General features: G+C 36.3%; 11 protein-coding genes and 2 long non-coding RNA genes across 28 annotated transcripts; 6 read left to right on the forward strand and 7 right to left on the reverse strand.

The window, feature by feature from the left end:
• Positions 1-7,039: 7,039 nt before the first annotated feature.
• LOC130711709 (uncharacterized) lies at positions 7,040-12,512 on the reverse strand. The gene is made up of 6 exons (XM_057561425.1): positions 12,080-12,512; positions 11,502-11,644; positions 10,220-10,363; positions 9,645-9,830; positions 9,066-9,190; positions 7,040-7,565 (listed from the first exon to the last, which is right to left on the reverse strand). Exons 1-6 carry the CDS (start codon positions 12,282-12,284, stop codon positions 7,340-7,342), a joined length of 1,029 nt encoding a protein of 342 aa, XP_057417408.1. The 5' UTR covers positions 12,285-12,512; the 3' UTR covers positions 7,040-7,339.
• Positions 12,513-16,229: 3,717 nt separating this feature from the next.
• Positions 16,230-17,542, forward strand: LOC130713083 (putative F-box protein PP2-B12). Its single transcript, XM_057562884.1, has 3 exons — positions 16,230-16,529; positions 16,627-16,745; positions 17,104-17,542. Exons 1-3 carry the CDS (start codon positions 16,281-16,283, stop codon positions 17,540-17,542), a joined length of 807 nt encoding a protein of 268 aa, XP_057418867.1. The 5' UTR covers positions 16,230-16,280.
• Positions 17,543-20,269: 2,727 nt separating this feature from the next.
• On the reverse strand, positions 20,270-24,998 carry LOC130715306 (agmatine deiminase). The gene is made up of 11 exons (XM_057565386.1): positions 24,877-24,998; positions 24,619-24,754; positions 24,346-24,459; positions 24,158-24,247; positions 23,992-24,076; positions 23,820-23,875; positions 23,654-23,732; positions 23,179-23,313; positions 22,039-22,271; positions 20,759-20,917; positions 20,270-20,532 (listed from the first exon to the last, which is right to left on the reverse strand). The coding sequence occupies exons 2-11, from the start codon at positions 24,706-24,708 to the stop codon at positions 20,449-20,451; spliced, it is 1,125 nt and encodes a 374-aa protein (XP_057421369.1). The 5' UTR covers positions 24,709-24,754; positions 24,877-24,998; the 3' UTR covers positions 20,270-20,448.
• A 3,009-nt stretch (positions 24,999-28,007) lies between these two features.
• On the reverse strand, positions 28,008-52,884 carry LOC130713781 (uncharacterized). Its single transcript, XM_057563583.1, has 4 exons — positions 52,612-52,884; positions 51,990-52,190; positions 51,772-51,871; positions 28,008-28,474 (listed from the first exon to the last, which is right to left on the reverse strand). Exons 1-4 carry the CDS (start codon positions 52,776-52,778, stop codon positions 28,421-28,423), a joined length of 522 nt encoding a protein of 173 aa, XP_057419566.1. The 5' UTR covers positions 52,779-52,884; the 3' UTR covers positions 28,008-28,420.
• Positions 49,781-59,295, forward strand: LOC130713782 (uncharacterized). Of its 12 annotated transcripts, XR_009011027.1 has the most exons (9): positions 49,887-50,118; positions 50,205-50,282; positions 53,737-53,839; positions 55,474-55,570; positions 57,743-58,010; positions 58,080-58,180; positions 58,258-58,385; positions 58,506-58,618; positions 59,089-59,295. It is a non-coding gene; the product is annotated as an uncharacterized LOC130713782 (long non-coding RNA). The 12 variants fall into 12 exon arrangements; XR_009011025.1 differs by lacking the exon at positions 58,506-58,618; XR_009011026.1 differs by lacking the exon at positions 58,506-58,618 and having other exon boundaries at positions 55,507-55,570.
• Positions 59,296-63,155: 3,860 nt separating this feature from the next.
• Positions 63,156-70,642, forward strand: LOC130711319 (inorganic pyrophosphatase TTM1). Its single transcript, XM_057560881.1, has 12 exons — positions 63,156-63,311; positions 64,134-64,503; positions 64,736-64,850; positions 65,791-65,986; positions 66,097-66,210; positions 66,302-66,475; positions 67,137-67,331; positions 68,681-68,803; positions 68,881-68,993; positions 69,158-69,281; positions 69,591-69,863; positions 70,146-70,642. The coding sequence occupies exons 2-12, from the start codon at positions 64,164-64,166 to the stop codon at positions 70,353-70,355; spliced, it is 1,977 nt and encodes a 658-aa protein (XP_057416864.1). The 5' UTR covers positions 63,156-63,311; positions 64,134-64,163; the 3' UTR covers positions 70,356-70,642.
• A 1,359-nt stretch (positions 70,643-72,001) lies between these two features.
• On the reverse strand, positions 72,002-75,621 carry LOC130714336 (uncharacterized). 5 transcript variants are annotated; one of them, XR_009011252.1, is made up of 7 exons: positions 75,357-75,618; positions 75,032-75,079; positions 74,112-74,663; positions 73,914-74,014; positions 73,397-73,453; positions 72,786-72,936; positions 72,002-72,608 (listed from the first exon to the last, which is right to left on the reverse strand). It is a non-coding gene; the product is annotated as an uncharacterized LOC130714336 (long non-coding RNA). The 5 variants fall into 5 exon arrangements; XR_009011254.1 differs by having other exon boundaries at positions 72,003-72,608; positions 72,703-72,936; positions 75,357-75,617; XR_009011255.1 differs by lacking the exon at positions 72,002-72,608 and adding an exon at positions 73,599-73,683 and having other exon boundaries at positions 72,687-72,936; positions 75,357-75,621.
• Positions 75,622-76,260: 639 nt separating this feature from the next.
• Positions 76,261-77,851, reverse strand: LOC130710832 (H/ACA ribonucleoprotein complex subunit 2-like protein). Its single transcript, XM_057560204.1, has 4 exons — positions 77,640-77,851; positions 77,435-77,504; positions 77,176-77,281; positions 76,261-76,524 (listed from the first exon to the last, which is right to left on the reverse strand). Exons 1-4 carry the CDS (start codon positions 77,773-77,775, stop codon positions 76,363-76,365), a joined length of 474 nt encoding a protein of 157 aa, XP_057416187.1. The 5' UTR covers positions 77,776-77,851; the 3' UTR covers positions 76,261-76,362.
• Positions 77,852-77,975: 124 nt separating this feature from the next.
• On the forward strand, positions 77,976-88,268 carry LOC130710831 (phenylalanine--tRNA ligase beta subunit, cytoplasmic). The gene is made up of 20 exons (XM_057560203.1): positions 77,976-78,134; positions 78,225-78,280; positions 78,370-78,470; positions 79,061-79,190; positions 79,279-79,394; positions 80,330-80,396; positions 81,168-81,209; positions 81,422-81,463; positions 81,649-81,725; positions 82,677-82,803; positions 82,898-83,065; positions 83,720-83,848; positions 83,960-84,091; positions 84,278-84,412; positions 86,034-86,108; positions 86,561-86,668; positions 86,959-87,054; positions 87,178-87,261; positions 87,618-87,704; positions 87,921-88,268. Exons 1-19 carry the CDS (start codon positions 78,077-78,079, stop codon positions 87,684-87,686), a joined length of 1,812 nt encoding a protein of 603 aa, XP_057416186.1. The 5' UTR covers positions 77,976-78,076; the 3' UTR covers positions 87,687-87,704; positions 87,921-88,268.
• Positions 88,269-101,145: 12,877 nt separating this feature from the next.
• On the reverse strand, positions 101,146-101,928 carry LOC130713084 (uncharacterized). Its single transcript, XM_057562885.1, has one exon. The coding sequence runs from the start codon at positions 101,926-101,928 to the stop codon at positions 101,146-101,148; it is 783 nt and encodes a 260-aa protein (XP_057418868.1).
• A 1,997-nt stretch (positions 101,929-103,925) lies between these two features.
• On the forward strand, positions 103,926-106,497 carry LOC130713671 (phenylalanine--tRNA ligase beta subunit, cytoplasmic-like). The gene is made up of 6 exons (XM_057563457.1): positions 103,926-103,994; positions 104,449-104,556; positions 104,847-104,942; positions 105,347-105,430; positions 105,787-105,873; positions 106,090-106,497. Exons 1-5 carry the CDS (start codon positions 103,938-103,940, stop codon positions 105,853-105,855), a joined length of 414 nt encoding a protein of 137 aa, XP_057419440.1. The 5' UTR covers positions 103,926-103,937; the 3' UTR covers positions 105,856-105,873; positions 106,090-106,497.
• Positions 106,498-115,659: 9,162 nt separating this feature from the next.
• Positions 115,660-116,442, reverse strand: LOC130713085 (uncharacterized). Its single transcript, XM_057562886.1, has one exon. The coding sequence runs from the start codon at positions 116,440-116,442 to the stop codon at positions 115,660-115,662; it is 783 nt and encodes a 260-aa protein (XP_057418869.1).
• Positions 116,443-118,444: 2,002 nt separating this feature from the next.
• Positions 118,445-123,137, forward strand: LOC130714550 (phenylalanine--tRNA ligase beta subunit, cytoplasmic-like). Its single transcript, XM_057564458.1, has 6 exons — positions 118,445-118,518; positions 118,972-119,079; positions 119,370-119,465; positions 119,590-119,673; positions 120,030-120,116; positions 123,058-123,137. Exons 1-5 carry the CDS (start codon positions 118,462-118,464, stop codon positions 120,096-120,098), a joined length of 414 nt encoding a protein of 137 aa, XP_057420441.1. The 5' UTR covers positions 118,445-118,461; the 3' UTR covers positions 120,099-120,116; positions 123,058-123,137.
• The last annotated feature ends 19,194 nt before the right edge of the window (positions 123,138-142,331 follow it).

The raw sequence follows: 142,331 nt of genomic DNA on the forward strand, positions 1-142,331 counted from the left end.
GTGCCCAGATTCCTTGCACTCGAAGCAAGTGACTTCCTTTCCAGATGATTTCTTCTGACCAGATGAAGATTCATATCTTCCTGAACTTCTCTTTGGCCCTTTTCCCTTGCTATGTCTGTTCTTCCAGAGTTTGCTTAGCCTCTTTGTGAAGAGAGACAGCTCTTCATCATCAGACGCATCTGATAGCTCTTCAGATGAATTTTCTTCTTCTGCCTGATAGGCTTTTGCTTTGTCAGATTTTGACTTAAGAGCAATTGAGTTGTCTTTCTTTTGAGGCTTGTCTCCTTTGAGTTCAATCTCATGGCTTCTGAGATGACTCACGAGCTCTTCTAACTTCAACGAGTTCAAATTCCTGGAGAGTTTCAGGGCAGTGACAAAAGCTCTCCACTCCTTAGACAAACTTCTGATAATCTTCTTGACATGATCACCAGTAGAGTAGCCCTTGTTTAGCACTCTGATTCCAGCAATCAGAGTTTGAAACCTTGAGTACATCTCCTCAATGGTTTCACCAGATTCCATCTTAAACTGCTCATATTGTTGTATGAGAGTAAGAGCCTTGGTTTCCTTGACCTCTTCATTTCCTTCATGTGTCATGACCAAGGAGTCAAAAATGGATTTAGCAGTTTCTTTGTCAGAGATCTTCTCATACTCAATGTATGATATTGAGCTGAATAGCATGGACTTCGCCTTGTGATGATCCTTGAAACGCTTCTTCTGAGTGTCAGTCATTTCAGAACGGGGGATCTTCACTCCTGAAGCATCTACTGGATCAGTATAGCCTTCAATGACCATATCCCAGAGATCTGGGTCAGTGCCAAGGAAATAGCACTCTATTCTATCTTTCCAGTACTCAAACTTTTCACCATCAAAGATTGGTGCTCTGAGTTGATTGTTGTTGTTGTTGTCAGCGGAAGTATTGGCTTGGGCCATGATTTGTTTTTCACACAAGGTTCTGGATCACTGAACACTGTTAGGTGTTAAAATCAGAACCGGAGCTCTGATGCCAATTGAAGGTGCGAAAAACACTAGAAAGGGGGGATTTGAATAGAGTTTTTGAATCTCGGGTATACTTTTAAGCTTTTTCAAAACTCAAAGATAAAAACTAAGTGCTGAATAATAGGAAGTAAAGCACACGAGTATTTTATCCTGGTTCACTTGAGATAAAAGCTCAAGCTAATCCAGTCCACCTGTGAAGGTGATTTCTTCCTTCTTCTGATGAAGGCAATCCACTAAAATCAATGAGTGTTACAACTGCACTTTGCAACCTGCTAAGTGACTAACAATACACTGATTTTCTCACTAGTATCCTCTTAAGAAGCTGATCTACCGATCCTCTTAAGACTAGCTAAATACTGAATCAGCCTTGATTCAGTCCTCTCAAGATCCGACCAACCTTGGTCTCTTGATGAACTTTACAAAATGTGTAAAAGGTTTCGGGTTTACAATAAGTGCTTCTAACAAGCGAATAGTAAACTCAGAAGTTTAAGAACAGTGAAGAAATAATGCTAAGAGAATGGTTCGTATGTGTTGAATATTTTCAGCAAAGTTTCTTAGCTTCTTTCTTCTTTCTTCAGCCTTTATATACTCCAAGACTTGTGATGTAGCCGTTGCTAGGGTTTTATCCGTTGGAGTGGCAATTCTGTAATATCAGACTGCTAGGCTGTACAAGGTAGGTGGCGGACAGACTGAGACTTGTACGATGTTGTATTGTGATAGCGACCTGTCCTCTCACCGGTTGACTTGAGATCAAGGAGCTTCAGATGAATGTAGGTGAAGCTTCTGATCATGGTCAGATTGAAGCTTGGAGTCTTCTGACCATGCAACTTCTGCTTCTGAACAAGTTCCTCAGAACTTCTGATCGTCAGAGCTAGAATAGCTTGGGTCTTCAGAACCAACTTCTTGCAAGTCTTCAGAACTTGAGTCTTCTGCTTCTGGACCGTTCCACTGGAACATCTGGTCTTCAGAACTTCTGACTTGAGTTCTTCAGATCTTCTTGAGAGCTTCCATCTTCAGAACTTCTGAAGTATTTGCCACTGTTCAGAACGAACATGGTAGGATAATGAGCTCTCTTTTTAGTAACCCTTGGTTCTTCTTCTTCTTAACGAATAGGCTTGGGTCAGATTCAGAACCTGTTTGTCACAGCTTAAAAAGACAAACGTTAGGGTACCACAATTGTTCATCATCACAAACCTTAATTGTAATCATCAAAACATAGAGATGCAACCACTGATCAAACCTTGATCTTACAGAAGTTAATCCTTGTGATGATACTCATCTTGATGCTAACACTGATTGTTCTTGTGATGTTAGTAAGCTTGAATTCGATGCTGCTTTTGATACTAGTGTTGATAGTCCAGCATGTTTTGATTTTGCAGATTCTAATGATGAAGCCAACCAACAAGAAATACATCTCTCTCTTCCACATAGAACTTATGAGAGTGAGAAGATGTATTCTGGTGAAGAAGAAAATAAATTGTTGGATGATCTCAAGAAGTGTTTTGCAGGGGATGTAGTTAAGAATATGAATGTAGAACGTAGATCTAAATTAGCAATTTTTCCACACAAGCCGCTTTTAATTAATCTAGACATTTTTGAAAAAGTCGTGCTTATTGGAGACTCTGTTGATTGCAAGGAATCAATTTCCATAGAAGAATACTTTTTGAAACCTCTACCGAAGCCTCCAGACAAAGAGTTGATTGTTGAATGTACTGATTTTTCATTTGCTCTTATTTCAGGTTGGGCAGATGCTCGAAAAAAGTTTTCACTCAAACTGAACATTGTCATGAGTCATGCTAAAGGTGCTAGAGAACAGTTTGAGTTTGTTAAGACTGTGGCAGATGAGATCCCTCCAAAGCCACCTGACTTGTGGATTGTCATTGTTGTGCCTCAAGACTATGAGCTTCCTCTTAATGCAAGGCCTCCACCGGACCCAGGTGATAGCAGATTCAGAGCATTACCAGGTTTCATGCCTTGCCAGCTCCATTGATCCCTGGTTTTTCCTATCCCTTCTCTCTTCTTACACTTGTCTAATTTATTTGATGATTTGTGCCACACATTGAGGACAATGTGTGATTTAAGTGTGGGGGTGGGAATCTTATTTAGGAGTAGTAGAACCTCAGTTAGGATAGTTTGCAATTTCAATTTATTTGCTTTGTTTTTATTGTTTTCAATAAAATAGTTCACACTTTTTCAATGAGTTTTAGAGATGCTGAGTTTGTGAGTAATATAACCACTTTTCTGCTAAGTTTCAAGTCTCTTTTTGGATGAAGTTGCTTGTATTTTGAGTTCATCATGATTTGCATTGAGAATTGATTTGTTGGATTCATTGTTTGGACCAAACACTTGAATGGTAATATCTATGCCATGATTCTCTTCTTTCTTGTGTGATTTCCTCATGTTTATATGCACTGCAGAACTTGACTTGATTCTGACTAAAATTGTTGTTCATTTTCATACTTTGATGTGATAAGGCATTCTTTTTCAATAAGCTATTGGCCTAAAAAGCTTACCTTGCATGTTTTAACCTTTGTTTTAACCCCTTTGAGCCTAATATCTCTATTCTTTTGTAGCTCATTACAAGCCTAAGTGAAAAACAATGATGATACCGTACCTTAGGAAATGTAAGAGCTTTGGAATTGACTTGGGAATGAGTATTCAACAAGTGCGGGGGTGATTTATTTGAATGCATGGTCTAAGTTGCTCAAAAGAGGTGCCTTCCTTGAGGGTAAATTGTAAGCAAGCTGAAAATAAGTTGAAAGAAAAAAAAAATGCAAATGTCAAAAAAGAAAAAGAAAGAAAAAAAGAGAAGTTACAAAGTGAAGGAAGGTACTAATGAAGAAAAGGAAGTGAAAGTTGTAAAAAGAAAGTTGTGAAAAGGAAGAATGTGTTAATTCTTGGGGTTGTGAGTAAGTTTAATTTGAATTTTTCCCCATTGCTCTTATTTTTCCTAAGGTTTTAACTCTGAATTCATAAATCCTTCCTTGACCTTAGCTTCATTACAACCTTCAAAAGTCCTTTGATCTTTGTATGCATTTGTTCAATTTAATTGGTGTGTTAGAATCTTGTCAAGCCTATGATAGATGCATGTTTTCATGAGATGATGAGAGTTGCTTAAGCATGATTAAACACAAGCCCAAACACTTATGAGTAGAGAGTATAACACTTGCATCCAACTTTGATGTTCAATTTAAAATTTCTTGTTGGCTTGGAATGTAGGTGATGGAATCTAATTTGTCTAATCTTTGTGGAAAATGAAGTGGTTGTTTTATTGCTCATAAATATGAATTTCTACCTCTCAAAGATAAGTGTGAGCTGAGTTTTTATGTTTTAGGAAGTACTTGTTATCATAATTGATTTTCTGAATCTTCTTTGAAGTTAAGTTTTGCCCAGGAGTGCAAAAGGTTAAGTGTGGGGGTATTTGATAAGCGCATAATTGATGCACTTTACGTGTGTTTTTCTAAGCTTCATTATTTACATTTTTGTGCTTAATTGTTATGACTTAGCCATGTTTTGACCATTAGTGTTTATTTGGATTATTCATGGAAAAGAGCTTAATTCTACACTTTTAGTTTCTATGACTGTTTTCCTAGAACAGATTGAATATGGAGCTAGCAATATTGAAATAGGGGGAATAATATGTCATTGGAAAGATAACCCGAAGCCCTACAACTTTCATGTTCAGCACAATTCTAGAATCAGCCTCTAACTTGGTCAAAATGACCTTGAAAAGGTGCTGTCGCTAATCCTGCGAGTCTGGAACAGTCTGCACTAAAATGATCATATCTTGGGCTACAGAACTCTGAATTAGGATCCGATTGAAGGCCCGCGAAGCTGACTTAAAGAGCTACAACTCTCATGTTTACCTCAATTGAAGATTCAGACTTCTTGTGGGACCCGCGAATGCCTGATTGTTCAGCAGCTTACTCCTTTATGTGGGCCCGATTTTGTGAAGATTTAGAAAAGATTTAGATAACAAAGATTGTTACTTGATGAACAATTTTATTTATTAGTATAAATAAGTGAGTTTAGGCTTTTGTTTGACCTCACCACCTCACCACATCTCACCATCACCTCCTCCACCTTCTCCTAATATCTATCTCCATCTTTTCTAGTATGAGTTGCTAAACTCCATAGTTAGTCTTAGGATTTTTAATATTCTTGTGTTTGCAAACTTGAGGTTCTATTCTTAATGTGAATTTGTTCTTATTAATTCTCTTCATCTCTATTTCTGATCTAAGGTTTGCTTAATTCCGTAGTTTTAGAAATAAGAGTTGATGCATGTTCGCTTAGTTCATGTTAGTTCGTAACTGTTTCTTAATCGCTTAGTTTAGGAAACTGTGAATTGATTTTCGCTTAGTTAATCAACTCTCACGAATTAGGGAAACAATGAGGAAGAATTAATCTTTTGTAACCGATGAAGGTTTGTTGCACTTGAATGTTATAATCCGATGACTAACACTTTCTTTTATCTGATTAAATCTCTTTTAAGTTTTGTTTGTTACTTTACAATCAAATCAATCAAACCCCCTTTTTAATTGCTTTGTTTTACTCTATTATCAATTAATACCTCACCGAGTCCTTGTGAGATCGATCCTGGTGTTCAACACCTTGTACTGCATTCAAAGCAAAAATACTTTGACACGCACCCGCGACAGTGCGTGCGTCAGCGGGCAAGTCACGAAACATCCTCCCATGGCAGAATCAAATCGAGGGACTGAATGAAGACACAAAATACAACCTAAGCCTCGAAAACTTGTAAGAAATAACTTACATTGTTGTTCTTCTTGTGGGTTATGGGTTGTTGTTGTATTTTGTGGGTTTCTCCTTCTTGACTTGTTCTCCTTCTTCCTCTTCTACTTCAACTTCTTCTTCTTCTTACTGGTTGTCCTCCTTTCTCTTCCTCTTCTTGAATTGGTTGTGGGTTAATGTGGGTTTGAGAGACTTGATTTTGTGAGGGTTGAAAATTTTGAAATTGGGTTGGAGAGGAAGAGGGGTTATACGGTTGAAAGAAGGGGAGGGTTTGTAGGGAAAGATAAGATAGTTTTTTTTTTTAAATTTAAATTACTGAAGGGTATTTTGGTCTTTTTTCAGTTTTGGGGATGACGCACTTAGCAAAATAGGAGGCGCAAATAGTCTCTGCCTACATGTTATTCTTAACTTATTAAAAAATAGGCTAAAAAGCATTTTTGGCCCCTGATGTTTCAAGTTTGTGCAAATTCTGCCCCTATCTATTTTTGTTGATGTTTCTACCCCTCATGTTTTCAAACAGTGCACCGTCTACCCCTCCGTCAGGGGTAGACGGTGCACTGTTTGAAAACATGAGGGGTAGACGATGCACTGTTTGAAAACATGAGGGGTAGAAACATCGACAAAAATAGAGTAGGGGCAGAATTTGCACAAACTTGAAACATCAGGGGCCAAAAATGCTTTTTAGCCTAAAAAATAAAATCTTCCGTATAAATTCTGTCTTTTTTTTTGTCAACAGTTGACTTTTTTTTTACAATTCAACTTTTATTCTCATTCCTGTTTTACTGAGTTTAAGTTATTGATTGACCCTTTAAATTTTACCTAAATGTAAAAATATTCATACATTGGCAAGTGTGTCTGATTTTACATTAGTAAACTCTAGAAGAACATGGTTTTGGCAAAAGATTCAACTTGTTTGCATTTGTCAAAACCATAGTTTGAGGACCCCATGCAAAACAAAACAAAATGCAATTACACTAATGCCTGAACTTACAAAACCAAGAGACAACCATATCATGATAACCCAATTCAAAATTTAACTAGAAGCTATGACAAGAAAAGTTCTATTCACTCTCAATATTTTCTACGCCTAGAAGAGATAAGAAAGTAAAAAAGAGAGAGGAGAGAAATAAGATGGATGATGTGATCTGAAATAGAGGGGAAAAATTGAGGTGCAGTATGTGGTGCATAAAGGACCGGGAGTAGTAGTAGATGCTCTAATATGATCATTCTAGTCATGCTCTTTCAACATACAGGGACAGTTGTGAGGTTAGTGAAATATGAACAAAGAACATCAATAAATAAATGATATGCCATTTAAGCGTATAAATTCTGAGGAAGGTACAGGGAGATCAGCCACTTTCATAACTTACAAGAGTCAAAATTATGTAGAAATGACAGAAACAATACTTCAATAAACCCAACACCCGACTACCTAGGCTAACACCAAAAACGAAAAGGATACATGAGGTTTACTCTGAGCCAAGGAACTACCACTGCTTTTCAATCCATTGATATATAACTGGACAGTAAATGCACGCGAATTCTTAAACCAAAAGCAATATGTAACCATGACCAACTGTTCCCTAAAAGCTCAATTAGCAAACTTTGCAATCAACTTATCAACATGGATAATGATATCATCTATCCTGGGCCGCATAAAAGCTTGGGGCTGAAGCATCCATGACACAAACTGACGAAGAGCTTCTGGATATGAAGGCTTAGGTCCAGCTGGCCATTTGATCTGAGCATTTACAATAGCCAATTGCAGGCTTCCACCAGACTCTCCAAGTGCATACTCAAATGGAGATACACCATACCTGAAAATTCAGCCAGGTGATACAATAAACAATTTGGTATGTAAACTAAACTACTAAAGCTGCAAACATATATTTCTAATACCAAAAGACAAAAAGAGTCAAACATTATGATGGTACAGATGGAAGTAGTTTGTTACTTGAAAGAGTAAAATACTGTAAATAAGCACAACTATTTGTGTCCAATAAAAGATACACCTCTAATATTGAAATTCTGGGGTGTGCCAAATCAAATGATAACGCCAAGGGAACAACCCTTAGACAACAAAGCTACGCTAATATGCACAGGCATAGGATTTCATTTCAGGTGGACTTGCAAAGAAGTTTTGATGTGAGCATAGCTCCAAATCAATAACCTATAGAGCATGGATGTGTTTTTCTGTTGTATTCACTGTTGGTTGAGTAGCATTACTCAAACACAATAATATTATTTAATATATTTTGTAACTTACTTTCACACAAACATGCCACAATTTGGAAGAACTCTGGTTCATAAGCAAGATTTTCCATTAAACCTAATGGTCAGGTGGCCAATAGCCCTCTTTGGAAGCTCAGTGCTCTTAACATCTCATCTGTTATGACAGAATTTTGTCAGGGCATAAAAATAAGTAAATTATTGTCCCTCGTCCCTTCCTTTTCTATTCTTTTATAGGCTACGCTCCAGAAACAAAGACATATAAATTCTCCATGCATGTCTGTTCACTGTAAAGACAAATCAGATACTCTCACTGTTTAGCTGAAACTTGAAACTAGATTCAAACTCGGACTCTCATTGTTTAGCTGAAACTTGAAACTAGATTCAATCCCCCCCAACCCCAAAGAAAAAAAAATGGTGGGTACCTACTCACACACACACACATGTAGCAAAGCCAATAAAAACAATATTGGCTGGTGATGGTCCTAGAGTAGCTTTGATAATGAAACCAATTAAAAATATACAGCCTTATCCATGTGTTAGAATGTAACATAAATCCATTAAAGTGACCCTTACCCAATAACTTAAGCTTTTGGGATAAGTGGTTGCTTGACATAGTATCAGAGCCTCTGTGACTGAGAGGTCTAGAGTTCGATCCTTGCTCCCCTCACTTTCTAATTAAAAAGTGGAATTTAATTAAGCACATGGTAGGCGGGCCTGGGCATTTATCCACGCTTCAAGCCCAAAGGGCTCTTGCGTGAGGGGGCGTGTTAGAATATAATATAAATCCATTAAAGTGGCCCTTACCCAACAGCTTAAGCTTTTGGGATAAGTGGTTACTTGACACCATGCTCCTTAAAATTCTAACTATCTGTTAATTTATAGGGCTGTATGTACACACACGTTCAGATAATGCATTAGTTATATTACACAAATGAAACAAATGTTCATGAAGCAGTAAGTCAAATTAAAAGCAGAAATATTAAAAACTGACCAAAATATGGTTATCATGTAGCATCAAGGCATGGCTAGTAGAAGATCTAAACATAAAAATAAACATAAACACATACAAATGGAGTAATCCTCACATTATCGCATATAATGTGCATCCTAGTGACCAAACATCAGTCCTCTCATCTATATCAGCATGACTTGGGCAATCCCACAGCTCAGGAGCTCGGAAAGGAGCTGAGCAATGTTCAGATGCCCATTCCTACATAGGAAGACAAGTAGAAATTAGAAGGTTAGAAAATCCGAGCCAGGTGACTGAAATGAAACATATTTGTAAAAACTATTCAGAGTAGATAACTATTAGAAGAATTAGTACTCTGCCAAAATGAACTTCTAAGCTAAGCAATTTAGTATTTTTCGATGCACAGAATTGGATTAAGTACATTAATAAATTAAAAAGATCCATTACTAGCCTGCTGAATGATGATGCATATGGTGCAAAAGATCCACCTACCATATTAGGAAATAGAACTTCGCAAACTACAAATGGAGCAAAAGCCTCATAAAACATTCCAAATGTGATATAAGTGCAATATATTGTGTGCTGTGTATTAAAGAAATTACCAGTAACGCAAGAAGTGGTAGTGCTAAGACATTGAAACAGCAATGGACTATTATGTATGAACAACAATTAATAAAAGGGGAAGAAAGATCACCTGCAACTGAAGCGCCTCTGATCTGGAACTAATTTGCTTCCTAGCAGGACGAGAACTGCCAAAATCCATCAGTATGGCAAGAGGCGGTTGTCCTTTTCTATGTGTTATGAGAACATTACCAGGTTTAACATCGTTATGTGCATATGGAGGTTCCAAACTGTGCATATGCTTTAGTCCTTCACAAAGCTGTTGAGTTAATTTTACAGGGTTAAAGAGGCCTCTGAATAAAACAATATCTACAATTTTAAAGGAACAGTAAACCTAAAATGTTAAAAAGAGCATTTTATCTAAAAGGTAATAAAACTGTTTCTGAGATAGATTTTAAAGAAGCAGACCAGAGAAATTCATTTATCATTTTCTACAATAAGATTCTTAAGACAACAAATGACCTATGTCACATGAATTGTGAAGTTTATATTAATATGTGTTGATGTGTGTGTGGGAGACACTTAAGAAAGGAAGAAAGATATATGTGCAGAAAATCTTGAGGTGCGATTGCCATAGTGATGCTTCAGGTCCCTGATCCCCTCTCACCTCATGAAAGAAGTTCATAATAGAAAGAGAGTTCATTTTACCTGCTGAAATATTTGAAGAACATCAGAGGTAGAATAGAATTCCTTCTTGGCTTTCATTGTTTGGGCATTGTCTAGCAATGTTCCGTCCAAATGAACCGGAAATAACAAGTAAGCTTCATGGGTCCATGATGTTTCCTGGGTACGCTGCTAACAAAAAGAATTCTACATAAATATTAAAAAAAATGAAACAGGGGAAGGGACAAAGTAAACCCACAACAGTGAAGGTAAACAAAAAAGCTACACATTCCCACATTAAGAGAATTTCATTCCCGCGGTAAATGATTAAGTTAAGCACTGTACCAGACATTTAGACGACATTATACACGCATTAAAAAGCTTATTTTAGAGAATAAATAAAATTATAAATTTCTGAATAATAGACTGAGATCAATTTGCCATGATATACCAAGTCTCAACCAGTACTTAACATTTGAAAAGCTGTAATCAACTAATCATGGATCACTATAATCTCTTCACAATCATAAATTTCAACACATTTTCATTGAGCCTTACCAAGAAACATCACATGATATCATCTTACCCATGCAAGACAGACTAGTATTGAGAAAGAAAAAACCATTATGGCCAAAATATGTGACTGTTCAATGTAGTCTAAATACAACAGATATAATAAACATGTCTTTTTTACTCGAAGTGAATACAGGAAATGCATATGCATGTATGAATCTCAGAAACATTAAATTAGATAGTAAAAACACTGTTCTCCTTAACATTACAAATCCTAACAGCAAATGAGGTAGAGCCCAGAATTCAGGAACTTAAGCGAACAAACTAAATTACTCAGCTAGTAAGTAAATGTTCATTATGATCAATAACGGAGGAGCGTGATCCACACATGTGGTTTCATTTTTCACCATAGAATTTTTTTACAGTGAATATGACAAGCAAATTACAAGAGAATACTGAACACTTTCACTTTAAAGTTTAAATCCTTTAAGTTACAGCTCAAGTGCCCCTAGAAGTTGCCACCTTCACCTAAGTGAGGTTGCATTCTATTCCTGTCATGCATAACAATTGGAAATAAAACAGCCAAGTCCATAAACCCCGATAGCATGTTTGTACAACTTTTTCAGGTAAGTATATAGAGAGACCTGAATCCAAGGATACAGTACAGCATAAACATTATAGCGTAGTGTCAGATCACGGGATATGTCTCACCAGAATATACCAACAATGCTCTTATTTCAACTAATTTATATCGACTGAAAAAATGCAGAACTGTGATACAATAAGGAGAGGAGGGCAGAAATAACTACTTTACCTTCACAGCAATGATAGCATGATCAAGAAGCGGGAGCAGATTGGGATGATTGAACAATGACGAAACGCGGATCTCCTCCCTGACCAACTCCAGCTGTTCATTGTTCTGAATCAGGACCTTCTTCATAGCATAACTCCCGTCATCTGCAAAGCGAAAATATATATATAGTACAGATTTTAGTCGACGGATTAATTCAAATCCACGGAATCACATGGTATCAAGTTTTTAGTAACTGCAATGACATAGAACTTTTTATCACAGCTGATTATCAAAACTACACTACTAACAAGATAGAACAATGTTGAAAGAGAATGAAAGAATCACAATCAAAGCGAGAAACACGATATTCAACGCAATTTTCATAACAAAATCACTTCTACATTTGATGCAACAACAGGACTACACGAAAATCCCTACGAATCAGAAATCAACTGTAACAGATCGCAAATTAATTCCACGAATGAAAATGCCATCGCAGATCGAGTCAAAATGCAAAGAATCACACAGATCGGGATTAACAAAGCTGAATTCATGAATTCAGAAAGAAGAAAAATAGCGATTGAAGGAACGAAGCAAACCGGAGATGTGAGAAGAGTGTTTGAGCTTATTAGCAAGGCCACCGGCAGCAGAGTCGTTAGGCACCTCCTTGACGAGGAAGACGTAGGCGAAGCCACCTTCACCGAGCTGCCTGACGATGCGGAATCGATTCTCGTTGATCCAAACGTCACCACCGCCGTTCACCGAGTCGTACAATGCGTTCAGGCCGGAGAATGAGCATCCCATTTTCTTCTTCTTCTTCTCCTTCCTCTCTGTGTTTTGTTTGGTTATTTTATAGTTGCGTTATAAACAGAAGAAGAAGGAGGATAGATAACTGAAATGAAATCAGGTATCGAAAAAAGTGATTTTCGAAGACCTGATTTCACGTTGATTGGGAAATGAGTAATGAGATTTGTGAATTTTTTCTGAATCTCAAACTCTGTTATTCAACCCTCCTTCTTTTTATTTATTCGTTTACTGTCCTAGCTCCATTCTTGGATCGCGCGATTTTTAGCCTAACACCTGTGACTTTTTTTATTTTTGGGTACTTCTCACGTTACACAATTTATTTTAGGTCCAGCACGTTCCAGATTAGAAATCCGTCTGTATATTTTTCTTTGAGCAAAAATATTTGTCGGTGTTTTTGTAATGATATTACCACTTTTCATTAAGTTACTCATCCTTGTCCAAAAAAACAAAAACTAATTCAATTTTGACAATTTTAGGGACAAAACCTACTTTAACCTTTTAATTTTTTTTAAGCAAGTACATAGTTACATAAGGGCTCGTTTGACACATCGTATTAGACATGATAGTATAAGTTTATACAATACATTATGAATTTATTTATTATTTGGTAATGAGATTGTATTGTATAAGCTTATCCATCAAACTCTCCTTATACATTAAAATGATGTATTATTTAATTCATCATGTGAGTGATGGATAAGGCATGATAAGGTTGTGACGTACAAGTCACCATCACCACCACCATCAATTGCTGCCAACTTACACCACCATTGCCACCACCACCGGCCTACTGTTACGAGTTATGTTGTTGCCACCGCCGCCACCACCGACACCACAACCACTACCCTATCGCCACCACCATCGCCGCCACCACTCTATTGCCACCACTGACACCACAACCACCACCATCATTGCCTCCACCGTCGTTGTCACCCTACCGTTGTCGCCATCGCCTAACCGCCACCCACCACCACCCTATCGTCGCCACCACCACAACCACCATCGCTGCCACCACCACCACCAACCTATCTCCACTGTCACCACCACCACCACCAACACCAACCTACCACCATTGTCACCACCACCACCAACCTACCACCACTTCTATCACCACCGCCACCACCGTTATAATCACCTCCATATTTGATTTTTATTATATATCATTAATTCATTATTTAATACTTCACTAAACATAAAACTGCATTAATTTAAATGATATGGTAAATTATACAGAGTATGACCAAACGCTGAATAGTATAAGAGGTTATCAGAGCTTATACTATCAGGCCTAATACTATCAGGTCTTATACTATCAGGCCTTATACTATACGTCGCACCAAACGAGCCCTAAATTATATTGCGCTGATGGGAGACCTCCTTTGTTACACTTATTTACTAAATCAATTATAATACCACTATTTTTTTAAAAAAATATTTAAAAATTCGTATATGCTTAACAAAACCCAATATATCACCCATAAAACAAACAAATTAACTAATTTAGAATAATATAAATAATAAATGATAATGTAGTATGTACTATTTGTCGCATACCCCATTTTTTTTATCAACATTTCAATCAAAATTTCTCTCATAAATCATATCATGTTCCACTCTGAAAAATAGTTTTGAGTATCATTTTCCCTTTGGTGCCCCATCAGCATGGGCCAACAGCCCAGTCGGAGCACTACCATCGTTATGGCCTTGCATTGGAGTACCTTGCGCCTACCCGTCCAGAACACTATCCACCACTCTCGCTGTCACCAACACCTCGGGTTGCTACAACTCGTCATCCTTGGCCACCAATCCCGATTGCACTTTTGTGGCATTGTCCTCGCCACACCCCGGAACATCCTCTTGTTCAACCACTGCCATCTGTTGATATGTGCTCAAGCATTCATGACCAACCCCGCTCCGCTGAGAGAACGAATGAAACGTCATCCCCACCTCTACTCTCAACCATGCTCCATAAGGGAGTGGATCTCCGTCCTCCTTGATATAACAAATCTTGATGTCGTGATCAAGAAGGCCACACTTGACACATAAGTTGTTCAACTTCTCATACTTGAAGACAATTTTCATAGGAGCTTTCCCCAAAGCCGTCCACAAATGTCCACACCGTACCGAGGATGATGAATCGACCTAAACCCTAATCCTGGAAAAGGGTTATACATACTCGTCTCATACTTGACCTAGTCGATGTATGCTACAAAAGATTTAGTAAACAGTCGCGTAGCTACTTCAGTACGGTAGTCTTCTGGGGGAAGAACGAAGAGAAACGAGAAACCCAAAATCCATTAACCCAAAACCAGAATCCATAAACCTCAAACAAGAGATCTTGAGAGAGGATGAAGTCATGTTTCTTCTTCACCTTCTTCAATACAAGAGCGGAAAATGATGATCTCGTCCTCTGAGTCAAACCCCAAATCTCGCAGTGGCTTTAGATCGTGGTCTAGAGAGAGAGAGAGAGAGAGAGAGAAAGAAGGGAAGAGATAGATAAGAAAGAGTGAAATGACTTCAGATTGGTAGTGGTGGAAGAAAAATGTAGTATCGTCACTCTCTCCAATCTCTCCTCCTCCACCCTGAACTGGTGGTCTCACAAGTTTCTTCGGTGGTGGGTGCAGAGAGAAGAGTGTCATTGGAAATAGGGATAAAAGAGAAGAGTGTCCTTGGAAATGGGGAGTTCTCTAGTTGAAAGTTTTCATATTCATATGTTCTTCCTTCTTTGAAGAGGTAACTGAGGAAGCGAGAATCTCCCTTCTTCTTTTTAGATCTGGGCAAGGAGCAGTGAAGGTGGCTTATTCCTTGTGGGTTTTGGTTCCACAGAGGTAGACCTCGATTCTTTCATGGTGGCTCATGGGTGTTCTCATGGAGGCCCAGTGTTAAAAGAGGATAAAGATGAAGATGCTTCTTATTTTTTGAAATTAGATTTAGGTTGAGGTTGTTTTTTAGTTTTTGAAGTGGAGATGTCTATAGAATTAGATTTAGATTGATTTTTAAGTGGGAAGATGAAATTGAAGTGATGTTTTTTTAGTTAATTTAACAATTATATTATAGTTTTTAAAGAATTAAGAGCTTTTTATAAATAATTTATTTTTAATTATTATTTGTATATTTGGAAATAAAAAATAACATGTGGTGTGCCACGTCAGTGTTCGCCTGCCACTTGGCACTCTCACTAGAGCTTTGCCCTCTAACGAGGATTGAACCTACAAAGTCCACAATCATAGGGACATGGAGAAAACTATATTCCGGTGAGGGACTAAATCGAACAATATGACAATCACAATGACTAATTTGATGATCAACCCTAAATTTTAATTGGCTTAATAACTCTTTTGGTCCCTCACTTATCACGATTTTTCACTTTTGGTCTCCAATAAAAAAATTGGCACTTTTGGTCCTCCACATTGCTTAATTTTTTGCAAAAATGATCCATATTTGGGACTAAAACAGAAAAAAAAAAAAAGTGTAAATGTGAGAGACTAATTTTGCTAATTTTTTTATGAAGGGACCAAAAGTGCAAAATCGTGATAAGTTAGGGATCAAAAGAGCTATATATATACACACACAAAATTATTATTTTTTAAAAAAGCATAATTATATAATGTGAAATCAATATACATATCATTATCCTAGAGAATTAATATATACTATTAGAAATTATTATTGGGTGGATAATGTTTGGTTTTTCATTTTATTTTTCTAATTTTAATTATATATTATTATTTTCAAAATTTTATATAATAAATTGTGAAAATAATTTGTGTTGTGATTACACTACGTGTCATTAGTGTGAGTTCATTGTGTTAAGATCACAGATTCACGAGAAAAGCTATGCGTGTAGTATAAGCTTATGGGTTAAGCAATTGACTTTAAAACAACTTTCCAAAGTGCTATATATAAAAGATAGATTGAGACACACAATTAGGGCCGGCAATGCACAACAATTACCAAAGTTGGGTAAGAAGGAAAGAAAAAAGAGAGTAAGATATGGAGTTGCCGGATGAATGCATCGCTGACATACTGTGTCGCACTACTCCATTGGATGTCGCCAGGATCTCCGTCGTTTCTAAGAATTTCTGCTCTGTCATTGATTCTGACACTATTTGGGATCATTTTCTCCCTTCCGATTATCGTTCCATCATTTCCCAGTCTTTTTCCATGGACAGCGTTCCTTCAAAGAAAGCCCTTTATCTCGCTTTCTCAGATCACCCTATCATCATCGATCAGGGGAAAAAGGTAAATACTCTCATCAATCTAATATGATCATTTCTTAGATTAGGGCTTTATAGATTATTAATTACCCTTTGTTTGTTTTCTAATTGTTGAAATGCAGAGCTTTCAATTGGACAGGAAGAGTGGGAAGAAATGTTACATGCTTTCTGCCAGAGCTCTCAACATTTCTAACAGTGATGATGAACGTTACTGTCGTTGGGTTACCATTCCAGAGTCTAGGTCAGATCTTCAATATTTAATTTTCTTCATTTTATTCTAGTTTTTGTGGATTTCATATTTTTATTCTATTAATTAATGATCAGACTTGTCAAACAAAAGTCACGATGTTAAATAATCTCATCTTTAGTGGAATAATAATAAATCTATAAAATTTAAAGTAAAAGATCGATGAAGTTTATTTTCAACTCATTTGTTTTAAGCATATAGTCTACTTATGATAAAATTATTTAAATTTTGAGTAAGGTACATTGTCATTTAATTACGAGTTATATTGTGAATGTTTGTCTTTTTGTACCACATGTCTTTCTTGTACATATATTCCTTATGTAAAAATGTAGCTAACCTCTGTATTGAACAGGTTCGAAGAAGTTGCCATGCTTAAAGATGCATTACAGTTTTATATATCCGGGACGATAAATACTATTGATTTATCCTCAAACACTCAATATGCAGTTTTTCTTGTTTTTAAGTTGATCACCACTCATGGCTTTTACTACGATCCCGTGTTGTTATTGATGCGCATTTTTGGAGGCCCTATATGTACTAAGGGTGCTTGTTTGGACATGAGGTTAGAAGCGATGTCTACATACAATATGCCACAATATCCAAATATGAGAAGTGATGGTTTGTTGGAGATTGAGATGGGAGAGTTCTTCAGTTCAGGCCCAAAAGATGGTGAAGTTGAGATGGGTGTTATGATTTTAAAGAGTGTTTCATGGAGGGGAAATTTCTATCTTGAAGGAATAGAAGTTAGGCCTAAAGTATCTTGTCCCATAAGAAATATTAGACAGGCCTAGCAAATATGATAAAGGCATTTCAACTTTTGGGGTAGAAAATAAACATATTTAGCATGGTTCCCAAATAAATGTCTTTCATTTCTTAGTTTTTGACAAAATGAACTTATTATGTGCCTGTTTGTTCTTTATTTTATTTGCTTGTTTAATGAGTCAATCTGAATTTGAAAGCACTTTGACAATGCATTCATTCCTAATATACCTTATTTTTCTTTATATCTCACTTTGTGTTTCATGCTCATATCTAGGTCTTTTTTATTCCTTTCTCTTACTTATCATATAGAGTGTTTAACCCTCATGAATATTTACAATTAATACATGAAATTGCGAATGTGATATTGAAAGAATGGATGATTAAATTTGTCAAAACAATAAAAATAGCACATAGTACATGAAATGTGTTGCCTTAGAGCACAAATTGATGTATTTATTCACACAAGTTACATGCCTAAGGCCCGTTTGTGGTGGTTGTCATTTTTTGGTTTTCAAATGCAAATTTGAAAATAAAACGTATTCGACAAAAATGAAGCTGAAGTGAGTTTTTACTGAATTTCAAAACCATTTTGGCTTTTTTTATTAAAACCACAAAATATGGTTTTGTGATTATGGTTTATGATTTCAATAACATGTAACTTCATCACCATCACCTCCGACCGCCACCACCCACCACCGTCGCCACTACCACCCTCCACCACAACCACCTTCACCGCCACCACCACCTCAACTTGCATCCTCCAGTAGTGTCGTTGCCGCCTCCACCACCAGTGGCGGATTTAGGACCCGGGGTCACGGGGTTCAAATTTTTCAAATGAACAGATAATAAAACATAACACTCAAACTTTTCTAATACAATAAATATTTGCCATCCGATAGGAGATAAGAGGATAGAAACAGCAAATCGATTTGACAACAGAAGGAGGCCACATAAAAAAATAAAATATAACATTAAACACACCAAATTTATTGACACCAAAAAAGCAAAACCCATATGGATCAAAAGCCAAAGTTTCTACAAACTCAACTTCTACTGTTTTACATCTATATACTTCAGTAGCAGAAAAAAAAACATCACGAATTACTATGGTCTATGGAGGCAAAATAAGCTTAAAGTTAGCCTAGTCATGATAATTCATGTTATTGTATATGCAGCTGGAACTATTCATGCATAAATGTGCACTCAATATAAAACCAAACACATTCACCAATCACCATAAACGACAGATTGCACCGGTTGAATGTGCAATATTGTAGCAGGCAAAGGTTCATGGTAGTATGGTACAAGGAGGACACACCAAAACCTCCAAATTCAACCACCAACGCCGGCCAAGTGCCAGCAAGCACAGAAACAGCATGAGTTTTTTGGGTTGTCTACACCTAAGAAAATTCCTCTAGAAGTTGTTGAGCTTAGACTCCCAAACCATCTCTATTCCTTCTAAATATTTACTCTACTCTAAGGTCTTCTCTCTAAGAGGTTCAAGAATAGTGTGATATGTGGAAGCTAAATGTCATCATACTCGTTGGCAAGAAAAAAAAAAGGACTAAGAAGACTTCCTTTCTGTAAGATTGATGAAAAAATTATGATGTTTGAGAGTAGGAATACTAATAATTAGTGCGTGCGTATAAGCTCAGTTTGAATTGAAAATGTTTTGTAATACTCCTTTATATTATTGAAATATATGGTCTATTTACTCTTTTATTTTTTGGGTTGTCTAACCGTCAAGGTGCGCGTGTGTGTGAGAGACAGAACGAGAGGAGTAAGTGAGTGTGAATCTTTGATGCAAATAGGTGCAAAACTTAGTCTAATAGTATAATTTAAAATTTTCAGAGGGCTTCAAAAAATATTATAGGGGGTAAGTGCAATTTTTTTTGTTAGGATGAACCCCCTCAATAAGGGCTAGGTCCGCCCCTTACCACCACCTCCACTGCCCCTACCACCCTCCCACCCCACCACAATCGCCACCACCATGTCGCTTCCACCACCATCATCATCATGAGTCATGACCACCAGCTAACATCCCCATCCACCACCACACCTCCACTGCCACCACAACCACCTCCCTCGTCACCACCGTTGCCACCACCACCCGCACTAACACCTCCATTGGCATCACCACCCCCACCACTGTCACTACCGCCACCACTGCCATACTCCACCACCACAACCGCCATAGTCACTGTCACCAGCTAACATCGGAACTCTACTACCACCACTACTTGCCTACTCCATTATAATTTTGCCGCATCATTGTTCTGAATTTACAAAGTTGATAATTATTGTGATTATTACAGATTTACAAAGTTGACAACTTTTTTAAAACTGAAAACTTCAAACAACAAAAAAACTGAATTTATAAAATTGAAAATTAATTTTAGTTTTTAAAATTTTCAAAATATAAAACCAAAAACCACCCCACCCCGTACGGGGCCTTACTGCATCTAAGTTTTTCCAAAAAAAAAAATTAGGAATTCCCTCTCAACTTTTCAGCTACTTCTTAGCTCTGATATCATGCCTATTTAACCGTTTGGATTTGATTAATTTTTTGAGTTTTAGTTTTAAATTTAGAGTTTAAAAATATTTACTTTCTCCCTTGTTTTCAAATAAAACATTTACTTTTTATTTTCATTTTGACAAAATGGACACCGGCATCATTGCAGCTGAGCTTACTTTAATGCCAATGCTAGACTTGGCCGGACAACTACTCCCTCTCCTAGTTATGAGCGAAAATCAAATTTGTTCGACTTCAAAATTTTCTATTGAATCATTTATGAAAAAAAAAACTATGATTTCACAAAATTCATGTTTAAACATGTTTCTTGTTTTATTTTCACAATTTAGCATCCTTGCTCAGTAGGAATGATACAATCCAAGAAAATAGCAGAATACCAATCAATGAATGTTAAGAGTATCCCTAAATGGCTGGTTGCTGCTGAGTAATGCAGTGAATATTTCCACCCGCCAAAACAATCTCCCTGGCACCTTCAATTCCCACAACCTAAAAACCAGCGAACATTTTAAGATGTCATTCAGTAACCAAAATGAGAACCAAATTTCACAGCTCATAAACCATTTGTGAAATACTAGATCACTACTAGAAAATAATCCTAAGTTCACATAACGCATTCAGAAATATTCCTTGATCTACACAATCATAATGCAAACCATACATGTCTTTGAAAGATTACAATATTGCTGAAAGAGTATATATCAGTTTTACTTACTTCATGACTAGGGAAGGTCTTAGATAGGACTTGGACAGCTTCATCATCCCACTTTTTATCTCCAAATTGTGGTACAATGATAGCTCCATTTGCAATGTAAAAGTTTACATAGGATGCAGCTAGCCTAGTACCTGGAAGTCTTGCCTTGGCCTCGTCAACCTGACACACAGAATTACACCAGAACAAGCCTTCAATGTAGGTTGAGTTTGTATACTTGCATGGATAATTTACCACTCTAGAAGTGTGATAATAGTAATAACCATATCAAGTATCAATATTGCTTCAAGCTCAGTATATCGGTTATGATAATAAGCTGTAGCATAGCCATTTTTTGAATATCACAATCTCAAGTCTACAACCAATCACAAACTACTTGACTTAAAATGGTTGGCAATACTTGTACTGTTTACAGACCAATTTGCTTTTCAAAAGCACAAATTAGTACTTAACATCTTCAACCAAACGTATGCCTTGGTTAGCTGACTGGACTGCATTCCAATTTTCCAAAGATTGTGGCAACCAACATTCTAAATTACCCAAAGTCCACATAGGTTCAAGACCCAAAAACAATGAGAGGAAGCATTGTTTTGAGTATTACATGCAGTAGACCACTTTCAAGTAATTTTCTAATCCTGATATTACACGATGCATCCTATTGAAAACAAAACTGGCTCATTCATTGCTTGGCTGAAAATGAAATTCCTGTTGACCTACAATTGAAAAAGAATTATCGCAAAGAGGTGATCATAGATTTGCCACTGGGACTCTGAACTTTCAACATACGTATAGACAAATCCCCCTAAAGACATGTAGTACAGCCGATCGATAATTGAAAGTTGAGAGATACAAGCCAACCAATACAGATTTTCATTGACTCTTCCTATGAATCTTTCCAAGTGGACTCCAACTTTTTTTTCGTTCTACCTATGTAGTTTTATCCAATGAAAAATGTTTCACAGCATTTTTGCAACTAGCGTTTAAACTTGGAGTTAAGCAAAATAACGCTAGATATTTGAAAAATACAAAATCATATTGCCACGAAGAAAAGAATGACATCAAATATGACATCTTACACTTATATAGCCGATGACAATAGAGCAGCACAGATACACTCCAATGATAATAGGGTCCAAATTTTGAAAATTATTTCTACAAATTTAAATTAAATTAGATGCTAATGGTAATGAAATGATAGCATGGTCTTTATTTTTATTATATTTTCAATACAGAAAAAATAAATTTAAATGGTAAAGGAAAGAAACAAAAATTTGGATATTTACCTGCAAAACTCCAGCAGACTCTTTCTCTGTCATGTAGAGTGGATCAGGAACATGTAGTTTAATGATTTCAAATTTTCTACCATTGGCATCAGTTACACTTGAAAGCAAAGAATATGCTTCTGTACATCTTTCATACTGAGGATCAATTTCATCATCAGTCCAAGACAGCAGAACCACACCAGGCCTCACAAAACAGCACATGTTATCAATATGACCATTTGTATCATCATCTCCTGTACAAAAGCAGCATATTTCTTAATTAGAATTTAGGAAATGCAGAAAAAATTGAAACCCAACTTTGAACAAAAACATGCATTGCAATTGTTCCAGAACATCTCCACAGAAGTGTCTAATTTCCTAGCATGGAAAATTCGTTAAATGTAGGATTAGCACCGTCTTTTTCAACAATCCAGACAGGTCTGTGCTCTTAAAATCTGCAACTTCAGATGGGGATCATGTGTGAAAATAGTACTCTTGTAATGAAGTTATTAAAATTTGCATAACTATCCTCAAAGACGAAGCTGTAAGATTGTCCTAACAAAATAGAACCACTAACAGATTCTTGTTTCTTCGTGTAGAAAATCAGTTCAAAAGATTAGGAAAAATTCCTTGTTATTGGCACATCGTTGAGACCTCCCAATTTTTTAATTAACTTTCATCAACAAAAGATTGAAAGAAATGAAGAAAAATAGTAGGTGATAATCAATGTGCGCTAACTCAGTAATTCTTTAGATCTGAAGCCTTTTATGTACATCAGTACATGGTGAAAGCACAGTCAAATGTATAGAAGTTAATTTCGTGACAGAAAGAGCATTTAGCGCAAGAAAAATAGCCAAATTTCACTTATCACACTTGATAATTATAATGAAGTGGTTGTGCAACTTGTAAGTTAGATATCTAGAGCTGTAAGCTGCATCTTGCATTGCTCCATTGCTTTTATACTGAATTAAGGCCCTTTCTCATATATAGAATTATTCTTAACTTACGAAAAAAAAAAAGAATTATTCTTATACAAAAGCAATATGGAACCTTGCACTACAACTCATGATAAACGGTCCACATAAGTGCCCCGAATTGAATATCTCGAGCAAAATACTACCAATTGATTGGAAGATTCTAAGTTGAATCAAGTTTACGTACCATATAATCCTCGAGGTAACCATATAACCTTCCTGACTCCAAGGTATGCCTTAAGTTCATCCTCTATTTGATTCTTACTCAAGTGAGGGTTCCTGTTCTTGTTCAGGAGACATTCTTCAGTGGTAAGACATGTTCCTGAAGGAAGAAAAAATTGCTTTAGGTAAACAGCAAAAGTAATTAATTAAGCAAATCAGTCATGAGAACCAAGTTTAGAGCTGCAAATCTGAGCAAATTGAAATAAAGGCAATGAAGTACACAAAATCACATTCATGAATATAACTAGAAATTCAAAACTATCCTGCCTACCTACAACTCCTCCTTGTTTAAATGGAGAAGTTCAAGTGCCAGATAACAGGGTGTGGTATATGATGCACGATGCCATATTCTATTTTATATTAAAAGCTGGTATGAAAATTTCCCTGAAATAGAGAGAAAAGCTGCTACAACATATCAAAAATCACTGCATAACTCTTACCTTCTCCATCAACATGAATGCTTCCACCTTCAAGCACCATTGAATGTGAAAATCTAGGAATCCCCTCAATTTCCAAAACCTAGCAAACACAATGTGACAGCAAAATCAGGCAAGCAGTCCACACAGCAAGAAAAATAAACTACATAATCACCCTAACAGCCTTAACCTTCTTAGCGACAAGATTGTCGAGACTCCAGTCAGTGTAACATCCCTCTTCTAAACCTGAATTTTTTTACAAAATGCAATTAGTTGAAGAAGCACCAATAACAAAGACAACCACACTGCAATTAACTAATCACATTAGTTTCCTCAAATTACATACACATCCTAACAATTACCTCCCCAACTATTAAAACTCCAGTCAATTCCTGCAATCCTGTGATCAGAACCACCAGAGTTTGATGTGTTCCTCATGACAACAAACTATTGCAAAAAAATGAACAATAAGAACCACAATCTGCTGCATGTTAAAAATGTGATCCATGAAAAAGAGGAGAATCTCACAGTAGGTCCGGTGTCGCGAAACCAAGAATCATTGCAGCTGATCTCAATGACCCTGATATGATCAGGTAGCTGACTCCTTGCATTCTCCCACTACCACAGTGAGACAATTCAAGTTCAGAAACAAAGCAACAGAGCATGAACAGTTGAACACCATTGATACCTAACCTAACAGCTTTGATTTGACCTACCTGCGCGGAACTAGCACAAACGGTTACTCTCTCGAATCTCGAGATGGCGGAGGCGACCCTAGCAAACACGCTTTGAGCGTGAACCGCGGCGTCACGCCAATTATCCCCGCGTTCCTGTCACGCAACATCAAGTCATAACGAATCCAAAGCCTCAAAAAAATAAAAATGAAAATGAAAATATAATAATAATAATAATAATAATAATAACAAATGAGAATGACGATGATGAGAAGAACAGTGTGTGCATGTAATCTGTATTACTCAGTTACTCACAGGCCAACCCATCCAACACTGTGTGTGAGGTTCCCACTCTGCAGGCATGTGAAATCCGAAAGAAGCCGGTGTGGTTTGCAGATTCGTCATCACCGTATTCACGCTTCACTTTCTGTGATTTGCTCTGTTCTTCAATCTTCACAATCAGAACAGCAAAAACTCAGAGATACTAGTGTAACAGCACAATCAGGTCGCTTTAACAAACAAGATAAATTTTAGGGATGAATATAAAGTGCGTGACAATTCAGTTTTCAATACCGTTTCGTGTAATTCACTGCCTCCTGAGTACTGTGATAAACCTACAGAACAGAGCAAGTTAGGTAGTTGCCTTGGCCCTGGACTTTGGAGAAAGAGTGATGATGCAAATGGTACAGGTGAACAGTATGTTTTTTATGTTGTTTATTAAAATTAAAATTTTATGGTTTTTTATAAAACGAATATAAAAATTTAATGAAATTCATATTTTTTTTCCTCAAAAACTAATGTATAGGAAATAATTAATTAATATTTTTTACGGTAAATTAATCTTTTCTATTCTTATCATTATTTCTAATACATTTTACAGATAGAATAATACTTTACTTTTATAATTATACTAAAGAAAAATGAAATAATATATTCGACCCATAAAGGAATCTTTTAAAAAATTTCACTGTCAATGTCATGGTCCTGACTCCTGATTTCAAAAAAAAGAAAGAATAAAAGTCATGGCAAAGACTATTTGAACCATCCTTTTAAGTGCAAAAATACATTTATACCCCCAAATATTTGGGTTCATTTACTGTACACAAAGATTTTCTTGTGTAAGGTTGCACAAGTCCTATTTTTACTTGCTATTGTAAGTTTTCAAATCACCTATATTTTTAATTTTTAATTTTTAATTTTGACTTCCTCCTCCTCTCCACCACCCTTCCTCCCCTCAACCTCCACACCAGCCTTTCCCTTCCTCCACCACCGAGTCCACCCCGTTCATTCTCTTCCCATTCCACTTTCTTCCTCCAAAACCCAGCAACAACAAGGAATGTATCATCATCCCCACAAAGAATACCCAGAAACATCATCACTAGCCCAAAAAATTTCAAGTAACAAATATCATTTCTCTTCATTAATTTAACTTTGAATCTGTACCTATAGAAAAAAAATTCATTTTCTCCTGCTTCTGTGATAAACAACAAATTACATTTACATACATTCATGTCTCTCTCCTTCTGTTTGCCGGTGTTCTGCAAAATCACCATTCGGTATTCGATTTCTGTGCCTGAAAATGCTTCTACTTCTCCCAATCCTCACCATTCTCACTTATTCGGTACTCTTTTTCCCATCGATTCTCCTTTGGTTATCAAACAAAGTTGCAATTTTTACCATTATTCACAAGCACAATCTGCTATTTTTCTCGTCCCAGTTCAATGAATGCATATGTGATTCTAGTTTATGCTGGGTGGTTGTTTTTTGTGATTCTTTACTCAAATTTTGTTCTTTAATCAGAGAAAGGCAATGACTTTAGTGAGAGAGAAAGAGAGGAAATCAATGTTGGAGAAGAACCCAGATGAGGGCTTAAGAACCCAGATCTGAAAGAAGAAAGTTGGTGGCTTTTGTGACTTCGAATCTGCCTCCTTCACACCGCACCAACGCAGCCTCCTGTGTCAGATTGGTTGTTCTTCTACCTCTTCTTGGTGCGACGAAAGGTGGAGCTTCGATGATGACAGTGAAGGAGGTGGAAGGGAGAAGTGGAGGAAGGACTTGTGTAAGGTGGAGCCTCACTCTAACTGCCACCGTAGCCTCTCCTCCCACCGCCAGCGCCGCCACTTTCTTCTCCTCCTCTCCTCTCTCTTCAGCCAGAATCGTAACAAGGTGGTGGTGAGTTAAACCAGGGTTAATTAAATAGTAATTAGTTAACAACAAAAAATTCAAAAATATATTACCTGCAAAGTAACCTACTGTCACAGGTAAATCTAGGTTGGTGCAACCTTACACAAGGATTTTCTTGTGTACACTAAATGAACCCCAAATATTTTAAAATATAACTGCTCCAATTTAAAAAAAAAAACCCTAATCCCACAATCTCCCTCTCTCATTCTCGGCCCTCATCTCCTTCTCTCATTCTCACGGTTTCCCCACCAAAACCGTAGCCTCCATCACGGTTTCACCTTTCCCCACCAAAACCCTAGCCTCCATCACAGTTTCTCTCGTGTCTATCACCATCACGGTTTTAGAACGAGAAGAAAGAAAGAGGAAGAAGGAAAACCACAATCCCAACTTTGAAGGAGCAAAGCAACAAGAGGAGGAACCTTGACTCCGGTAAGTGCCCCCTTTTCATACCAATTTCTTGCCTCTGTTGTTGTCTCTGAGTTATTTAAAAACCCACAATTTCTTGCCTTTGTTATCGTCCTTGTTGTTGTTTTCACCACCTTTCCGCAATCAAAGTTGCAGTTGGCTTATCAATTCCGCAATCATAGTTGCGGACGTGTTGGTTGTACTTGTTATGCTTCTCGCAACCAAAGTTGCGGACGTTACCGCTAACTTAGTTGCGGACGTTACCGCAACCAAAGTTGCGGACTTAGATTGCGGAAGTTACCGCAACAAAGATAGCGGACGTTACCGTCATTTAAGTTGCGGTAGCAATAAAACGTCTGTAGTTTAAATTGCGGATCGAACTAGAACTCATATATTCTATCCCAGATTTACGCGAAAAACAGTATAAATTCTAAAATTACACCTATTTTGAGCTACTATTCTTCTCTTGATCTCACCCACTTATCTTCTACACTGATTTGGAGCTTCAAATACCTCTAAGGTGTGTGATGTGTTGATTTAGAAGATGAAATGGGGATGGGGAAGGTGAGAGTGGAAGAGGAAGAAGGAAGAAGAAGGTGAGGTTGGGAGAGTTTTTTTTACTACTTTGTATGTTTTCTATGTTGGGGGTATTTTTGGGATTAAAAAATAAGGAGATGGTGTGGATAGTAAATAAGGAGGGTACAAATAGTCTTGGCCAAAAGTCATGGTCATGGGTCCTGTATTCTCTTAACAAATTCCGTCTCAGAGTAGTTGGCTGTTGTTATAGAAAGAATCTTTCTTCTTCTTCTTTTTTCATCGGAAGACGTAGAAAGAATCCTTATTTTTTTAATATCGGAAAGATTATTGCACCTTCCTGACATTTAACCGTAGACTTCCTCATCAAATTCATATGTTCCCTAGCTTTTCATTATAAAAGTACAAATAAAATTTTTAAACTTTTCATATAAAACGAAGATTCTTTACCAAACTAATGCAAAAAAAATTAAGATTCTATACATTATAAAAGGGTTAAATATGTTTGAACTCCTATGTTGAGAGTTCAATTCAAAGGAACTACACTCTTAGGAAGATATTTTACATTCATCACACTCAAGTCGGAATTGTGAGAGTAATTTAATACACCAAAATGAGTTAAATATGTGTTTTAATCATTCACTTATCTACTACACCTTAAAAGAAAGACAAGAAATCACTATTCCTAAAAGAACTTCCAATCTCAGCCGTCCATTTGACTCTCTCTTCTTCATTTGATGTCTTTAATCGTGGCCCTTCCTTTGTGAGACTTTTTTCATCTGTATTCTACTCTAGCTGCTCAATTTCGCTGATGTCACAGAACGTCGTGATGGAGTATGCAATGGAGAGGAGTTTAATTTCGTGGGTATTCGTCACCCCTGCAGCACCTGTCCCTGTAGCGTGTTTCAGGTTTATGTGTAGTTGGAAGCGGGAGGAGCTGTGGATGTTGCGAGGAAGGAGATGACCTCACTGCTTGCGTTGAAGAAGTACTGGATTAGGTTTTCCTGTTGACCAGGATTTGGAGTTTGATTTGTTCAGAATGTGTTGTCTGCAGGAGAAAAATAGAAGTGTATCAGAAGCCATGTCAGGTTAGTACAAGATGTTTGGTATGCATAGTTGTGAAGCATGTTTGCTGCTGAAACTCAATTCAATTTAATTTAATTTAATTTTTGAAATGCTCAAATGTTTCTCACTTGCACTTGTCTATAAATACTGTTATCTTGTGTTCTTCTTGGTGTTCTTGCACAGAGCAATTTTTCTTTTACTGCTGGTCCTTTCCATCCCCTTCGTAGCTTATAAATAGTACTAAAAGCAGGGCTTTTTGGTTCCGTCTTCTCTTTATTTTTCCCTGACTCTGGTTCCCTTTCCAGGTTGTTGTGTGCATTTTCTCATGATGATTTTGAACTCAATGTTTCAGGATCAAGCAAACAAGATTTACTGAACTATGGACAAAGTGGCTTACAGAAGTAAGAAGTAAGAACAACTATGAACAAAAGGAGCTTCATCAACATACTTTGTTTTTTACTCAAATTATATGTTACTGCTAGATATTATTATTATGGCTTTTGCTTTGCATGACTAAGGTGTTTTGTTATCTGGAAGCCTTCGAAGCAAGAACCTTCAGTAGAACCAGAAGATTCAGTTCCAGATCTATACTGCTGACAAGGTCAGCAAAGTTTATCTAAATTTTCTTAATTGGTTTGTTGCTTATGAAATGCTTAACCTTGGTGTCAGGACTCTGTTTTCCTTACTTTCTATAATTCTTAATGTCTTGCTGCCGGCATGATCATATCTGGAAATCCTTCTAGAATTGATTTTAAAGTCCAAATAATTCAGAATAGGAACTTTTGTGAGTAGCTTTTGGAAAAAGATAAGTCCAAACATGTCATAATATCTTGCATGTTTAGTGATTTTTTATTTGCTTTACTTTTGTTAAGGTGATCTCTTGCATGTTGAGTCATGTGGATTTCAGTAGAGCAGAGAAAAACCACTAACCAATTTGCTTTCACATTTAAAACCTTTAAGAATATTCATTTTCTCATAAAAACTACTGAAAGTAACTTCTCCTAGAATCACTTTTTCCCTTAACATAAAAATTTATCAAAATTCTTAAACACACTAAGAGTGACAGCTGTTCACGGTACAAGACTGTGAGAATTTTAAGCTCTAAGCAATTCTCTGTATAGAACCCAAGTATGTTAATAATCTCTATTTAGTTTTCAACAAATGTAACGAATCTTTTACTAATCAACTAATGATAATTCATTTTGTCATTATGGAAACTCACAAAAGCTGTTTTCCTTATTGTTTTTTCATAAGCCTAAGAATGATGCCACCGATCACTTTTATTAACACAAACAAATCCATACACCAATTTCTAAATGGCATTTTTAGTAGCGTGAGAAAATAGGAAATATAGTAAATATGTATTCGCTTTTGACTACAGGAAAAGGGGACACAGTACATATCAAGAAGTATAACACCTATTTTACTAATTAAGAAAATAATATTTTTTTCATGAATCAAAATGTTCAAGCCTATATGTTTTTCATCAAATTTATTTTCTTGCTTATTTATATCTCAAACTTTTAACTAGGTTTGTTAATGCAGCTGAAATGTTGGTATTGGATTTCCAACAATGCATTCTAACTCTTGGCATGGCCATTCAGATTCCATCTATGATAGGTCCTCAAAATGGAGGAGGCGATGTAAGCAAAAAAAGTTCATTTTTTTTCTTTTGGTGCGATTTTCTTTTTCTGTTTAGTTCATGTTTTACAATACTAAGAATCAATTCGATGCAGGCTGGGAAGACCAAAGTTATCTAGGCATGGCACACACCTTGAAGTCATCAGCAATGAGTGATGACTGTGGGGTGGTTGATGTCTGGTCCGTGTTGATGTCATATGTATACTGAGTTTAGATTGAGAGTTCCAAACTTCATGGCTTCCCGCTCTGCAATGCACTTAAGCTATGTTTCAAGTGTGTATAAATACTGCTCTTTGGGTTGAAATTTATTCTCATCCCCTCCCTTTCATGTGATATTGATTTCGTGCCATAGTCCAATTGTTTTACCTCAATGGTTGAGATTGGTCCTCCAGGTAATTCCATCAAAAACTTAATTTCTGGTAGAGACAGGCTGAGAGCTCGAGTCATCCGAAAGTGGGACATGTACCTGTTGGGTGAACCATCCAAGCCATATGCTATCCACATGGTTATTGTTGATATTGAGGTTTATGTCCTTTTCTAAAGACTCTTTATTTTGTATGCCAAATTGTATTTACCATGACTACTATCCATGGTTTATGGTGTTTTTCCACAACTGTGCATGGTTTCTTGTGTTTCTCAAATATTAGGATACCCTCTTTATTTTCTTGAGTGGTGTACCAATCAACCCTATTTATTTTCTTGAGTACTTATGTGTTTTTTAGTCATGGTAAATGGGTTATTCTCAAGACATGATATCTTGTTTTTTCATAATATTAGGATATAGTTTTAATATGGTTGGTTCGAGTGTTTATATTTTGATAGAAAGGTTATGTTGCTTGAAAGGAAAACAGAAAAAAGAAAACAAAATGGCATGAAAGGAACTTTTCAACCTCTCAAATAATTCTCTTTGCTTTGAAATTTCTTTGATGCTTCAGAATTAGGATGCATATAAGCATGCTACTAATTCTTTGAAATTTCTTGTTTGATTTTAGCAGAGACCAAACAAAGTAAGGATGTTTTTCAACAAGGCCCTCGTGAGGATGCTACTACTTCAACCTCCAAATAACCGTGTATTAAGATTAATGTTGTTGAGGAGGGTACTATTGAGGAAGATCTTTGTTCAAGTGGATGCACTACACCAACGGCTAAAGAGTTCAGAATTTCGGAGGTATTAACATGTCCACCAGCTCCAAAGAAGAGAACAGTAATGCCCAATAGCTCATCAAATTGACCCCAACGAGAATTTTTTACTTCACCAGAAATAAAGTTGTTCTTCTCTGGTGCACTAAAAAATGTTTCAACTTGATACTGCTTCAAGTTTAATTCCCAGAGAGAGCATGTATGAAGTTCAGTTTATTTACTTCAGTTTGTTTAGAATTGCTACTGCTTAAGATCTGAATTTCTAATTCTTTGATGAGATATAGTTTGACTATTTTGTAGGGTTCAATTTAGTACGCTGATTGTTAGGCATGACTTATCTTTTTATTCTTGAAAGTTTATCTGGTTTAGGTTCTGGTTTTATTGGCTGAATAATATAAATTTCTAAACCATGAAAAGACTTAATATTTTGGAGTATGTAAATCAAGTTTACAAGGATATGTAATTGTAATTTGTATCTTATCTTTGACATCAATCTGGGAATCTGCATTGCTTGTCCAAGGACTTTGATTGTATTTGGCTTCATGAATTTTTTTTTGTCTTTGGCCCATATTTCTCAATCCATTCAAAAAACTGTAGTTGTTCCTCCCAACAAATGACATTCTCGGATTCAAATTTGGGTCATCACCTATATGAGAGTTTGCTTTCCACTAGACCAACACTATGTTGGTATTTGGCTTCATGAAAATAAATTGCATTATTATACTAATTTGATTAGTTAATTATATATACATTGCTTGATGAATATTAATTTGTTTGGAAATCCCTTTGCAATTGATTATAAAACTCGAATCAATTGTGTTTACCAAAAAAAACCATAATCGGTTATGGCAAGAAGTTTCTGCGAGTCGGCTGAAGAAAAATAAGCTTATGCAAGAGGCTATATGTTTATATATATCATCTTTCAAAAGTTAAACTCATCTATCATTATCATTCATTGTTACCCTTACCTTCAAGACCCAGTTGGGAACAAGTTCAGTGTACATTTATCATACCATTGTACTCAAGCTTTGTTAGAGGTAAACCATTGGTATCAACTGCCTTTTGATTTGTATAGTTTTGTATGTATAACCACTAAAAATGTGAATTTTTTATTTTTCTGTTTTAGAATTTTTTTTATGAATGACCTGTGAATGATTCTTAGGACTTTTATGTAAAGATAAATGGTAGATTTTGTATGTATAACCACTTATATTGGAACAGGGTACAAATGTTAAAACAATTTATATTTTGGAACGGAGAGAGTAGTAAATTTTGTTGATTTTATAATGAGGGTTACTTAACCCCATCCCAATGAACCAATAAAATTATTTATAAATAAGTAAATAAAATATTAAAATTCTTTTCAGTTATCTTAAAAGTGATTGGTCCACCTAGGACCATGAGAAATTTAATCCATGAGTCATTTAGACAACTCATATATATAATTGAAAAGATTATATATTATTGGTATGTAAATTAATTTATTCATCTTAATAAATTTCAGAATTAATTATGTTAAATCGTGTAACAGCTCGTCCGTGCATTGCACGGAAACGGGTTATTATCCTAGTACAGCTAAATTTAAAATGAACACTTATAGTTACTTTCACAAATAGGGAAATAATGTCTAGGGTTTTGCAAGGGAAAGTCTCGTCGTTGACAAAGGAGGAGGATTAGAGGGCCCACAACATCAAGAAGGTAAAGACAATAACGAAAAAGGTGTATCTGGAATCAACGTTGACTCTGAATGGAAATGTTCAAATTAGGGGTGTCCACCGGTCGGATTCAGACGGGTTCGGGCCAAAAAAGCTAAAACCGACCACCACACATACTGGACCGCCACCGTCCGATTAAGCTATCGGTTTTCTCGGGTTCCGGGTTGGGCGGATTGCGGGTTACTCGGGTGGGTTCGTGCGGTTATGTATTCAGATCCATAATTTTGGCAAAAAAAAGAAGAAGAGATGAGTGTGAGAAAGAGATACAGAGAAACCATTCCGATTTGAGAAAACAAAACAAAAGAGATGAGAGTAAGAAGAAGAAAGAAAAGACAGAGTTGGTCCGCCGCCGCAGTGCTTCAACTATTATGTCTTGGTGGCGGTGAGGGGTAGCTACACGATGGGTTCAAGGAGGAAGATGTGGTTGGACTGCTACTGTGTTTCAAAACCCCTGATTGTGGAGCATATAACCCACCACATAATCGGTGGTCTCTTCACTTTCAATAACAAAAGAGTTTTTACTTTTACAATCTTATAAACAATTAATAAATGAGTTAGCAGGTTGTATACACGTTTTTGGAGAAAGAATATAGTATATTTAAATGTGTTTGCAACTAGCTATGAGAGAAAGGTTTATAGGTACAGTAGCTATATGTTGTAAGTATAATGGATGAAGTGACACAAAGAAAATGAATAGACGGTAAACTATATTTAATTGTTTTTATTATCACAGCTTTTGAGACAAATATTGGAAGTTGTGTCTGTATCAGACCTTTAACAGGTAATAAGTAGTTAAATTCTTACATCACATGCGTACAGATTGAACAAGTGTATGGTGGGCGGTCGGTTCGGGTACCGACGAAATTTTTTTTCCATATCCGCACCCGACCGTTGAAACCGCTTCTACCCACGTCTTATACACCCGCACAACCCGTTATCCGACCCAACCCACCCATTAATGCATAAAAAATTTCGGGTTTTTCGGTTTTCGGGCGGGTCACGGGTTGGTGGAAAACCCTAGTTCAAATGGATGAATCAAAGAATTCATTATATGTGGTATAAGGAGGGAGATACTAAGGTCATCGATCTCCTTAATGATTACTTCTTGGTTCGATTCTCTAATGTGAATTACTATGGCTGCGCATTTTACGAGGACCCATGGATGACCATTGATCTTTATCTCATGGTACAAAGATGACGACCTATGTTCAAAGCACATGACAATGAATTTAAGAAGTTGGCGGTATAGAATTGCTTACCCAATTTGTATGTGGAATTTTTCAATGCAAAATTCTCGTGAAGGATAAGATCTTAACTAGGCTCCATGCTGAAATTTGAATCGCATACTCCAATTCACTCTCAATGTCGCTTTGCTCGCATTTGCGTTGAGATAGACCTTAGCCACTAGGTACTACCAACCTTTACTGTCTTGAGGAAATATTATTGTCTTGAATACAAAGGATTCCATTTTATTTACTTTTGATGTGGTCAATATGGTCAAAGAGCTGATGCTTGTACTAAAGCTACCTTAAGGGCCCAAATATCTTCTGTCATGAGTCATGACGCATAGAGAAGATTGGATTAGGCGTAGACCCTGTGTCGACTACTTTAGAATTTTTGGCAGCATAGCGTACGCCTACATATCATATCATAAAAGGAGGAAGCTTGATGACAAAGGAGAGAAATGCATTTTTCTTGGTGTAAGTGAAAAATCAAAAGCATACAAATTGTATAATCCTATCACCAAGAAAACTGCAATTAGTCGTGATGTGATTTTTTATGAAGAAGGGTTTCGGGATGGGATGAAAAGCTATCAAATAAAAAAGTACAAGAAAGTTTTGATGGTACAAATGAAGAAGAAAAGCAGCAACCCTTACAACAACAAAATCCATCAAATAAAGATCACAGAGATGCTAAACATTCACAAACAACAACATAATATGATAAAGATATTGATGCAGCAACACATTCACATTTTCAAGGTGTTAAAAAGAGGTTGCATGGATGCAAAATTATGTGGTAAGTGGAACTAACCAATTTGATCATCACTTTATTTTCATATTGTGATCCTACAAATTTTGAAGAGACCATCAAGGAGGCAAAATGGAAGGTTTATATGGATGATGAAATTGCAGCCATAAAAAAGAATCACAATTAAGAACTGACTGATCTACCAAAAGGGCACAAATTTATTGGTGTCTAGTGGGTTTCCAAGACAAATCTGAATGAGAATGGGGAAGTTGAAAATTATAAGGCTCGACTCGTCACTAAATTGTACAAACAAGAATTTGATGTCGACTATAAAGAAGTAGTTTCTCCTATTGCAAGACTTGGCACTATTCTATTGGCGTTGTCCACTACTGCTCATAACGCTTGGCCAATCTATCAACTTGATGTAAAGTAGGCATTTTTGCATGCAGAGTTAGAGGAAGAGGTGTACATTGATCAACCTCCTTGATATGTGAAACAAGGGTGGAAAACCACATTTATCTCATCACATGCCTTGTACTCAACACCGGCACTAGCGCCACAAAGAGAGCACAGTTTCAAGAAATCTTTTCTACCAATGTCAAATGTTGTGCCATTAATAATCATGGAAACATTTTACTTCATGTCGATTGAGTCAAATATGTCGAGACTAATAATGAGAAAGTTTCTGGCATTATATACGTTTTTCAAATAGGCAAACGAGAGTAAAATATATTGGTAGAAGATAAATCCAACTAAAATGTTTATAATGGCTTAGCGTGGAACGTTGAGAGGATTTCCTAAGGAGCCCGCAATAATCTTCCAATCAAGTGTGAAGGATCCAATGCCAAGGCCCTCAGAGCCTGACCCTATCTGGTGAGCACTAACAGACTCATTCCACATCCAGCAAACAGCTGAAATGTCAGATAATATTCGGTAATAATGCCCTGGGAGGATGTAATATGTCGAAATCAAAACAAATATCAAATAAAAGAAGTTGAGCTTGGGTTTTCCTCCTTGCGACCTCGTCTCGTTCTCGTTTTCGTGAAATGCCCGATGCGATTCAAGAATTATTTATCAATTACAAATCTAACATTATAATCTTATAACATTCATTTGCTCTCCTTTTCAAAAATTTATTTTCTCAATTCCTCTAATAATTTCATGAACAAAATTGTTCCTTAGATAAGTTTAGATTCTCTCTGGACTTTCAATCTTTGCAGCCATACAATTACTAAAACAAGTTAAATGCCTTCTAAAAGAAAACGTTAAATTAAGAAGTTTTTTTTATTTCAATTTAACTTGGCTTTTGAACACAAGAAACAATAGTTAATTAGATGTTGCAGAAGGAAGGCTACAAAGAAACTTGCTATAGAAAGATCCAAACTTAGTAAAGGGAATTTTCAAAAGAAAAATATGCGGATTAGTTTTCATTTCTTGTATCAACATAAACGAAAAATTTACAAGATTTTTCAAAATCTAAAATAAAACAATAAATGAAATACCTGAATAAAGAGACATGTTCAAGAACTGAAGGCCACCACATCTCAGAATTGTCAACTAGGAACTTTCTGAAAATCCCAGCCATTCCCAAACCTATCATCTAAAAATTCAAGAACACAATTCAGTTGGCTAGAACATAGTTCTCTCACTTCCTTGAATTCAAGATTTGCTTACTTTATTAAATTGTTTACCTGACTTGATATAACAAAAAAGGAAACGGTAACAGGATTGATGCTTGTTCTGTAGAAATCCTTGATACATGTTACGAGGTTTATGGCATAAACTGAGGACCAAGAATTTACGAAGATAAATATAAGAACATTCTCTTTACTGATAAAAGAGGCAGGATTCATCGATATACTCCAATTTGTAAGAGGGATTTGGAAGTGATATTTTAGAAGGATTTTAGCCATAAACTTCCCAGCCCAGAAAGTCAAAAGCAGAACTATGATTTGAGGAAGATTTATTGGGTTTTCTTTGTTGGCGAAATACCCATTGAATTTTTCTAGGATCACACATGATATGGATCCTAGAAACCACGTCCTAAATGTTAGTGTTGGCGTTGTTGGGTGATCTGTTGCACGAACTGTGCGTCGGACATTCTCTATGGGAGAGTCACCCAGATTATTCGTGTTATCTACAAAATTACACAAACAATTGGTAGAAAAGATTTCTTGAAACTGTGCTCTCTTTGTGGCACTAGTGCTGGTGTTGAGTAAAAAACCTGTGATGAGATAAATGTGGGGACCCACATCTACACAACACTGAAGATGTTTTCCCTAGATTGGCTATCAAGATTAACCCTTACACCAATAAATCATAAGAAAGGTTTCAATGTATATATATACATGATGAATGTGCGTTTTTCATTTCAACCCAAGGTCCTGGTCTGCTAGAGGAAGGTTATAAAGGTAAATCATGTAGGTAAGGTTTACGGTTTGGTTTGGAATGGAAGCATGATTAATAGACCAATGTGGTTATGTTTTTTCAAATTTATACTTTGCAAACATTTGATTTTATTTGGGAAGACATGGTGGTTCTAACAACAATTAGGAGAATGCTAGAAGCCTACTATTTAGTTCAAATCGTTAACCTGTGGATGAAAAGTTAGTGGTGGATCAAAATTGATTGATTAAAATATTAGGAGAACTAAAATTACCATCTTAAAATTAAGGGGACTAAAATCAAGAAAGCATTTGGTTTTGGCATAATTTCATTTTCAATCCCTCATCTATCATGATTGTGCGATTTGGTTTTGATTTGTTAAAATTGGATCACTCTATTACATTTGCGTTCAAAACTTAACAAAGTTAGCTTAGGTAATACTCTTTTGACAATATGTACGCCTAAATGTACATTATTGAAAAAATAATTTGTTTCCTTAAAAGATATGTCATGTCATCTACTTCTGCTTCAGTCATAATCCTTCTCAATTTCCAAACCCTTATGTACGCAGATGAAACTAAATCCTTAATACATTCAACCAATGATACCCTATTTTTTTACTTGGTACAAACAAGTAAATGCAGAAAACAGAAAAATTGAAATGAAAAAAAAAATAAAAGGAAAAGAAGACGCATGAGAATGAAATGAAGATATAACAACATAGAAGAAAAAGTAGAAGAAATTAATTAAAGTCAATCTTGCACAAAATACGTAAAACAGTGTGTGGGTACAGATTTAGGTGGAGGAGTTTGTTTGAATGGGAAAAGGAACTGTTTGGTAAACTCATGCAGGATATGACTCTTGGAATAATGATATTAAGAAAATTTAGTTAATTTCAAATTCTTTGTTTAGTTATTAAGACAATACACTAATTAACTTTCAAGAATTGTTTTTGCAGTTTTAGGTTGTGAATTATTTGGGATTAACCGTTTTCATTTACATTCCTTATGTTTTTAAAGGCTTTAAAAACATCTTTATTAGGCTTTGATTAGAAAAATAGTCGGTGAGAGTGTAAGAGTGGTATCACGACTGTTATAAGAAAGGAACATGAAGCTATTTTGGGATAGTTGATGGAAAATGATAATATAGTATGAGTCAAACTTTCTTTATATCTTTGTTGTGTAATTTCTGATCATTTTTGTAGAGACTCCAACATGTTTAGGTTCTGAGTGCATAATATCTTGCATGCGACTATGTTAACTGTGAGGAGAAACCCGACACAAGATTGCACCGAAGGTCTGCTGGAATTTTGCTTTCAAGACTGTGGTTCGTCCACGGCGCAATTTTCCTCCTGATATTGTAAGATCAAGTTTTGATCTAGTAGTACAACTCTATGTTTTGATGATTACAAGTTAACCTTTTGATATGAACAATTGTGGTACTCTAACGTGTTTTTCTGAGTGTGCTATTTACAGGCTCTGACCTCAACTCAATCTCACACAAATCAGAAGCACTGTGTATAAAGGGTAACCCAAGCAACGCTTTCGCATTCACCATGTTCAGTATGAACAGTGGAAAAGCTTCAGAAGTTCTGAAGCTATACAAACTCTGATGTGGACTCAGTCGCTAGAAGCTCTGAAGATCCAGAAGTTCTGATAACCAAGAAACACTGAAGGTTCAGATGTTCTGATGGTGTAAAAGACTCTGAAGATCCAGAAGCTGAATAGTGGAAACTCTGAAGTCCAGAAGCAAGAAACTCTGAAGGCCATGTTCTTCCCTCTGAGTTCAGAATCAGAAGATACAATGGTCAGAGGATCTGTGCTTTCCCTCTGACTCTGATCAACCGGCTTCACAAGTTCCAATATGAAGTATTCCCCTGATCAGAAGTCTCCTAGGTTAAAAGGTCAAGTCGCTATCCAAGTACAAAAGCAAGTGTACCTTCCTGACGACCTACCTAACGTTCTCAGCCACAGCAGAAGCTGGATTTTCCAGAATTGCCCTCCAACGGTAGCATTTCCCATGCAACGCTCAACCCTAATCCTTGGAGTATATATAGAGGCTGAAGATTGAAAGAAGCGGCGGAAGAAACTAAGAAGAAAAAAATACACACGCGCAAGACATATTCAAAATATTCTAAGCTTTCTTTCATCTGAAATTCATTGTGTTTACTATTAGCTTTTTAGAAGCAAATCTCTTGTAAACAATTCTTTGATAAACAGTTTGTTTAGTTCCTTTAGGAGATCAAGGTTGATCGGATCCTAGAGAAGACTAAGAGAGTGAATCTTAGTGTGAGCTAAGTCAGTGTAATTGTTAGTCACTTGTAGGTTTCAAGTGCAGTTGTAACTCTTACCTGATTAGTGGATTGCCTTCATTCTAAGAAGGAAGAAATCACCTTAACGGGTGGACTGGAGTAGCTTGAGTGATTTATCAAGTGAACCAGGATAAAATCCTTGTGTGCTTTTCTATCTCTTATCTTTAGCACTTAAGTTCTCGAAAGATTTGTCAAAATCTTTAAGGTGGTAGTTTTGTACTAAAAACGTTATTCAAACCCCCCCTTTCTACCGTTTTTCATACCTTCAATTGGTATCAGAGCGCAAGTTCTGATTACCACACCTAACAGTGTTCAGTGATCCGGGCCGGTGTGAAAAACAATGGCTGCCACCACCAGTGAAACTCAAAGAGATGGTTACAACGCAAAGCCTCCTATGTTCGATGGTCAAAGGTTCGAATATTGGAAAGATAGACTGGAAAGTTTCTTTCTGGGTTTCGATGCAGATCTCTGGGATATTATTGTGGATGGCTATGAGCGTCCAGTTGATGCAGATGGCAAGAAGATCCCAAGGTCAGAGATGACTGCAGATCAAAAGAAGCTGTACTCACAATATCACAAAGCAAGAGCAATTCTTCTGAGTGCTATTTCCTATGAGGAATACCAGAAGATTACAGATCGTGAGTTTGCTAAAGGCATTTTTGAATCTCTGAAAATGTCTCATGAAGGAAACAAGAAAGTCAAAGAATCAAAGGCATTGTCTTTGATCCAAAAGTATGAATCCTTCATTATGGAGCCAAATGAGTCCATTGAAGAAATGTTCTCCAGATTTCAATTGCTTGTAGCTGGCATACGACCTCTCAACAAGAGCTACACAACAAAAGATCATGTCATAAGGGTCATCAGGTGTCTTCCTGAAAGTTGGATGCTTTTGGTGACTTCAATAGAGCTCACGAGAGACGTTGAGAATATGAGTTTAGAAGAACTCATCAGCATTTTGAAATGCCATGAGCTGAAACGCTCAGAGATGCAAGATCTGAGGAAAAAGTCCATAGCCTTGAAATCCAAATCTGAAAAGGCTAAGGTTGAGAAGTCAAAGGCTCTTCAAGCTGAAGAAGAAGAATCTGAAGAAGCATCAGAAGATTCTGATGAAGATGAGCTGACTCTGATCTCCAAGAGACTCAACCGCATCTGGAAGCACAGGCAGAGCAAGTTCAAAGGCTCTGGAAAGGCAAAAGGAAAGTATGAGTCCTCAGGCCAGAAGAAGTCTTCAATCAAGGAAGTCACATGTTTTGAGTGCAAAGAATCTGGGCACTACAAAAGTGATTGTCCAAAGTTGAAGAAAGACAAGAAGCCAAAGAAGCACTTCAAGACGAAGAAGAGTCTGATGGTGACATTTGATGAATCAGAGTCAGAGGATGTTGACTCTGATGGTGAAGTCCAAGGACTCATGGCAATTGTCAAAGACAAGGAAGCAGAGTCAAAGGAAGTTGTTGACTCTGACTCAGAATCAGAAGGAGATCCTAACTCAGACGATGAAAATGAGGTATTTGCTTCTTTCTCTACCTCTGAACTGAAACATGCTTTGTCTGATATCATGGATAAGTATAACTCTTTATTGTCTAAGCATAAAAAGTTGAAAAAGAACTTATCTGCTGTCTCCAAGACTCCTTCTGAACATGAGAAAATTATTTCTGATTTGAAAAATGAAAATCATGCTTTGGTAAATTCTAACTCTGTGCTTAAGAACCAGATTGCTAAGTTAAAAGAAATTGTTGCCTGTGATGCCTCTGATTGTAGAAATGAATCTAAGTATGAAAGGTCTTTTCAAAGATTCCTAGCTAAAAGCGTGGATAGAAGCCTAATGGCTTCAATGATCTATGGCGTAAGCAGAAATGGAATGCATGGCATTGGCTATTCTAAACCAATTAGAAATGAGCCTTCTGTGTCTAAAGCTAAATCCTTGTATGAATGCTTTGTTCCCTCTGGTACCATATTGCCTGATCCTGTACCTGCTAAAGTTGCTAAACATCCTCTTAAAAAGGGATCTTTCTCTATGACTAAATATCATGCAAGTATTCCTTTAAAATATTACGTTGAGACACCCAAGGTGATCAGAACCTCTGGGGTAACTAACAAAAGAGGACCCAGAAAGTGGGTACCCAAGGATCAGATTATCTATGTTGCAGATATCCTTGATAGCTCCACTGAAACACCAATCATGGTATCTGGACAGTGGATGCTCGCATCACATGACGGGAGAAAGGCGTATGTTCCGAGAGCTGAAACTTAAGCCTGGAGGCGAAGTTGGCTTTGGAGGATAGATTGCATAAATTTGATGCTAAGTCTTCTAAGTGTCTATTACTTGGTTATTCTGATAGATCTAAAGGCTTTAGATTTTATAATACTGATGCTAAGACTATTGAAGAATCTATTCATGTTAGATTTGATGATAAGCTTGACTCTGACCAGTCAAAGCTAGTTGAAAAGTTTGCAGATTTAAGCATTAATGTTTCTGACAAAGGCAAAGCTCCAGAGGAAGCTGAGCCAGAGGAAGATGAACCAGAGGAAGAAGCTGGTCCCTCTAACTCACAAACTCTGAAGAAGAGCAGAATCACTGCAGCTCACCCTAAGGAATTGATTCTGGGCAACAAAGATGAACCAGTCAGAACCAGATCTGCCTTCAGACCCTCTGAAGAGACCTTGCTGAGTCTGAAAGGATTGGTGTCCTTAATTGAACCCAAGTCCATAGATGAAGCTCTTCAGGACAAGGATTGGATTCTGGCCATGGAAGAAGAATTGAATCAATTTTCCAAGAACGATGTTTGGAGCTTAGTGAAGAAGCCTGAGAATGTCCATGTTATTGGAACGAAATGGGTATTCAGAAACAAGCTAAATGAGAAAGGAGATGTAGTCAGAAACAAGGCAAGGCTAGTTGCTCAAGGCTACAGCCAGCAGGAAGGAATAGACTACACTGAAACATTTGCTCCAGTAGCAAGACTGGAAGCAATCAGACCGTTGATCTCCTTCTCAGTAAATCACAACATAATTCTACATCAGATGGACGTAAAGAGTGCCTTCCTAAATGGTTATATCTCAGAGGAAGTCTATGTTCATCAACCCCCAGGTTTTGAAGATGAAAAGAAACCAGACCATGTGTTCAAATTGAAGAAATCACTCTATGGTCTGAAGCAAGCTCCCAGAGCATGGTATGAGAGACTTAGCTCATTCCTTCTAGAGAATGAGTTTGTAAGGGGTAAAGTAGATACAACTCTTTTTTGCAAGACTTATAAAGATGATATCTTAATTGTGCAAATTTATGTTGATAATATTATATTTGGTTCTGCTAATCAATCTCTATGCAAAGAATTTTCTGAGATGATGCAGGCTGAATTTGAGATGAGTATGATGGGAGAATTAAAGTACTTTCTGGGAATACAAGTTGATCAAACACCAGAAGGAACATATATCCATCAGAGCAAGTACACTAAAGAACTTCTGAAGAAGTTCAATATGCTGGAATCTACAGTGGCCAAGACTCCAATGCATCCAACATGCATTCTGGAGAAAGAAGATAAAAGTGGTAAAGTATGTCAGAAGCTCTATCGTGGAATGATAGGTTCACTTCTATACTTAACTGCATCTAGGCCAGACATATTATTTAGTGTTCACTTATGTGCTCGTTTCCAATCAGATCCAAGGGAAACCCACTTAACTGCTGTTAAGAGGATCCTAAGGTATCTGAAAGGCACCACTAACCTTGGCTTGATGTATAAGAAAACATCAGAGTATAAGCTTTCAGGTTATTGTGATGCTGATTATGCTGGAGATAGAACAGAGAGAAAAAGTACTTCTGGAAATTGTCAATTTCTGGGAAGCAATCTAGTCTCATGGGCAAGCAAGAGGCAATCAACCATTGCACTATCAACTGCATAGGCAGAATATATCTCAGCAGCAATATGCAGCACTCAGATGCTCTGGATGAAACATCAGCTGGAGGATTATCAGATCCTTGAGAGCAATATCCCAATTTATTGTGATAACACTGCTGCAATCTCGTTGAGCAAGAATCCTATCTTGCATTCAAGGGCAAAGCACATTGAGGTAAAGTATCACTTCATTAGAGATTATGTGCAGAAGGGCGTACTTCTTCTGAAGTTTGTTGATACTGACCATCAATGGGCAGATATCTTTACAAAGCCCTTAGCAGAGGATAGATTTAATTTTATTCTGAAAAATCTAAACATGGACTTTTGTCCAGAGTGAAGATGGATCAGAACCTCTGACTATGATACTTCTTGATCAGAAGATGTCTAGTCCAGAAGGTAACTCAATCAGAGTGTGTGTGCCCACTGGTACTGACTCTGAAGCTGAGACAACAACACGTGTGTCAGAATTTCTGATGCATAATTCCTTGTGCCCGTGTGACAGTCTGTTATGATTGCGTGTAGATATGCTTATCTCCTGTGTGTGATTGTGTATTTTACTGTTACTATCTATTTTTAATTTTCAACCGTTGATCTTAAAGTGCTTTTTGAATCAACAACGGTTATTTGATAAAACCCACTATACACACACGTTCTCGTTTACTTCCGGTTTTCACTCTCGCACTCTCTGCTATTCAAAACCGCCTCTTTCTTGATTTCTCTCTCGATTTCTCTTCATCCTTCAAACTTCATCTTCTACCTCAAACCTTCAACCTCTTCAAAATGGTGAGACAAACCAGACGATCTGCTGTAGATGCACCTCAGTTCCCTCACATGGTAGTCGGTTTGGCAACGGGTCAAAGGGGCTCTGAGAACCCGGCACAAGAACAAGTTCAAGCTCAAGAGCAGATTGTTCCTATTGCAGAACGGGGCTGTGCCGTTCACTGCGTATTTCCTCCTGAGGAACTCCAAGTCCTGGCAGAATGGAGATTCAATCTCGATAACTTGGCTGCAAATGGGTTTGATCTTCGTCCTGAAGTCCAAGCTCAAGGTTGGGGAAATTATTTCAACCGACTTCAAGGACCGGTGTATGAGAAATTGGTTAAGGAATTCTGGAAGCACGCCGACTGCGATGATACTCAGGTGGTTTCTCACATTCTTGGAAGAAAAATCATCATCACTGAGAAGTCATTCGTGAATCTGCTAGGAGCAGAAACTGCTTATGGGTATCGGTTCCAACTGACGGAATCGAAGCTGAAACCCAGCACCAAGGACATAGTCAACCAGGCTCTGTACACCACCTTCAAACCGGGCAAGACGAGTTACAAGGTGATGGATCTTCACCCCAAACTCAGGATCTGGCACAAGATTCTGCTCAACTGCATAAACCAGAGACCGAAGGGCAGTTCTCCAGACTACATCAACTTCAACCAGAAGGCGATGCTGTTCTTCATTCAAGACAAGGAGAAGATCTGCCTTCCCTACTTCTTGTTCTCCTACTTGAAGGAATGCATCAGGAAGTCTCGCACCACCGCCTCCATCAAGTCTGCAATCAAATATATCCCTTTTGGGAGGCTGCTCTCAGACTTTCTCATTGAAAGCAACTTGGTGCAAGATTTGATCAATGCTGGTTGCACAGAGGATTTGAGCACAATTGTCAGTGATGTCTTCACTGCAAACTCCTTGAAGAAGATGGGCTTAATCCAGAAGAAGATTGCTCCTGCTCGTGAAGACACATCCTCTGAGATCAGAAGCAGAAGGATGCCTCTGAATGACTACCCTCTGTGGACACAAGCAGACCATCCTGAAGCCATCAGATGCTATGTTGAAGACCTCAGGGCTCAAGGTTTCGAAATTGACCTTGATGATTTCGTCAGCAGACTACCGCCAGCTCAAGAGTTTCCTTCTCCTCCCAAGAGGAAAGCTCAGAGGAAGATGGTTCTGGACGAATCTTCTGAAGAATCTGATGTCCCTCTGGTCAAGAAGACAAAGAGAAAGCCTGATGATGGTGATGATAGTGATAGTGAGGATGGTCCTCCAAAGAAGAAGCAGAAGAAGGTCAGAATCGTGGTGAAGCCTACTCGGGTGGAACCAGCTGCTGCAGTGGTCAGAAGGACTGAACCTCCTGCCAGAGTGACTCGATCATCAGCACATTCAAGTAAGCCTGCACTTGCTTCTGATGATGATTTGAATTTATTTGATGCACTTCCTATTTCTGCCTTGCTTCAACACTCCTCAAATCCCCTCACTCCTATTCCTGAATCCCAGCCAGCCGCACAAACCACCTCTCCACCACATTCCCTAAGATCCTCTTTCTTTCAACCTTCTCCTACTGAAGCACCACTCTGGAATTTGCTTCAGAACCCAACCTCTAGGTCAGAAGATCCAACCTCTCTCCTTACCATTCCATACGACCCATTATCTTCTGAACCAATCGTCCAAGACCAACCTGAGCCCAACCAAACAGAACCACAACCCAGAACGTCTGATCACTCTGCTCCCAGAGCATCAGCACGTCCTGCTGCCAGAACCACGGATACAGACTCTTCAACAGCCTTCACACCTGTATCCTTCCCAATCAATGTTATTGACTCTCCTCCCTCCAATACCTCTGAATCAATTAGAAAATTCATGGAGGTTAGAAAAGAAAAGGTATCTGCCTTGGAAGAGTATTACCTTACCTGTCCAAGCCCTAGGAGATATCCTGGCCCTAGACCTGAACGTCTAGTTGACCCAGATGAACCTATCTTGGCCGATCCTATCCAAGAGGCAGACCCCTTAGTTCAACAAGCTCACCCTGTCCCTGACCCACAAGAGCCCATTCAACCAGACCCTGAACCCGAACAATCAGTGTCTAACCAATCCTCGGTTAGATCACCTCACCCTCTGGTTGAAACTTCAGACCCTCACCTTGGAACCTCTGAACCCAATGCTCCCATGATTAACATTGGTTCTCCACAAGGTGCCTCTGAAGCTCATAGCAGCAATCACCCAGCCTCTCCTGAACCCAACCTCTCCATAATTCGCTATACTCACCTTCAACCCACATCTCTCTCTGAGTGCATCAATATTTTCTATCATGAAGCCTCTTTGAGGCTCCGCAATGTGCACGGTCAGACTGATCTTAGTGAGAATGCTGAAAATGTGGCTGATGAGTGGAACAATCTGAGCACTTGGCTAGTGGCTCAAGTTCCGATTATGATGCAGCTCCTGCATGCAGAGGGCAGTCAGAGCATTGAGGCTGCGAAGCAAAGGTTTGCTAGACGGGTGGCTCTTCATGAACTAGAACAGAGAAATAAGCTTCTTGAAGCTATTGAAGAAGCCAAGAGAAAGAAAGAACAAGCAGAAGAAGCTGCACGTCACGCAGCAGCTCAAGCTGAACAAGCCAGACTTGAGGCAGAGCGTCTTGAAGCTGAGGCTGAGGCAGAGCGACTTGCACCAGTTGTGTTTACTCCTGCTGCTTCTGCTTCCATTCCAGATCCTTAAGCTGCTCAGAATGTTCCTTCCAGCTCTACTCAGACAAGCTCATCCAGACTCGACATCATGGAACAACGTCTTGACACTCATGAATCCATGCTGATTGAGATGAAGCAAATGATGATGGAACTTCTGCGACGCACTGACAAACCTTAGTTTAGGATCTCTTCTTTTTTCCTTCTTTTTATTTAACGTTATTTTATTCAAACTCTGTTTCTTTTTATTTACTTATTCTATTCTATTCGTTTGTGATTATATATGCATATCCTTATATATATTTGTGTCACATATGTTTGCGAAAATCTCGTTTTATTCATAATTGTTTTGTGTTTACATCATATTTCTTTACATCATATAAATCTAGAATGGAGGATCCCTCCTCATTCTTCTGCACTCCTGGCGCTGCTCTGACCTATCCTTCTCCAGACGATCCAGTACATGCTGGATGTTGCTGAGCCTGATCTTTAGCTCATCCCTCTCCAGAATCTCTTCTGAAGTCTTGAGCTTCTCTTCCAAACTCTCTTTCTCTTCCAGCAGCTTGAGTTTAAGCCGGCTGAGTTCTTGCACCTCCTCCACGAAGGCAAGAAATTCCTTCAGGTCTCTCTCCAACTCTGGACGCAGGTCCTCTTCCAGCAGTGTCCGTGTTAGCTCCGCGATGGTAGTTGCACCCTCTGGATGCCTGATGTTCAGGAACAAGTCCTCTTCAAAGGCCTTCTTCCTCAGCTCTTCTAGTGCTACGTTGTATGCTGCCATTTTTTCTTACTGAAAATTATTCGAGGTGTGAAGCTTACCTTTCTCTCCAACGCTTTTTATAGGCTTCACTTTCTCTCTGAAAGTTAATGCTCTTACAGTTTCTCGAGGTTAAGTTCTTGGTAACTGACCCTTCTATTTACTCACTTGACCGGTGGTAAACGTTCATCCCTTGCATTAACTCTTCTATTTATTTTCGCCTAACTCTGATTCTTACATCGTTTTCATTCTCTTTTAAACTTAGACCTTCTCTAAGGGGGAGTACCTTGTACTTCAAGCTAAGTTTTTCACACCCCATGCTTTTTGCTTATGACAAAAAGGGGGAGTAAACCCAGTTTTTGATGTGTAAGATGTGTTAGTGTGATTTATTTTTCTTTTGGAGAATTTAAGAGTTCCACCTTCATGACCATAGATGTGTCACTGGGCAAATACAAGGAATACATTTCACTTCTTCTGAAGTGATTCTAAGTTGACTCTGATACCTAAGACTCTGATACCTTGTCCATGACTCTGATCACTTATGCGCTCTGATTATTCGTTTTTCATCTATGTCATAAGTTTTTCACTCTGAACTCTTACATCATTTAGCTCAGAATCTAGACTTTACTAACGTTTTCATCAAGTATTAGATTCAGGGGGAGCTAAGCTCAGAATCAAGCAGTGACTTGAATTCAGAATGAGCAAGATAAACTATTCACATCAGGATAAGTCTTATTCTATATCTCTAAACTCTGAGTGAATTCAGTTTAATGTTTAAGAATTGTTCATCAAAAAACTTAGTTTTGTCATCATCAAAAAGGGGGAGATTGTAAGATCAAGTTTTGATCTAGTAGTACAACTCTATGTTTTGATGATTACAAGTTAACCTTTTGATATGAACAATTGTGGTACTCTAACGTGTTTTTCTGAGTGTGCTATTTACAGGCTCTGACCTCAACTCAATCTCACACAAATCAGAAGCACTGTGTATAAAGGGTAACCCAAGCAACGCTTTCGCATTCACCATGTTCAGTATGAACAGTGGAAAAGCTTCAGAAGTTCTGAAGCTATACAAACTCTGATGTGGACTCAGTCGCTAGAAGCTCTGAAGATTCAGATGTTCTGATAACCAAGAAACACTGAAGGTTCAGATGTTCTGATGGTGTAGAAGACTCTGAAGATCCAGAAGCTGAATAGTGGAAACTTTGAAGTCCAGAAGCAAGAAACTCTGAAGGCCATGTTCTTCCCTCTGAGTTCAGAATCAGAAGATACAATGGTCAGAGGATCTGTGCTTTCCCTCTGACTCTGATCAACCGGCTTCACAAGTTCCAATATGAAGTATTCCCCTGATCAGAAGTCTCCTAGGTTAAAAGGTCAAGTCGCTATCCAAGTACAAAAGCAAGTGTACCTTCCTGACGACCTACCTAACGTTCTCAGCCACAGCAGAAGCTGGATTTTCCAGAATTGCCCTCCAACGGTAGCATTTCCCATGCAACGCTCAACCCTAATCCTTGGAGTATATATAGAGGCTGAAGATTGAAAGAAGCGGCGGAAGAAACTAAGAAGAAAAAAATACACACGCGCAAGACATATTCAAAATATTCTAAGCTTTCTTTCATCTGAAATTCATTGTGTTTACTATTAGCTTTTTAGAAGCAAATCTCTTGTAAACAATTCTTTGATAAACAGTTTGTTTAGTTCCTTTAGGAGATCAAGGTTGATCGGATCCTAGAGAAGACTAAGAGAGTGAATCTTAGTGTGAGCTAAGTCAGTGTAATTGTTAGTCACTTGTAGGTTTCAAGTGCAGTTGTAACTCTTACCTGATTAGTGGATTGCCTTCATTCTAAGAAGGAAGAAATCACCTTAACGGGTGGACTGGAGTAGCTTGAGTGATTTATCAAGTGAACCAGGATAAAATCCTTGTGTGCTTTTCTATCTCTTATCTTTAGCACTTAAGTTCTCGAAAGATTTGTCAAAATCTTTAAGGTGGTAGTTTTGTACTAAAAACGTTATTCAAACCCCCCCTTTCTACCGTTTTTCATACCTTCAGATATTTCCAACAGTTATAAAGCAAAACATTATTATGTTGCTTCCTTTCGTGAAGAGGAAGAAGATCCAATCCTAGATTTGTAAGTCCGGAAAGAATTGCGTGTTTCTTCCTTGATTCTCATCACTCCCTAATTTCAATGCTGTTAGAAATTCCTAATTTTATGCTCATTTAGTGTAGTTCAACTTCAATAAACTGACAATTTTACTTAAATTGTCAATTTTAGTTGCTCAAAATGCATTGCAGGTGCAAAATGGTATCAGGAAGTGTTTTGGTTAACTAGAACTTTGCTGCAGGTTTCAACGTCTCCGTGGTCGGCACTGCCTGGTACACACGCTTCTTGTTCCCTCTCTCTCTCTCCGTTTTCGATTTCGTTATTTCCGTCATTCTCACGTTTGACTTTGCTTGTGAAGGGGAATTTACATAATTGGTAGTAGCTTGATCGGTGCTGCAATCAAGGCTCCCTGAATCACTTCCAAGAATCTCATTAGGTAAAAATTACCAATATGCTTTTGCAAGCTTTCTATTTTTTTCGATTATTTGGATTTTTCGCTTTTGATTTCCAATTGGACTTTGTATATAAATTTGTTCAAGTTGTTTTTGTTTGCTTGAAATCTTTTTTAAGCAATCCTAGATTTGTAAGTCCGCGAAATTTGTGATTTGTCGGGTACCTCATTGAAAGTCATTCTCCTATCCTTACCCTTTATCACTAGTACTAGAATTTGATATTAATCTTGTTCTCAATGATCCTACATTTTACAAGAGGACCATGCTCCCTAATGGCTATTCTAAATTGGGGTGTGCTTTCTCCTTGATCATCCTTATCCTTTACACTATTACAACAATGTATCTCTCTTTCTCATAATCTCTAATGTTGTTTATTTCATGAAGCATGTGGTATACTCTCTAAGCATATATGTGTTTGGTTAGTTTTAGAGCTGGATGCATTGTCCTGTACATTAGTCAAGGGAAGTTTGATGGAAGCACCTCAAACACACTAGATAGTCAGGCGGAATTTACTCCTGAAATTCTCATGAATATGACAAGCTATTTAGATTCAGCTAAGCAGATTGTGATTAGAGTTGGTTTGTCACCAGATGTTAAAAATGACATTGATAATGTTAAAAAGAAAATCAGCACTGTTGCTAATTATCTTTCCAAGAAGACTCAAGAAAATTCAAAGATGTTAGACCAAGCCATAGAATGTAAGTTAGTGCAAGTTTGAAATTTTGATTTTTTTTTAATGTCATCCTCTTGTCCTAAATTTTCTTGTAAAAATAAACACCTAACCTCTCTTGACTCTTGTCCTAAATTATCTGTGATTGGGTTGAGATAGGACATGAAAGAAGGTTGGATAGAAATAATAGTAGAATGCAATTAATCAACATGTACAGAATTAGAACTTACGTGTGTTATTAATACACTTGAGATAATTTGCTATAAAAATGGAAAAATGTAAAAGGGTGCAGATAGTGTGGATGCTTTAGGAAGCTTAGCAGTTATTTGAGTAATCATGGTTAGTTATTTGACTAATCATGGTTTGGTGTACTAATTTGTGCAAAAGCTCATTGAAAGACATATTTGAGTAATCATGGTTAGTTATTTGACCAATCCTGATTTTTTCTTTCTTATGGCATGTAGTATTGTATATATTTTTTGAATTGCCATTTTGTTTTGTATGATGTGCATTCTACATGGCATTTTGTTTTGAAGACTTATGATTGACTTAATTACATCTCAAACATGATTCTATTTTTAGCAATTTCTCTATAAATGTAGTATCAATTCTCATTTTTCAGCTAGAGACATAGGGCACTTTACTAGAGACATAGGGCACTTTACTGAAGCCTTGAATATGAATGGAAGTTCCAACAAAAATGAATGAAAAATTCTTCTCATGGACTGTGATGAAATTATGTTCGCATTACACTCAACTGGTACGCAAATACACACACAAAATCTAAACAAACCATACCATACCTGTGGCATACTGCAGGAGCAACTGAACTGACCAAGCTGATCCCAAGAAAATTCATGGGAATTTCCATACTTGTGGCAAAACCCAATATAACCATAATGCCTACATTAATCATAAAAGCAATGAATAAAATGGCATCATAGCATTTAAATCAAACGAAAACACAAAGGGAAAACCAAACACTTAACAAGACGTAACATGAATCACAATTACACATCACCTGCTGTCATAAATCTTCCCACGATTTAATCTGAGCAAGACTCTGAAAACAGGTCCATGACAAGCATAGTACGAATATAATGGAGTAATGGAATACCCCAACAATGCAGCCTCCCTTACCGCCCCACCTATAAGCATTCGCAAACCATTCCCATTCGAAAATGGCATAGGGTGCACATAGGTTCCATATGCAGCTAAAAAACTAGGGAAAAGAGTAGCAATGTTATATAACTACCAACCAATGGGTCCCCAAATCCATTACAAATACAACATGCAAATATGCAATTACTAATGTTACATAAACATATCATTTCTATCCCCGCACTAGAGCGAGGAAGAAATAGAAGACCGAGAAATAAGAGATATAATGAGTGATACATAATAGAGAAGAAAAAGTCAGATACCCTTCCCTAACAAACAAAAATCAGAAACCACTAATGAAATAGTCACAAGACATCATCAAATTCAAACAATATCATAGAATAATCCCTTAATAGTAGCATATTTTGTTTTACACAGTTAAACAAAGAATCTCACAGACTCACACACCTAACAAACTTAGCTAAATATAAGGAACATAAAATATTTTTAAAAAAATGAAAATAACAGATAGAAACTCTTACCGATGAGGACGGTAACCACCAGAAGAATAGCCATCAGTTGAAGTAACATAGAGCAAACCACCAAGCTTCAAAGCACTCATAACAGATCTCAAGAAAGAAGAATCCCTCCCAAACGAATCAACATCAATGAAATCAAACAAACTCTTCTGCAGATAATAACCAGTCATCACGCGATTCGCTTCCAAATGAGTAACCACTCACTTCCCCTCCTCCTCCTTCGCAACCCTCAACAAGTTCCCCATAATGGTGCTTCCATAGCTCTCATTCACATCATTCGCCGCCACAAAATTCGCCACCGCCAAATACCTCAGCGGCCAAATCCCGCACCCACACAACAGGGCCGACTCAAGGGTAAAGTCACCCAAGCAAGGGCTTTAGGCCTCCAAATTTTTTTTACTAAGGAAAAAAAGCGTCAAAAAGTATTTCTTTACAAGTAAAAAAAGCCCCAAAAAACCAAGCATTAACACTAAGTCAAAAAGGCTAAAAAAAAAAAGCTTCACTTTAAAGTTGGCATTATGACTCATTAGTGTTGGGCCGACATCTAAAACCCTCAAGCTTCCATTATGGAACAGTCCAAACAGTGTTCAATATGAATATAAAAAAAATGTCCAGAGTGTTTATAGATTTTATAACTTCAAATGATTTGTTCAATGGTGTGATTGCGAATGTGGTTTCTCTTTATAAAACACTGGGATATTTTGATTTGTAAAGCTCTTTGACTTTTTCAAATTATTCTCTTTCTCTTTGGTTTAAATGAGCTTCTAATTTTTTAAATTTTGAGTCCTGAGCTTCTAATTATCCCAAGAAAAAAGAAAAATGTATTTTTATTCATTCATCTTTGCTTCCAATTACCTATTTTCCTTTTCTGGGTACTTGCTAGTTTTTTTCTTATCCATCATTCTTCAATCATGATTTTAGAGTAGTTTGGTGTGTCTTCATGTGTTCTGCATCATTTTCTACTTTGTAGTCACTTTTTCTTGTGATTTCACTTTTGCAGAGTAAATAGGTTTATCATTAATCAATTTATAATATCATTTTAATACATAATTTTTATCACTTTTTCTTGTGTTCCCTATTATCTTCACATACACTGATGCACACTACCAACCAAAAAATGCGGGGCAGGTGCTGCAATGACGAACTCTGATTTGGGGTGTTGATGCTGAGAAGTGCATCTCAGGAAAGATTGAGAAGAAGTCCAAAATTATTCTTCTATCTCCATTGTAAGGTACTCAACAACATGTGATAGTTTGTTTGAATATATTGAATTTTTAGGCTGTAAAAAGAAGACCAGTTTCATTGATCTGATATATACATATGTTCATTGATCTGATATATACATATGTGCTATTTTTTATTGTCATTTTTTGAATAGATCCTTGCTTGCATTCAGCCATACCAATCCCATCATACACAAAAGTTAATCAACCTCACTTTCCAAATAAAAGGGTTCAATTTATATCAAGCACTACCGAAACACACATCACTAAACCAAATCATGAGCCCATAATTAATTACCCAACTCAGAAAAAACAACACTGGATGAAAACAAAATATAAAAAATGCCTATATGAGAAATTGTACCTACATGTAAAGGAAATCATTCCTGCAACTGCAAATGTCAATGACCAAAAGAAGCACGACAAACGTGAGTAACAATATAGTAACAAAAAGGGGGAGAGGAAGGAAGCAATAGCTCCTCCCACGTATGGAGCTTACGATACCTGTATTCTGCAAACTAAGCGTGTCAGGAAGAGAGTAAGGCAAAAAATTAGGAATAGAAGAATTCAGTTTAGACGGTTGTTTGCTGTGAAATGACTTATCGAATTTTATAATGGCAGTGGAGTTTGAATGCAAGCATCCCATGAAATCATATTTATTCATGCATTTTGGTTAATTTTCTGAAACGATGTCTTTGGAGAAAGCAGGGGAGAGCGCAAAAGTCGGAGAGCGCAAAAGTCTGAATGGTGAATGTGAGAGTGACTTTTTCAAATGGAAAAGAATAATGAAAGTTTCAACACAAAAGAAACAGAAAAGAAATTGACGGCCAAGATTGCAAAGCATGGATGGCCAAGATTTAATCCTTACTAATTATATTTAAATTTATTGAATTACCCATAGAGAGAATCTAGTTCATGTACAATGATTTGTTGAAGTACGAAATTACCCTCAAAACTGCAAAAAATTATCTTATATATATTATTATTATTATATTTTTTTTTGATCAAGAGGAAGGGGAAACCCAGAAAAAACAAAGGAGAAGAGCCTAACTAGGCGCAACAACCATGCGCAAGCTAGTGCCACCAACCCTGTCAAAAAGCAAATCATCACTAGTCCCCGAAGGAGGAGAAACATGGAGATGAACTCCGAAACTGTTAGACTGACCACGGTGCGCCAAAGCGTCGACAACTTTGTTTGTTTCTCTGAAATCATGACTTACTCGGCAGAAATCAAACACAACCATGAGCCTCTTGCAAGCAGAAATCAAATGATGATGATGGTGGAAGGGCATGTCTCGCCCGTTCGATAATTCAACAACAACTTTAGAATCACGAGAGAGAAGAACCCTCCTCAAACCCCATTGAGTTGCTATTTGGAGGCCATGGAACGCACCCCAGAGTTCGGCGCAAGTAATGCTACCTCTGCTCACATTGGCTGAAAACCAAAGAGCCACTTACCGGTGTGGTCCCTGGCCACACCACCAGCAGTTTTATATATATTATTATAGATAGATAGATAGATATTAATCCCATTTTCATAAAAAAAAATATTAATCCCATTTTTCAGTTTCTACAATTCCTAGTTCTGTTTCAATTTGAGCTCATAATAATGTTAAATATGAGCTGAGAGCTCCTACGACAGCTTATCTCAGCGTGCCAGGTTTCCGGTTCACAGGGTCAGCGAGGCGGATATCCGTACCCGTACGCGCGCGGGTTTCTATTTGGCGGGTTTTAAACAGGTTTGTCATCTATATATATATGAAAATAATGTTTCCTTCTAGAAGCCTATGCCACATGGCACCCCAAAATTCTTCCGGTTTCCCTCCAAGAAAAAAAAATCCTTCCTTTTTTTTTCCAACATAAAACCACATGACTCACATAATTATTGTTATCTAATTTAATTTTCAGTTTTCTTTGATAAACATAAAATAGAAACAATTACAAAACACATGCCTAACATTCAAAAAATTAAACAATACGGATTGAAAATAATTTTTTTATTTTTTTTATTAAACAATACGGATTCAAAAAAAAATTTTAGGAATGAAACACATGCCTAACATACAAAACCCAGATTCTTTTTTATTAATTTTTTTACATCAAATCTATAAATATTAACCCAGCTTTTTTTTATACAAAATAACTACAACACAGCTGTTAAAATAAAAATCTCATGATGTTTTAACAGTATAAATAAATAGTGCAAAATTATAAGTTCAACCCCATGTTTAACACTATTTATTTGCAAAAAAAATAAAACACAGCTTTTAAAATAATACTAAAGAAAAGATGATTTGCAATACAAGTATATTAAAAAAATTCATTCAAATAATTTTAAAAAAATTTCTATTTAAAAAAAACTATTGTTTTTTTTTAATTTAAACAGTCATTGTTAATTCGGTCAAAATCATAAAGTTTGTACATAAATTATAAATGTTTTCCTATTTTTAATAACCATCAATCCTAAAATTGATTGCATCATATGAAAAGAAGGTTTTCTTCTAGAAATCTATGACACATGACACCTCTAAAGTTATCAATTTTCCCTCCAAGAAAAAAAACCAATCTACTTTTTTGTCACAACATTCAATCATAACTCACCTTAATTATTGTGGTCTAATTTATTACATTTTAATTTTCAGTTTTCTTTTATAGCCATAATTTTGAAAACATTGCAAAAATAATGCCTAACAATCATTGAATTAAATAATACGAAAATTCATATTTGAAAATAATAATTGCATAATTTTTTAAAATATTAAATAAATAATGAAAAATTATACATTTAACAATTATATGAAATTAAGAATTTGAACATTTTAATTGAATAAGGTCTTAAAAAAACTGATATTTACGAAAAAAAAAAAGCATGAAATCCAGATTTGTTTTTACAAATATTATCAAAAAACAAAAATATTAAAATTATAATTCATTAATTTAAAAAATAAACATATATTAATGAAAAAAAATATCGACATTCATATGTCATTTTTTATATATATTAAAATACAGCTATATTAAAAAAAGTCATTCAAATTTCAATTTTTTTTTCCTATTCTAAACAACCATTAAAACAATCATTATTTGGTTTCTGCATACTCATTATTAAGTTTCTCCAATCACTACATAAATTTCAAATTTTTTCCTATTTTAAACAACCATTAATGCACGTTCAAAAAAAAAAACGTTAATGCTAAAATTGATTGAATTATATGAAATTAAGAATTTGAACATTTTAATTGAATAAGGTCTTAAAAAAGCTGATATTTACGAAAAAAATAGCATGAAATCCAGATTTGTTTTTACAAATATTATCAAAAAAAAAATCAAAATAATAATTCATTAATTTAAAAAATAAACATATATTAATGAAAAAAATATTGACATTCATATGTCGTTTTTTATAAATATTAAAATACAGCTATATTAAAAAAAGTCATTCAAATTTCAAATTTTTTTCCTATTTTAAACAACCATTAAAACAATCATTATTAGGTTTCTCCATACTCATTATTAAGTTTCTCCAATCACTACATAAATTTCAAATTTTTTCCTATTTTAAACAACCATTAATGCACGTTCAAAAAAAAACGTTAATGCTAAAATTGATTGAATAGCTTTTAAAAATAATAATTGAATATTGTAATAAAATATTAAATAAATAATTAAAAGATATAAATTATACATTTAAAAATTATATGAAGTTAAGGATTTGAACATTATAATTGAATAATGTTTTTAAAAAAAAAACGATATTAACGAAATTGACATGATCCTCCTGGATGCTAAGGTTTATTTACAAACAAATTCATGCCCTTGCGGTTTTTTAGATATGAGCATGTTGATCTGTTTTAAAAAAAAAACAATCTTTCATCCATATTTTTTTTAAACGAAAATCCAACAATTTCCAGGGTGACAAGATTCAGGCTACAGTGTGGAGCAGCCACGTTGTAAAATTTGAGTCAGCCTTAAAAGAGGGGGTGTGCTATGAAATTGTCATTCTCAGCGTCGCTATTAATAATTACAAATAGACACCTTGCACTCATCCATGCAGGTTGTATTTCAAGTTGCAAACTGAAGTGAAACCTATAGAAGCTCGAAAAATTCCTTATTATGGGTTTAGCTTCGCACCATATGGTTCAATATTTGAAAATCTTAAAGAGGACGAGGAATTGATCGGTATGTGTAAAAAGTATTTGTATTTTTAAAATAAATATAGAGATCATCACTTTTAATATTTTGATGCAGACACCTTAGGTGTTGTCGTAGCCAAATGATAACTATCAGACTTCAAGAAAGAAGTTACTACAGTCAGTCAACTATATTGTTGTTGATTTGGATGCTCTAGAGTAAGTATTATATTTAAAATTTCCTTCAATTTTTTAAATTTAAACACTATCTATTCATTTTATCAAATAAATTATAGCGGAAGTGAAATCCTAAGGTGTACACTGTGGGAAGATTTTGCTCAACAATTTTTACAATATGTTGCTGAAGGACACGATGGTCCAGTGGTTCTTATTCTGCAGTTGGCTAAAATGAAAATGTACAAAGGTACTGACATATATTACCAAAAAATTCATATTTTATTTATTAGTTAATACTTGGGTGTGTAGGATTATATCTTCCAAGGCGAGTCTTCAGCCATTGACAATTATATGTTGCTCTATCTAGAGTAAAAAACAAACAAGGGCTACAGATCCTAATAGAAAATCATGATGATCTACCTTCTGACAAAACAATTCATGTTGTGTACGAGAGAGTATTTTCAAATATAACTCTATAAGGTATGGTTTATAGAGTACTATAGATTCATTTACATTCGGTATTATAAATAATTTATGTGTTAATATGTTAATTCTAACATGTAAAATATTTTTGGGTGTTTAGGTGGGTTGTATATTATATTTTTTCATGCATTATCTGAGTTTAATAGGTTCAGGGAAGGAAGAACAACCGTAAGTATATAACGTACATGATTCTTTGTATTATAGTCATATAGTTTTTTTTTTTTTGATAGACAAATGTTAGTGGTTAGTTGTTAGTAAGTTAGAAAATCCCTTCAAATTTTCCTTCCAGGATTCGAACCTTGGACCTTCCCCTCCCCAACCCTTATGTCCCCTAACTCTTACCACTTGAGCTAACTCTCGGTGACATTATAGGCATATAGTATTCTATGAAAATAGTATTAATTGTTCTTTTTACTAAATAAATATTACAAAATTCACTTAATTATATTGGATGTGAATTTATGCAGGTCAAGAAAGCATGCACGAAGCAACAAGGGATTTGTGTCAGAAGATTCTGGATCGCTGTCTTATGTGCAGTTCATGTTTTACACCGCAATTCCGCTCCTTGCTGTTCTTTATGAATGAAGACCATTTGTTAATCTTTTTTAGTATTACACAATAATCTAACCATTGGTTTCATCAGCCTTTCAATTTCCACTTCAAGACTTTAGACATTACGCTCGAGTACATTTATGTATGCCTGTTTACAGTATCTATCATTCAGATTGAGTGCTTTTATTGAAGGAAAACAAATTGAAAATAAGAACTCATTGAACTAAAAATAAAGAAATAGAAAGATCACCTGTTTTACTGCTCTTGAACTTGCACCAGAAACTCAATTCTTGATCATCTTTTTCTGCCTCCTATCAACAGTATTTTCCACCATGTCCTCAAGAGCCATCATTTTCCTTCCATGTTTTTGTATATTAGACACATCATAGGTGGAGGAAGTGAAACTTGGTTAAAAACATCAAAAAAAATTGAGCGAAGCACAGCCATTCAACAGGCTGCTTAAGGTTGTTCATATTTTATAAGCACAAAATGAATGAAATAAAGAAAACGCATGGAAGTAAGAAGCATGAAGAAATTAAGAAGACAAATTGAACTGTTGGAGAAAAAGAGATGGACATGGCGTAATCATTCTCTCTTTTTTCCAAGTCTTTTGGGTCTCACCAAATATAAACCAAGCAATACATTTTTTTTGGGTAAGCAAAATTGTATTGAAACAAAACCAGTTCCAAGCTAGAGAATCCATGGAAGAAAGAAATGGTGCAGGTTTTGGGGCTGATGAATTTTACGATTGAGAGAAACATAGGGTAAAACTGTCGATTCTGGAAAATGCTGATGGAAGATAAAAGGATGAGCTTTTTGGGGCCATTTTGTAATGTGAGAGAGAAATCATAATGAAAAAAAAATGTTCAGATAAAATAAAATACATTTTTTTTGAATGGAAAAAAGAACATTAAAACAGGGACGAAGGTTGTTGAACAACTATAGACAAGATATAATTGAATTGAATTGTCTTTTTTTTTAAAAGAAATTTGGTGGTCAATGAGTCAATCTATCTAAGATTTAAGAATTTAATTTCAAAAAAACATTTGGCATCCTTAATATTATATCTTCTACCTTTCGAAATAAAATTATCTCTCACTTATTCATTTAACAAAAAAAAAAGTTATTCCTCTTATATTTTATTTCACAATTTTATAGTTTAAAATTCAAATGAATTAAAAACAGATTTTGACTTTAAACGTTGAGTGAATTTAAGTATTTTAAAAAAATTATTAATTTCTTTCATAATTAATTAACTAAAATTTAAGGTTAATTAATACAAAATATTCACTATTAAGAATATATATTTGAACCATTTGTTAAAAACATATTTACTAAAAAGATAAAAAAACATTATAAATATGGTTAAATGGTTAAGTATGTATGCCAAAATTTAAGTAAATAAATACTTCAGTTTGGTTTGGATCGGTTCGATTTTGAACATGGGAAGAAAATATCGATTTTTGCGGTTTTCGATTTTTTTGGTTTTGATTTTTTTGGATCGGTTTGAGCGATTTTAATTGGTTTGGTTTCGTTATGAACATCCCTATTTCATGATTTTAATTATATATTGTTCACCCCTTTTTTAAATCATGAATGGGAAAGACGGAAATCCTTCCATTTATCTGCTTGGATTGATAAAATGAATTTTTCCTCCATCGTCCCTGGTAGCCGGTGGTTACCAAAGGTATGATCAAAGAATCAAAGACAACTTTTCAAAAAAAAAAAGAGCCAAAGACAAAAGACTGTAAAGGGGAACGAGTTCAAACTTAAAAGTAATAGTCACGTGAGACTTTATTCAAAAATAAGAGAAGTCTTTGGATCTAAATAATTTTGGTAAATTATATATTATTTTGGTTTATTTAATTTGGGGATTTATTCCTATGATTTGATTTGCGTTTTATTAGAAGTGGGGTTTATTTTTTTATGGCTTATTAGCACTTTTGGTCCCCCAGGTTTCACATTTGTGCAAACGAGGTCCCTTAAGTTTAAATATAGCGTTTTAGTACCTCCACGTTTATCTCCGTCAACAGTTTTAGTCCCCCAGCGCATTTCCGTCCAAAAGTTAACGTTTTTTGCTGACGTGTATAATTTTTAATTGATGTGGACACCCATTAGGAGAGAGGACTCATAAGACCCACCATGTGAGGTGCACATGCTCCCTCTTCTTCACCACTACCCAGAAACATCATCTTCTTCAACCCAACCTAAGCAAATCAACCCAGATTTATGCCTCTTTTCTCTTCTCTCTTGTGTGTTCAAACTTCAAAGTGAAAGAGAGGAAGATGATGCTGTGTTTGGGGTCCAGTTTTTGTTATGGTTTGAAGTGCAAAATCAATTATCAATTATCAATCACAATTGAAAGTGAGATATCAGATTGGAACATGAATGTGATGACACCATCAACTCGTGAAATCATGTCTCTTGTGCTTTGAGAAAGAAAGAGCAAAAATCCCCTTAAAAATCAAACCTTTCTCCCTCTCCATTCTCCACACCACCATCAGACCTTTCTCCCTCTCCATTTTTCACACCACCTATCTCCCTCTTCAATGTGGAAATGTTCCTCCCTTCTTATTTATGGCATAGGATTCGAAGAGAGGAAAGCAAGATCTACCTCAAAGTTCCTTCCTTTCTAAAAAAGGAGGTCGTCGGAGTTGACGGTGGCAGCGGCGGTGTGGCCAAAGGGGAAACTGGTTAGTGGGTTTTGTTGCGGACAGGATGGTGGTTTCAATGGTGGTGGTCTCGTGATGAAAGGACACGGGAGTTCGCTGGAAAACGTCGTCGGAGTTTTCACCGGGAAACTCGTCGGAAATCACCTCTACGGTGGAGCACGGCGGGGGACGACGAGAGCAACTGGATCTTCCTCTCCTCGTGGCAACGATCCTCATGGTGGTGTTTGTTTTCTCAAAAGGTGGAGGATTTGGAGGATTTAGCAAGTCTGGAACATTCAATTAAGCTTGTTAGCCCAACACCATCGTATTACATATCTCCCCTTTCATTCTCTATCTCATAAATTCTTCACGATCAACTATGTCGTTCACAACTCTATCCCCTGTAACCCTTTCACATGTATTACAATAAAAAATGTTGATTTTTTCTTTCATACTTTCTCTATAACAAGCAAGTAACTTACTTTGTGTTTTGATTTCAGCTATGATAGGGAAGATGAAGAAGATGATAGAGAAGGAGATGAAGATTATGAATATTTTGGGTTCAGATTGGGTCACCTGAGGGCCACATGATGTTTTTTTTTATCCCATTAACCTTTCTCTCTCCTACTCTCATGCCACCTCAATTAAAAAACTGCCAAATCAGACAAAAACGTTAACTTTTGGACGGAAAGGCGCTGGGGGACTAAAACTGTTGACGGAGATAAACGTGGAGGTACTGAAATGCTATATTTAAACTTAAGGGACCTCATTTGCACAATGAAACCTGGGGGACCAAAAGTGCTGATAAGCCTTTTTTTATTACATATTGATTTCTCTTTGAAATTAAATTTTTGAATCAAAATATATATTATTATTATTATTTATATTATTATTATAAATAGAAATATTGATACGAAAAATGATCAATCGAATATTAATAATTAGACATGTATTAAAAAATTAAAAATATTGATTTAATTTAATGTATATACAAATTTTTTAGTGAATCTAAGTCTTATAAGTTAAAAAATTTGAATTTTTTTATATTTAAATAAGTAAAAATTTATGGTAAATTAATACACAATTATCAATATTAAGAACATATAGTTGAAACAATTATTAAGATATATTTACTAAAAAGATACAAAATATAATATTACACGAAATTTAAATTGTAAATAACAAAAGTCACCCGTGCAGGGTACGGGTAATTCCGCTAGTTTGTATAAGGATGAAATGAAGTCAAGTCAAGTCATGACCAGCTGCGACTCGTGTGGTGTCCGAAGCGTTGGAGTTATCGCGTCCCACGTGTCAGTCTGTCTTATTCAACCCATTTTCTTGCGAAAAATAAATAAAAATAAAAATAAAAATTCGAGAATCCAACAGCAAATTGCGTTCAACTTCAACTCTCTGCTCTGCATTCCGCAGCAAAACTGCAAAAGCCTCCACTGCAGGCAGGGACCTTCCATCTCTTTGGTTCTCAATAGGTTCGACTTCACACTCCTCTTCATCACAATTTCATGATTTCGTTCACTATTATGTATGATCACTTCAAACTATTAAATATTTTAATTTTACAATCTTATTTGATTTGATAAATCTTTTGTATTTTTGGGTATAAAAAAAAGAGTACTCTGAGGAGTGGTCTTTGCCTCTTGTACCCGACCGTCTTCTCCAACCAGCTGGGAGAATTTTTGCAGACATAAAAAGTCAAATTCTGTCAGCTTTTTAGAAAAAGAAAGTGTTGAATACTTTTCATGTTTTTAAGATATTATATGTATTTACTTTTTCATTCAATTCTTTCTTTATAAAGTAAAATAAGAAGATTTGTTAGAGGATATATCATTGCTCATTTATGAATTAATGGATGATAACATGTGTGGATATGGATTTTCACTACTGTTAAAAACAGTGGGATGATGGTAGTTGGTTCACTTCAACTAATTGCTTTGCTATTATGCAGGAGTAATTATTTGACTTTTCAACTTATATTCTATAGCATGAGATTCTAGGTTTTTATCTAAATTATTTTATATTTTGTTCACATATATTAACTATAGATCTTGATTGGCCATAAAAAATGTGACTGATAATTATGACTTGGAGTTGCTCATCCATTTGAATACTATAATCAGTTTATGACTGTCACATCCATTTACTAGTAGTATGTTGCTGAGTATATGTTTTGAAATGTCAAAATGCCAGCTCTTGTTTCCATATGCAATTTATGCAGTTTAAAATAATTATTTGGTGTAGTTTTTTTCCTATCTTATGCTGTTGATTTTCATTGCTCTTCTCCTTTTCTGCAGCATATGGCGTGAACATCTCTGGTTTCCCCAATGGCCCCTGATACTGTTCCTGGTGTTGAATCACCTCGGCGACGTTATGGTCTATTACGAGATCAAGTTCAACCAGTGAAAAGAAAGGACTCTGATCGCTATGAAATTGTTCCAATTCAAGATTCTCTGTCTTTTGAGAAAGGATTTTTCATAGTTATTCGTGCTTGCCAGTTGCTGGCTCAAAAGAATGATGGAATTATATTAGTAGGAGTTGCAGGCCCCTCTGGAGCAGGGAAAACTGTTTTCACTGAGAAGATTCTCAATTTTATGCCAAGCATAGCTGTCATAACAATGGACAATTATAACGATGCTAGTCGAATCATAGATGGCAACTTCGATGGTAAGTTTTGTTTTCACCTATTGCTTTTCATAATCTATAAGGACTGCACACATCTAGTTTCCTTGTTTCATTTAGGGCTTTACTAAGTTGTCTTGATTTAGTATCTAATCTTATTTTACTCTCTTCATTTATAAGAAGTACTTCTACTTATCTATCATTTTGATCAATAATCTAGAAATAGGAAGATATATTATTCAACCCTGAGATCTAATGTCATTGTTATTTGAAACAGACCCCCGGTTGACGGATTATGATACCTTGCTAGAAAATATACAGGGTCTTAAAGCAGGGAAGTCTGTCCAGGTTCCAATATATGATTTCAAGTCTAGTTCTCGCATAGGTTACAGGTGGTGTACATTACAATTATTCATTTCTAGAATACACAAAAGTATGTTTTATAGCTGTTCCATCTAGGTTTGCACTCACAAAATAGGTAATCCTGAAAATGAGAATACAAACGCTAATAATACATAACCTTGACTCGTATTGACCAAGTTAATATATTTGAAATGCTTTTCGTGTGGAAGTGGAAAATCCGAGAAATTTCTGATTATATGGAATTTATGGTTGTGTTTTGGATTATCTATCGAGCAAAAGATTATTTAAAAATCAATTATGATAAAATCATTTTTATGTTTGGGAGTCCAAACTGAAAAGTGATTTTAAGGTATTTTTTGTTTGTGCTGTTTAAGGAAAATCACTCCTACATTGTAACTTACTAAGGATATAAGATGATTTGTTTAGTAATATAAAACCCATGCTTTAGTTGCGTGATGGGGTGAATTTAGTAAGGATGGTTAGAGGTGCAATGCAAAGAGAAATTATTATGAGCAAAAGGCTCATAAGATAACATTTCTTTAAAGTGATTTTTCAGTTTAGATGAAACGAAATAGATGGTGATTATAACCAGTTTCACTTACTTATATCCAAATACGTTAATTTACCAAAAACAGATTTTTATAAAAGAAAAAAAAGTTGTTTTTGTTATGGGAAATAATTACCAAACATCCATCTAATAGTTTATAAACATTTCTATAGTATCATGCATTCATGCTGCATTATTGCTCTCTCCCTGTCTTTAACTCCTTAGCTTGTATATATGTTCACGTATTTCTCCACTCACCTGCCAATACCCGCAATCTCACATGAATGTCTATTGTGTAGATAGAGGAGATGCATCATAGAATGTGTAAATTTGGATAGACAGGAGCACACATAAATAGAATCATGTTATTCCTAACCAGGATTTATTTCAGTTGTACTTATTTTGTTCCATTTTCCTTACAGGACTGTTGAAGTCCCTAGCTCCCGTATTGTAATTGTTGAAGGCATATATGCCTTAGGTGAAAAATTAAGGCCTTTGCTTGATCTTCGTGTTTCTGTCACTGGTGGAGTTCATTTTGACCTCGTCAAGCGCGTTTTGCGGGACATTCAACGTGCTGGTCAAGAGCCTGAAGAAATAATTCATCAAATCTCTGAAACGGTTTTTCACTGATCCCATGTTAGAATTTCTTTTAGGAGTTCTGGAAACATGAATCTGTCAGACAAAGTCATCTGCCATAAATTTACCTATTATTTTGCTTCCTTTTATAGGTATATCCCATGTATAAAGCTTTTATAGAGCCAGATCTCCAAACAGCACATATAAAAATTATTAACAAGTTTAATCCATTCTCTGGTTTCCAGAATCCCAGCTACATATTGAAGGTGATATATACTATATTTTCATAGTAAGGTTCTTAGTATTTTCAAATGTCTTCTTGACGATACTTTATGTTGATTTTTTCTATGGTTTTAGTCAGCTAGGGCTGTTACAGTAGATCAAATCAAGGCAGTTATTGCCGCAGAGCATACTGAGACAAAAGAGGAAACATACGACATATATCTTCTACCCCCTGGGGAAGACCCTGAAGCATGTCAATCATATTTAAGGATGAGAAACCGTGATGGCAAGTACAATCTAATGTTTGAGGTTAGGTTATTGTAAACATAACCTTTCATGTTGTTAGTTACATTATTATTTAAAAGAATGTCTAGCAATGTATAAATTTTGTCTGCATTGGTAGTGTGCATTTATTTTATGCCATTGCTTCACTGGTAATATTGTTCTTGACCTTGTGCTTTGAGATAATTGTCCCTTTTTTTGATCAAACAGTTTGGTACTTGCTATATTTTAATTTCCCCCCAAGGTTTTTAAATCCGTGTTTTCTTAGTTAAAAGTTCCTAAAAAGTCTGCTGTAAGGATAAAGAAGCCTAAAAGCTCCTGCCTCTTGTATCGCCATAGCTACATCCTGGAGTTGTGACATTCAATGAGAATAAACTTTGGGGAAGAAAAAATCACCTCTGATACTTTTTCGGAAGTTGCAACTTGCAAACAGTTTTTTTGTCCATTCTTACCACAGCTTTTTTGCTTGGCAAATTGAATCATCATAGTTCATGACTTTATGAAATATCTACTCTACTTGTTCTTCTTTTAAAGCCTGTGTTTCACAATGGAGGATATCGCAGGTTACATACTCACGCTTTGCAGATTTTATCTTTTGATATCCTACCTTCATGAGTGAGATTTGCTAAAATGTTTTCATTTAGCTGCAAATTTACTTAAAAAACCTCTATTGCTTTGTTGTTTTCAGGAATGGGTTACAGATAGTCCATTCATAATATCCCCTAGAATTACTTTTGAGGTCAGCGTGCGCCTGCTTGGAGGGTTGATGGCCTTGGGGTACACAATTGCAGCTATCCTGAAAAGAAGCAGCCATGTCTTTCATGATGATAAAGTGTCCATAAAAACTGATTGGCTAGAACAACTTAATCGTTTATATGTTCAGGTATACCGGCATATCATTCATACCTTTCCCCTTTTTTCTTTTTTCTATTCTTGTTGAAACCTGCATGCTGCATTTTATGATTGTGGAAACGCCTCTACATTTATAAGGATTAAGTTTACTTACATTTGACCCTCGACCAAGCCCCACAATAGAAAGAGCATTGAGCATCCGATGGTCTTTATTTCTTATTGTTTCTTAACCCTCGCTATGATAATTCACACCTGACACCTTACTAATTTCTTCTTTGCCGACTTTATTACACATGGTAAGAACATTTCAGGATTAGTGGCCACTCAGTTTTCACTTTTTTTTTATTGACTTCCACTGTGCCTGTCATATGCCTTTGATGGGTAGATGTGGTTAGGCAATCAATTACTATGTATTTATGTGCTAAGTTTCAAATAATTGGTGCTTTTGAAATACATGTGGAAGGACTGAATGCCAGTCAAACATATTTGTTTAGTTCACCAAAGAAAGTTAGGTATCATATTACTTGGACAATATCTCATTCTAAACAATATTGATATATTACTTTTTTTAAGTTGAATCTATTTACAACATCAATTGTCATTTATGTCTCCTTTATTAGTTTCTGTGGTTCATTCGTAGTTTTTTTTTTGAGTTACCATGTTGTGAAGGTTTTAAAACATTCCCTTTTGTCCTGGGTTTTGTTAATTCATGTGTCTTTCTTGTTTCCTCAATGAAAATGCATTGACTATTTTAAAGCCGTTTTCCTTTCAGTATGAAAAATCATTCTCCACATTAAGATTAATAACAGTTGGGGTCTTTTGTTATGTTAAAATGAGCAGGTGGGTTTGTTTGAAGTTCTTGTGTGGTTCATTGTTGTCTATTTGCTAATATTTTTCATCTATCCATATTTTTTCTTTTCTTGTGCGTGTTTCTGTTAATGTCTCTCTGGTTGATATTCTGTAAGAATGGCCATGGGATAGGCTTTAACATTATATTAACACTACAGTGCTAGCTTAGCCTATATCTACTCCTATTTGTGTGTGTAATATAGCCCAATCTTGGCCACAATTCAGCCCATTTAGATGAATACATGAATAAATGTGTGGTTATGTACTCTAAACCCTAAAAAAAATCTATACATATGGGGATGGATGGATCGTATTGGCCCTGATTTTGAGAACTCTAGCTCAGATATATTCCTGTTTGTAAAAATTGGCCTAGCAGAATGGACTTTTTGCAGACCTTGGGTACTTATTTTAACCCAAGCACTTAAAATTTTGGGTTGCTCAGGCCAAATGCCCATCCCTATTCTCTGTGTGTATTTGTTTCTTTTGTTGTCAGGACTCAGGAACTAAATACTTGTTCATGCTGTTTTGAAGGTGCAAGGGAAGGATAGAAACTATGTTAAATTTGTGGCAGAGAAACTGGGGTTGGATGGTTCATATGTTCCACGCACGTACATTGAACAAATTCAGCTGGAAAAGCTTGTAAATGATGTGATGGTATGAATCACTATACCACCTTCTGCTTGTGCGCTTTGCATACTCTACCTCGAATCACTGATCTGGTCAAACTTCAGGCACTGCCAGCTGATCTAAAGACAAAGTTCAACATAGATGATGAGATGGTTTCAAGCCCCAAAGAAGCCCTTTCCAGAGCTTCTGCAGATAGGAGAACGAAGTACCTTAATCGGTACTTACTAATTTTCATGACTGATTTAACTTGCCTTGTAAACAATATTGATGTCTTCTAAACTTACTCTCCATTTTGGGAAAATAATTTCTAAACCTGAATCTGATTGTAAATAAGTTTGAGAAAGCGCCTCATGATGTTCTCCTGATGTTGGTCTTCTGCAGTGGTATTTCACAATCATTTTCAAATCGAAGGGACAAGATTCTGCCTAATTTGACTAAACTTGCTATAAATAACACACGATTTGATGGGAGAGCTCTAGACTCACCTGCACCGATTGCTAACCAAGTAAGATATTTTCCTCAAGTTGTGATAGAAAATGACTATCATTTTGGCCATTTCATTTGTCAATGTATCACCTGTTGTATCTTAATTTATGGAACTCATAAAAGCTACCTGCTGAGTCTGTATGTAGAAATGTTAAAAAGGGGATATGAAGTTATACTGCATAAGGGGAAGAAACTTTAGACAAGATGGTAGCAAGTTTATAAACTTCAGTGGAAAATAGCTATCTGCCTTTCGGACTAGGAGGTTTAATTTTTAGTTTATTTTTTGTCTAAATGATTCATTCACTGATATTTGCTCTTGAGCTGCCAGGGAGTTATCACTCAGCTTTCTGATCAAATTTCTACATTGAATGAAAGAATGGATGAGTTCACCTCCCGTATTGAAGAGCTGAATTCAAAGTTTGCTATCAGCAAAGTCTCAGCCAGTCAACAAAACTTGGCTTTACAGGCTGAGGTCTGCAATGGCTCTGGCCCCACTTCTCTCTTTGTATCTGGATTAGGAAATGGTTCATTGGCTGGACCATTGCTACCTAATTCTTCATCATGCTCTCAACTGGCTAGAGAGTCTCCCCTGATGGAAGAGGTAGGTGATATATCCCCTCCTCATTTCGAACTTACATGACAGAAGTTCTGGTCTAAATACATATATGCAAACTGTATATCCTGTTATGCCTGCTGCTGTGCATTATATGACTTCATTTGAGATAGGCATTATATTAGGGAACTCATTTACTTTACTTATATAAAAACTTCTAAATAAAAAGTACAAGCATTTATTTCTTGAGAATCCAAAAAGGTATTTCTTGCATTTCGTCTGGATGGTTCATAATAAATAGCATTACTCATTATTTTTTACTCAAAATAGGTATTACTTGTTGCTCGAGGGCAACGTCAACTCATACATCAACTAGACACTCTGAGCAATCTTTTGCATGAATACTTTGGAGAAAGGTCACGGCAGGACAGAACAGAGCAGAGACGAATGGGTGAAATTGAATCCATTGCCATCCCTGTGGTTTTGACTCTGGCCATTGGTGCTGTTGGTGTGTTCTTGTTTAAGGGTTTGTCATCTTAAAAATAATGTATATATGCTTACGTGTATCTATCTTCTTCTCATCACCCTTAGTGAGGGGAGCTTCATCAGTATATCTCATGGGTTTCTGTAAACAACTACCATATGTCCATATCTGCAAGGCTCTGCTTCTCTGAAGATGTAATGTAGAAAATTATCAATGAGTATGTAACTATGTATCTTTTACTCAACAGTCAACACAAAAGCTTCTGTATTTCTTTGTTCTCGCTAAATAATTCATCTTCTTGGTGGAATATTAATCTTCTGTATATATTTGTTCTTTATTCTCATGAGTTTTTCTGGTTAACGTTTCACTTTATGACATTTGTTTCAGTTTGACACATAACAGTTATGATGGGATTACTTTACATTGTTCCTTAGATATGTCACTTATGACTCAGGGTGTGTTTGCTAAGACAATTTAATTAAGCGCTATAAGCCTATAATCATAAACACTTGTTCATAAACTAATTTGAGAAATTCATTGAAAATATTTAAAAACAAATTATAAATTAGATTAAACTCTTATTCATAAGCTATTATAAACAACTTATGAAAAAAGTTAAAAACATCTTATAGGCAGACTACTAGTACTTTTACCCGTGCACCACCGCACGGGGGATATTTATTTTTGTTTCTTGTGTGTATTTTTTCTAAATTTGTGCTATTTTTTATGTTTATGGAAAGAAAATTTATGATTTAAAAAAACAAAATTATTTTTAAATATAAGCAAACATAAATTTGTAAGTTTATTTTCCGCGATGAATATGTATATTTTTATTTTATAAGCGCAATTATTTTATTTCTTTGTTGTTTTTGCCTTTTGTTATGAGCATTGATTAAAAATGTACTAATCGCAACATTGCATAAGAAGTCTTTGTCTATACAATATTATCACTTAAATATTCTCAAGTTTTTTCCAAACAAAGTTTCTATTAGTCAATCAATGTATTCTTTATTGTCTTCTAGTAAGTCCATTGCATAGCACATGCCCCTGTGCCTGCCTATAAAAAAATGCGCTTGTGCCTCATATGTGTGCCCTTTGGAATTTCCTATCTCGTAAAAATCAAATAATAATAAGTAATAAAACATCTTTTAAATAATTTCAAGGTAAATAGAAGAAGGATATAGCATGACATGGATGGGAAAACTGAAACCGTCAAATAAAATTTGCACTACCACTACTTCTGTTACATGTGGTTAAATTGTGTTTATTAAAAATTTAGTGGTTAATATATCAGTTATAAATTCCAAAAGGTTGCGATATCAAAAGTTTCGGTTACCCATAAAAAAATTACATGTGCCTATGTAATCACTTTTTTTAATAATTCAGTCATTAGTAGATAAAAAATGAAGGCAATTTTATTGAAGAAGATGGGATTGAAATATGCAAAATTGGATGGCACGATGATTAAGAGTTAAAGACACTATCATGAGCTGAAAAAACACACCCATGTCAGTATAGAAGATTAAAAGTACTCAAGAAAACCAAGTTAAAGAAATCAAGTTCAATAAAAAAAATTAAATCAAAGTTCAACATATAATCAATCTAAGTTTAACAACAAATGCCTACAAATCATGTTGGTATCTTTCTCTTACTAACTTGAGCACATTTTCAGGACTTCATTTTATCATTTAGCTATCACATTTCTGTTTAACAAAAGATGAAATAGTCAATTCCCTAAAAAAATTGAGGGAATAGTTTCATTTATAACTATTTCACCCCACACAAAGAAATAAATAAAAAGAGAAGACTTTCACTGTTTTAATTTCTATTCCTTTTTTTTCTGTTCTTTTCTTTTACTTTTTAATTTCTATTAGTTTATGGGTTGTTCTTGTCCAACTGGTTTCCGTTCCAGAATACCCAGATGAAGTCTCATTGTTGTTTTTGGAATCAAACAACAAAAGATTTTAAGAACTTTATGGTGATACATTGATAGATATTTGAAAATAAACATCTTTCTTCTCCTTGTTTGATTGCAGGGACGATGAAGTTAATAGGATTGAATGAAACACCAAATCAACATACATGTAGAGCTCATTTGTGTAAGCTTCTAAACATTCAAGACAGGTGGTTAGGACTCATCAGAACCCCCATCCGAGTTGATAATGATTCCTGCCATATCCGTGCTTATATTTATAGCTTTTTTGCTCTTCTTTTCTTTTGAGAAAATTTAATTTTAAGCAACAACAATTGTTCTCTCCAAAGCCTCCAATGTGTGTTTTCTTGAATTTGCAGCCATGGACACCTCCTACCTTTATGCAATATGAGAAAATAACTCATTGAATAAGTAACCAAAAATATCAACATATAGTAGCTTTAAACAAAACAAAAGACAACTTAAAGCACCATTTCATTCATAAGTTCTCCTCAGACAGCCAAATGTAAAATGAATGCAGAGTAAAAAGGATATGTTAGGACTTAGGAGGCACCATTAGGCCAGTATAAGGACAATTGTTAGTCAGACTCAGAGAAATATAAGGGGAGTATGAACACTCTTTGCTTTTCTTTTATGACAATAGCCATTGCTGCCATCGTTGCTTGTCTCTAGCAGATTCAAATTGACTTTCTCAACTGGGTTTCCTGGAATAAGATCAAAATGAAAATGAAACTACCAAGTCTTTAAATATGGTTGAAAGGGAATATGATTAATAGAGAAAGATATGGAGAACTTCACACCTTTGGCATTATAAAAAATCTCTCAGTCATATTTTCTAAAACATTTTTTTGGAGAAACCAAATATATTTTAAATAAGGGTAGGCAAAGCCTAAGGTACAGAGGGAACATTACAAAGAAAACAAATCAAAGCAAAAGCAAAGGAAAAAACAGAAGAGAAAACAAACACTTAAAGCTAAGCTTAAAAGAAACAAAGAGAAAGATGCAGGCAAAACAGGAGCTGCAAAAAGGAAGACCAACGACTGCAGCAAAACCCATACCAGCAAACAGACCAAACCATCACAGTGCTGCAGCAAAAAAAAACACAAGGAGAAGAGCATGACAGTAGCTGCAAAAAGAAAGAAGCTGCAGAGAAAAACAGCATACCAAGTTGCTTTCCTTCATGCTTGGCTCACCAAGTTGCTTATAATATTATTCTTTTTGCTGTAAAAAAAAAAACAGGAGGCCAAAACATTCGGATTGAGTAATCAATGGAAAAAAATACTACTTTCATTAACCACATCATAAACTCTATGTAGAACACATGTCTACAATTACTGGGATAAAGATGCTGATTCAAGAAAAATACCATGAACATATATTTGCTTTAGAAAGTTAAGAGAACTCTTCAAAGAAACATCATGCCACAGGGTAATGTTCTAACCAATTCAGAACTGCAATAGCCAATAAATCAATAAATCTAAGTCTCAATCCATCTCAGAACCCACCACTTTATTTATGTAAAATTCATTATTCCGAGCACACAAAAATCAAACAGATTGTTCGATTTCAAATCTACAAAACTGATATGGGGAACTGATCATCAAACATCAAGACATTACAAAACACACAAAGCGGACCCTTTATTCAAATCCCCGCCCATTCAAATAGGCAAATTAAGTACCTTTAGCCTCTGTTTTAAATCAACATAATCTCCATTGCTCATGATTGGTTTTTCAGGCCCATAGGCCATAGCTGCTTCCAAGAATTTTTGCTCATCAGAACCTGCGCGTGTAGTTAACAAATAAAAAATGAGATTATTTTAGTTAATTACAGGTTAGCAGGAAATCATGTATTTATCATTACAGTTTCAGCTCCATACCTAGCATCAACACTGCTCTTTTCCCACATTTGAGATTATCAAATTCCTCATTGGACATGATAGCCTTTCCCACGTAGTAGAATGCATGTTGAACAACCAATTTCAAAATTCAAGTTTAAATTCATATGCGCTGAAACTATTAATAATTAAATAATGACTGATAGAGCACTCATGTTGATATCCTTTCCGATCCCTTCGATCCCTCCTGTGCGCCTGGGACCATTCAGACTCTGCCCTCAATCTCTAACCCCCAATGGCGATTGGCGACCACCTTTTGAATGCTTATAATAAGGAGAGGAAGAAACACGCAATTTTTTTTGTTTCTCATTGTCCTAAAGTAACAATAATAAGGCATCTTATGCTGTGAACACATATAATAGAAGGAACGCTTAAAATAAATTGAATGACTCTACTTGACTTCACCTTGGATTCCCTCAAAGCCTCTGATGTTCTTCAATTAATCGTCGTACTGGTCTCTGCATTCCACCCCTTCTTATTGGTCCACAATGTTCCTCTCTATCCAGTATCATACATGACTTAAGGTTCGCTTGACTGAAAGAAAAGAGATCAAAATAGTGACTTTGTAAGGTTATTGCTTCTTCATCAACATTATAAGCTGCATTGCTTAGAAAAATACACACAAGCTCAAATAATTACAAACTAACAAAAACAAATAATCAATATTAATTAAGAAGTCTATTTTTTTTGGGAAGAATGTTTTCACTTGTTTACGCCTCCTCAAACAACTAAATTTAAAGAAACCAAATAGCAATCAGAATTCAATAAAGCTCTCAAGCATTTTAATATATAGGAATGGAAAACCTTCTAAACTTTCCCCTGCTTAAAAACTCCACACATAAAAACACCCACAAATTAACGCATGAGAAAATCCAAAAGCTTTCAAATTTCTGAATCACCACCTTTGTCCTTAGAGAACCCCCCAACGGCGATTTCACGGGCAACTCTCCCTGTAAAGGAAAATTTCATAGCAGACAGAGGTAAAGTCCTAATTGTTGGACAAAATCAAAACTTAGGAAAAGATAACTCTGAAATCAGAACATAAATCAAACTTAAGGCGCAAAGTGAAGGATTCTTACCGAAATTTGACAAAAATTCTAGAAATTCCAGTGAAATAAGTGAAACGAACTTATAATGATGAATTCATAAAACAAATCAAAACCAAGAAATCAAATGGCAGTGTATGCAAGCCACGAGAAAGAAAGTGGCGAACAAATAGAAGCGCACCTACTGAGGACTTCATGGGAGCCCTTTTGTGGCCGCACGTTGTCGTCTCCTAGGCAAACGGTTAAATAGAAGTGCACCTGCTGAGAACTTGATAGGCCTGGAAGCTGAAGAAAAAACGCAAACGCAAGGCAAACGCTTCATTCAATTTCCATCTAGCCACTGAAGGTTTACAAAATCGAAGGAAAACGGAAGGGAGAACGTGCGACGCAATTAAAAGTGCTGGAAGAATGAAAACGGATGAAAAATGAGAAACCAAAACATCAACGAAATACAGAAGGAGATCAAGATTGCTGGAGGATTTCAACGGTCAAGATTTGATCCGTAACTAATAACTTATTGTGAATCAACGGCTGAGATTCAATCCAAGTGAAATAAAAGACATTTTTACCAAAATATCCAGGGTCAAGCTTCATAATCTTTGACATTATTTGTTGATCGACAGATTTACCCCCAAAACTGCAAAAACTCTCCCTTTATATAGTTTATAGATAAGCTATTTATAAGTTCTCCAACATTTGCATCAACGCTTACGTTATAAACTCTTGAGCCTTATCTTTTCATTGTTGTACATTTATTTTTAGCCCCTCATGAATTTCAGTAATTCAGTTTGGTCTCCCCAATTGATGTTATTTTTTGTTTAATTTTATTTCTAAAATGATACCATTTTAGTCCTTATTGTAATATCAATTCCGATATGCATTTGCCTATGTGTCGGTGGGAAGTCTCTCGTGGCACTCCAACATGTATTAATGATGCTTACGCTGCTGCACCCAAAGAGGGACAATAACAAAAGATATGGAATTTTAGCTGTGTGAATGTTGTAAAGGGACTAGACTGTTTTAGCCTTCCTCATAAGGAAGTCATGACCTGGTAGATTGATCAAAGAAGGGAGGTACAGTTTAAATAGCAACAAAATGTAGAGCCACATAGAATTATATCAAAATCCATACATCAATAGATTGTTAATCCAACTGGAGCCAACAGTACAGATACATTTGTGCTTGTTTCAAAAAAGTGAAGCTGTAATCTCGGTAACATCTGACACAACTTGATCATAATCTGACTTTAGTTTCTCTTGTTCCCCTTTCTCCATTTCTCCCTTTGCAGGCTTGGTCAGCACCAAAACACAGCAAGTAGGCCTCTTTGTTGCTCCTGCACTGGCAAGGTCCTGGAAATGACATAAATAATTAAGTCCATGAACTCACATACTTAACAATTGGAGTTTATTTAACAAGCATACTATCATGAAATAGTAAATCATTTATTCAGAAGGAAGTAGCAAATTTCAGACAGATCCATGTTTCTCAATTCTCCAAATATTTTACTCACTATAAATGGGGTAAATATTCCATCAAGTAAAAAGAACAGGTCAGAAGAACTTAAATACAAATGATAAGGCTTCATTTGGATAAAAGTTGCATTCAACACAAAGGAAAAGTAACAAAATGTTACTTCCAAGTTTTCCTCATAGGAAAGTGAGATTTACAATTTACATGCACTACAGGAACAAACTTTGAAGTCCTTAACCAAACATACACTAGTACAATTAATATAAATTTTGGCTGAACAAGTAAAGAAGAGCAATCAAGCTCCTCAGGAAGGTGTGGACTACATCATCTCACTCTTTAATGCTTCAGTAATTCCTACGAATGAGGAAAAACCTCAAAGAAAAATCTTCTTAACTTCTAACATCAAATTAAACCCACAAAGAAAAATGTGCTTAATACAATAAAATTACAGAAGCTAGGTGAATAGGTGCTTAATAATATACCTAAGAGACATATAAACATCAAAATACATAGTAAAGTTGGTCGCTTACTTCTTTAGACGTGACATACACATATGGAACGTCAGATTCTTCACACAAGACAGGAACATGAGTGATGACATCAATCGGGGATATGTTTCCAGCTATAACACACAACCTGCACCACAAAAATGCACAGAATTGATTTCCTTTGCATAAAAACCATAAAATAACACATGAGAATTCTAATGATACTAAAATCCCTGTGTATTTCCTAATAACTATTCTCATGCTCTTTCTGAAAAGAAGATGACTTTCACAGAATACTGACCCTTTGTGACCTCTCCTTATACTTTTAACCACCTCCTTAACTCCCCTTTTCAAGCATTTGTGTTCAGCAGCTGAAATAACACACAGAAAGATGCAGCTTCATGTGAGACCAAAAAACTACCAGAGAATCATCAATGAATTAACAACAAAAAGCAAGTACCAAACACAAACTCAGAAATCACATTGAAAAATATGCAGACACAAACCTCTACGAACAAGCTTGAGTGTTCGCTTGCAAAGCTTCTTCCCAGCAAGGGGTTTAGCAATGGGAGCCACCGCAAGCAGCTTCTTCCTCTCCTTCTCCTTCTGCACCGACTTTTCTCCTTCACTGTCGCTCCCCATCTCTCTCTGAGTTCCTGAGAATGAATGAAAATTTGGGGATTTCAGCACTTCACACTCTCCCTAACTAGGGTTTATAAATTAGGGTACGAATGCATTTGCTTTATAACCTTCAGTTTTTGTTGGGCCATTCCGGGTTTTATAGTCAGGCCCATTCAACGTTGGGCTTAAAATTGGGCCCATATTAAAACCTAACGCGAGGTTTCGGGTTTGGATTGCTTGTTTTTCTTCGTCTTCATCGTGGTTGCAGTCACTACTACTCCCTCATCCACCACCACCACCACCACCAGTTCATCAGAGCACGATGCCGACGGTGAGTGTTGGACGCGATCGCCTGTATGCGGCTCTAGGAAGAACTTACAGTGAGCTTCCAGTTTACACTCTCTCTGTTATTGCATCGGTGAATTTTCATCACATTCCATTTTGACATTTTTGTGTGTTCGAATTTTCAGCGCAAGAGGAATTCGAAGACCTCTGCTTCAGTTTCGGAATCGAGCTTGACGATGTGGTAAGCACTTCACCGTAATTCATGATGAATCGATTACAGTAATGTTATCATCAACATTATCTGATGAGTACTGTGTGATTGTGTATCAGACCACAGAAAAGGCAATTGTGAGGAAAGAGAAGCATTTGGAGGAAGAAGAAGCTGGTGAGGATGAAGAAGTTATCTATAAAATTGAAGTTCCCGCAAACAGGTGCCATTTTGATGATATCTTTGTTCTTTTTGCTTCAGATGAGATACGAATCAGTGAAATGTGATTGTAGTGTACATTGGATATATGATATGATTGATTATAAATGTTTGCATTATGTTCACCTGTTTGTTTTTACTTGATCAGTTTTTGAATGGTGAGGTTTATCCATTCTAGAGATTTTATGAATTTCTCAAATTTCTTTGGCTATGTCTTAGGTTTCTTCTTTGATTTCAGATGGATGCTGTCAGTTACATTATGAATTAGCTTTGAATGCTTTTGTAATTTGTAGGAGATTTGACTTGAAAATTCAAGCTGGTTGTTAATAATTGGAACAGATACTGAGTGATGAAATATCAGTAGAAAACAAAATAACAATAGTCATTATGGATGATGTGACACTTGTTTTTCATAATGCAATTGCAAAGTCATTGGATTTTAAAACATGCTAGTTTGTCAATGATGTAAAACCATTTAAAGCATGACACAAAGTGTTGCCCCTCTATGTGAATGATTTGTGAAACAATTTTGTGACAAGTATTGTTTTCCTTATTTCAAAAAGTACTGCTAACTTTTTTTTACTTTTTGGACAGGTATGACCTGCTCTGCCTTGAAGGACTTGCTCAAGCCCTTCGAGTTTTCTGTGGGTTCCAAGAGATCCCTACTTACAAATTGGCTGACGTTGGGAAGGACGCAATGCTCAAAATGCATGTGAAGCCTGAGGTGATTATATCATCCATGCACATATCTTTTTTCTTTTTAAGTATGGTCCATTTTAAGTGGAAATTTCTTTTATCTTTAATCATTGTAGACAAAAAAGATTCGTGAATTTATTGTATGTGCCGTGTTAAGAGGCATAACTTTTGATAAGGCAAGATACAACAGCTTTATCGACCTCCAAGACAAGCTTCATCAAAACATTTGCCGGTAATATGACTTGACTCGCTGCTCTATTTATTTTGAGCTGCACACTGTTTGTTTTTCAATCCTAACCAAAATAGTTCTGCAAGTTTAATGCAATCATATATGCCCTTTGTTCTCCTTATGGAGTTTTCAACAACTTGGATAAATTTTTAGAATATAAAAGATGATCCTCTGTGTTCCAAGCTGAGCCTTGTTTATTTATTGTACATTATTTTCTTATAGGTTGTTTGGGAGGGGGTTTTGGAGGAAAGGGAAGGGGACGGCATAATTATTATTTTAAATAAATAGTTTATAATTTGATAATTTTTTATAATGAAATCTATGAAATAATATATTAGCATAAAAATTAAATCATAATCATATATTTATCGGTATAAATATATTACTACCTCTGTTCTTTATTAACTGTCAAGAAAGAGAAGATACACATTAAGAGGTGCAATTAATTTTCAGAAAAATATTATATGTTTTCCTCTCTTACCCTTTAAAATATATTTTATCTTTCTTCATTTATTCTCATAAGGGTATTACTTAGAAAAACATCAGTTAATGCTCTCTTGAAATTTTAAGTGGACAAATATACAGAAATAATTTTTTTTCTTTAAGTGGACAGTTAATTAGGAACAAAGGCAGTATATAATTATCTATTTTTTAAAAAAAATATGCCCTCGCATTCCCTTCCCCTCAAAAACCTCCTGCCAAAGATCTTAATCTATTGCTTCAATAGCCTTTGTCAAAAATTTGGAAAACTCTTCTTGTTGGTTGATTTTGGTTTACTTTTAATTCCACTTTATGTTGTTGTCTTTCTAAATTAAGCTCTCCTTTCATTCATGAATCAATCTATATGCCTTTGTTGTTTCATTGTTTTTTGTAATTTCTTTTCACAGCTCCCTTAATTTTCAGTTTATCTGTTTTCATTCTTCATTTTTATTTTTCAGTCGAAGAACTCTTGTTGCCATTGGAACTCATGATCTGGATACATTGGAGGGCCCTTTCACCTATGAGGTTAATTTCTATCAAACTGTATATCATGAAAATTATTTGCATTGTGGTAGACAACTTACAAATTTAAGATTTAAAAAGACGTGTATATTGTAATATGTTGGATCAGTTGTATGAAATGTAGAAGGGCCTATCTCTAACAGTCTTTTATCTTATGATTAGTGTTAGTTATTAGTCAGTTGAGTTATTTAGTAGTTAGTTAAAGTTTGTTGTACTTGGAAGCTGTCAATAAGAAATAAGATTAACATAATTTATCTTTCTATCAAATCTTAATAGTGTTCTATGTTTGAGGAATGTTAGTGCCCCTTGGGAATGGGGAAGTGGGCACATTGGTTGTTTATGGGTGGCATTCAGCTGTAGGAAAGTTTTTGTAGGGAGGGCCTCCTGTTTGAAATCATGCGTCAATTTACGAAGAAAGTACTTTTCAAGCAATTTCTTTTCTTTTCTTTGTGATGGAATGGAACTATGATTGTTTGTTTACGTTGTCATAAATTATTGATGTGAGGGAACTTTACCTCTTGTTCCATGCTGCTTTCTGTTTGAAATTATTAACATATCACTTTGCTTTTATGCTTAATGGTGTTAAAGGAAGCACAAGTGTTGCTCTATGTGGAGTCGTTTTGTTTAGTACCCAAACTTGCATCTGATTTGTTATAAAACCAATTAACCAAGACAGATATCAGGAGTTAATTACCAGTTTCTTTTTTAATGTGCTAATCTCTTGTTCTCTACATCATCAGTATTAATGACTAGACATGTGTTTTTTTTTTCCAGGCTTTGTCACCTTCAAGTATTAATTTTACGCCCCTAAAGCAGGTAACTTTTATTTAGGGCATTCGGTTTCTTGGAAAGCATATGTTTGAAAGCCTGTAATATCCTCCTAGTGTAACTAAAACCACATGTTTTAGCTTATACTCAGTACTCACTAGTGTACCATACAGCTAACACCTGTTATATGAATATTTTGTACAAACTGCTAAACTAGTATTTGCACTTTCTCCCTTTCCTTTGTTCTTTTGGCATGCTAGGAAAGGAGCTTCAGCGCTGAGAAGCTGATGGAGTTCTACAAAGTGAGTACTTGTTTAATGTTTCCTTGCTTTATATATGTTAGTGATTATCAGCCTAGCAAAAGTAAGCTTATTAATAATTGGAGTCCACCCATACTGTATTCATTTCATCTGTGATTATCATTTTCTTGTTTGGACATACTTCCTGTGAGATTTATCTGAATACTTTCTTGATTTATGTTTGACAGTCAGATATGAAACTGAAGAAATTCTTGCATATAATCGAGAAGTCTGATGTTTATCCTGTTATATATGACAGTAAGAGGTATTATATTTTCATAGCATCCTGATATTAAAATTTATTAAGATTTGAATTTTTTTTGTCATTTGTATAACACTGTTACAATCTTGCTGAACTCTTTAGACAGTGTGTATTTTGTTCAGAATAATTTATTTACATTTTAAAACTTTAAATTTAACTCTATAATTAGTATGAAACTATTAATGCATTTCATAATTCTTGTTTATATTATATTAAGATGAGGATACATGTTAATTTATACTAAATTAAAATAATAATGAAATTGTAGATGAATTATATATATATATATATATATATATATTTATATTTATGAATGCTTGTCATTATAATTCTAAATTAGGTTGAATTGATCTCTTTAATTATTCGTATGTGGAGAAAACAACGTCATTCAGGATGTAAGGGGTAATGATAAAAACTCTGGCACGGAAATTGAGAAAATTAGACTTTTTAGGATTATTTTATTATCTTTTTGTATCTGGAAGTAGCATAAAGAAACACTAAGGGCTTGTTTGATTTCTGTATTTAAAAACAGTAGTCAGGAACAATTTGTAAAATCTGTTTTTAAAAAAAAAAAACTGTTTGAATGAGGTGTTTTACTATGTTGAATAAAGTGTATTTTGAAAACTTAAAGCGGCAACAGAAAACATGTCTAGGCTGTTTTGAGATTTTAGTTTTAAAAACTAAAAATAAACTGTTTTTGAAAACAGGTTATTACAAGTTTTTAAAATTTTCTGTTTTTAAAACAAAAAACATTTTTCAAAAAGTGCAAACAAGTACGACCTAAGTTTGTGAAATAGGACCTAATGAAAATTCATGTTCTATTTTTTGTTAAAAGTGCTTTTTGTAATATTTTTGAAAGTTAGATATGGCTTGACTTATAATGTACTCTGATGCTCTTACTTCCTACATGCTTCTATTCAATTCAGTTACTGATATGATGTGATGTTTTGACAGACGTGTTTTATCTTTACCTCCAATTATCAATGGTGCACATTCAGCCATCACTTTGGAGACAAAAAATGTATTTATTGAATGCACTGCTACTGATCTGACAAAGGCGAAGATTGTTTTAAATACAATGGTAGAGCTTTGAATTTGGTTGTATGTTTTCTGTTTGCAAATTTGTAGGTGTTTCAATTGTTTGGATGATAACATGCTATTCTTTATCTACTTAGGTAACAGCCTTCTCGGAATTTTGTGAAAACAAGTTTGTCATTGAACCTGTTGAAGTAATTAATTCTGAGGGAAAGTCAGAAATATATCCTGATTTATCTGTCTACAATATGGAAGTTTCTCTATCTTACATTAATGGACTAATTGGGGTATCCTTGGAGGCAGAAGAGGTAATTACTTCTTCTAACTTGCTGATGTGTGATATGCAAGTGAAATCTTGGTGCTTCGTATTGAATGGCTTGTAATCTTATTATATACATATATTAGACTTTGAGGTCTCCATTGAGTTTTTTCCTTCATAATTTTTTTCCAAAGGTAATTTACCTTTACATAACCAAGAATGTGTTGGAAGCATTACTGTTTTCCTAACTAGTGACCCTAAAGCTTCTTTTTCAGTTTTGCACTCTGCTGAAGCATCACACTTTTGTATTATTTTAATCCCCCTTATTAGATATTCTTGTTAAAGAAAAACTGAGACAGTGTTCTGCTCCTTTGTTTCCAGATTTTAACTTACTGTTTGAAAAATTGTCACACATTAAGATATCTTAAGGACTTAGATTCTGTCTGTGTTAAAACAATAGAGATACCTTAAGACTTGTACGTTGTACAAGTTGACTATGTTTTCTTTTATGTAGGCGTTTTACATCAATGGTTGAGTTCTAATGTTCATGTCATGATTACCCACAGTTCTGTTTATTTAGTTTTTTATGTGTGGTGTATTGTCTCTAATGCATGTTTCAATGCTCATGTTTTCTAACAGCAACTGAAAAGAATATCTTTTAACTCGTCATTCTTGTACTATAATTATTCCCCATTTCTTTCAGGTCACAAAGTTCTTAAACCGGATGCAATTGCATGCCAAGCAGTCTACATCTGACAAAAAGCAGTGTAACTTTGTTGTATCTGTACCTCCCACTAGAAGTGATGTGCTTCACCCTTGTGATGTTATGGAGGTACTGGCAGTGATAGGTTCGATCATTGCATTATGCATATTGGATCTACTAGAGTATATTTTACTGAGATGACATCTCTTTTTTCCTTTTTCTGTTCTTTTTTATCAATAGGATGTTGCAATTGCTTATGGATTCAATGCTATTAAGGATAAAGCAATAGTAGATAATAAAGGCTCAAAGAGACTGGCCGCTTCCTTGACACTACTTCCTCTGAATGAGATCAGTGATCTCATCAGAAAAGAGGTATAAAATTAAATAATACAGAATATGACTTCTGCGATTGAAGTATGTTAACAATAACATTTCATGCTTTTGATTTTTCTAAATCAAATTTATTTCAGCAGAATAAATTACTAAAGCACAGCTATCAATGTATTGTTATTTGAAGTGTCTAGTTATCTGAATCTTGTTGTTCCTAACATCTTTTAGGTTACAATGATTGGATTCACGGAGGTCTTGACATTTATACTCTGCTCTAAAAAGGAAAACTTTGCCATGCTAAACCGGAAAGATGATAAATCTAAAGCAGTTATCATTGGAAATCCTAGGTCTTCAGACTTTGAGGTTCACTCTCTTTATCCAACTTTTTCAACTACAAGGTTTATATGAAAAAAAATTATCTAGCTGTAATGTAAATGAAATGTCATAAAATGGTCCGTATTAGTATTGGTCATTTTGTTAGTTTTCCTGTCTTCTTAAGTTGTTCCACAAATTACTAGTAGTTTTCACTGTCTGCACATAGCTCTTCTGATTGTTTTTATTAATATGTCATTTCTTCCTTTATATTTGATTAGTGAAGTGGCTCATTCTTCATTTTCATGACCTTTTTTGTATATGTAATTATGTATGCTTATATATGCTGTCTTGGAATGCATCGCGTGATGTCAGCTTTGCTACATCCCAGCTACTGTCTACAAATCAATTTGCCGAAGCATACTGATAAATTTTTCTCATTACGACAAACTTTTTTCTTTCCCTTTTCTGTTTATTTTTTATTTTGCTGCGTGGATTATATTTCCAGTATTGATATACAACCTGAAGTTGCACATACATATTACGTACTGAATCAATAGCCTGCATTTTATCTGCATTCTGCTCATTAGTAGTAGATTTACTTGGTGATAAACTTGGAAGTTAAACCAGTTGCACATTTGACTTGATAGGATTGTATAATTCTAATATTGAACTAGTTAGGCTACGTTATACTTTGATATGATGATCTGCCATTTTGCTGGGTTCATTACTTCGATGTTTCTAACCTTTTCCCTCACTTCTTCTCGAGCACTTAATACACTCGATTCTATCTATGACAATTTGTGTTCCTTTGCATTTGGACTTACATTTATTTAAAATAAGGGTAAAACTTAAGTACAGTACCATTGGTGCAGTTGGTGCTGTTCTTCAATGAAAAAATGACACCTGGAATTGCACTTAATTTCTTTTTGGAACCAATCCAGGAAACTTCAACACGTCTTCCTTCCCTCTTCCTCCAACCTCTCCAACCTTCTATCTCCCTACCACCTCGCACAACATGAGTCTCTCCTTGTGCTCGCGGATGTCAATTGAAGTTGCTGGCCCAGATTATGACATGGACGACCATGAAAAGAGCTGGAGATCTTAAATTGTAGCAGCCTCGACAACAGCCATGGTAGATTGCAGAACCAATTATACAAAATCACCCTACTTCATTGCAATTTCTTCAAATGAAAGCCCTTTGTTTTTATCATTGTTCTTGAGATTCCAGATATTTACTTCTTCACACGAATGTTTATTCAATCCCTAATATTGTCACTCCAGAATCTGAGAAGATAAGTTTCAAACCCTCTTTCATAGATTTATGGCACTGGATTCCCAATGTTCAAAGAGAGGAGATATACTCCAATTTTCGGTGGAAACATGGTTACAGAGGAAAGGCGGAAGTAGAGTATGTGTGGGAGAAAAGAATTGATTTGAAAAGTTAATGGTGTGGGGCTTGATGAGGCCAGGTGTCATTTTATGATTGAAGAACAGCACCAACAGCACAAATGGAACTGCACTTAAGTTTTTCCCTTAAAATAATTCAGCATATTGTTGGATTTGTGTATTCATTAAAGTGATATATTCGCTTTTCAATAAAATGATATATGTATCTTATTTTTTTGGGTTTTTTGCTTTAATTTAATTTTGATATCTAACATGTATTCAGGCTGTTCGGACTAGTCTTATGCCTGGCATTTTAAAAACTGTTGCTCACAACAAGGACCATCCTAAGCCCATAAAGGTATTTACTTAAGGTCAACCCTCTGGTGATTTATCTTTTTAGTATGAGGCATATTTTCTATTATGAAAGCATGATCTTCGCATTAAAAATCCACTGTTAGTGATAAAAAATTATTTGGGATGTTTTATATTAGTTATATCCTTTCAGTGTAATATTTATGAATCTGACTTGAAAGTTTTTCTGCAAATCATTGTCATTTCACATTTCCACTATTCCTTAATTAGAGATAACATCTAGCATGCAACACTCGTATGAATACAGATGTATTAGAGAAGTTGATCTTATTATATTTCTGAACTTAGTTACAACTTACAAATCAAAGAAAGATTCAGACTTCAGTTAGAGAAATTTGGCTCTACCTCAGCACTTTACAATGCTATGTCACTTTTTTTTTTCCTGTTTTCTCTATAGTAAGCTGATAAGAATACATTTCGATCTTAATTTTGATTCAGATTTTTGAAGTAGGTGATATAGCAATTTTGGATGACAAAAAAGATGTTGGTGCAAAAAATCTACGACAACTTGCTGCACTTTACTGTGGGGCTAATGCAGGATTTGAGGTATACTTAGTAATGATTTCATGCCACTTTAGTTGGTTCTTTACTCTTTGAATACAAGTTATTGAATATTTGATGTATCACTATCTCTACTTGATTGATCAGATATGATCAATTCCTTGATTGTTCTTTTTCAGAAGACTAAGAATCTACACTAGCCATATTTATAACAAAAGTTTGATATTTAAAATAAATATATACTCGCAGTTAGCATATCATAAATTAGCATTTTTCTTTCTAGACAAAGAATAAAACCTGAATTATTGTACTTAAATTTACCTATTGATGTGCAGATAATTCATGGCTTGGTGGACAGAGTAATGGAAATGAATGGGATTCCCTTTGTTTCATCTGGTGATATATCGGGGTATTATATTGAGCGGTCAGATGTAAGTATGTTAAGTGTTAAATTCTACATAAGAGTTCTGTTTTTTTTTTTTGCCTTGTTGCTTATAAGGAACCTTTTAGTCTGCTTCTGGTGACTCGTTTTTTAACTCAACTGCTTTTTGAAGGAACCTGAGTTTCTTGCTGGAAGACAAGCTAGAATCGTTTACAAGGGAAAGCAAATTGGGATTTTTGGCATTGTTCATCCCGAGGTACTTAAGAACACTAACATTATGTCATCTTGGTTTGACATGGCCAAATTTTTGTACATTGGTTTCCCATATATTTTTTGTGTGATTAAACCATATCTAACAAAGGTGCTTTTGGATGGGTTAAAATGATTAGAAAAGGGGGATTTGCAGAATGGTGGTGCAAGAGTTCCATATTTTTTTGTTGAGCAGATTGTTTCTCCCTGGCAATAAATCTCTATGTTCTATTCAAACTTAGCACTGTTTTATCTCTATTTCCTCATAATATAATTTGCATTTGTCCTTTCAAAACGAAGTACTAAAGTGCATGTACTTTGGAGTCATATACATCTAAAACAAATTGTTATATTTGTTTTCAGGTATTAAACAACTTCGACATTCCAGATCCTTGCTCCTTTGTAGAGCTTAACATTGAAAGTTTGTTATAAAAATTATTTGTTTCAAATGTAAGTATCTCCATCCTAGGCTATTTGCTATTGTTAACATCTTCAGTACTATTTTCCACCTATTCCCATTCACAGTTATGGTTGTTACTTGTTAGTATGTGTAGTTTGTATTTTCATCAGGCTGTTTGCTCGTGTAAATCTGTATTTTTCTACCTATTACTACACCATCTCCTTCTCCTATTAAGTTTGGTTCCGCTGATGTTGATTTTCTTGCAGGTATCCATTTGCCCCTGGCACCATTTAATCATTGTTCCTTCAATCTGGGAATCAAGATCCTTCACTTCTTGAGCCGCATACTTGTTCTTGGAATTTAGGACTACACTAGCTGGGGAGAGGAGTATGTAACTAATATGCCCTAGATTAGGGGTGTTTTGTTCATTATACGATTGTGTAATTTTCTTAAGTTTATTATTAGAAGCAATGAGTTGTCTGCTGGGATAATTCTAACATGAATCATAGAGCTATTGTTGAAAAATAGTTGATTTCGGCCTTAAAACAAGACAGGATATTGGTACGTTTCAATTGTCTATACAAGATAGTAGTCTCAAGACCTATTGTTTGATCTATTGACGTGGCAACATTTGATTGATTGCAAGTATTTTAGGTACCAATATTTTACTGTCATGATCATGCCAATCTTTTGTTTTGAACAGCTATTAGTGCGTGATGTACGTGCCGGATGTATATAATTTTATAAATTTCCACATCTTTCTTTGAGGGCTCACGAACATCAGACACATTGGTAAGGGCTCCCCAAGTTAATTTTTCATCATAAAAATCAATTCATTTTCAGCATCTCCATCTCAACCCATTTCTCCCTTGAATTTTTTATCGTGTGGCTATTTAGTAGTAATCAATTTCCTAAAATTAACTTTGGTGATCAAGTTTTCCTCCAAACTAGAACAATCAATCCACATGGCTTTTTATATGATCAGGATTGTTTAAGGTGACATAATGAACAAGCCATTTTCATTTTCTAGTGAATATATACGTGTCAATTACTCTGTTCCAAAATATATAAGTTGCTCTAGGAGTGGGCCTCTGTTGGTCTCCCTAGCATATCATTGGCGCTCTGCTCGGTAGTCTTGAGGTGTTTTCTCTCCGTTCTACCATTTTTTGTACCAAAAATATATATATATATATATATATATATATATGTTGATGCGTGAGTGATTAGTACTAATTTTGTCTACATGTTTTCGATTTCGTTTTCCATTTTGTCTACTATATGAAACATTTCTGTCTTGTAATATAATCATATGCTATGGTGCATGGCAGAAATAGTTCAGTGAGAAAAAAATAGAAGCTGACAACAAACCAAGTATGACCCTAACTACTTGACTAGTTTCTTAGCTTTCCTTCTTTGATTTAATGTTAGTGGATCGCCTTTGAGGTTTGATAAAATCTTTCGCAGTTATATTAATATAAGTGATTAGGATATCATCCATATTTAAGCTAAAGCAGAGCGCAGATTCTGTACGTACATCATAAACTAAAGCTACATGATAGTAAAATATTAAGTACTAATTCATATTATTTATGATTTTATAAATTTCCACATGAAAACTACATTAATGCATTTTTCATGAGAGCATTGCTATAGAGAATGAAGGAATTGGCACACCCAGAGCACGACAAGTTGTTTCATGTTTTATGGAAAACAACTCAAATTGTTAATAAATAAAAAGACAAAAAAAAATTGGTAAGATGCACTTGTCGTGTGTCTCGTGCATGGAAGTTCTCGTGCCTCATATCATTATTCTTTTCATCATGCAGTCACATTTATTATGAATCTTGTCAGAATGTTGAGGGAGTGCTTAATAGTCGCTTTTCTGAAAGCATGGCCTGACATACTAGCACGGAACTTATAAATAGGATTATATATTTAAATAACTATTTTTGAATATATAAAATATAAATATTCCTATACAGAGTTTATGATATCTAATTTTTCGATGTACCAAAAAAAAAGAGTATGATATTTTTTTTTCGAAAGCTTTTTTTTTTCTTTTTCAAAAGCTGTTATGAAATCTTACATTCATTAATTATCTAAATAAATGAAGATAATCAATTTAGTATGGAGAATGATTTGTTGGTAGAGACCTCCCCACTTAATATGATCTTCGAGTTTCGAGGAGATTTGTCGTATGGCTTCCGGCGGTAAAGATACATTGGAAAACTAACTAATTATATTGGAAAACCAACAAATAATCTAGATTATACGCGACTGATTAACTAATTTAATTTCGTTAAACAATTATTTCTCCCAACATCCTAAAGAAACATTTAAAAACTAACTACTCCCTCCGTTCCAGAAAGTTTGTTGTTTTGTACCATTTTTCAATATCCCAAAATGTTTGTTGTTTTAGAAAACCAATGCATTTTTTGCTAATTGTTTCCACCTCTACCCTCATTTAATACATTTTCTCTCACTTATCACCTTCCATATTAAACCAACCACAACTCTTCTCTATTAATTACATTCTTCTCTATCTAAGTATAATTTAATAGTGACACATCATACTAGTAAAAGTAAATAAGGGCAATCTAGTCAAATTGTGCTATCAATAATTGTTTTCTTAATCTTTGTGTCACAACCTTAAACTACAAACTTTCTGGAACGGAGGGAGTACTACATTCATTCCTATTAAACTGTCCAGGGAACACACATATTGAGGAGTGCAATTAATTTTGTTAATTTTCAGGAAATTACTATGTTTTCATTTTTCACCCTTTAGAATGTAGTTTATCTTTCCTCATTTATTGTTCGTGCAACGGTATTTCTTTGAAAAACATCATTTAATGCTCTCTTGAAACTCTAAGTGAACAAATATATATGTGAACAATTTTTTTTTTCAAAGTAAACAGTTAATAAGGAACGGAGGTAATAGTATTTTAACTCGTACAATGCACGTGCAGATTTTTGTAAAACATATCTAAATTTGAAACATAAATTTCAATAAATTATTATGCATAAATAAAATTTATATTGTAAACTTGCAATAAATAATTGACTGAAGTCTATATATATAGGAAACTATGAAATTATACTTCATACACGTTGTCAATGATCGAACTATCGAACTATCGACTAAATGTCTATACCTACCAACTCAAGTAAACTCTAAAATCTCCACATTAGGCTAACAAGTGCAAACCACAAGTGAATTGAACACCACATATTTCATTCCAAAGCCTTACGACATTTGGTCTATGGGTCATTCGTACTCACACTTGACATCCCAATATAATTGTGTACCTAGAGTTGACCCCACCTTTATCAGCATAACTCTTCGAAGTGTTTTTATGAAAACAGTGGCATTATGATATGAAAACATGGTTGATCTAAGAGTAATTGCATGTGAAAGACCAGGGTTCGAACTATGAGGAGGATAATTTGTACTAAAATACTAACAACATAATATTTACCTATAAAAAAATTATATGAAAACGCTTTTACGGTAGTGTGGAGTAAGGACCTTGTTCTGGGAATGAACATTGAGAATAGGGATAATACCTAGAGAGTGGAGAATTGTGCTAGAGAGAGAATGAGAATGAGAGAATGCTGAATTTCATGTGTTATTTCATAAAATGAGCAAAAAGTCCCTTACAATTGGTAACTACCTCCTATTTATAGAGTTTAGGTACTACCTATTGGGCCAATTGGGCCTCCGAAGCTGAGGCCCAACTTAAGGCCAGGCCCTCGCCTCGGGGCGGGCTACACACTAGGCGTTGCCCCTCTAGGGGCTCGCCCAGTCCACTAGTCAACAAGACACCGAGCTCGAAGTATGAGAGCTAAGTGTGTCTTTTAAATGCCTGTGTCTTTTAAATGCCTTTACATGTATCCTATAGTACACTGGGATCTAAGCTGCCAACATGGCTTAAGCAAAAAGAAACAAGCATTTTTGATCTTGGCGTACAACCCAAACCGGCAAGTCCACAAGTCCACAAGCGGCGAGACCGACCGCTCCGTACTGGCGATCGGTTGGAGTAGGTGAGCGATCGTTCGCCGGCGAGAAAGGTGGCAGGCATTGATCACGTACTGATCACCCAAGTGTTGGCTGGCAATGTCCCTGGCGAGTGGCCAAACTTTAATGCTGGTATTACTTGTCAGGCGATGGCGTTTGGTTTCTATGGTGGCGAGGCCTTTCGCGCTTCCTCTGTAATGCACTTTTCCGTCATTCCTTTATATAAGCAACCTTTCGCCATAGTTTTTATATCGCCTTTGAATACTTTGTAAATTTTGTTGGATTGCTTTCGCCGTACATTTTTTGGTCGTCGCATTCTTATTGTTTAAAAAATTTAAGAACGAATTTCGTAGTTTAACGCCCCAACACGCCGGAGTAATAAAATACTCAACATCCTGAGTGACCAAGCACTCGCCTTCCACCTTATTCATTCGTCGACCTTATATCTTGCGCTATTTTTTCACACGTCATGTGATTGAATTACGCCTAACGACTTCGTGCATTAATTTTAGCTAGGACTTGTTGCTTGGTATTTCACCGCCAAGACTTTAGACGTTTTCCACAAAGGAATAAACGGCCTCCATTCTTGAGGGCTTCGCCCGGGGCTTTGCCCGCTCGGGGTTTACAATGCTTGGGTCCCAATGGCCATTTGGGGGTCCCAAGTCTTTTGCCTAGTTTATGGTGCTCGTCGTATTCTGGCGAGACTTACCCAGCACGTCGTTTACGGGACCGGCGATCACATCAGACTTTCCGGGGGGAGATTCCCAGGCGTCAAAGGCCCTTTGTGGAATCGCCGCCACCTTCAGGGTTCCAGCAAGCCCCTTTGGGGATCAAGCTTGTCCCACCTAGTGATCGCCGTAATTCTTTATATCGATCGGCAATTCCGATCGTCAGGGAATCCCTGGAATTTTTGGATGTGAATTTCATGAACTTTCGTTTTATTGATGGAGCGTCTCGTTAAAAAACTTCTTTCAGAGAAAAAGAGCACGCTTTTGTTACAATGGAGAGTTTTGAGGTACTTTTAGAGAAATTGAAAATATCTATCTTTGGCGAATTCACTTTGCCCATCAGAAGTTCTTCCTTGGAACTTCTCTCCTTTCCAGCTTTCTCGCTCACGATCAACTGTAATAATAGAGCAGACTCAAACCGTTGAACGACCTGGGTAGTCGCCTTCCATCGAGCTCCTCCAAGTGATAGGCCCCTGTACCAAGAACTTTGATAATGCGGTAAGGCCCTTCCCAGTTCGGAGTCAGCTTGTTTCCCGGGGCTCCTGACCGCCACTTTAGGACCAGATCGCCAACTTGCATATCTCGAACGCGAACCCTACTATTGTACTTGGCGGCCACGCGCTGCTTCATCGCCGTTTCTCGAATGTGCGCCTCGTCACGCGTCTCGGACAAAAGATCCAAATCCATCGCCATATTGGCTTGATTCTCCCCTTCAAAATCCGGCTGAGTCCGCCATGTGAAATTGTCAATCTCCACCGGCAACATGGCATCAACCCCATAGGTCATGCTAAAGGGGGTCTCTCTTGTAGTAGATTGCACAGTGGTGTTGTACGACCATAGTACCACTGGGAGTTCATCCAGCCAGGCTCCCTTAGCTTCCTCAAGCCGTCGCCTTAGTCCACGCAGAATTACCCTGTTCACAGATTCTACTTGCCCGTTCGTTTGCGGATGCTCCACAGAGGCGAATCTCATCTGTATGCCCATTTCCTTGCAAAATTCCCTTGTTTGGTTGCTTGAAAACTGGGTCCCGTTGTCGGATACGATCGCCCTTGGGATCCCGAACCTACAAACAATACGCCTCCAGTAAAAGTTGACTATCTTTGCAGAGGTTATTTTGGCCAGGGGCTCGGCTTCAATCCATTTAGTGAAGTAGTCCACCGCTACCAATATAAACTTCATTTGCGACCTGGCGGTCGGAAAAGGTCCTACCAAGTCCACACCCCACATGGCGAAAGGTCATGGGGCGCTTATCGTTACCAGCTCTTTTGGCGGTGCCTTAGACAAATCCGCAAACACTTGACATTTTTTACACCGCTTCACAAAGTCCATACAATCTTTCCTGAGGGTAGGCCAGTAGAATCCCGCCCTTAACACCTTGCAAGCCAAAGATCTCCCCCCAATGTGGCTTGCACACACTCCTTCATGCACCTCAGACATTATCGCTTCGTATTTTTCTGGCAGTACGCATTTTAACAATGGCGTCGAAAAACCACGGCGATACAAGTGTCCGTCGATGAGAGTATAGTGGCTCGCCTCTCGCCGTTGTTCCTTCGTGCATTGCTCCACTTCCGCCGGGTCCCCCGCCAAGATAGATAATATGGGTCCCATCCACGTCGCCCCTCTGTTCACACATGCCATGATCTCGCCTTCAATGCTGGGGTACACCAGTGTTTCCTGAATCACACTTTTGTTGTTGCCGGGCTTCCGCGTACTCGCCAATTTGGCCAACGCGTTGGCCCGCTGGTTTTCTGCCCGAGGAACATACTCTACTACAACTTCTTGAAAAAGTGTCATCAAATATCGCACTCGCTCAAGGTACTTGATCAGATTGGGATCCTTGACCTGGAAAGTTCCCTTCACTTGATTCTCCACCAACTGCGAGTCCGTTCTTATCAACAAACTTTCGATCTTTACTTTACGTGCCAACTTCAATCCGGCGATGAGAGCTTCATATTCTGCTTGGTTGTTTGTTGCCTTGAACTCGAATTTCAGCGATTGCTCCAATACTAGATCTCCTGGTCCTTCCAACGTTACTCCCGCGCCACTGCCACTGTTATTGGAGGATCCATCCACAAAGAGAGTCCACTGAGTGTCCACTTTTTCAAACCGATCTGGAGTCAACTCCACCACAAAATCAGCCAGTGACTGTGCGCCAACTATGCCTCGCTTATCATATTGTAACCCATATTCAGATAATTCAACCGACCAGGCGACCAATCTGCCTGACAAATCCGGTTTTTGTAACACTTGTCTCAGAGGCAAATCCGTCCGCACCTTCACCGGAAAACTCTGAAAATAAGGTCTTAACCGCCGGGCGGTGACAAGGACCGCCAGCGCCGCCTTCTCAATTTTCTGGTATCTGACCTCTGCACCCTGGAGTGTGTGTCTTACAAAATAAACAATTCGATGCTCGACATCTACTTCCTGCAGTATCACAGAACTCAGAGCACTATCACTTACAGCAAAATACAAGTGCAGTGGGTGTCCCTGTATTGGTTTTGACAAGATTGGCGGTGACGACAGGAGTTCCTTGAGGCGAACAAAAGCTTCTTCACACTCCGCCGTCCACTCAAATGCAACATTTTTTCGAAGACACTTGAAAAAAGGGAAAGATCTATCGCCAGACTTGGGAAGAAATCGAGATAAAGCTGCTATTCGCCCTGTTAGACGTTGGACTTCTTTCACATTAGAGGGGCTTTTCATCTGCTGAATCGCCTTGCATTTGTCTGGGTTTATCTCTATTCCTCTGGATGTGATCATGAATCCTAAAAACTTGCCGCCCTGAACACCAAAAGAGCATTTCTCCGGGTTGAGGCGCATATTGTGCTTCCTTATCTCGCCAAATGCTTCTTCCAGATCCTGATGATGGTCCAAACCATGTACTGATTTAAGGATCATATCATCAACATAGACTTCCATGTTTCTCCCCACCTGCCCAACAAAAACCCTATCCATCAACCTTTGGTAGGTCGCCCCAGCATTCTTCAATCCAAACGGCATGGTGCGATAGCAATAGTTGACTCTGGCGGTCATGAAAGCCGTTTTGTCCTCGTCTGCCGGGTGCATGCGGATTTGATGATAACCAGAATAAGCATCCATCAAGCTAAGTAGTTCGTTGCCCGAGGCACCATCAACGAGACCATCAATACTGGGAAGGGGATACGAATCCTTTGGGCATGCCTTGTTTAAGTCTGTGTAATCCACGCACATTCGCCATTTTCCATTCGCCTTTTTCACCATCACGACGTTCGCCAACCACGTCGGATATTTCACCTCTCTGATGAACTCTGCCGCTAGCAACTTGTCAACCTCTTGTTGAACCGCTTTTCCCTTGTCTCCGCCCAAGCGCCGCCTGAGTTGTGAAACTGGCTTGACACTTGGATTCAATGCTAATCGATGGCAGATGAAGTTTGGATCAATTCCGGGCATGTCCTTGCAGCTCCAAGCAAACAAATCTAAGTTTTCGCCTAGCAACTTTGACAGGCGCGTCTCCTGCTCGTCCGTCAATCTAGTCCCAATCTTCAAAGTGCGATCGCCAAACTTTAGCGCCTTTGTTTCCTCAATTGGCGTGGGTATGTTCATTCGCCCCTCGCCACGTGGGTCAAGATTTTCATCCGAAGTTTCAATTTCATAACATCTGTGCCCAACCAACGCACTCTTCTTGCCATACAGGTTGAAGCAATTATTATAACATTCCCTCGCCAATTTCTGGTCCACCTTCAGCTTGCCAACCTTTCCATTGCTTAGTGGGTACTTGACCGCCAAGTGGGCTGTTGAAATCACAGCACAGAGGCGATTCAATGTATTTCGCCCAATGATGACCTTGTAACATGCCACCACATGGAGAACCAGATACCTTACCTTCAAGACCCTGGCACACTCATCTTCCCCGAATATTGTGTCTAGATCAATGAACCCTCGCACCATTACTTGCTCACCCGCAAAACCTACCAAGGTTCCCGCATATGGGGTCAGATCATTGTCAGTCAGGCCCAACTTGTCAAATGCGTCACCATAGATAATATCAGCCGAACTACCCTGATCCAGGAGTACTCTTCTAACATTGAAACTATTCAACCTTAATTGCACTACTATCGGGTCATCCTTGTGAGGCTTTATTCCCTCAAAATCTGCCATTGAGATTGTTATGTCAGGGTGTACGAATCCGAAAGAAACTTCATGAACTGAATTAACTGCACGAACATGGCGTTTCCATGCCGCATGGGTGTCACCACCACCGCCAAATCCTCCGGCGATGGTGTTTATGGTCCCTACGGGCGGTCCTGAGTGTTGAGCGAACGTGTCATCAGCCCTTTTGGTGGCGATAGCCGCTGATTCTTGCTTTTTCTTGCCCTTAGTATCCGTTCGCTCCTCCTCTCGCTTATGCGTTTTGTTGTGATCGCCGTTGTTGCGCCACTGGCCTTGGCGATTTCCTTGATATCCCGCCCGAATCAACTTATCAATTTCCCGCTGTAAAGTCTAGCAGTCATCCGTGTCGTGCCCGGCGGACCGATGGTATTCACACCACTTCTAGGGGTTGGCGTCCCGTGGTTGATATTTCGGAGCCTCTGGCTCATCCACTAGATTTGCGCCCCTCGCCTCGCGGAGTATATCCGTTAAATCTGTGTTCATCACCATGTCAGCTTCCTCCCGCTGGCGATGAGACTTAGATTGCCATGGCCGGCGCTGTTCATAATCATCACGCCGTGGATACAACTGCTCCTTGGTCGGCCTCAATACCGCCTTCCCTTTATCCTGTCTTTGCAGCTTGCCATCCCCCTTGTCTTCGCCGTTCTTATCTTTTTACGCGGGCTTGGGTGACGTGTCGCCTTTTTCCAGTTTCGCGCGCTTTCTTTTGAAAGCATCGTCCTCCTCGTCAAGAATATAAGTGCTGGCGCGAGCACGCATCTCTTCCATCGAACGTGCTGGCTTGCGTGTCAACTTGCTGTTCAACCCTCCCGGTAACAAACCATTTTTGAATGCTAGAGCACAGGCTCGAGGTTCCTCGTCCTCTACCTTAACCGATGCAGCGCTGTACCTTGCCATGTATTCCTTCAGTGACTCTCCTTCTTGTTGGCGAATGTTGTATAGGTCATTGATCGTCACCGGCTGATTCTTATTCGCCGAGAATTGCACTAGAAACTTGGATGAGAAGTCTCTGAAATTCGAAATCGATCCGCGCGGCAAAGTCGTGAACCATGCCATCGCCGTCGATTTGAACTTCGATGGAAACATCCTACACTTCACCGCATCTGATGCCGCAATTATCACCATCTTCGTGTTGAAATACAGAAGATGATCCTTCGGATCAGAATCTCCACTGTAAGAATCCAGAACTAACGTTTTCATATTATCTGGAATTGCCACACTCTCAACGTCCTCCGAGAACGGACGGAACTCAGTTACGGAATCCGCCTCTCTGCTTCCATCATCTTGTTGCTCGCGGCGGTAAAAGTCCAACTGAGCTTGTAGATGCTCATTCCGCTGCTGAATGTTGCCAATGCTGCGTATCATATGGCGCCATTGCTCCTGTGTCACCACCGGTTGTTGCTCCGGAGTAGGTGAATTCTCTGGTGAGCGCTCCAGAGATCCGACCTGCGAAGGCGATGGAGGAGGTGGTGGTGGTGATGGAGGAGGAGAAGGCGGCTGTACTCCCGCTGTTCGTATCGGAGAATCAAGGACAACTCGATGAGGCCGCCGAGGCGGCGAAATTCGCTGTCGCACTGGTGAATGATGCTGCCTCCTGCGTCGCGTCTCCATCTAAACCAGGAATGACGCAAACTCGATCGAAAAAACGAACGCCGGTCACAGAATCAGAATCAGAAAACTCGAGAATTGCCTAATCGTAATCAGAGATAGCTTCAATCCACGTGAATGGGAATAGAAAGTTTATAGTCCCCACAGACGGCGCCAAATGTTCTGGGAATGAACATTGAGAATAGGGATAATACCTAGAGAGTGGAGAATTGTGCTAGAGAGAGAATGAGAATGAGAGAATGCTGAATTTCATGTGTTATTTCATAAAATGAGCAAAAAGTCCCTTACAATTGGTAACTACCTCCTATTTATAGAGTTTAGGTACTACCTATTGGGCCAATTGGGCCTCCGAAGCTGAGGCCCAACTTAAGGCCAGGCCCTCACCTCGGGGCGGGCTACACACTGGGCGTTGCCCCTCTAGGGGCTCGCCCAGTCCAGACCTTTATGAATATACTGTCTTTTGCTTCTCGCCCTTTTCACTTATCTTTGATAAGCAATGGTTGAGCAAGATATTGACTATAAAATTGGAAAGAACACCTAATGACTTTAATGATGAGTTTATTTATAATAGGAGTGGTTTGGCTCCTCTAGAGGAAGCGAGTCATATTAACATTATGGTTGAAATTTTTATCAAGAAAGAGAGTCGAGGTTACAGTGACGAAGTCCTCTCTTATTTGGTGCTTGACGACACAGACATCAAGGAATACGATCTAGCACGATGTTCAAAACTAACCAATCAGAATTTATGGAAACAAAAGGGGGGATAGAGAAAATTAATTATGTCAGATTAGAAACAAAATAACACTAGTCGTATGGTTTTCACGACATATAAGTCGTGCCAATTAAGCATTTTCCTTTTCTATTTGGTATGTCAATTTTAAAATTTTAATTTTTATGCAAATAATTTGAGTAAGTTTTTTTTTTGAAAGAAATTTGAGTAAGTTAATGTTATCACGATAGCCTGTTTGTTCATGTTGACTGTCAATGTAGGGTAATAATTATTTCTAGCCCTTAATTATGTTGATAGCCAATGCTGGGTAATAATTATTTCTACTTCCTTAATTAGGTAACTCATACTCTATTTACAAAAATCCTTTACATTATTGAAAGCAATTGCCCAAATAAGCTATAATATTCATTTAAGTTTTTACTACATCTTGTGTTTTTCACATAATTTTGAAAATAAAAACTTACCATTGAATCGCAATTTAACTATTATGGTAAATTTTAAATGTGTAAAAAGTAATTTATAAGTAATAAGTGTACGTTTTAGAATTATTCTTTTTCCATATAAATAGGTGAGTGAAATTCTGGAATTTTTTTTTGAAATCCATGAATTTAGAAGCACATTATATTAAATAATAAACACGACTTCCTCCTCATTTATTCACCATTTTAAAGGTTCACCATTAAAATTAAGAAATTAAGTTAATATTTTCATTTTAATTGATTTTTTAAAATTTTCTATGTTACATTTGACTATTTTATTACGTTTCATCCCATTTATTAATCAATAGGGAAAAAATATTCTTATTTATTTATTTATTTATTTATCCTCATAATAATTAAGAATTATACTAATTTTAATCATCTTAATTATATTCTAACATTAACTTAGTAATTCAAAATTACGACACAATTTTCAAAATTGAGTAACAAATACAATTCCTTGGAAGCGCTTTCATGGCAGCAGTAGTACTACGACATAGAATTTTCTACATGGTAGCGTTGGAGTAAGGACCTTTACAAGTAGGTTGCCACTTGCTTCCTTCACGGTCGAACAAGATATTGACCTTAGATCAAAAAGAAAAACTTAGTTAAGATGATTTGAATGATGTGTTTAGTAATATATATTGGAGGGGATTGACTCCTCTAAAGTAAGTGAGTCATGATAGCATTATGGGTGAAAAATATGTTATGAGGAATGTGAGTCAAGTATACGGTGGCAAAGTCCTGTCTATCTTTAGAATATATGTCCATATTTGATATAGAAATTGATTCAAAAATGTCAAATTTAAAAAAAGAATTAGAAACTATTATTTCGATTTATTACCACATTAAATGTTATTCTGTATTCAGATGTAATCTATATTTAACCTATGGGACAATTTTTTATTTTTATTCAAATAATTTGAGTAAGTTAATGTTATCATGCACGTTAGCTTGTTTGTTCATGTTGACCGTCAATGTAGGGTAATATATAACTAATAACTATTTATACTCCCTTTATTAGTTAACTTTAATATTATTTAAAAAATATCATTTATATCATTGAAATTTACTACCCAAATGTATAAGCTATAATATTCATTTAATTTTTTCTATCTCTTGTGTTTTTCAAATAATTTTGAAAATAAAAAATTTCCATTTAATTCTAATTTAATCATGGTGTTTCATTTTTTAATGTTTAAAAAATAGTTTTATGAGTATTAATTAAATGGATGTTTTAGAATTATTCTTTTTCCATATAAATAAGTGAGTGAAATCCATGAATTCGGAAGCTTGATTTGTTAAATAAAGAATACCCGTTCGTCCTCAGTTATTCATCAGTTTAAAGGTTGACCATTGAAATTAAGAAATAAAGTTAATATTATCATTATTATGATTTAATTTGAAATTATTTTTAAATTTCTTTTATATATATATATATATATATTTTCAGTTGTCAAAAAAAATATATAATTATTTTACTACGTTTCTTCACATTTATATATCCATCCATAGAGAAAATGAAGGTGGAAAAGAAGTGGAGATGTGTGTATATATCATAACTCGATACAAAAACAACACAAGGGATTCCAACACAAGGCACGATCACCAAGGCCAAAAAGAAAAATAGAAGAAACAGACAGAAAAAACAGAACAGGGGGCATAAAAGCCAAACTGAAACACAAAGCTAACACCACAGGGGTTTAGGCGTGAAGCCACAGCTACACAGCCAACAGAAACCAGAAAAACAAAAGTAAATTAAAACAAACAACTATATAACTAATGAACATTGAATAATTGGTAAAATAACTCTAACTCATGGTCCCATCTACAATACTCACACAAGTTAATATCATCGTCCTCGTCATCTAGCAATACCCATCTATCAGTCTTTACTCTCCACCCTTTGCATGTGCTGTTAAAGTGACATAGAGGGCTCTGATTGTGCTCAAGAGGTGCATTAGTTTTCCACATACATTTCAACAATCGTTTAACATTGTTCCTGCTACTTACAACACACTTGGACTTCCTCAGAAGACGGACATGCTCGAGTCCTTGTTTTCTCAACTCATCATCTTTGGAGCATAAGGAAATCATACCGTACACATATATTGCTTCATTGTGACCCTTTTGAGCAGCCACCTTCAAGATCTCAAGACCATCAATCTTTCCATGTGGATAATTAAAATACTCTCGCAACCCTTCTCGGTACAAGCTTTCAATGTTTCCACATTCCCTACAACGATTCAAGAACCATGATGTTTTGTCGCTAGGAGACCAATGAATTAACGGGAACGTGTCCAAAGAAAATCTTTGCAAAACATAGCTATCTTTTGTTGCGTCAAGAAAATCTTTAGAACACGTTTTGATTGTGTGAAGGTCAATGAAGGATTGTGAAGCTAGAGTTGCAATCACCTCTACTAATAAGTCTCTCGGAAGCGCTTTTATGGTAGCAGTAGAATTGTGACATGTAATTTCCTTCATCGTAGTGGTGGAGTTGGGACCTCTACGAGCGCCATGTCTCTTACTTCTTGCCCTCTTCACTAATCTTTCATAAGCCATTGCTGAACAAGATATTGGCTTTAGATAAAATGAAAAACTTAGTGATAAGATGATTTGAACGATGAGGTTAGTAATATATATATAGGAGGGGGGCTGACTCATCTAAAGTAAGTCAGTTATATGTTAGTATTATGGGTGAGTTTTTGTGTGAAGTGTGTGAGTCAATTAGAGTGACGAAATTCTCTCAATCTTTAGAAACGATGTATATGCCAATATTTAATATAGAAATTGAAATTCAAAAAAGTCAAATTTAAAAAGAATTAGGAATTATTATTTTAAATTTTTATGATTTTAAATAGTATTCATGTTTAATCAATATTTAACTTTTGGAACAATTTTTATTTTTTAGGCTTAAAGTTTCAAATAGCCCCTGGAATTTCAAAGGGAATGAGTTTCAGGACCTAAATTTTTTTTACCTCAAATTGGGTCCCTAGATTTTATTTTTTAATTCAATTAAGGCCAAATGTTGTCACCTCTCAATTTTGTCCTTGTCTCCATTTTCACATGCATTTTTTTAATTGAAAAATTATAAAACTTTAATTTTTAATTCCAACTCATCTATATACTTCAGAAAAGAGGAAGGTTGTGAGACCCACCTAGCACACTTGACACTCCAAGAATAACTTTCACCCAACCCCCTCTTTACCTGACAAGTGTCACCATGACATTGATTTGGACCAAAGTATTACAAGCCCATTTTTATATGAGTTTGGTATGGAGGCCCATTAGTTGGCAACACATTTATTTGAATTAAACCTATTTATTTGAATGCAATGCCAATTGATTTCACTCATTTATTTGAAAAAGTCAAATTGAAGAGCCACAACTATAGAATACAAACAACATTCAAAAAATTGCCGAGTTTAATTATCCTTCTTTAATGCTACATTTTTTAAAAAATATTCTAGAAGGTTAGGCTAAATTGAATGAAAAAAATTAAAGTTGAGTAAATTTATTTCCTTTCTCAATGAGTCAAAAATTCCAATTGACACACAATTAATTTACAGCCAAAATTCCAGGAGTATTGAATAATTGTCGTTGATTGGGGCAATTATATAGATGTATAAATGAATATAAAAGAATAAACCTAAAAAATCGGCCTCCTTGATTATCCTTCTTTAATGCTACTGATTTTAAAAAAAATTCCAGAAGATTAGGCTAATTAGATGGAAAATTTTAAAATTGAGTAAGTTTATTTCCTTTCTCAATATAAAAGAATAAACCTAAAAAAACGGTTACACATAATGCTGACCTATATCAGTTAATGCTTTATGTTTTTAAAATTAAGTATTGATTTGTACCTATTTATTCATTTGATTTAATTCTTTTAAATAAAAACTTCAAATTTAAATGATATTGTCAAATTAGCATTGATTCTATTTACTACTTTCCAATTTGACGACCATGAAAAGAGCAGGAGATCTTAAATTTTAGCAGCCTCGACAACAGCCATGGTGGATTGCAGAACCAATTATACAAAATCACCCTACTTCATTGCAATTTCTTCAAATGAAAGCCCTTTGTTTTTATCATTGTTCTTGAGATTCCAGATATTTACTTCTTCACACTAATGTTTATTCAATCCCTAATATTGTCACTCCAGAATCTGAGAAGATAAGTTTCAAACCCTCTTTCATAGATTTATGGCACTGGATTCCCAATGTTCAAAGAGAGGAGATATACTCCAATTTTCGGTGGAAACATGGTTACAGAGGAAAGGCGGAGGTAGAGTGTGTGTGGGAGAAAAGAATTGATTTGAAAAGTTAATGGTGTGGGGCTTGATGAGGCCAGGTGTCATTTTATGATTGAAGAACAGCACCAACAGCACAAATGGAACTGCACTTAAGTTTTTCCCTTAAAATAATTCAGCATATTGTTGGATTTGTGTATTCATTAAAGTGATATATTCGCTTTTCAATAAAATGATATATGTCTCTTATTTTTTTGGGTTTTTTGCTTTAATTTAATTTTGATATCTAACATGTATTCAGGCTGTTCGGACTAGTCTTATGCCTGGCATTTTAAGAACTGTTGCTCACAACAAGGACCATCCTAAGCCCATAAAGGTATTTACTTAAGGTCAACCCTCTGGTGATTTATCTTTTTAGTATGAGGCATATTTTCTATTATGAAAGCATGATCTTCGCATTAAAAATCCACTGTTAGTGATAAAAAATTATTTGGGATGTTTTATATTAGTTATATCCTTTCAGTGTAATATTTATGAATCTGACTTGAAAGTTTTTCTGCAAATCATTGTCATTTCACATTTCCACTATTCCTTAATTAGAGATAACATCTAGCATGCAACACTCGTATGAATACAGATGTATTAGAGAAGTTGATCTTATTATATTTCTGAACTTAGTTACAACTTACAAATCAAAGAAAGATTCAGACTTCAGTTAGAGAAATTTGGCTCTACCTCAGCACTTTACAATGCTATGTCACTTTTTTTTTTTCCTGTTTTCTCTATAGTAAGCTGATAAGAATACATTTCGATCTTAATTTTTGATTCAGATTTTCGAAGTAGGTGATATAGCAATTTTGGATGACAAAAAAGATGTTGGTGCCAAAAATCTACGACAACTTGCTGCACTTTACTGTGGGGCTAATGCAGGATTTGAGGTATACTTAGTAATGATTTCATGCCACTTTAGTTGGTTCTTTACTCTTTGAATACAAGTTATTGAACATTTGATGTATCACTATCTCTACTTGATTGATCAGATATGATCAATTCCTTGATTGTTCTTTTTCAGAAGACTAAGAATCTAAACTAGCCATATTTATAACAAAAGTTTGATATTTAAAATAAATATATACTCACAGTTAGCATATCATAAATTAGCATTTTTCTTTCTAGACAAAGAATAAAACCTGAATTATTGTACTTAAATTTACCTATTGATGTGCAAATAATTCATGGCTTGGTGGACAGAGTAATGGAAATGAATGGGATTCCCTTTGTTTCATCTGGTGATATATCGGGGTATTATATTGAGCGGTCAGATGTAAGTATGTTAAGTGTTCTGGGAATGAACATTGAGGGAAGGTATAGTACCTAAGGGTAGAGAGATTGTGCTAGAGAGAGAGAGTAAGAGAGAGAATGCTGAATTTCATGTGTTATTTTATCAAATGAGCCAAAAGTCCCTTACAATTGATAACTACCTCCTATTTATAGAGCTTGGGTACTACCTATTGGGCCAATTGGGCCTCCGAGATCAAGGCCCATCTGAAGTCCAGGGCCCCGCCTCAGGGCGGGATACATGCTGGGCGTTGCCCCTCTAGAGGCTCGCCCAGTCCATTAAGTGTTAAATTCTACATAAGAGTTCTGTTTTTTTTTTGCCTATTGCTTATAAGGAACCTTTTAGTCTGCTTCTGGTGACTCGTTTTTTAACTCAACTGCTTATTGAAGGAACCTGAGTTTCTTGCTGGAAGACAAGCTAGAATCGTTTACAAGGGAAAGCAAATTGGGATTTTTTGCATTGTTCATCCCGAGGTACTTAAGAACACTAACATTATGTCATCTTGGTTTGACATGGCCAAATTTTTGTACATTGGTTTCCCATATATTTTTTGTGTGATTAAACCATATATAACAAAGGTGCTTTTGGATGGGTTAAAATGATTAGAAAAGGGGGATTTGCAGAATGGTGGTGCAAGAGTTCCATATTTTTTTGTTGAGCAGATTGTTTCTCCCTGGCAATAAATCTCTATGTTCTATTCAAACTTAGCACTGTTTTATCTCTATTTCCTCATAATATAATTTGCATTTGTCCTTTCAAAACGAAGTACTAAAGTGCATGTACTTTGGAGTCATATACATCTAAAACAAATTGTTATATTTCTTTTCAGGTATTAAACAACTTCGACATTCTAGATCCTTGCTCCTTTGTAGAGCTTAACATTGAAAGTTTGTTATAAAAATTATTTGTTTCAAATGTAAGTATCTCCATCCTAGGCTATTTGCTATTGTTAACATCTTCAGTACTATTTTCCACCTATTCCCATTCACAGTTATGGTTGTTACTTGTTAGTATGTGTAGTTTGTATTTTCATCAGGCTGTTTGCTCGTGTAAATCTGTATTTTTCTACCTATTACTACACCATCTCCTTCTCCTATTAAGTTTGGTTCCGCTGATGTTGATTTTCTTGCAGGTATCCATTTGCCCCTGGCACCATTTAATCATTGTTCCTTCAATCTGGGAATCAAGATCCTTCACTTCTTGAGCCGCATACTTGTTCTTGGAATTTAGGACTACACTAGCTGGGGAGAGGAGTATGTAACTAATATGCCCTAGATTAGGGGTGTTTTGTTCATTATACGATTGTGTAATTTTCTTAAGTTTATTATTAGAAGCAATGAGTTGTCTACTGGGATAATTCTAACATGAATCATAGAGCTATTGTTGAAAAATAGTTGATTTCGGCCTTAAAACAAGACAGGATATTGGTACGTTTCAATTGTCTATACAAGATAGTAGTCTCAAGACCTATTGTTTGATCTATTGACGTGGCAACATTTGATTGATTGCAAGTATTTTAGGTACCAATATTTTACTGTCATGATCATGCCAATCTTTTGTTTTGAACAGCTATTAGTGCGTGATGTACGTGCCGGATGTATATAATTTTATAAATTTCCACATCTTTCTTTGAGGGCTCACGAACATCAGACACATTGGTAAGGGCTCCCCAAGTTAATTTTTCATCATAAAAATCAATTCATTTTCAGCATCTCCATCTCAACCCATTTCTCCCTTGAATTTTTTATCGTGTGGCTATTTAGTAGTAATCAATTTCCTAAAATTAACTTTGGTGATCAAGTTTTCCTCCAAACTAGAACAATCAATCCACATGGCTTTTTATATGATCAGGATTGTTTAAGGTGACATAATGAACAAGCCATTTTCATTTTCTAGTGAATATATACGTGTCAATTACTCTGTTCCAAAATATATAAGTTGCTCTAGGAGTGGGCCTCTGTTGGTCTCCCTAGCATATCATTGGCGCTCTGCTCGGTAGTCTTGAGGTGTTTTCTCTCCGTTCTACCATTTTTGTACCAAAAAAAAAAATATATATATATATATATATATACATATACATATGTTGATGCGTGAGTGATTAGTACTAATTTTGTCTACATGTTTTCGATTTCGTTTTCCATTTTGTCTACTATATGAAACATTTCTGTCTTGTAATATAATCATATGCTATGGTGCATGGCAAAAATAGTTCAGTGAGAAAAAAAGAGAAGCTGACAACAAACCAAGTATGACCCTAACTACTTGACTAGTTTCTTAGCTTTCCTTCTTTTATTTAATGTTAGTGGATCGCCTTTGAGGTTTGATAAAATCTTTCGCAGTTATATTAATATAAGTGATTAGGATATCATCCATATTTAAGCTAAAGCAGAGCGCAGATTCTGTACGTACATCATAAACTAAAGCTACATGATAGTAAAATATTAAGTACTAATTCATATTATTTATGATTTTATAAATTTCCACATGAAAACTACATTAATGCATTTTTCATGAGAGCATTGCTATAGAGCATGAAGGAATTGGCACACCCAGAGCACGACAAGTTGTTTCATGTTTTATGGAAAACAACTCAAATCGTTAATAAATAAAAAGACAAAAAAAAATTGGTAAGATGCACTTGTCGTGTGTCTCGTGCATGGAAGTTCTCGTGCCTCATATCATTATTCTTTTCATCATGCAGTCACATTTATTATGAATCTTGTCAGAATGTTGAGGGAGTGCTTAATAGTCGCTTTTCTGAAAGCATGGCCTGACATACTAGCACAGAACTTATAAATAGGATTATATATTTAAATAACTATTTTTGAATATATAAAATATAAATATTCCTATACAGAGTTTATGATATCTAATTTTTCGATGTACCAAAAAAAAAGAGTTTATGATATTTTTTTTTCGAAAGCTTTTTTTTTTTCTTTTTCAAAAGCTGTTATGAAATCTTACATTCATTAATTATCTAAATAAATGAAGATAATCAATTTAGTATGGAGAATGATTTGTTGGTAGAGACCTCCCCACTTAATATGATCTTCGAGTTTCGAGGAGATTTGTCGTATGGCTTCCGGCGGTAAAGATACATTGGAAAACTAACTAATTATATTGGAAAACCAACAAATAATCTAGATTATACGCGACTGATTAACTAATTTAATTTCGTTAAACAATTATTTCTCCCAACATCCTAAAGAAACATTTAAAAACTAACTACTCCCTCCGTTCCAGAAAGTTTGTTGTTTTGTACCATTTTTCAATATCCCAAAATGTTTGTTGTTTTAGAAAACCAATGCATTTTTTGCTAATTGTTTCCACCTCTACCCTCATTTAATACATTTTCTCTCACTTATCACCTTCCATATTAAACCAACCACAACTCTTCTCTATTAATTACATTCTTCTCTATCTAAGTATAATTTAATAGTGACACATCATACTAGTAAAAGTAAATAAGGGCAATCTAGTCAAATTGTGATATCAATAATTGTTTTCTTAATCTTTGTGTCACAACCTTAAACTACAAACTTTCTGGAACGGAGGGAGTACTACATTCATTCCTATTTAACTGTCCAGGGAACACACATATTGAGGAGTGCAATTAATTTTGTTAATTTTCAGGAAATTACTATGTTTTCATTTTTCACCCTTTAGAATGTAGTTTATCTTTCCTCATTTATTGTTCGTGCAACGGTATTTCTTTGAAAAGCATCATTTAATGCTCTCTTGAAACTCTAAGTGAACAAATATATATGTGAACAAATTTTTTTTTTCAAAGTAAACAGTTAATAAGGAACGGAGGTAATAGTATTTTAACTCGTACAATGCACGTGCAGATTTTTGTAAAACATATCTAAATTTGAAACATAAATTTCAATAAATTACTATGCATAAATAAAATTTATATTGTAAACTTGCAATAAATAATTGACTGAAGTCTATATATATAGGAAACTATGAAATTATACTTCATACACGTTGTCAATGATCGAACTATCGAACTATCGATGTAACACCCCGATTTCGGTGGCGTCACTTTAGTAACCAAAAGTAAACTTAATGCGGAAAAACGTGAATATTTTTTTTTGATAATAACTAAGACATAACTGAATTAAAAAAAACCCAACAGTAACGATAAACAGAACTAATATACAATATATAGAACAGCCCCCCCGCTGTAAGTAGCTAGCCACGTCACGAGTAAACCTCCAGTGACGGGTAATAGAAGAGTAGCGCCCGTAGGCAATATGTACAAACCGAATATAAAGGTAAGTGTCCGCAACACTATCCCTCAAAACTGAGAATAAGCTGACCCAATGGCCTGAAAATAAGACCTCCTAAGTCCAACCAACTCTCTGTGATTCCCATAAGGAAACCACACAAAAAGCTATAGGTGGGAAACTACCCTGTCCCAAAAGAAACAAATGATGTTCAGAGCTAAGACTCTACTCCTACACTAATCCCATCTTGAGGAGTTCACACCAGCACTAAAACCTACATGCTAGCATGATCGTCGTCCGAACTCGAAATCCAGAACGACCTAGTCTATGTACACCATCCGTCATCCTCTCGCTACCGCGATGCGCTCCTGTTCCAGCATCTCAACCCCTAGTTTCCCCCGAAGGGTGAACCATCGTGAACCAGCCCGCCAAAGACATCTGACAAAGGGCGTTTGTCCGCCAAAGCACACACAGAAGACGCGAGGGTCAACTCCAAAGAATTACGTAAATAATAGCACCAATAGATATAGATAAGAGAATAGCCACTTAGGCTTATAGCTAGGGATAACATCCTAGGGTTGCATATTCCATAATGAACTTAACAGCAATAATAACAATTAACATGTTCCAATTAGGATTAACAAATAATAATCACATTCGACAACTAAATTAGTATGCATGTTGCATGATATGCAATGCAGGTTAACCCAGTCAACCAATATGCATTCCGGAACGGATGGACATCAACGGATCAGCCCTAACACCAGCCACGGTGGAGCCAATTCGGCCCGCGTGCCTCTTACTCCAACGACAGCGGTAGTCAGATCTGCAGTAAACCCGTAGGTCTGCCATTTCGGTCTGCTACTAAGAGTCACCTAACAGCGCTCTTACGCGGAAATCCTGGTCTTATAACCAATTTTGGAATCCGCCGTGGTCCGGTATCTCGCCGTGTTTAAACCACTTAATGAGTGCATGCAATGCAGTGATTAGCCATACAACGTCTCCGACCTCACTCGACACGTCGCCACGTGTTCTAGCTAGATTAATGTCTCTAAAAGCTTACCCTAAGGTAAAGTCGATTCTGCGACAAAAGACACTCCTTCACAACAACATGGTAACTCATGATGATCTCCAAATCATCCGACTCATCTCAATCCGATGGTCATAACTGCTCAACGAGCACAGAGTATTACACTCTCGGAAACTAACGGTTTCCCGGACTTATCCCCAGGATAGCCCAACAACGCATAGCTGCTCCAACAGCACAAGAGCATCAACATACTCACACTTCTCAGCTTCCTCAACGATTGGATCCGACGACACTTCTCATTTTCCAAAGACTAAGATTTGCATCCGAAGCTTCCTTTCGAGTTTATTATCATTAATTGAAGATTTAGAGGTTGTTTAATGTCTTATGAGTTTTCTTTACAAAATACTATCCTTTTTAGTCTTATCGCAAATCCTATAAGTTCTCGGGATCTCCTAATCCCCAATTGACTCTAGAGAATGTCTCGATCCATAAACATCATAACAAGGTCCGAATCTCATTCGTCCTATCAAACTTTCTTAAAACTCTCAAAATAAAATCGGCATGACCTGCCCGCAATCCTCACTATACAGAATCTCAGATTTCATTACCAAAGCATAATTACTCAGCACAATCAATCAACATGTCATGTATCAACATATTAAGCAATAACCACATAGCACTTAGCATATAAGGCATGCACCACACATCCTAGATTACCCACATAGCACATAGCATGTAAGTCAATCTCAAAAACATTCAGTAGATGAATCATCTACATTGTCAGCCGAAGCCTTAGAAAACATTTTCCAATCACACACAATCCAGTGCATAAACAGTAAACAATGTCGAAAGCATCGACCCTAAGCATTAACTAGAGATTCAGTGAGAAGCCCTCACCTGTAGATTCTCCAGAGTTATCTCCTAAAGCTCCTTCACAATCAAAGCCTTGCTCCGCTGGAAATTCCTCAAAATCACCTTTAGAGCAAAACCACAAAATACTATCAGAATCTATCGAAAACTAAGCTATCGATACTTACTAAGGTTACTCGAAGTAATCTATACTCTAAGGTACGATAATCTAGCGCGGAAGACAAGTTTTCGGAAAAGGAAATTTTCCTCCTCCTCCCCCTATAGGCTCGGCCACTTTTCACAATTAGGAGACTCGATTTTTCTTCGATCAAACTTGGTTCCTATGCTATCATTAGCCGTAACTAAGGGTATTCTGAACTCGGAAAAATTATCGGATCAAAAACTGTCGCAGGGGTATTTTGGTCATGATTTTTAACTTAGGATTTTCAAAACTGAAATCCCAAAAATCAAATTTGACAGGGACGTCACCAACGACGTTTATGACAACTAATCCTACTAGCACTAAGCTAAGGCGATAGTTTTCAGCCTAAAGGTTGAAGCTTTACTTCAAAAACTCCAAAAATGGGTATTTTAGGCTAAAATTGATTCCTGCGGAATTCCGGCGACATAACGGAAAATCTAACCCGGCAGAAGTGATCTTGGGCACATAAGGAAGAGGTTTAGAATCAGAAATGAAATATTCAGGATAGTTTTGCAAAAACCTCAAAACTATCAGCTCAGAAAAGTCTACAGAAAAGCTATGGAAAAAGCGATCAGAGGTAAGGATTAGCGACTATACCTCGGCACCTTGAAGTAGCAACTGTTGGATCGACGATCAAGCAAGTAATGAAGAAAACTCTTCTTCCTTCTTCCTTGTTGAAGCTCGCGGGTTTGGAGAGAAAAATGGAGGAGTTTTGTGTTTTTTTCTCACTTGTTTGCTATATATAGAAGATGGAAATTCGCGGGAAAATGAAAGTTTCGCGAATCTGATTTTTCCGGCGTCATTCTCCGTGAATTAATAGATATGTTTTGGCAAAAGAATTCCAACACTATAAAGAGGTCTCCTTGTATTTTTGGCAACTAATGCATAGTCGGTATAAAACTATTTTACCCGATAAGTTGCTTTTTGCATCGGATGTCGGAATAGAAAACTTCCTTCTGAAGAAAGATTGAAATCATCAAGAGAAATGGGTGTACGCGTGTAGAATATTCATTTGAAGCTCTGAATAGAAAAAGTCTTCATTGTCGGGTGATTCTAGGGTTTTGAAATACCAGGGTTTCGGTTTCGGCAAACTTCCGATGATTAGAATCGGACGTTCGTAGATTCTAGAGTTTCGCCTCGAAACGATTGTGATATATGGAAAAAGAGAAGTTCTAACATTTCTCTGAAGATTTTTGGAATTAACTTCCATCGTGCCTAAAAGTGAAAACTAGCTATATACTAGGGTTTCTGACCTAGGTTTAAGCGTAAAACGATCGTGCTATAACTTTTATCGACTTCGATACAATCCTTTGACTTTTCCTGAACTTTCTCCTTCATAAATTTATTTCATTTGGTAAACTCTTGTTCAGGTTTCCCTTCACGATACATCAACCCTAATCGTGAATAGGATTCTTTTCACTTAGCATAAGCTTAAAAACTTGGGTCTTACAATCGACTAAATGTCTTTACCTACCAACTCAAGTAAACTCTAAAATCTCCACATTAGGCTAACAAGTGCAAACCACAAGTGAATTGAACACCACATATTTCATTCCAAAGCCTTACGGCATTTGGTCTATGGGTCATTCGTACTCACACTTGACATCCCAATATAATTGTGAACCTAGAGTTGACCCCACCTTTATCAGCATAACTCTTCGAAGTGTTTTTATGAAAACAGTGGCATTATGATATGAAAACATGGTTGAGCTAAGAGTAATTGCATGTGAAAGACCAGGGTTCGAACTATGAGGAGGATAATTTGTACTAAAATACTAACAACATAATATTTACCTATAAAAAAATTATATGAAAACGCTTTTACGGTAGTGTGGAGTAAGGACCTTTATGAATATATTGTCTTTTGCTTCTAGCCCTTTTCACTTATCTTTGATAAGCAATGGTTGAGCAAGATATTGACTATAAAATTGGAAAGAAAACCTAATGATTATAATGATGCGTTTATTTATAATAGGAGTTGTTTGGCTCCTCTAGAGGAAGCGAGTCATATTAACATTATGGTTGAAATTTTTATCAAGAAAGAGAGTCGAGGTTACAGTGACGAAGTCCTCTCTTATTTGGTGCTTGACGACACAGACATCAAGGAATACGATCTAGCACGATGTTCAAAACTAACCAATCAGAATTTATGGAAACAAAAGGGGGATAGAGAAAATTAATTATGTCAGATTAGAAACAAAATAACACTAGTCGTATGGTTTTCCCGACATATAAGTCGTGCCAATTAAGCATTTTCCTTTCCTATTTGGTATGTCAATTTTAAAATTTTAATTTTTATGCAAATAATTTGAGTAAGTTTTTTTTTTTTGAAAGAAATTTGAGTAAGTTAATGTTATCATGATAGCCTGTTTGTTCATGTTGACTGTCAATGAAGGGTAATAATTATTTCTAGCTCCTTAATTATGTTGATAGCCAATGCTGGGTAATAATTATTTCTACTTCCTTAATTAGGTAACTCATACTCTATTTACAAAAATCCTTTACATTATTGAAATCAATTTCCCAAATAAGCTATAATATTCATTTAAGTTTTTACTACATCTTATGTTTTTCACATAATTTTGAAAATAAAAACTTTCCATTGAATCGCAATTTAACTATTATGGTAAATTTTAAATGTGTAAAAAGTAATTTATAAGTAATAAGTGTACGTTTTAGAATTATTCTTTTTCCATATAAATAGGTGAGTGAAATTCTGGAATTTTTTTTTGAAATCCATGAATTTAGAAGCACATTATATTAAATAATAAACACGACTTCCTCCTCATTTATTCACCATTTAAATGGTTCACCATTAAAATTAAGAAATTAAGTTAATATTTTCATTTTAATTGATTTTTTTAAATTTTCTATCTTACATTTGACTATTTTATTACGTTTCATCCCATTTATCCATCAATAGGGAAAAAATTATTCTTATTTATTTATTTATCCTCATAATAATTAAGAATTATACTAATTTTAATCATCTTAATTATATTCTAACATTAACTTAGTAATTCAAAATTACGACACAATTTTCAAAATTGAGTAACAAATACAATTCCTTGGAAGCGCTTTCATGGCAGCAGTAGTACTGCGACATAGAATTTTCTACATGGTAGCGTTGGAGTAAGGACCTTTACAAGTAGGTTGCCACTTGCTTCCTTCACGGTCGAACAAGATATTGACCTTAGATCAAAAAGAAAAACTTAGTTAAGATGATTTGAATGATGTGTTTAGTAATATATATTGGAGGGGATTGACTCCTCTAAAGTAAGTGAGTCATGATAGCATTATGGGTGAAAAATATGTTATGAGGAATGTGAGTCAAGTATACGGTGGCAAAGTCCTGTCTATCTTTAGAATATATGTCCATATTTGATATAGAAATTGATTCAAAAATGTCAAATTTAAAAAAAGAATTAGAAACTATTATTTCGATTTATTACCACATTAAATGTTATTCCGTATTCAGATGTAATCTATATTTAACCTATGGGACAATTTTTTATTTTTATTCAAATAATTTGTGTAAGTTAATGTTATCATGCATGTTAGCTTGTTTGTTCATGTTGACCGTCAATGTAGGGTAATATATAACTAATAACTATTTATACTCCCTTTATTAGTTAACTTTAATATTATTTAAAAAATATCATTTATATCATTGAAATTTACTACCCAAATGTATAAGCTATAATATTCATTTAATTTTTTCTATCTCTTGTGTTTTTCAAATAATTTTGAAAATAAAAAATTTCCATTTAATTCTAATTTAATCATGGTGTTTCATTTTTTAATTTTTAAAAAATAGTTTTATGAGTATTAATTAAATGGATGTTTTAGAATTATTCTTTTTCCATATAAATAAGTGAGTGAAATCCATGAATTCGGAAGCTTGATTTGTTAAATAAAGAATACCCGTTCCTCCTCAGTTATTCATCAGTTTAAAGGTTGACCATTGAAATTAAGAAATAAAGTTAATATTATCATTATTATGATTTAATTTGAAATTATTTTTAACTTTCTTTTATATATATATATATATATATTTTCAGTTGTCAAAAAAAAAATATATAATTATTTTACTACGTTTTTTCACATTTATATATCCATCCATAGAGAAAATGAAGGTGGAAAAGAAGTGGAGATGTGTGTATATATCATAACTCGATACAAAAACAACACAAGGGATTCCAACACAAGGCACGATCACCAAGGCCAAAAAGAAAAATAGAAGAAACAGACAGAAAAAACAGAACAGGGGGCATAAAAGCCAAACTGAAACACAAAGCTAACACCACAGGGGTTTAGGCGTGAAGCCACAGCTACACAGCCAACAGAAACCAGAACAACAAAAGTAAATTAAAACAGACAACTATATAACTAATGAACATTGAATAATTGGTAAAATAAATCTAACTCATGGTCCCATCTACAATACTCACACAAGTTAATATCATCGTCCTCGTCATCTAGCAATATCCATCTATCAGTCTTTACTCTCCACCCTTTGCATGTGCTCTTAAAGTGACATAGAGGGCTCTGATTGTGCTCAAGAGGTGCATTAGTTTTCCACATACATTTCAACAATCGTTTAACATTGTTCCTGCTACTTACAACACACTTGGACTTCCTCAGAAGACGGACATGCTCGAGTCCTTGTTTTCTCAACTCATCATCTTTGGAGCATAAGGAAATCATACCGTACACATATATTGCTTCATTGTGACCCTTTTGAGCAGCCACCTTCAAGATCTCAAGACCATCAATCTTTCCATGTGGATAATTAAAATACTCTCGCAACCCTTCTCGGTACAAGCTTTCAATGTTTCCACATTCCCTACAACGATTCAAGAACCATGATGTTTTGTCGCTAGGAGACCAATGAATTAACGAGAACGTGTCCAAAGAAATTCTTTGCAAAACATAGCTATCTTTTGTTGCGTCAAGAAAATCTTTAGAACACGTTTTGATTGTGTGAAGGTCAATGAAGGATTGTGAAGCCAGAGTTGCAATCACCTCTACTAATAAGTCTCTCGGAAGCGCTTTTATGGTAGCAGTAGAATTGTGACATGTAATTTCCTTCATCGTAGCGGAGGAGTTGGGACCTCTACGAGCGCCATGTCTCTTACTTCTTGCCCTCTTCACTAATCTTTCATAAGCCATTGCTGAACAAGATATTGGCTTTAGATAAAATGAAAAACTTAGTGATAAGATGATTTGAACGATGAGGTTAGTAATATATATATAGGAGGGGGGCTGACTCATCTAAAGTAAGTCAGTTATATGTTAGTATTATGGGTGAGTTTTTGTGTGAAGAGTGTGAGTCAATTAGAGTGACAAAATTCTCTCAATCTTTAGAAACGATGTATATGCCAATATTTAATATAGAAATTGAAATTCAAAAAAGTCAAATTTAAAAAGAATTAGGAATTATTATTTTAAATTTTTATGATTTTAAATAGTATTCATGTTTAATCAATATTTAACTTTTGGAACAATTTTTATTTTTTAGGCTTAAAGGGTCAAATAGCCCCTGGAATTTCAAAGGGAATGAGTTTCAGGACCTAAAATTTTTTTACCTCAAATTGGGTCCCTAGATTTTATTTTCTAATTCAATTAAGGCCAAATGTTGTCACCTCTCAATTTTGTCCTTGTCACCATTTTCACATGCATTTTTTTAATTTTTTTTAATTGAAAAATTATAAAACTTTAATTTTTAATTCCAACTCATCTATATACTTTAGAAAAGAGGAAGGTTGTGAGACCCACCTAGCACACTTGACACTCCAAGAATAACTTTCACCCAACCCCCTCTTTACCTGACAAGTGTCACCATGACATTGATTTGGACCAAAGTATTACAAGCCCATTTTTATATGAGTTTGGTATGGAGGCCCATTAGTTGGCAACACATTTATTTGAATTAAACCTATTTATTTGAATGCAATGCCAATTGATTTCACTCATTTATTTGAAAAAGTCAAATTGAAGAGCCACAACTATAGAATACAAACAACATTCAAAAAATTGCCGAGTTTAATTATCCTTCTTTAATGCTACATTTTTTAAAAAATATTCCAGAAGGTTAGGCTAAATTGAATGAAAAAAATTAAAGTTGAGTAAATTTATTTCCTTTCTCAATGGGTCAAAAATTCCAATTGACACACAATTAATTTACAGCCAAAATTCCAGGAGTATTGAATAATTGTCGTTGATTGAGGCAATTATATAGATGTATAAATGAATATAAAAGAATAAACCTAAAAAATCGGCCTCCTTGATTATCCTTCTTTAATGCTACTGATTTTAAAAAAATTTTCAGAAGATTAGGCTAATTAGAAGGAAAATTTTAAAATTGAGTAAGTTTATTTCCTTTCTCAATATAAAAGAATAAACCTAAAAAAACGGTTACACATAATGCTGACCTATATCAGTTAATGCTTTATGTTTTTAAAATTAAGTATTGATTTGTACCTATTTATTCATTTGATTTAATTCTTTTAAATAAAAACTTCAAATTTAAATGATATTGTCAAATTAGCATTGATTCTATTTACTACTTTCCAATTTGACGACCATGAAAAGAGCAGGAGATCTTAAATTTTAGCAGCCTCGACAACAGCCATGGTGGATTGCAGAACCAATTATACAAAATCACCCTACTTCATTGCAATTTCTTCAAATGAAAGCCCTTTGTTTTTATCATTGTTCTTGAGATTCCAGATATTTACTTCTTCACACTAATGTTTATTCAATCCCTAATATTGTCACTCCAGAATCTGAGAAGATAAGTTTCAAACCCTCTTTCATAGATTTATGGCACTGGATTCCCAATGTTCAAAGAGAGGAGATATACTCCAATTTTCGGTGGAAACATGGTTACAGAGGAAAGGCGGAGGTAGAGTGTGTGTGGGAGAAAAGAATTGATTTGAAAAGTTAATGGTGTGGGGCTTGATGAGGCCAGGTGTCATTTTATGATTGAAGAACAGCACCAACAGCACAAATGGAACTGCACTTAAGTTTTTCCCTTAAAATAATTCAGCATATTGTTGGATTTGTGTATTCATTAAAGTGATATATTCGCTTTTCAATAAAATGATATATGTCTCTTATTTTTTTGGGTTTTTTGCTTTAATTTAATTTTGATATCTAACATGTATTCAGGCTGTTCGGACTAGTCTTATGCCTGGCATTTTAAGAACTGTTGCTCACAACAAGGACCATCCTAAGCCCATAAAGGTATTTACTTAAGGTCAACCCTCTGGTGATTTATCTTTTTAGTATGAGGCATATTTTCTATTATGAAAGCATGATCTTCGCATTAAAAATCCACTGTCAGTGATAAAAAATTATTTGGGATGTTTTATATTAGTTATATCCTTTCAGTGTAATATTTATGAATCTGACTTGAAAGTTTTAATGCAAATCATTGTCATTTCACATTTCCACTATTCCTTAATTAGAGATAACATCTAGCATGCAACACTCGTATGAATACAGATGTATTAGAGAAGTTGATCTTATTATATTTCTGAACTTAGTTACAACTTACAAATCAAAGAAAGATTCAGACTTCAGTTAGAGAAATTTGGCTCTACCTCAGCACTTTACAATGCTATGTCACTTTTTTTTTTCCTGTTTTCTCTATAGTAAGCTGATAAGAATACATTTCGATCTTAATTTTTGATTCAGATTTTTGAAGCAGGTGATATAGCAATTTTGGATGACAAAAAAGATGTTGGTGCAAAAAATCTACGACAACTTGCTGCACTTTACTGTGGGGCTAATGCAGGATTTGAGGTATACTTAGTAATGATTTCATGCCACTTTAGTTGATTCTTTACTCTTTGAATACAAGTTATTGAACATTTGATGTATCACTATCTCTACTTGATTGATCAGATATGATCAATTCCTTGATTGTTCTTTTTCAGAAGACTAAGAATCTAAACTAGCCATATTTATAACAAAAGTTTGATATTTAAAATAAATATATACTCACAGTTAGCATATCATAAATTAGCATTTTTCTTTCTAGACAAAGAATAAAACCTGAATTATTGTACTTAAATTTACCTATTGATGTGCAGATAATTCATGGCTTAGTGGACAGAGTAATGGAAATGAATGGGATTCCCTTTGTTTCATCTGGTGATATATCGGGGTATTATATTGAGCGGTCAGATGTAAGTATGTTAAGTGTTAAATTCTACATAAGAGTTATGTTTTTTTTTTTTTTGCCTATTGCTTATAAGGAACCTTTTAGTCTGCTTCTGGTGACTCGTTTTTTAACTCAACTGCTTATTGAAGGAACCTGAGTTTCTTGCTGGAAGACAAGCTAGAATCGTTTACAAGGGAAAGCAAATTGGGATTTTTGGCATTGTTCATCCCGAGGTACTTAAGAACACTAACATTATGTCATCTTGGTTTGACATGGCCAAATTTTTGTACATTGGTTTCCCATATATTTTTTGTGTGATTAAACCATATCTAACAAAGGTGCTTTTGGATGGGTTAAAATGATTAGAAAAGGGGGATTTGCAGAATGGTGGTGCAAGAGTTCCATATTTTTTTGTTGAGCAGATTGTTTCTCCCTGGCAATAAATCTCTATGTTCTATTCAAACTTAGCACTGTTTTATCTCTATTTCCTCATAATATAATTTGCATTTGTCCTTTCAAAACGAAGTACTAAAGTGCATGTACTTTGGAGTCATATACATCTAAAACAAATTGTTATATTTGTTTTCAGGTATTAAACAACTTCGACATTCCAGATCCTTGCTCCTTTGTAGAGCTTAACATTGAAAGTTTGTTATAAAAATTATTTGTTTCAAATGTTGAAGGTATGAAAAACGGTAGAAAGGGGGGGTTTGAATAACGTTTTCAGTATAAAGCTTCCACCTTAAAGATTTTGACAAATCTTTCGAGAACTTAAGTGCTAAAGATAAGAGATAGAAAAGCACACAAGGATTTTATCCTGGTTCACTTGATAAATCACTCAAGCTACTCCAGTCCACCCGTTAAGGTGATTTCTTCCTTCTTAGAATGAAGGCAATCCACTAATCAGGTAAGAGTTACAACTGCACTTGAAACCTACAAGTGACTAACAATTACACTGACTTAGCTCACACTAAGATTCACTCTCTTAGTCTTCTCTAGGATCCGATCAACCTTGATCTCCTAAAGGAACTAAACAAACTGTTTATCAAAGAATTGTTTACAAGAGATTTGCTTCTGAAAAGCTAATAGTAAACTCAATGAATTTCAGATGAAAGAAAACTTAGAAGAATTTTGAATATGTCTTGCGCGTATATGTTGCTTCTAGCCGTTTCTTTTAGTCTTCAGCCTCTTTATATACTCCAAGGATTAGGGTTGAGCGTTGCATGGGAAATGCTACCGTTGGAGGGCAGTTCTGGAAAATCCAGCTTCTGCTGTGGCTGAGAACGTTAGGTAGGTCGTCAGGAAGGTACAGTAGCTTTTGTACTTGGATAGCGACGCGACCTTTAAACCTAGGAGACTTCTGATCAGGGGAATGCTTCATATTGGAACTTGTGAAGCCGGTTGATCAGAGTCAGAGGGAAAGCACAGATCCTCTGACCATTGTATCTTCTGATTCTGAACTCAGAGGGAAGAACATGGCCTTCAGAGTTTCTTGCTTCTGGACTTCAGAGTTTCCACTATTCAGCTTCTGGATCTTCAGAGTCTTCTACACCATCAGAACATCTGACCCTTCAGTGTTTCTTGGTTATCAGAACTTCTGGATCTTCAGAGCTTCTAGCGACTGAGTCCACATCAGAGTTTGTATAACTTCAGAACTTCTGAAGCTTTTCCACTGTTCATACTGAACATGGTGAATGCGAAAGCGTTGCTTGGGTCACTCTTTATACACAGTGCTTCTGATTTGTGTGAGATTGAGTTGAGGTCAGAGCCTGTAAATAGCACACTCAGAAAAACACGTTAGAGTACCACAATTGTTCATATCAAAAGGTTAACTTGTAATCATCAAAACATAGAGTTGTACTACTAGATCAAAACTTGATCTTACAGTGAGTACAGCTTCTTTTGATCTGCAGTCATCTCTGACCTTGGGATCTTCTTGCCATCTGCATCAACTGGACGCTCGTAGCCATCCACAATAATATCCCAGAGATCTGCATCGAAACCCAGAAAGAAACTTTCCAGTCTATCTTTCCAATATTCGAACCTTTGACCGTCGAACATAGGAGGCTTTGCATTGTAACCATCTCTTTGAGTTTCACTGGTGGTGGCAGCCATTGTTTTTCACACCGGCCCGGATCACTGAACACTGTTAGGTGTGGTAATCAGAACTTGCGCTCTGATACCAATTGAAGGTATGAAAAACGGTAGAAAGGAATCTGGGTTTGAATAACGTTTTCAGTATAAAGCTTCCACCTTAAAGATTTTGACAAATCTTTCGAGAACTTAAGTGCTAAAGATAAGAGATAGAAAAGCACACAAGGATTTTATCCTGGTTCACTTGATAAATCACTCAAGCTACTCCAGTCCACCCGTTAAGGTGATTTCTTCCTTCTTAGAATGAAGGCAATCCACTAATCAGGTAAGAGTTACAACTGCACTTGAAACCTACAAGTGACTAACAACTACACTGACTTAGCTCACACTAAGATTCACTCTCTTAGTCTTCTCTAGGATCCGATCAACCTTGATCTCCTAAAGGAACTAAACAAACTGTTTATCAAAGAATTGTTTACAAGAGATTTGCTTCTGAAAAGCTAATAGTAAACTCAATGAATTTCAGATGAAAGAAAACTTAGAAGAATTTTGAATATGTCTTGCGCGTATATGTTGCTTCTAGCCGTTTCTTTCAGTCTTCAGCCTCTTTATGTACTCCAAGGATTAGGGTTGAGCGTTGCATGGGAAATGCTACCGTTGGAGGGCAGTTCTGGAAAATCCAGCTTCTGCTGTGGCTGAGAACGTTAGGTAGGTCGTCAGGAAGGTACAGTAGCTTTTGTACTTGGATAGCGACGCGACCTTTAAACCTAGGAGACTTCTGATCAGGGGAATGCTTCATATTGGAACTTGTGAAGCCGGTTGATCAGAGTCAGAGGGAAAGCACAGATCCTCTGACCATTGTATCTTCTGATTCTGAACTCAGAGGGAAGAACATGGCCTTCAGAGTTTCTTGCTTCTGGACTTCAGAGTTTCCACTATTCAGCTTCTGGATCTTCAGAGTCTTCTACACCATCAGAACATCTGACCCTTCAGTGTTTCTTGGTTATCAGAACTTCTGGATCTTCAGAGCTTCTAGCGACTGAGTCCACATCAGAGTTTGTATAACTTCAGAACTTCTGAAGCTTTTCCACTGTTCATACTGAACATGGTGAATGCGAAAGCGTTGCTTGGGTCTCTCTTTATACACAGTGCTTCTGATTTGTGTGAGATTGAGTTGAGGTCAGAGCCTGTAAATAGCACACTCAGAAAAACACGTTAGAGTACCACAATTGTTCATATCAAAAGGTTAACTTGTAATCATCAAAACATAGAGTTGTACTACTAGATCAAAACTTGATCTTACAAATGTAAGTATCTCCATCCTAGGCTATTTGCTATTGTTAACATCTTCAGTACTATTTTCCACCTATTCCCATTCACAGTTATGGTTGTTACTTGTTAATATGTGTAGTTTGTATTTTCATCAGGCTGTTTGCTCGTGTAAATCTGTATTTTTCTACCTATTACTACACCATCTCCTTCTCCTATTAAGTTTGGTTCCGCTGATGTTGATTTTCTTGCAGGTATCCATTTGCCCCTGGCACCATTTAATCATTGTTCCTTCAATCTGGGAATCAAGATCCTTCACTTCTTGAGCCGCATACTTGGAGGATTTTGGTGATGCCATACTCGTTTTCACCATCAATATTCCATTCATAGACATTGTTGGCACTGAAGCTTTTGAAGTTTGAAGATTCTTCTAAAATAAGATCAGGAGCAGTAGCTCTAGGATAGTAGAGCTTGGTTTCTTTTCTCCACTGATTCTTAGAATTGTGAATGACAGTATTGACCGGAATACTCTTGATAGATTGAACGTCAGACTTCATAGATTGAATATCAGAATCAGACTCAACCTTACCATCTTCAATATTATTTAAAGAAGTAGAGGTATTACGAGTAGAAGTACGAGTTTTTGGAGGAGGAGGAGCAGTAATAGTGGGATTAGAAACTGCTTCCGGAGTAGGTTCCGGAGTCTCAGGAGGTTCCGGAGTCTCAGGAATAACTTGTTTGAGAAGCTGAAGTTGCTCTACCACCTTTTGGAGGAGCTCATTGTCAGATTCCTTTTTTGCTCGAAGAGTTTGAGCCGAGTGTCTGGAACGGCTACTGATTTGAAAAGGTTTGAAAAGAGGTTTTTCAAGTTGACATCCTTTAGGGATATCAAGATTAGAAGAGGAAGGTTCAATCTTGACCTTTTCTTTTCCTTTCCTGGAAGAGGAATCCTGCACTTGGGATTCTCCAAGAATTTGAAGATACTTATTGGTATAATTGGATTGTTCCATGAGGTCTTTGATGTCTTTACCAGTGACATCACCTTCTTCTTTCCTAGTCTTGAAGGGAGAAGCTAGGACAGGTGTAGATTGAGCTCCTTTAAGAAAGAAAGGAGTTTTAGGTGGCAGGTTAGAAAGGGTTTCTTTTCCATCCTTATGCTGCCATTTAACCATGTCAATTTGGAAGGGGTAAGATTTCCAATTCTTGTTGGCATAATCTTGAAACCATTCAAAAAAGAAGATGTTTTGCTGGGTTTTCTCAAGGAACCCATAGAATTTTTCTTGGATCTTCTTTCTCTTTTCACCCTGATACTTTGCAAAGAACCATTTTCTTTGCTGAGTCCATCGGTTAGAGTAGAAATCTGCCTTGATACTTCCTTTGTCGATGACGAATTCAGTAGTGATTGCTCCAATGAAATCAGAAGTTTCTCCAGGGGTTTCTAGAGAAGAATACGTTGGAGATAAGGTGGATTGATGATCTTCATCACCCTTGTCATAGGTAGTCTTGACAGGAGTGGTATTGACATATCCAGCTAAATGGATAGTAGATCCGTCATGAGAGAGGGAAGGTCGAGTACTAGACTCGGGCTGGTTCCTTCTAGTCATAGAAAAAGATCTTCTAGACATGGCGGATTGGAAATCATTTGAGGACGTCCTAATAGATCTAGGGATAGAGAAGGAATTTCTCCTATCAAAGATGAGATCTACTTGGCCAGATTGGTGTTGGATGATTTCACGAAACTCAGGAGTTTCAGCAGGTTGGGCTGGAGTAGCCTTTTCCAAAGACCATTTTTCTGGAAGGGTGATATCACTCCATTGGATGGTTTTGGGCACAATAACATTGGCCTTATCATAATCTGTGAGGAAGAGGGTAGTTTCTCCAGATTTCTCACAATTGGTTCGCAAGAAATAAGATTTGATAGAGTTCATTACCTTGTATTGAACCCTGTAGATCAAAGAGATTGGAATGGAATCTTCTTTCATATCAAGGCCGTGAAGCTTGATATTTAGGAAGAGGACATCAAGGATGTTTTTATCTTCCAGACTAACAGTTAGATCTGGGAAGCAATTGAAAAAGATTGGTCCATTACTCAGGCTGGTTTCAACCGTTCCTAAGAGGGAGTCATGGAATTGATTATGTCTAACATCCCTAAGACAAAGGAGTACAGCGATGTCAAGAGATTTCCTGGTTAGGGGTTTAAGACCAACTTGAACACTACCTATATGAAGATAGTTGAAGTTCTTGCTGATATGTTCTTTGATGCTTTTCTCGGAAAGCAGATGGATTTCTTCATCATCAGATCTGAGCTTGTAGGTTTGCTCAACGGTTTTGATAATGAAATCTGATCGTTTGAAAAAGGATCCGTTTGGTTTGTAGATCTCAGCATGAGAAATTTTTGGAATTTCCCAGTTGTCAAGATCTTGATTGATATCTTCAAAATGAATTTCTTCTTTGAAGACAGATTTGGATAATTGATTGGATTGATGAGGATGATCGATAGAAGAAGAAGAGGGTTGGGAAGATCTGAAAGAAAGCTTAGAAGAGAAAGAGCGAAGCATCAAGAAAGATAGATCTTCCTCACCCGTAAGTATCATCGCCATCACCTGGTTCTATAGAAACAGATAAATAAATTAGAAATATAAGTTATGTTCTGTATTGTTCTTAATAGTTGAGCAGTATAGATCTGGATCAGACTTAAGCCACCACAAAAAGAAACTAAACAAGGACATTAAAAATATTCAGAACTTAATAACATGTCTGTAGTATGGCCAATATAGACTTACTGCCACACAGGGACTTACTGCCTTCAACGCCTCCGCTGCAGAGATGATCATAAGTCTGAATAGTAATAATCCTAGAAGGTTTTCAAAAGAGCTTTCATTTTAGTTTAGTTCAAAGTGTACTACCAGTCCAGATCCCGACCATAGTGCTTAATTATATAAGAACAGAACAGAGAAATAACTTATATCTAACATATTTAGCATGTTCCTACTTCCCCAAGAGGGGGTCGGAAGCAGAAGGAGGGGGATGAGAAGAGGATTAAGAGAAGTAGGACGCCACCACGGAGGGGCTTTTTGCAGAAAATTAAATTGCAGAAATTAAAACAGGAATTAAAACAGGAGGCTCAGCCTTCCATAAACAGAAAAATAAAAACAGGAATTAAAACAGGAGGCTCAGCCTTCCATAAACAGGAAAATAAAACTTGAACAAGATATATATTACATAAACATAGATTACAAAACTGAAACTTAAAAACTGAAAAACTGAAACTTAAAAACAGAAAAGATTGAAAGAAAGGAAAACTGAAGGAGAACTTACAGAAGGAATTCTCTCAGTGTTTCTCTCTCTAAACTCTCTATCTAAGCTCTACCCAAACTCTGCTTAACAAGGTTCAGAATGAGCCTATTTAAAGAAAAGATTGGGCACTGTTTGAATAGTTCCGGTTGAATAGTTCCGGTAGACGGTACTATTTGACTGGCACTATTTGCTACAGTAAAAAGTCAATTTTACTATTTGCTACAGTACAAAAATTGAATTATTACAGAATAAAAATGATTACAAGACGACAAACTTAGCAGAAGTCATCATCATCTGATTCTGTGGTTTGGACAAAATCTGACGACCTAAGAGAGGATGGCTCGGAGACTTTGTGTTGAGGGGCCTTTGAAGATGAGGCTTGCTTAATTGGTTCCTTTAATAATTGAAGAGCAGATTGAAGATTTCTTAGCAAGTCTTCTTCTGTTGAAGCTCCTGCAAGGGCCGCTGTGATGTGGGCCTTTTGATTTAGCAAGAGGCTGGTTTGCGGACTTGCATGCTTGAGATATTTCTGGTTGTTTTTGAACCATTGAATTACTTTATCCTTGTGAGCTTTGAAAGCATCAAAAGCCTTCCACCACTTGATAAGGGCATGTTTGTTGAGAATTGGTTGGGGTTTGGCTTTAAGACCGTACCTCCAAGAGAATACCCAAGAAAGGGAAAAGATTGTATAAAAGTTTAAACAATCAGGATAATTGTTAAACTCTTTGTCCCAATGTTTCAGGAAAAGATTGTATCCCTCCAGAACTTCAGGGGGAAAGATTTCAGTAGTTGGACCAAAGAAGCTCCACCAAGAATGGAACCAAATTGGAAAGGAATATTTGTTGGTCCATTTGAAGTAAATGAGCCAAGAATGCTTGAAATTTTGGTTTTGCAGGCCAAGGATTGTAAATTCCCAAGCTTTGATGTAATCCCAATAATTAAAACCTATAGGGTCAAAATTCTGGGAAAATTTTCTGTAGGTGTTTGGATTGGGTCCAAAGTCAGTGGGACGAAGGACACGGAGAATTTGGAGTGTGGAGTGGGTAATTAGGGAGTTGTCATTTTTATCCCTAAAATGCTTAATATCCACACTGTTTGTATCAACCAAGATAAACTCATAGAATCTCTGGGTTTTGTTTGGGTGGATTGGATCAAGATAACCAGGGAAAAGTTTAGTACCAATTTTATTGGCGAGGTTCCCTCCTGAATGGTCCCACCATTCTGGTTCAATCAAGGTTTGGAATTTGGAGATAGTTTTGGTCAAATATTCCGATTTTGGGTTAGATTGGGTAACTGGGCTAGATTGGGCAACAACAACTGGTTTCTTTCCATCATGAGTTGCTAAGCTTTTTGTTCTTTCAATAAAAGATTGGAGGGATTGGAGATCTAGGTCATCATCTTTATCAGCGATGCTGGCCCAAGATTTATTTGGTAAATTGATGAGTCCCTGAGGAACATTATCCAGGCCTGCTTGTTTGAAGGCAAGGAGAGTTGGAATTGATAAAGCATAATCAGCTTTGGTTTGTTTTGGTTGTGAAGATTGGTTTTGAGCAGTGGGCTCAGATTTTTGGACAGTGGGTCCAGATTGATGGGCAGTGGGCCCAGATAAGATTAAAGAGTCAGAGATTATAATACCTTTGCTCTTTTCTTTGTTTTTTCCTCTTCCTCGGGAGGAGGAGGATCCTCCTCTGGAGGACATCTTATGATCTTCCCTGCAAATATTCACGAGTGAGGAAATCAGGGAGAGAATTGTTAGATCCTTTTATGTATTCAATATCGAAGTCAAAGACGCTTAAAATAGCTTGCCATCTGGCAAAGATATGTTTTGAAGCTAGGTTTTTGACATCTTTTTGTAAGATTTCTTTCGCAGATTTGCAGTCTACACGGACTAAGAATTTTTGATTAATCAAATCAGATTGAAATTTTGAAATAGATAAAACGATTGCTAAAACTTCTTTTTTGACAGTAGAATAATTCTGTTGAGCAGGATTCCAATGTTTTGAAGTAAAAGCAATAATTTGTTCCTTGTCAAAAACCTTTTGTTTCAAAATACCACCAAAGCCAATATCAGAGGCATCAGTTTCAATAATTTTGAAAGCTTGAGGATTAGGGAGATAAAGACAAGGGAGATTCTTGACACGAAGTTTGATTTGTTTGACCACATTGGTATGAATATCGGACCAAGGTGGAGGATCCTTCTTGAGTCTATCATGAAGGGGTTTGATTATGGTACTGAGTTGAGGACAGAAGTCCGCAACATAAATGAGACAACCCAGGAATCTTTGTAGTTGGGTTTTGTCAATGATTTGATCAGGGAATTTATCCGTGAACTCGATGGCTCTATTGATAGGAATGATGGTTCCTTGGTGGATGTTGTGACCAAGAAATCTGATTTTGGTTTGGAACAAACTGACCTTTGTCTTGGATACAGCCAAGCCATTCCTTTTGATTACAGAGATGAACGTATTGAGATGTTTGAAATGTTGATCTAAAGTTTGGGAAAAGATTAGGACATCGTCAATGTAGACAATAGTGAATTTGGAATAAGGATTGAAGATTTCGTTCATAATCCTTTGGAATTCAGATGGGGCGTTCTTTAGCCCAAAAGGCATAACGTTCCACTCATACTGCCCAAAAGGAACAGTAAAAGCAGTTTTATACCTATCCTTCTCTTGCAATTGGATTTGCCAGAATCCAGATTTCATGTCGAATTTTGAAAAGACCTTAGCATCATGCAGTCTGGCTAAGAGATCTTTCTTGTTGGGGATAGGATATCTAATCCAACAAAGGGCTTGATTGAGAGGTTTGTAGTTAATAACCAGCCTAGGGGTTCCCCGTTCTATCTCAGCTTGTTTGTTGACATAGAAGGCTGCACAGGACCAAGGGCTCTTACTCCTGCGAATAAGTTTCTTTTCAAGGAGATCATTGATTTCCTTTTGGCAGAAATGAAGAAGTTCTTCATTCATTTGAATAGGCCTAGCCTTGGTTGGAATCTGTTTGTCTGAAAAATCTTTTTCATAAGGAAGTTCCACCATATGGCTCCTTCTTTCCCAAAAAGCGTTAGGTAGATCAGAACAGATGCTGGATTGAATATTTTCCAAAATATTCTCAATCCTTGATTTAACAGAAGGTTGTTGCAATTGATCCTCAATGGTTCTGTAAGAGATTTCTTCCCTGAGGAAGTTGATCTGCTTCTCCTTGTAGGATATGACGTTCAAAGTCTTATCTATGGGAGGTTCAGAGAATTTGAACAAGATAGGCTGTCCAAGATGCTGAACAGTGATGCCGTTTTCGTCAGTATTATAGGGGAAGAGCTTCTTAATGAAAGGGGTCCCTATAATGATTTTTTGACTCAAATTTCTGACTAACAGAAATGGAGTTTCGATTTCAAGACTATCATTTTTGATGATAGCTGAGGGGATTTTATACTTGATCTTTAGTCTAGATCCTTCAGCAGCGCTGAGCTTCTCAGTAGTTTTCTCAAAATATCTGGTGGGAATGAGTCCCTCCGAGATACAACTGGAATCTGCCCCTGTGTCAAAGAGGGCAGGGATTTCGAGAATAAAATCTCCTATGAGGATTTTGACATGGATGAAGAATTTCTGAATGGTGACCTGGTTAATATTCTCCAGAAAGTCTTCGCAATTGTTGTTAGGAGCAGGATTGGAATCAGGTACAGAAGAATCATCTTCCTCATAATTTCTAGTCAGTTTTTCTAAGATAAGCTGCTGACTATTTTGGATTTGTTTGAGACTTTTAACCTCAGTCTTGAGGGAATTGACTTCAGATTGAAGGTCTTGAATAGTGACGGGTTTGACCGTAGATTTCTCAAGACGCTTGAAAGTATCTCTAAGATTGAATTTATTGGTGGTTATAGGACTTTTGGGAGGCCTATCTTCAAGAGTAGACCTGAGGCGTTCCAAATAGATTTTCTTTTCCTCAGGATCAGGGATAGAATTAATGGCCCTGAAGAGAAGATCTTGTTCATTGGTCAAAGTGTTGATGGACAAGGTATTGACGGAAGATGATGATTGAGAATCATCATTCTGAATTTGATTTAGGTCTTCAGAGACCTCAGAATCCGAAGGATTAGATTCTTCTTCATCAGAAGTTTGAATGAGGAGATTGTTGATCTTGTCCTCGATCTCAGGTTCAAGATGAAGCTCAGAGATTCTCCTTTTGAGTCTGCAATACCTGCTAATATGGCCCGGCTTGCCGCAGTTGTAGCAGGTAACATCTTTTCCTTGAGAGGGTCTAGTCTCAGGAGGGTTCTTTGGAATTTGCGAAGATTGGGGTTTTGATCTAGGCTTGGGTTTCCTATGATCATTCCTGCTAGATCTCTTTCTCCATTGTTGTTTGGGAGGAGGATCTTGCTTTCTGGGTTTAGGTTTCTTGGGACAACCTTGAATTCCGAATTGTTCGCAGAAAGTACCCAAATCCCTGCGATTCTGAGACTTCTCCTTAGTGAGTTGCTGTTGGATTTTGTCATCCTGACAGATTTTGAGAGCAACTCTTTGAATGATAGCTATGAGCTGTCCATAACTAAGGGTGTGATATGGGATTTCTCCCCCCGGATTTTGGCTTTTTGTCATCCCCCTCCTTCTGCTTCCGACCCCCTCTTGGTATCAGAGCCTGATGGGGAAGTAGGAACATGCTAAATATGTTAGATATAAGTTATTTCTCTGTTCTGTTCTTATATAATTAAGCACTATGGTCGGGATCTGGACTGGTAGTACACTTTGAACTAAACTAAAATGAAAGCTCTTTTGAAAACCTTCTAGGATTATTACTATTCAGACTTATGATCATCTCTGCAGCGGAGGCGTTGAAGGCAGTAAGTCCCTGTGTGGCAGTAAGTCTATATTGGCCATACTACAGACATGTTATTAAGTTCTGAATATTTTTAATGTCCTTGTTTAGTTTCTTTTTGTGGTGGCTTAAGTCTGATCCAGATCTATACTGCTCAACTATTAAGAACAATACAGAACATAACTTATATTTCTAATTTATTTATCTGTTTCTATAGAACCAGGTGATGGCGATGATACTTACGGGTGAGGAAGATCTATCTTTCTTGATGCTTCGCTCTTTCTCTTCTAAGCTTTCTTTTAGATCTTCCCAACCCTCTTCTTCTTCTATCGATCATCCTCATCAATCCAATCAATTATCCAAATCTGTCTTCAAAGAAGAAATTCATTTGGAAGATATCAATCAAGATCTTGACAACTGGGAAATTCCAAAAATTTCTCATGCTGAGATCTACAAACCAAACGGATCCTTTTTCAAACGATCAGATTTCATTATCAAAACCGTTGAGCAAACCTACAAGCTCAGATCTGATGATGAAGAAATCCATCTGCTTTCTGAGAAAAGCATCAAAGAACATATCAGCAAGAACTTCAACTATCTTCATATAGGTAGTGTTCAAGTTGGTCTTAAACCCCTAACCAGGAAATCTCTTGACATCGCTGTACTCCTTTGTCTTAGGGATGTTAGACATAATCAATTCCATGACTCCCTCTTAGGAACGGTTGAAACCAGCCTGAGTAATGGACCAATCTTTTTCAATTGCTTCCCAGATCTAACTGTTAGTCTGGAAGATAAAAACATCCTTGATGTCCTCTTCCTAAATATCAAGCTTCACGGCCTTGATATGAAAGAAGATTCCATTCCAATCTCTTTGATCTACAGGGTTCAATACAAGGTAATGAACTCTATCAAATCTTATTTCTTGCGAACCAATTGTGAGAAATCTGGAGAAACTACCCTCTTCCTCACAGATTATGATAAGGCCAATGTTATTGTGCCCAAAACCATCCAATGGAGTGATATCACCCTTCCAGAAAAATGGTCTTTGGAAAAGGCTACTCCAGCCCAACCTGCTGAAACTCCTGAGTTTCGTGAAATCATCCAACACCAATCTGGCCAAGTAGATCTCATCTTTAATAGGAGAAATTCCTTCTCTATCCCTAGATCTATTAGGACGTCCTCAAATGATTTCCAATCCGCCATGTCTAGAAGATCTTTTCTATGACTAGAAGGAACCAGCCTGAGTCTAGTACTCGACCTTCCCTCTCTCATGACGGATCTACTATCCATTTAGCTGGATATGTCAATACCACTCCTGTCAAGACTACCTATGACAAGGGTGATGAAGATCATCAATCCACCTTATCTCCAACGTATTCTTCTCTAGAAACCCCTGGAGAAACTTCTGATTTCATTGGAGCAATCACTACTGAATTCGTCATCGACAAAGGAAGTATCAAGGCAGATTTCTACTCTGACTGATGGACTCAGCAAAGAAAATGGTTCTTTGCAAAGTATCAGGGTGAAAAGAGAAAGAAGATCCAAGAAAAATTCTATGGGTTCCTTGAGAAAACCCAGCAAAACATCTTCTTTTTTGAATGGTTTCAAGATTATGCCAACAAGAATTGGAAATCTTACCCCTTCCAAATTGACATGGTTAAATGGCAGCATAAGGATGGAAAAGAAACCCTTTCTAACCTGCCACCTAAAACTCCTTTCTTTCTTAAAGGAGCTCAATCTACACCTGTCCTAGCTTCTCCCTTCAAGACTAGGAAAGAAGAAGGTGATGTCACTGGTAAAGACATCAAAGACCTCATGGAACAATCCAATTATACCAATAAGTATCTTCAAATTCTTGGAGAATCCCAAGTGCAGGATTCCTCTTCCAGGAAAGGAAAAGAAAAGGTCAAGATTGAACCTTCCTCTTCTAATCTTGATATCCCTAAAGGATGTCAACTTGAAAAACCTCTTTTCAAACCTTTTCAAATCAGTAGCCGTTCCAGACACTCGGCTCAAACTCTTCGAGCAAAAAAGGAATCTGACAATGAGCTCCTCCAAAAGGTGGTAGAGCAACTTCAGCTTCTCAAACAAGTTATTCCTGAGACTCCGGAACCTCCTGAGACTCCGGAACCTACTCCGGAAGCAGTTTCTAATCCCACTATTACTGCTCCTCCTCCTCCAAAAACTCGTACTTCTACTCGTAATACCTCTACTTCTTTAAATAATATTGAAGATGGTAAGGTTGAGTCTGATTCTGATATTCAATCTATGAAGTCTGACGTTCAATCTATCAAGAGTATTCCGGTCAATACTGTCATTCACAATTCTAAGAATCAGTGGAGAAAAGAAACCAAGCTCTACTATCCTAGAGCTACTGCTCCTGATCTTCTTTTAGAAGAATCTTCAAACTTCAAAAGCTTCAGTGCCAACAATGTCTATGAATGGAATATTGATGGTGAAAACGAGTATGGCATCACCAAAATCCTCCAAAATATGACTATGGTAGCCACTGCCTATGTTACCGCCAACAATTGTCCTGAATCTCTTATCGTTGAAGTCTTGGTTGCTGGTTTCTGTGGCCAGCTCAAAGGTTGGTGGGATAATTATCTCACTCAAGACGAGAAGGATCAGATCTTGACCGCTGTCAAGACTGATGAAGAAGGTAATCCTATCATGGAAGATGGCAAATTCATCTCTGATGCTGTCAACTCCTTAATCTTTACCATAGCCCAACATTTTGTTGGAGATCCTTCCCTCATCAAGGACAGATCTGGTGATCTTTTGTCCAATCTGAAGTGCAAATCTTTGGGTGATTTCAGATGGTATAAGGATACCTTCCTGACCAGGGTTTACACCCGTGAAGACAGCCAACAAGCCTTCTGGAAAGAGAAATTCCTGGCCGGTCTTCCTAAATCTTTTGGCGACAAAGTTCGTGAGAAACTTAGAAGCCAAAATCCGGGGGGAGAAATCCCATATCACACCCTTAGTTATGGACAGCTCATAGCTATCATTCAAAGAGTTGCTCTCAAAATCTGTCAGGATGACAAAATCCAACAGCAACTCACTAAGGAGAAGTCTCAGAATCGCAGGGATTTGGGTACTTTCTGCGAACAATTCGGAATTCAAGGTTGTCCCAAGAAACCTAAACCCAGAAAGCAAGATCCTCCTCCCAAACAACAATGGAGAAAGAGATCTAGCAGGAATGATCATAGGAAACCCAATCCTAGATCAAAACCCCAATCTTCGCAAATTCCAAAGAACCCTCCTGAGACTAGACCCTCTCAAGGAAAAGATGTTACCTGCTACAACTGCGGCAAGCCGGGCCATATTAGCAGGTATTGCAGACTCAAAAGGAGAATCTCTGAGCTTCATCTTGAACCTGAGATCGAGGACAAGATCAACAATCTCCTCATTCAAACTTCTGATGAAGAAGAATCTAATCCTTCGGATTCTGAGGTCTCTGAAGACCTAAATCAAATTCAGAATGATGATTCTCAATCATCATCTTCCGTCAATACCTTGTCCATCAACACTTTGACCAATGAACAAGATCTTCTCTTCAGGGCCATTAATTCTATCCCTGATCCTGAGGAAAAGAAAATCTATTTGGAACGCCTCAGGTCTACTCTTGAAGATAGGCCTCCCAAAAGTCCTATAACCACCAATAAATTCAATCTTAGAGATACTTTCAAGCGTCTTGAGAAATCTACGGTCAAACCCGTCACTATTCAAGACCTTCAATCTGAAGTCAATTCCCTCAAGACTGAGGTTAAAAGTCTCAAACAAATCCAAAATAGTCAGCAGCTTATCTTAGAAAAACTGACTAGAAATTATGAGGAAGATGATTCTTCTGTACCTGATTCCAATCCTGCTCCTAACAACAATTGCGAAGACTTTCTGGAGAATATTAACCAGGTCACCATTCAGAAATTCTTCATCCATGTCAAAATCCTCATAGGAGATTTTATTCTCGAAATCCCTGCCCTCTTTGACACAGGGGCAGATTCCAGTTGTATCTCGGAGGGACTCATTCCCACCAGATATTTTGAGAAAACTACTGAGAAGCTCAGCGCTGCTGAAGGATCTAGACTAAAGATCAAGTATAAAATCCCCTCAGCTATCATCAAAAATGATAGTCTTGAAATCGAAACTCCATTTCTGTTAGTCAGAAATTTGAGTCAAAAAATCATTATAGGGACCCCTTTCATTAAGAAGCTCTTCCCCTATAATACTGACGAAAACGGCATCACTGTTCAGCATCTTGGACAGCCTATCTTGTTCAAATTCTCTGAACCTCCCATAGATAAGACTTTGAACGTCATATCCTACAAGGAGAAGCAGATCAACTTCCTCAGGGAAGAAAGCCACCACAAAAAGAAACTAAACAAGGACATTAAAAATATTCGGAACTTAATAACATGTCTGTAGTATGGCCAATATAGACTTACTGCCACACAGGGACTTACTGCCTTCAACGCCTCCGCTGCAGAGATGATCATAAGTCTGAATAGTAATAATCCTAGAAGGTTTTCAAAAGAGCTTTCATTTTAGTTTAGTTCAAAGTGTACTACCAGTCCAGATCCCGACCATAGTGCTTAATTATATAAGAACAGAACAGAGAAATAACTTATATCTAACATATTTAGCATGTTCCTACTTCCCCATCAGGCTCTGATACCAAGAGGGGGTCGGAAGCAGAAGGAGGGGGATGAGAAGAGGATTAAGAGAAGTAGGACGCCACCACGGAGGGGCTTTTTGCAGAAAATTAAATTGCAGAAATTAAAACAGGAATTAAAACAGGAGGCTCAGCCTTCCATAAATAGAAAAATAAAAACAGGAATTAAAACAGGAGGCTCAGCCTTCCATAAAAGGAAAATAAAACTTGAACAAGATATATATTACATAAACATAGATTACAAAACTGAAACTTAAAAACTGAAAAACTGAAACTTAAAAACAGAAAAGATTGAAAGAAAGGAAAACTGAAGGAGAACTTACAGAAGGAATTCTCTCAGTGTTTCTCTCTCTAAACTCTCTATCTAAGCTCTATACATATGTTGATGCGTGAGTGATTAGTACTAATTTTGTCTACATGTTTTCGATTTCATTTTCCATTTTGTCTACTATATGAAACATTTCTGTCTTGTAATATAATCATATGCTATGGTGCATGGCAGAAATAGTTCAGTGAGAAAAAAAGAGAAGCTGACAACAAACCGAGTATGACCCTAACTCCTTGACTAGTTTCTTAGCTTTCCTTCTTGATTTAATGTTAGTGGATCGCGTTTGAGGTTTGATTAAATCTTTCGCAGTTTTAGTAAATGTTAGATATTAATATAAGCTATTAGGATATCATCAATATTTAAGCTAAAGCATAGCGCAGATTCTGCACGTACATCATAAACTCAAGCTACATGATAATAAAATATTGAGTACCAATTCATATTATTTATGATTTTATAAATTTCCACATGAAAACTACATTCATGCGTTTTTCATCAGGCAGTCACATTTACATTATGAATCTTGTTAGATTGTTGAGGGAGTGCTTAATAGTCGCTTTTTTGAAAGCATGGCCTGACAAACTAGCCAGAACTTATAAATAGGATTATATATTTAAATAACTATTTTTGAATTATATAAAATATAAATATTCCTATACAGAGTTTATGATATCTTTTTTTCGAAAGCTTTATTTTTTTTTCAAAAGCTGTTATGAAATCTTACATTCATTAATTAATTATCTAAATTAATGAAGATAATCAATTTAGTATGGAGAATGATTTGTTGGTAGAGACCTCCCCACTTAATATGATCTTCGAGTTTCAAGGAGATTTGTCTTATGGCTTCTGAGTTCCAACGGTAAAGATACATTGGAAAACCAACTAATTATATTGGAAAACCAACAAATAATCTAGATTATACGTGACTAATCAACTAATTTAATTTCGTTAAGCAAATATTTCTCCCAACATCCTAAAGAAACATTTAAAAACTAGGAAAAATTTACTATGCTTACACCATGCCATTTTGGCCCACTATAACAGGTTTTTTTAGAAAAATCAAAATAGATATTTTCTTAATTAAACATTTATCTTTAATTAATTTTAAAAAAATATTTATCCTTAATCTTAAGTTGTTGCTCTTCTCTCTCCCCCTTCATCTCCTCTCCCACCCCCTTCATCTCCTCTTTCATTAATCAGAAATTAAGCCCCCCAATTGCAAAGAACGGTAGACAAGCAGAGAAGATGGAATTCGAAACAGAATTGCATCACATCAAAGATATGTTTTAAAATCAAAAGCTTTTGATTTAATTGAATGAGTACTAAAATTCCAACTTAGACGTTTTTTTATGCCAAATACGTATTAATTTCCTTTTAATTGGTCAACCAATTTCATCTTGTATATATGAGGTGATGCGTGAACCTGTGTGATGAGGAGAGGAGGAAGATTGAAAGGATTTAGGGTTGAGTTTCAGATCTGGGGTGAAGATCTGAAATATGTGTTGAAGAAAATGATGCTTAAAATGATGCTTATTGATGAAGAAGATGAGTGATGAAGATGATAAGATTAAGGATAAATGTTTTTTTTTCCTTTGGAATTTGTAAACTTTTTTTTAATTATTGAATAATTAACCTAATCCTTCATTAACTAATTTATTAATATATATATTTTTTGAATTTTTTTAAAAACCTACTAAACCTGCTACTGCAGGTCAAAATGGTTTGGTGTAATTATGCACAAGTTTTTACTTGTGCATAGTAAATTCCTCAAAAAAAAAAACTAACTAGTATTTTAACCTGTACAATGCACGTGCAGATTTTTGTAAAAAATATCTAAATTTGAAACATACATTTCAATAAATTATTATTTATAAATAAAATTTATATTGTAAACTTGCAATAAATAATTAAATGAAATCTATATATAGGAAACTATGAAATTCTACTTCATACACACTGCCAATGATCGAACTATCAACTAAATGTCTATATCTACCAACTCAAGTAAACTCTGGTGAATCTCTACATTGGGCTAACAAGTGCAAACCACAAGTGAATTGGACATCACATATTTCATTCCAAAACCTTACGACATTAGGGCTATGGATCATCTTACTTATAAATTGTTCAACACTCTCTTCTTCATCCAATGTGGTACTTCGCACTCACACTTGACATCCCAACAGAATTGTGAACTAGAGTTGAACCCACCTTTATTAACATACCTCTTCGAAGTGTTTTTATGAAAACAGTGGCATTATGATATGAAAACATGGTTGAGCTAAGGGTAATTGTAAGTGAAGGACCAGAATTTGAACTCTAAGGAAGGATAATTTGTACTAATTTACTAACAACTAATATTTGCCTGTAAAAAAAAATATGAAAATGCTTTTATGGTAGTGTGGAGTAAGGACCTTTATGAATATGTTGTCTTTTGCTTCTCGCCCTTTTCACTTATCTGTGATAAGCAATGGTTGAGCAAGATATTGACTATAAAATCGAAAAGAAAACCTAATGATTTTAATGATGGGTTTATTTATAATAGGAGGGGTTTGGCTCCTCTAAAGGAAGCGAGTCATATCAACATTATGGTTGAAATTTTTATCTAGAAAGGGAGTCGAGGTTACAATGACGAAGTCCTCTCTTATTTAGTGCTAGACGACACGGTGTCAAGGAATATACAATCCAGCACGAGGTTCGAAAATAATCAATCAGAAATGATGGCACAAAAGGGGAGGATAGAGAAAATTAATTATGTTAGATTAAAGGTGACCTCTAATATGCACCACTCTAAAGAGTGATACAATTTTACACAACTTTTTTTAACTTGCTATAACAGGTCAATATATCCTTTTTTTTAAAGAAATTTAATATATAACAAAATTTTAATGATATTTTTTTAAAAAAAATTAATATATTACCTATTATAACTGGTCAAAGTAAGTAGTGTAAAATCGCACCACTCTAAAAATGGTGCATATTAGGGAGACCCTAAATTAAAAACAAAATAACAATGGTCGTATGGTTTTCACGACATATAAGTCGTGCCAATAAGCATTTTTCTTTCCTATTTGGTATGTCAATTTTAAAATTTTAATTTTTATCCAAATAATTTGAGTAAGTTAATGTTATCACGATAGCCTGTTTGTTCATGTTGACTGTCAATATAGGGTAATAATTATTTCTAGTTCCTTAATTATGTTGATAGTCAATGCTGGGTAATAGTTATTTCTACTTCCTTAATTAGTTAACTCATATTAATTATTTAAAAAAATCCTTTACATTATTGAAAGTACGTAATTGCCCAAATAAACTATAATATTCATTTATGTTTTTACTACCTCTTGTGTTTTTCAAATAATTTTGAAAATAAGAACTTGCCATTTAATCGTAATTTAATTTGACTCATATAAAGTTAATATTATTATTTAATTTGAAATTATTTTTAACTTTCTATTATATATTTAACTATTTTACTACGTTTCTTCACATTTATATATCCATCCATAGAGAATAAAATAATTATGCTGATTTATCTATTAATCCTCATAGATAGTGATTAAGAATAATCAAGGGCGTATCTGGGTGGGGGCAGGAAGGGGCCATCGCCCCCCAATAATTTTGAAATGTTCATCGACTATAGGTATTTTTATATAGAAGGTGTCATAACATTTTGTGATACTCATCAAAGTTAAAGTTCCTGATATGAAAACCCCTTATTTTATGGGTAATGATCTTCATAAGAAACAAGATGGAGATATATGGAACATCATTATATGATATATGTATTTTTACTATTTTATTCTGCAATTGATTTGCAACTATATGAATTAAATAGAAGATTTAATGTAGAAGCTGTGGAACTTCTCATACTTAGTTCAGCTTTAGATCCTAAGGAAAATTTTAAATTATTTGGCAATGAGAAAATTTGTAAGCTTGTTGAGAAGTTTTATGCAGATGATTTTTCCGAGCTAGAAAAGAGAAATTTGTCGTTTCAACTAAGACATTATCATTCAGATGTTTACCGAGATCCTAATTTAGGAAATATTTCCATTTTATCCGAGTTTTACCAGAAGTTAGTTGAAACTGGAAAAACAACAATATTTCCACTTGTTGTTAATTGTTACGTCTTGTTTTGACATTCTCTCTTTCAACAACATCTACAGAGCAATCTTTGTATATGCTAGTATTACTTGCTTATATATATGAATGGCGGAAAAGTGCACTACAAGAGGACAGTAAAGGCTAAGTGACATTAAAATTACATTATTCATTGTTTCTTCTTCTTCCTCTTCTTCTTCAGTCGCCGTCCAGAGGTGTTGGTCAATCAGGGGAGGATCGTCAGGACCAACCAGTCCTTTAGCGGTTATCTCTTTCATTACTCCCATAGCGCTAAAGTCAAAGTTCGGGTACAAATGTTGGGCCTGATCTTTGGCGAGGTAGAAACCGCGCTCGCGGTTGTCAAGGGCAATGTCAGCGGCTTGTTCCCTCGCCTCAGTGGCTTTGGCTTTCTCCATCGCCAGCTCGTCCTCTAGCACTTTGATCTTTGCCAGTTGGGAAGCAATCTCGGCATCTTTCGTGGCAAGGGCCTCAGCATGAGCTTCGGTCGCTTTCTTGATTTCCTCGGACGTGGCATGCATCACCGCCTCCATGTCAGACTTCACCAGGGCGAGGGACTCAGCAGACTTTTTCTCTTGCTCCGCCAGCGCCTTCTTCACTAACTCCAGCTCAGCGCGCAATATTGCGAGCTCTGACTCCTTAGCAACCAGCGCTTTGCCGCTGGCGATCAGGTCCTTCTCAGCTTGCTCTTTTTCCTTTTTGCAAGCTTGAAGACTTGCATCAAGATCATCCGCTTCTTCCTTCATCAACGCCAACTGATCCTCCAGTTCGCCGATTTTAATTCCCGCCGAGCCAATCAACTTGTCGGCATGGACTTTGTCTTTTCCTGCCTGCGTCGCCAGTTTGTCGAAGCGCTTTTCCCAAGCAGCGGCGGCTTCTTGATGCTGAGCACTCTCGGCCTTCAACCGCTCAGCTTCGGCGGTGGCGGCGTTGAACTTTTCAAACGCATGGGCAAAGATGCACCCAACGCGTAAGAGACAAGCAAGAGTCTCCTCCTTGGTTTCATTAATGCCCCGACTCAAAACTTCTTTTTCTATAGCGTCACGGTTGAGGCCAGTAAGTAAGAATTCTGAAGGTTCAATGGCGTTGGGAAGCATATTATAATAGCTTGAAGAACTACCCTCGGGCGCAGGAGCTTGCTCAATCCGGGCTGCTTCGGAGGTAATGGCGGCGCCAGGACAGGATTTTTCTCCTTGTTGAGGCGGAGAAGGCATGGAGCCCGGGGGCGGGCTAGGAGGTGCGTCTTGGCGGGAGGGAGACTTTGGGGTTTCATTTTCTTTTTCTTTCCCCCCAACAGGAGTGTCGGGTGACGCAGCAGTTTTTATGGCATTGGCGGCGGCAAGTTTCTCAACAGCTGAGGATTGAGAAATGTTGTTGGTTGTGTCAGTGGCTGGTGGCTGGTCAGCAGAGGTGGTTGTGGCACCGGCGGAGGCGGCTGTGGCGCCAGCAGTGGACTCGGCGGCAGCGGCGGCGGCCGCACCTGCGTTGGCAGAAATGGAAGTTGGGACGGTGGTTGGCTCGGTAGCCGCGGCGACGGAGGCTTCAGCAACATTTTTGCCTTTAGACGCAGCAGCAGTGGTGGGCTGAGCGCCAGGGTTGGAAGAGCCGGCGACGGAGGAGGCTTTGACCAATTTTCTCCTCTTGGGGGCTTTGGCGCCCTCAACTTGGTTCTCAGCACCGCCCCGTTTTTTCCCATCGCCCTCGTTGTTGAACTTTGGAGAAAAGCGAGCCATTCTCCTCTCGCGAGCCTTCAGGAGCTCAGCGTTGGTGAAATTCATATCTTCTGCAACATTAAAAAAGGAGAAGGGGGAGGTCAGTAGCAACATAAGAAATAGGAAATAAAATAAAGGTGATAAGAGTAAACTATAGGTGACCTAGATATTTGGGTGTCCTCGAGAGGCGAGCACCCTCGAGGACTGTTGAGCAGTCAAGAACAGGAAGTGGGGCGAGGAGATTTAAAAAGGCTTTGTCATTGACAGACAAAGATTCTTCCGAAGGATCGGTAATCCCATTAGGCTTCTCTGTCCAGTAAAGGGGAAAAAGAGCAGTCCCATCCCTAAGGGTGAAGGCCTCTGGGTAGGCGGGGTGGACCGCCACGCGGAAGTATCTCCGGGCAAAAGAGGACTTGGCGTTGCTTTTATGGGGATTTAAGCATTTGCGGCCAGCCCGGGCCTTTAAGGAAATCCACCCTTTATTTTTGATGGACTTGGCGTCAACATCGTAGAGGTAAAAGAAACTGGTGGGAGATGGGGTGGTGCCAACCGCGGCGCACAGGATCTCAAAACACCGGATGAAGGCCC

Source organism: Lotus japonicus, chromosome 4 (assembly GCF_012489685.1).
Source record: "Lotus japonicus ecotype B-129 chromosome 4, LjGifu_v1.2".
NCBI classification, from domain to species: Eukaryota; Viridiplantae; Streptophyta; class Magnoliopsida; order Fabales; family Fabaceae; genus Lotus; species Lotus japonicus.

Coding starts and splice junctions, on each gene's coding strand:
- LOC130714550 (XM_057564458.1), top strand. CDS start 118,462: ATGCCTGGCATTTTAAGAACTGTTGCTCACAACAAGGACCATCCTAAG. Junction 118,519..118,971: donor ACCATCCTAAGCCCATAAAG/GTATTTACTTAA, acceptor TTTTTGATTCAG/ATTTTTGAAGCAGGTGATAT. Junction 119,080..119,369: donor GGGCTAATGCAGGATTTGAG/GTATACTTAGTA, acceptor ATTGATGTGCAG/ATAATTCATGGCTTAGTGGA.
- LOC130711709 (XM_057561425.1), bottom strand. CDS start 12,284: ATGGGATGCTCATTCTCCGGCCTGAACGCATTGTACGACTCGGTGAAC. Junction 9,831..10,219: donor TTCTTCAAATATTTCAGCAG/GTAAAATGAACT, acceptor TTAACTCAACAG/CTTTGTGAAGGACTAAAGCA. Junction 9,191..9,644: donor CAGAGGCGCTTCAGTTGCAG/GTGATCTTTCTT, acceptor CTTCCTATGTAG/GAATGGGCATCTGAACATTG.
- LOC130713084 (XM_057562885.1), bottom strand. CDS start 101,928: ATGGCTTATGAAAGATTAGTGAAGAGGGCAAGAAGTAAGAGACATGGC.
- LOC130713781 (XM_057563583.1), bottom strand. CDS start 52,778: ATGACTGGTTATTATCTGCAGAAGAGTTTGTTTGATTTCATTGATGTT. Junction 51,872..51,989: donor GGGAAGATTTATGACAGCAG/GTGATGTGTAAT, acceptor TGATTAATGTAG/GCATTATGGTTATATTGGGT. Junction 28,475..51,771: donor GCTCCTGCAGTATGCCACAG/GTATGGTATGGT, acceptor TTTCTCCTGCAG/ACAACACATTCTGAACAAAT.
- LOC130715306 (XM_057565386.1), bottom strand. CDS start 24,708: ATGACGAATCTGCAAACCACACCGGCTTCTTTCGGATTTCACATGCCT. Junction 23,314..23,653: donor CATTCATGTTGATGGAGAAG/GTAAGAGTTATG, acceptor TTCTTCCTTCAG/GAACATGTCTTACCACTGAA. Junction 20,533..20,758: donor AGACCTTCCCTAGTCATGAA/GTAAGTAAAACT, acceptor GCTGGTTTTTAG/GTTGTGGGAATTGAAGGTGC.
- LOC130713671 (XM_057563457.1), top strand. CDS start 103,938: ATGCCTGGCATTTTAAGAACTGTTGCTCACAACAAGGACCATCCTAAG. Junction 104,943..105,346: donor ATTATATTGAGCGGTCAGAT/GTAAGTATGTTA, acceptor TGCTTATTGAAG/GAACCTGAGTTTCTTGCTGG. Junction 105,431..105,786: donor TTTGCATTGTTCATCCCGAG/GTACTTAAGAAC, acceptor ATTTCTTTTCAG/GTATTAAACAACTTCGACAT.
- LOC130713085 (XM_057562886.1), bottom strand. CDS start 116,442: ATGGCTTATGAAAGATTAGTGAAGAGGGCAAGAAGTAAGAGACATGGC.
- LOC130710832 (XM_057560204.1), bottom strand. CDS start 77,775: ATGGGGAGCGACAGTGAAGGAGAAAAGTCGGTGCAGAAGGAGAAGGAG. Junction 77,505..77,639: donor ACTCAAGCTTGTTCGTAGAG/GTTTGTGTCTGC, acceptor GTGTTATTTCAG/CTGCTGAACACAAATGCTTG. Junction 77,282..77,434: donor ATAAGGAGAGGTCACAAAGG/GTCAGTATTCTG, acceptor TTTGTGGTGCAG/GTTGTGTGTTATAGCTGGAA.
- LOC130711319 (XM_057560881.1), top strand. CDS start 64,164: ATGGCCCCTGATACTGTTCCTGGTGTTGAATCACCTCGGCGACGTTAT. Junction 64,504..64,735: donor CATAGATGGCAACTTCGATG/GTAAGTTTTGTT, acceptor TATTTGAAACAG/ACCCCCGGTTGACGGATTAT. Junction 69,864..70,145: donor AGTCTCCCCTGATGGAAGAG/GTAGGTGATATA, acceptor TACTCAAAATAG/GTATTACTTGTTGCTCGAGG.
- LOC130710831 (XM_057560203.1), top strand. CDS start 78,077: ATGCCGACGGTGAGTGTTGGACGCGATCGCCTGTATGCGGCTCTAGGA. Junction 78,281..78,369: donor GAATCGAGCTTGACGATGTG/GTAAGCACTTCA, acceptor ATTGTGTATCAG/ACCACAGAAAAGGCAATTGT. Junction 80,397..81,167: donor AGGGCCCTTTCACCTATGAG/GTTAATTTCTAT, acceptor TTTTTTTTCCAG/GCTTTGTCACCTTCAAGTAT.
- LOC130713083 (XM_057562884.1), top strand. CDS start 16,281: ATGGAGTTGCCGGATGAATGCATCGCTGACATACTGTGTCGCACTACT. Junction 16,530..16,626: donor TCATCGATCAGGGGAAAAAG/GTAAATACTCTC, acceptor GTTGAAATGCAG/AGCTTTCAATTGGACAGGAA. Junction 16,746..17,103: donor GTTACCATTCCAGAGTCTAG/GTCAGATCTTCA, acceptor TGTATTGAACAG/GTTCGAAGAAGTTGCCATGC.